Below are 144,179 nucleotides of genomic sequence, written 5' to 3'. Positions count from 1 at the left end.
GTCAAAGACATAAATACTCTTACAAGACTATGGGGGAAGACCTGATCTTACCTGGTACTCTGATTTCCTAGAAAATACATCACTGACTCTCTCCGGAGTGAACCCAGATAAATATGAAGGAAAACATGAATATTTGAAAAAGTCTCACTGGATTGAGGTATTACAAAGAGAATGGAAAATGAAAAAATTGTTTCCTACCATAGGCAGAGTTGGTAGAATGAAAAATCCAGCAAACAGGTCAGCAAAAAGAAATTTAATCTGTATCTCTTACACTGACTTTTTATATTCTTAGTGGAGATAAAATCTCTGGATTCAGGACCAGCTACCAAACTTGTTCAATTTCCTGTTGTCACATTCATCACCTGGTCATTCTAAGTGTTTCAAGAAGTAAAAGATGACACATTCCAAAGAACTACCAAAATTCCCAAGGGATTCCCTTTTTTGTTAACCTACAGCTATTCTAGACTTTCTTATAAAGCAGCACAACAAAACATAAGCACATCCTTTCATCCTTGTCTATTTAGCAAACATTCTATTCCACACTGGTTTTAGAGATTTGCAAAGTGAGGATGAATGGTTGAATCAGGATTCCAGCAGACACACTTCCTTATAAATCAGAGTTTTACCTAAACTCTGAGATTTAGAGAAAAGGGGCACCACTGCTAGAACAAATTCGATTCTATTGTGTAACATGGGCCACAGATATTAAATCCTGCTTTGAATCCAATAACTGTGGATGAGCCAGTGCATATCAAAAGGTTTTAGCAAGAAGAGAATTAAAAAAGAAAGGGGGCCAAGATACTAAACTTTTCCAAGCTACGGAGAAATGACAGTTCTTAGAGACATAGAAGACAATATATCTCAACAAAGTAGTCTAGAACATTAGAGAGAGCCAAACTGGGGAGTTGTAAAGATAATTCAGTCTAATATGTTTAATCAGACAGAAAGCAATAAAGTACACTAACTATGAGAGACCTAGATATTTCATTTTAAATTTTAAACCTAAATTGGAAATGTTATTTTTCTTCCAAAGGCAACCAGAATACCCAAAGCATCTGTCTGCTTTAAATAATGCATGAAGAGGGAAAAATTATTTTAACTTCCTCAAAAAAAACAAGCAGAATTTTTGTTAGGACTTTAAATTTACATTCCAATTTCAAAAAATTAAAAATGCCTTGAGAGACATAAAACATTCTTAGGCTAAAGCAATACATATTAATTAAACAATTCATTTTGGTGTTATTTAAAAAATATTGATACAACTTATTTAACTAAGACAAAATATGAACACCTGTTCATCAGAGCATTAAGAGACTTAGAAGGTGATATTATGACATTATTTTTTCTTTTAGTCAAGATTCATTTTAATAAAAGCCTGATATCACAAGTAGTTCTTATGCACTCTTAGTAGTCCCATCTGCCCCAATAGGAACGTTCACGAAGAACAAAAACAAGCAGTTATGTAAGTCTCTCTGCACAATTAGATTTTAATACATGTGGGAAAAATAATTTGACTATTACCCTCTGGGTGAGAAGAACCTGAAAGGCACTGATCCCAGAAGAGCCCTGAATCCTTGAATTGGGAATAAATTAGATTAGTATGTAATATGACAGGGAAACAAAAAAAGCAATGCAATTCTGATTGAGGCATCACATCAGAGAAATAAGGAGAAAATAATCCTCTCTGGTTTAGTCAGATAAGAAAAATAGTAACTATAATTAAGGAAAAAAAGCCATATAATTATGTTATTGAAAATGAAAACATTGAATGATTATTAGAAAAAATATTCTGATAAGGGGAAATACTACACTGCGGCATAATAGAGGAGAGAATACAAAAGCAGCGCCGTGCATAGGATTTTAAATGCCATCAGACCTAATGTTAGGTAAACTACTCCCAGGACAAACCTTCATTGGCTAGAAAGCAAGGTGCATAGCATCCTTTTCTTATTTCAGTCTCTTGTCATTCCATGATCCTCCTAGCTGTGTGAATAGCACTGGAGACTCTGTGCCAGATTTGGATGCAGTGCTCGCACAAGATGCAGACAACACTTTGTGTGAGTGCATTCCCCCTCTGCAGGCAAGACACCAAACACATCTCATGGCTGAGCCTAAGTGTGCTGAATTATGTCATAGCTAAATAACTATAATTACTTACATTAACCATAATTTAATGTAATTACCTAAATGATCACAGTAAGCTTGTGTCTCAAATTAGCAACTTTCCCCCCATTCAAAGACAGATGTCCTTTGCGGCAACTGTCAGTGATTTGGATTTGTTTTGGTTTTGTGGTTTTTTCCTGTTTGTTACAACGTGTCTTCCTTGACAATTTAATTGAGTTACAGTCACCTGCCCCTCAGAGAACTTCATTCAATGGTTCTGAATCCAGCTGAGAATGAAACAAATATGGAATTACAGCTCCTGCAAGACTGTAACAGATCAGAAGACTCAGTTTTGAACACTTCTTATTACAAAAATGTGGTATTTAGCTTTTTATTACTTCAACAAATAGAACAGTTCCAGCTAAAATTTTCTATGAGCTGTGATTTCAATTTTGATGTTTAAAACCATGAAATACTCTATAAGCACTGAAAAAGCTTTAAGAGAATTTCTAAGACTAAAGAGACTTTACATTTTCCATCCACATGGAAACCTTCACCTTTCCACTTCGAAGCTGCTGAAGGGATGTTTATGGAATTACTTGGGCAAGAAAAAAAAAACAATAAGAACGAAAGAATCTGGTCCAGAGGCAGATCCTAGTCCTCTAGTATCAGAAGCACCAGTTTACCCTCAATGCAGAAAAGTGAAATTGTCTAAGAAACCATCTGATTTGGCTGCAAAAATAAGAAAACCAGAAAAGGCAGTTGAGGAAAAAGAATTAGACCACTGTCAAAATTCAAAAAAGAAAAATCCTGTGAGCCTGGTAGAAGCTGAGAGATTAATGAAAAGATCATGACTTCTTAGTTAATAATTTTATGGGCAGGAAGGTGTTAGGCAAGAAAGCTGTCACTGGACAAATGCTAGGCTGAAGGAAGAGGAAACACTCTCAGCAGAGGTGTTTAAGAGCACAGTCTGTGAAGCCCAGAGCATATTCTCATACTTGCCAGCCCAACCAAAACTTCCAGCAAGTGGTGGGCTGTGTTGGCCCAGGACCTGTCACATATATATGAATCATTATAAAAATTTCTACTCATTGAATTGGTGGGAACCAGTGTGCAGCAGGAGTGAGAAAGTGAGAAACTGTTTTAGACTTCACATGCAAGGTAATTAGTCTTACAGAGAGAGATTTCATTTGGAAAGCATGTTGCCTTCAGACCTATGATTGTGCAAAAGGGAAAAGGCCTATTCCTCTGGGTGACCAAAGAGTCAGCCAAAAGATAAAACCAAGGCACACAACAATGGCATTCTGCAGGGGACCAAGGCAAGGCATTTGAGAGGGCTGGGCACAGCAGTGCTGGAAGGAGAGCAGGATCAGGAGCTCCAGGCCTTGCTAAGGCTGCTCTCCTTTGGCTCTGTATGATTTAGCAGAGCTTTCTTTTACAGCATATTTCTCCTGGTTCATATTTTATTTTGCTTAATAAACTAGATCACTTGGTGAGACCACACAGAGAGCACCACACAGAGAGTACAGACATAGCGTGAGTAGAAGCATTGCAGATAAGATTTAGAAGAGCTTTAAAATTATACAAGTTCATACCACCTGCAGTGAATTTCTATAGCACCACACTAAATAACAGGACATGGCTAATAGAATCCTCTGCATTGGGAACACAGCAAGTTTCTTTTACCTTTCTACAAGAGCCAGACTAATCTGCCTACTGAGCTGAGAAGAGCTTGATCCAGCAGTCCTTGGATCGGGTGCCTTCTCTCTGTGCCCAGAAATGTTGGTGTCTGGGTGAAGGTAGAGCAAGAGAAGTACAACTGTACTTCAAAAGGAAAAGCAATTTAACTTTTTTTGGTTTCCTGGGAACATGAACTGCCTCTAGCCCCAGGAAACATATAAACTAGATCCTACAGTTTAGCATGCAGCCTCCCATCCCACCTCCAAAACCCTCCCAAAAAAATGAACCTATGCTAGTCAGTTCCCCAGCTGCAGTAATAATTTTTAATAGCAAAGTGATCATTGCTATAATATCAAACATAAAGAAGCAGAAGTGTTACTTTTCCTACTGTTTTTTAAGAAAAGGCAGCTTAAAGTGAGTCCCCCTATTCTTTATGGTTTATGACTTGTGAGTCTTCTGCTTGTCAGCTGTTTTCAAAGTCTGCTTATTCTATGAAAATAGCTCATGAGGCAGTCTTAAGTAAAGTCTCTAAGGATTAGAGAGAAATGTTAGTGGATATATCAACAAATCACCATCTACAAGCAGGAGGTTTAAACCTGTTTGGCAGTAATAGATCCTAGCACATAAGCTCCTTCTTTTTTTAATTAAAAAGGGGTTTTGCTAGCTCAGATCAGAGTTCTCTCTTAGAAGCTGCCAAACCTGATAGCTGCAAGCTTGCTGCACTCTGTGTGCCCATCTCCAGCCAGCAATGAGGTACAGCAGTCATTCCCAGTAGCATAAAAGCGTCATATGCAGAGAACAGATAGAGATACATCCGTTCTCTCACACGCCATGCAGAGCAGCACAGGCAGGGAGCACACAGCACTCACACAAACAGGCAGCCTGCACCCTCTTCCTCCTCTCCAGCTGATCAAGGATGAAGGCTGCCAGTAGAGCCCCACAGGTGACCATGGACACAGTTATAAACAGGCACATCTGTTATATGTGCATGTGCAATATTGATCCCTCCAGTAGCTGGTCTGGAAATTCAATCTATCCCATAGCTGGTCCCTGATCCTTTAATTTACCCAGCTGTGGACGCACAAATGTGTGAACCCTTGGAGGTTCATGGTTTCACTCCAGCTGGTGGCACTAAGGTCTCTTCCTACTCACTGGCTAGTCCAGTTTCAAATTCATTCATGTTCACACACATGCACTCTTAGGATGGAGAGTTCATTCACACAGACAGGAAAAACAGGCCTTTCCAGGAAGATATTTCAAACTGTGATAATTAAGCGCAAGGTTCTGTCAGACAACTCTATTGATGAGCTAATTGAATAAACTCAATGAGGTCCTTTAAACCCTTCTTCTAGTCTTCCCCAATCCATATGTAAGCCTCACACATTGTAACAATTCCCTTAAAATATACATATTAAGTTTTACATAAATACCAAAATGCTCTTCCACCTGCATACCATGATGATTCCTATTAGCCCTGTGGACAGTTGCACAAAATTATAAAGGGCAATATTTCCTAATCCTTAAATAGATACCCTTTGTGCAAGTGACATATATTCAATTATTTTTTTAAAAACCCTGAAGCCTAACATAATATAGTAAACAGTATCAGCAGGTTTAAAAAGTTTTGATTTGTCTACACACAAATATTTAAATTAATGTTACCAGGCCTTCTGAGATGGATGAGACAGTGGCTCCAAGGCATGGATTAAAATATCTAATGCAGAGGCAAACAATACCCACTGAGGGCTAAGTACAGATGCTTCACCCCACAACTGTGTGGTTTAAATATTTGCATTAACCAGAAAAATTGGCAGAGAAACTGTCTGTAGTATATCATAATCTTCCCACTTTTTGTAGAATTTATCTTGAAAATCTGGAATAACCATTAAGCATTCTTTTATGAACATCATGTAAAGAAATCTAAACTAAAAACTAAACTAAACAGTTTAGTAAAACTAAACTGCAGCAGATGAGAAATTGTTTGTTTTACCTGGAACTACTTCTTTCCATCCAAAGGGTGGCATGGACAAGAACAGGATTTTCTCCCAGAGAGAGTATGCTGGCCTTCCCAAATAGAACTTAATTTACCTTAAAACACAAGGCTAGTCTGAACCTGTGGGCAGAAAATAAAGATTACTGCAGTGGTTTGACTGAATTCACTGCCTAGGAGTTCTGCTTTCCAATTGATTTCTCAGTAAAGCTGCTGGATTTTGATGTAAGATTTTTACTTTAATCTTTGAGACTCTAAGTGATTACCTTAGTCATGATATGAAAGATGTCTGACAGCCACAACAAAGGGTAACAAAAGGTCTTTATCTGGATCCTCTTTGCTATAATCAGGACTTTCTCTGGCAAACAGCCTTGGTTTTTGAACCCGTTCACCTTTAATCTCAGCACACAGATTTGTTTCTGTTTTCAGACGTGTAGCAGAGCCCCCCACTTCTCAGGCTATTTCTCTAGAGGAGATTGCAGTGATTAACTTCATAGCCCCTGTCTTTCTCTCTCCTTAACCCATGAGATTGAATACATTAGACAGATAATAACCCAACTTCATGATGCAAAGCAATCAGGCAAAGTGGGATTTCATAGCCACAGCCTGCTGAACCATTCATGCTGGATACTCAAGAAAATGAGGCCATTTAGCTTTAAATGGAAAGTGAGAGATGCACCATGAGCAGAAATTACTAGTGCTTAATCTCTAGTTCTCTTTTTCCATTTTTTTTTCTTTTCTTAAAAAATTACTTTTCTGAGGATGTGTCATAATGCATAGTATTAAAAGGAAAGAGAGATAAAGGTTCCTTATTCCATCATCTGAGCCCTCCCAGGAACCCATTCTTCAAGTACATCACATGAAATTCATCAAATACATACTAGGCTCTTGATCCTGAATAGCCTACAATTCCAAAAGATCTTTCAAAATCTACTGTAAGTAGAAAAAGCAATAATAGAGAATATTTTTTTAGTTACTAAAATTCCACATTAAGGAAAATTATTTCATAGCAGAATTTTAAGATTAAATCAAAACAGTTCACATACAGTCCTCAAATATAACCTGTTAAATGCTGTATTACTAACATGTACAGTAAATGTTAAAATACCTCTTTATTTTTGATGTGAAAAAGTCAAGTATCTTGAGCATTATCAAAGCAATGCCACTTCTCAGATAGTAAATAACTTCTCATCTTTGTTTTAAATTTTTGTAGCTTCAATTTCAACAGATTTACATTTATCTCAGTAAAAGATTTGCAAAATATATTTTTCAGCACTACTCTGACCATAATATGAAAGGGGAAAACACACATTTGTATATGTAAGAGTGTGTGTGTATGAAGATATGTATATATGGAGATGCATAGAGAGATATTTCTAAAATACATAATTCTCTGTGTGTGCACAAAAGTATGCACACTTACACGTTTCTCTGTGTGTATGTGTGTTTGTGTGTGTGTATGCACACAAGGTTCTCTGTGCTGCATATAATTTTTACTTTCATCTTCCATTATTGAAAGAATCTATCAAGAATTTCACAAAGCTGTTATGAGCAAACTCCTCAAAGTTAAAAGTGAGCCCTTAACTATTAAAACAATAAAACCCTAATTGTTTTAGCATTAGAAAAAAAAAAACATTAGAAAAAAAATGCTAAATCACTTTCATTGCCACAAGGAAGTGTTAATATAGTGTAGTTTTCTATGAGTTTGCAATATACCAGTACATAGCACTGCCATTTCCATAGGCAGCTAACAAAACTTATCTGGAGCATTCATTGTTTTCATATTCTTTTCCAGATATTGTGGGTAGATTATGACATCCGAGGAAGAACTGCATTCTTTGTTAGGCCACACATGATAGCTTCTAGCAATGTACATCACAGCCCTGTAACTCTAGAAAAGAAGGCATAAGGGAACACAGCTTTTATTTCAGGCCAGCAAATCTGCCAACATTTCATTCTACAGACATCTTAATCAGAGAAAAATCATAGAGCTCCTTCCTGGCATCCTCAGTCACTATTTTTTATTCTTTTCCAATTCTTAAGACATCTTGTTCACCCAAGTTCAGAAAAGCCTTTAGAGACCTTTGATACTCCCAGAACTGCAGCTTGAGAATCATTGCTTGCCACCGTGGTTCTTCCCTTGGCACTCTGCTCACAAAATGCTCTGAAGTGCACGGTGTCATTTGAAGGGTAGAGCACAAAATCGAGTGACAAAAAGCATTAGAAGAAAAAAGAAGAGACATGATTTGAGGTGGGAGGTTGAAGTGAGAGGAACAGACAGATAGATTAGAAGAGCCCTGATGCTTTTTCCCACACATCAGCAAGCCTTCAGCAGTAGGAGAAGAAATATTGTCTGTTCAGATGGACTATTGCCTAATAGCTAAGGCAATTTGTGGGAGATGCAAATATGAGTCCCATCAAACTGAGCAGGGATTTTCAGGTTAACTGTGAAGGCTCTCACATCATTAACAGCTCCAGCTTTCATTCTGCAACATTTTAAAAAAGGAAACATAAACAGAACGTTAAGTGCCTGGAATCTACTCCACTTTGGCAAGTGGCAGGCACCATCATAAAAAACAACAAGACATTTCAGGTCATTTTTGAAATTTAGGCACTGGCCAAAAAAACCACGCTCTTTCATATCAGACAGAAGATTAGTGGATTACAAGCTTGCACTTCAATGCTGAAATTTCACTCCATCTTTAGCATAAAGAATTCAGGTTTTACATTGCTTCTCAACATTTGGGACTCTCCCAATATGAGCAAATCATGATATTCATCAGAACTCTTCAATAAAATGCACCGCTTTAAGACAGGGCACCAGTATAGAGAAAAGCTGACCATAGTATCAAAAAGTTAAAGTGGTGATGAAGTTGTCACCTTTCAGGGGTATCAAAAATAACTCAGCAACCACTGAAACTGCCTAAAGTTTCTACACAGCACTGCAATACATCACATGGCAACTCACCTTCTCTGTGGCAGCTGACTGGTGTTTTGCCCTTCTGCTGCCATGACACTGCTGGCATTAAAATGTAATCAATACAATTCTGTGTGTGATCCTGTCCTAGCTTCAGAAAAGCATATAATTGGATTATCTATTGAATTGTAACCTCACAACAACTGCAGATGGGGCTTTTTGTATCGTACTTGGTCAAGGACAGGTGAAGTATGAGAGCATGTTATTGAAAACAGGAAATTCTGTTAATAAATCTACACTTAATATATTTCAGTATGACCTGAACCTCCTCCAGTCTGGAATCTTAATCTTTCCAATTTATTAGCACAGTAACTCTGAGAACATGAATAAAGGAAAGAATTAATGGAGATAATCCAGCCTAGAAATAATCTTTTTTTCCTTCTCTCCCATCCCTATCTCCAGGGATCTGAGGTTTTCCCTCTGCACATCCTGCAAAGGACTGAAGAGCTCATTAATTATCAGATAACAAAATGCAGTCACTTAGCCTATGGCATATAAACAAAAATTAGGAATTATGTTAGCACTATGGGTTTCAAACTGGCTTCTGTGGCTGTGTTGCAGTGGTAGCACAAAGCACCAGAAGCATTTACCTGAAATTTACCCTACAAGCTTGTCAGTCAAATTATTTCTGAACCATTCCTGGATGCTTGGCTGGGTACAGTACCTAAAGTGGGGCCCATGACTAAAACCTTGTATCTTTATTCAGCATTGCTGTTCTTATTTAGGGCTGGGGCAAAACAGAGATCTACTTTCTTTTGAAGGGCAATAGGAAATCCAGGCTGCTCCATAGGGACACTGATCTTAATAGTCATGAGCTAATTACATAGGATTGGACTTTTCCTGAATGCTTTAATTAACACATTTCCAACTAGGAGAAAGGCAATAGACATGGAAGTACTGCAAATATTCAAAAAGAAAAGCCACAATCAAAGCACTGTTCTTCCCAATCTCAAGCAACTGAGGCAAAAAAAAACCAAAAAACCTCAGACGCCTTGGTCTAGAGAGAAGAAATGAGAAAAGTAAGGAGAGGCTTTTCATAGACCAGAACTTGGCAGCTAAATACAAAACAATTTCCCTCTCTTCTGCACCTTTGTTTCCCTCTGTAAAGCTTCTTAGGGGTGTTGGCTGCCCAACATGTTGCACAGGTGTATTTGATCTGGCTGAGATGTGTTCATTTTCCCCACAGCAGCCCTCACAGCGCTGTGCTCTGCACTGGTGGCTGGGAAGGTGTTGGTGACACACCAGTGTTCTGGCTGCTGCTGAGCAGGGCTGGCACAGCATCAGTGCTGCCTGCCCAGCACTCCATCCTCACCATCGGGTAAGGGTGGGCAAGACATTGGGAGGGGACACATGGCAGCTGACCCAAACTGAAAAAAGGATATTCCATAAAATATGGTGTCTACTCAGCTATAAAAGCTAAGAGAAAAGAAGAGGAGGAAGCAGTGGGCATTCATTATTTGCTATTTATTTGTGATGATATTTGTGATATTTTCCCTCTAGAGTAACCATTACACAGGCCAAAGCCCTGCTTCCTGGGAAGTGGCCAGACATCCCCTGCTCATGGGAAGTAGAGAATAAAATCCTTTGGGTTTTTTGTTTACTTGCATGGGCATGACCTTTGCTTTTGCTTTAGCAAACTGCCTTTATCTTAACCCACAAGGTTTGCTTCAATCTTATTTTCTGCTCCTGTCCTACCGAGGAGAGGAATGACAGAATGACTTGGTGGGCGCCTGGTGTCCAGTCAGGGTCAGCCAACCACAATAGAGAAGCTCAGAGAAGCTCCTGTTTGGGAACTAAGACTGTCTTTGAGTTGTACCATGGACATCTCATCCAGTACCATTTCATTTCAAACAGGACATGGAGTTGAAGAGGAGAAGAAAAGCGATTGTGTTTTTCTTTAAGCACCACACTGTGACTCATTAGCGCACAGCCTGGCATTCTCACAGCCCCCCATGCTGACAAGCCCCAATATCCCAGCACACCACAGTTGTTTAGGTTTGATTTAACCACCAGTTTATCCCATAGCCAGCTTTGGTTTTCTATATTTACTCTATTTTAAAGGAAAGAACAGTTACCATCCCAATGTACATTTTATTGCTGGGTTATGGCAGGAGCCTGTCAATGAATAACCATGGCTTTTGGAATATGCCAGGAAGTATTGCTGTGAAATAGTCATGCAGGCAATTGGAAAAGAAATGCAACAAAAGAGTGGAATTCCAGGATGACAATCAAATCCACTCTGTTATTATGTTGTTTATACCAAAGCCCATGGCTCTGCTATTGTTAAGGGTCTTGTCAGCTTTGCCATTATATGTTCTTATTTTCAGGGATTTGTTTGTCACAGTGACTCACTCCAGGCAAAGTGAAAACGTTAGGAGACTAAAATTTGGCCAAAGGCAAAGAGCATTGTTTACAGCTGATAGAGCCACAGTTGGACCAACTCTCTGCTTTAGCAATGTCAAAAAATAAATGGAGATGTAACCATGTCTTCCTATGAAATGAAACCCTGATAAGAATTATTTTTACATTATCAGAATCTATTAAGAGCTAAAATGTTGGTGAACAAGACAAAATCTAGTCAGAGAAACATGATCAATCATCCCTCAGAGTAATTTCAATTCATCCCTAGTTCAGAATTACAGGGTAGGAGCAAGAGTACTTTGGCATCTGCATCCACATAGTCAGATTCTGCCTGCACATATAGGCTGAACTCAGTACACTTAGAATTCATTTAAGTGTCTATTTGTATGTCCTCTGAAGAAGCAACAACCTTCTCCAGGTAAAATTGACAGTCCTAACATGTAAATGGAGATCCAAAAACCCAACAGCTTTGGATAGGGTCACACTTCAGTTCCCACATCATAACTTATATGAAGGAAACCAGAAGGACCCATGAAGCAACTCCATACAAAAGAGGCATGATTCAAGCATTCCCTCTAGGTAAATCTTAAGATAATAATTCTCTTATTTTTTTAATTATCTCCGTCATTAAAAGATGAGTAATAAACTATGGATAAACACAGATGTATATTTTGCTTAATTTTTAATAACCCTTGAAGAAAAATTTCAAAGAAAACTCATATTTTCACTTCTGCAGAGAAACTCTTCGAGTAGTCTCATCATCTGATTCATAACTAGAAAATGCAGAAATGTTTCTTGACATAATCAACATTTGAACCAAGTTTATTCAAAAATAGAAAAGGGGAAATTTAGACATATAAAGAACAAACAGCTTTGTAAAATAATGCACATTTCTGAATACTGTCTTAATTTCAGAGAAATATATGTAAGCTTAAAAGTCACAGATAATTGGATTTAAATAGCTTACCAGGATTTCTTTACTTATGTATGTACATGGTACTCTTGCCAGCAGGGAAAAGAATGTAATGTAGGCCTAGGGGCAAGGAATGTTCAGTTTCCAGCTGTGTGTTCACTGCATGTGTGATCCCAAAGAAGATGCCCTACTGTCCCTCTAAACACTGGTATCATGAGTTGTTCAAAGACAGCAGGCAACAAATTCAGCCTTTTGCAGAAAACAAAAGATGATGCAAGGATAGCTTCTAACATTGAAAGTCTGATTCCCCACTTTGCTCTGTAAATTAAGTGACACCATCAGCTCTTGGGGGAATACACAGAATAGTTTAGGCTCTGAAAAGTACATGTCTTTAGTCAGCAAGCACATTAAGAAGCATTCACCTGGATATTTTGACTACAGTACATTCCTACAGTACTCACAAAGACAAGCCATCTCAAAGCCTTCATAGGGAGTGGCAAATGCTCCTGGCCAAGGGCAGCAGTACTAAAGGACCAGAGTCATCCTGTTAGATTTGAAACCTGTGGAGTTACTTACAACATCTTTTTCCCACATCTCCAAGTTCTAAACCTTAAATCTCCAGTTACTGCAAGCACTGGGAGGTCTCATGTATGATGCTAATAACTTTGGCAGAGCAGCAGGAGACACTATAATTGCCCCAGCAAAATTCCTTCATTTTATGTGTCTACATCACTGAAGAATTTGCAATTGTTTTTAAATATTTGCTGGTGTATCTTTTAAAATATATTTATAGACCTAACAGTTTGTGCAGCTTAGAAACTGTAAACTGCACAGTCTATTTATTATTGTTTTGTGTGTTATACTTCACTGACACCACAATGTCTCTAATGGAAAAGAATCCTGGTACATTTATTGCAATGTGAATTTTAACAGAGCTCCCAGACAACACAGGTACTCTTTTCCACCTGTAAAGAGTCAGCATGAGCTGTTGCATTTCTAGTGGACTCCTAGGATAAAATGGAAATTACAAGGCACATAAGATACATAAATCAAAAAAGTGCTCCAACATCCTTAGCTGATACTGATCATTGTGCTAAAATTGCTTTCTATTTAATGCACAATCTTAATATCTCCATGCTCAGAGTAATTAGGAATGGTTCTCTAGGCTGCTCCCTCTTTAAGTGAAGAACATGAAACATTTTGATAACCTTACTGTATTTTTCTGTGCATATTTTCTTTCATCAGGACAAATTGGAAGTAAATAATATCAGCAGAGCATTAAGAAGGATGAAGAAAAATTCACTCACATGAACTCACACAATTATCCCTTGGTTAAGAACTTGGCTGAATAGGGGAGTTTCACCAATAATACTTTTCCTCACAGCTGAACAATTCTTTGTACAAGTGGACTTTTTTAAATTATGATCTGAAGCCCTTCTCAAGTAATACACAAATCCCTGAAGAGGGGTAATTCTTTTTAAATCCCAGAATAAGCCTCAACATTTGCAGGGGGCTGGGGAAAGGAAAGGGCTACACAAAGTTGCTTTATGGCCTAAGAAGAAATATGTAGCAGCAAGATGGCTTAGAAGAAATTGCCACTGCATTTGAAAGCTTATTTCTGGATACATACAGGCAAAGCATAGTTGTGAACTTCTATGGGACAGAATCATGATTTAGAGTCAACAGCCCCGGAAGTCCTTGTCCATCATCTCACAGATCTAAAAGATCTCTAGGGTGATCTTTAAAAAAGACCTAAGATGATCTAAGGACTTTCTTGAAGAGGTGAATTTTTGCATCCAACTTAAAATTTGAGACTTTTGAAACACTGTGCAGCTGATGCAGGAAAAAGACAATCATGAATCCAAAAGTAATTGGACACATTAGCTAAATTTCAAGGTAAGCTAGTACAAAACCCAGTCTGAAAATAATGTATTTATAAAGAAATTAAATTTCCAATAATTAACACTTTTAAGAGCAGCTGTTACAATAGTCACAAAAGTTCACTTATAATCACTGATTTTTTTTCCCAACACATCCTGCCTTATCCAACTCATTTCAGACAAAATGGACAACTGTAGAAAGCTATTGCATTGCTACACACAAACAGATCACTAACTCACTTCATACACTTTTCTGTGAGATCACTGAAGCTTTTTAGTTAGAGTATCCTTCTAAAGCACTTGACTCCTCATGACTCAACAACTACCTGAAATCTCAACAGAAAATTAAAAACTGATCACAAATTAAATTGAACGATGACTTTATTTTAACATTAAATGATATTAAAGCAAAACAACTGAGAAAGAGCAAAGCAGTCAACTTCGAGTGTAGCTGTGTAGCCATTTTCCCTTTGGAGTACTTCTAAGTAGTTGGATTGTACTGAAGGCTTCTCTTGAAAACTGAAGTACAATAAAGGGAATAATTCCAGGATAACTGCCATTACCATTCCAAAGCTGTAATCAGTTAAGAAGAAGTGAAGATATTTAGCCAACCTCACTGAGGAATCAACACAAAATTCAAAATACGAGTAGTACTAGATTCGGAGGTAATTTAGCACATCAGTTTCTTGATAGCAATACTGAGGGCAGTGATTAAAACTACCCACAGAGTGCAGGAGTGAGTCTTGCACACACACACCCCCACAAACCCCTCTCTAAATCCATTTCTTCTGCTGCAGGAGAGCAGCTCTGCAATGCACTGCACTGCAGAGAAGAGAGAGCCCTAGAACTGAAATAGCCATTAAAGAGGAGGATTACTGCAAGTGCAGGGGAGCCCTCCAGTGGGACACAGTCATCATAGCGATTTCTCAGTTTCTCCAGTGTCTCTGGCTCTAACTTTGAGGAAAGTACATTGATATTTGCCATACAGATCACAGAATCACAGAATGTGCTGAGTTGGAAGGGACGCACAAGGATCATCGAGTCCAACTCCCTACCCTGCACAGCACCATCCCCAAGTGTCACACCAGGGGCCTGAGAGCATTGTCCAAATGCTTCTTGTCTCTGTCAAGGTCTGGTGCTGTGACCAATCCATGGGGAGCCAGTTCCAGTGCCCAAACGCCATCTCAGTGAAGAACCTTTTACTATTATCCAACATAAAAAACCTCAGGCCACCAGTCCCTTGGGTGCAGTGGCTGGTCACTCCTCTCACAGAGCAGAGATCAGTGCCTGCCCTTTCTCTTCCCCTCCAGAGGAGGCTGCAGACTGCAATGAGGTCTCTCTCAGCCTCCTCTTCTCCAGGCTGGAGGAGCACAGACTCAAGTCCTTGGTCTGCCATGGGTGAAGCCAACCACTGTGTGATCTGCTGCAGAGCACGGCCAGAACAGCTGCTCTGTGCTGAAGGACAGAGAAGCAGCAGCATGGGAGAGTTTTTGAAACTAAATTCACTCAGAGCAGAAGAATTCAGGCTGCATAGGTGTGTAACTACGTAAATACTACAGGAGTTTCAAAGCACAGCCAGCCAGCTCTCCTCTGGTTCATTTCTGAGTGCTCACCTCATCTCTTAATAACCACTGCTGCATTTCTCAGGAAAGGCCATTAACTGTAATGAGTCAGAACAGCATCAGAGAAAATAGAACTTTTTTGTTAGAAGTGCCTGTGGATTAATGCCAACATTGATCAGCATTGATCAAAGCATGGATCAGCTCTTATCCTTCTTGTGTCAGGGCACTTAATGAAGCCTAAATTGAGATCCTAAGCCACAAGAGAGCTCCAGCAGCAAGGGAAGCCTCCACAAGAAATACCAAGGGACCATTTCAGTCAGCTGGCATTACCAGGTAAATTTACAGTGTCCATAGCCCAAGGGAGGAGCGCTCCTATGAGGATACTTTATCTCAGAGCAAATTTCATACTTCTGACTGCTCAATCTGTTCCCACTCAATTTCATTCTGCCTCATGCTGACTTTGAGAAGGGGGGTTTGTGTCTAAATATCCAAGGACAAACTAGGTCGAGGAAACAGAATCTGAGATGGTTTGCTTTTCAGGTGTTTGGAGGCATGCTGTTTTCCTAAGATTTTCTCCTATAATTCCACAGATTTGTTTGATCTCTTGGTTCTTTAGTCACTTCAGAATATAAACCTTTCCACTAGCATACATCACAAAACTTTTAGTGCTCAGCCCTCATGCAGACAGCCTCTTGATTTCAACATAAAGTACAAGTATATTCAAGTGTCAACAGAAGAAAACCTCTCTTGCAGTTTAAATTGCATGGTTTACAAAGGAGAAAAGCATGTTAAATTATTCCTTAATGGTATATTTCTAAAATGCAAAAAACTATGAAGAAACTAGGCCTGTCTCAATTTGCAATTTTTTGCAAAGCACTGAAAATGTTGTTAAATTCTAAGAGCAAATAGGCAGAACGTTGGTGTTTCAAAAAGAAGGCGAAGACTAATTACTAGGAAGTCAGAGGAAAAATATGGTTTTGTTCTGCACTTTCATTATTTTCCATTCAGCAAGAACTAAAACTGGTTGTACTTAAATATTTCATTAAGGCTTGAATTTCAAAGGTTGAAACAAGCTGTTCAATGCTTAAATGCTCACAATACAGGAAAAATAAAATAGTGTGATCACTTTTCTTTCACTGATGTCAATAATTGTGAAAAATGAATGGTTACATCAGCATTGTATCAATTTATTAATATTAAACTAGAATACATTAAAAATCATATTTCTACAATCATCTGTTCTAAACTAAACCAAACCCCCAAAAAATTAATAAAAAAATCAATTTATAGAGGGGGAAAAAGCCTTACTTCGCTGTATAAAATGAAGTTTCTATTTCTTATAATGTTCTCGCCACATGCCCACAACACTCCTGCCCATAGCTTTAGTTTACAGAGTAATTAATAGCTATTATGGGATGGCTATACTGCATAGCTTCCCACTTTAATAGAAGAGTACTTTAATATAGAGAGTAAACACTTCTAATAAAATATTATATTCTAATAAAAGAGTATTTAAAACAGAAATTAGGGTAAATACATGCATTTTCTAAAAAAGAGATCACACGGGATAGTTAATTCTTACATTAATCTCACAATAAAATCTGTCTGATTCATTTTACAGGGTAACCTCTCTGCTTGAGCAGGAAGGGAACTTAGCCCTGTTCTGCTATCAGACCCAGCAGGAAATGAGCACGTGCACACACACAGACTCTGTGTCCCACCATTGAACTGAGGCCAAAAATTAAAAACATTTAACTGCATTACATTACTGAACACACCTCTCATGTGCTTGTAACCAAGGAAGGGAGATGGGGCATAGAGGGGTTTGGGCCTTTAAGGACCAACCTGGAATTTGAACAGCTTTCCTCCCAAAATTCAGCAGGACCTGGTGAAATCATGTTGTCACATGCTCCCGAATGATGTTTTGGCTTTACCTGTTGTGGGGTCTGTACTCAGAGCTGCCCTGCCCCTACAAAAGGCAATCACCAGAAGGAAGCAGTTCACCACACACCTGAGGCTCAGACTGCCCTGCTGCAAACAGAGAACTACACCTGCTGAAACATTTCTCACACCAAGTGGAGAAACAGGGTACTGAGTCAGGTATGTATTTACATTTTATAAACTATTTACATGAAAAAACATTAAAGTATGAACTTACTTTTAAAAAAAAGTATTCTAGAGGCTAATTTAATTTATCCAAAATTCTCCATTTTTTGGCAAATAGAACAGTTTTGCCAGAACCCATATAATTAAGACTTTAATTTGAGTAGTTAGCAGCATCATTTTTAAAATGTTTTCCAGCAAAGACAAAAATAATTATGTTTGGTTTTGTTGGTTTCTCTTTTACGAAAAAAAATCCTCACCTTTATGTTTCAAACATAACAAAGTATGCCACAAACCCCACAATGCCATGTTGGATAATGAGGAGGCAGTCATCTGACAAAGCACAGCATTGCTTCATCATCAGGAAATCTGATCAGGACTCTTAGAAGGAGTTAACTCACTTGCAGGCTGCACAGTTACAGCATATGTTGCCTTAATACTTCACCGCTTTATTAATATTAAGATGCATTCCCGTTTGTAGGAGCATTTGGGAGATGCTGGTGCTTTCACTGGATGAACTGCTGGCTCTCAGAAAGTGCTCTGTGGTAGACAAGATCGTTCCCAGGCTTGAATAGGCCAAGTTTCCAACTTTTATTTGATATACACAGGAATACAACATATGCTACAGTGATTCTGATAACAATTTAATTCCAGATCAGGGGCAGGCAGAAGCAGGAGAAAGGCTGCAGGGAATCAAATTCTGAGAATGCGTGAAGCCGTGATTAGGGCATAACTCATGTGGAAAAAGCTTGGATTTGATCTGTACTCTTATTTTATCTGTGACCTGCTCCAACCCCAACAAAATCATTTGGTCCAAAGGTTCACTTGGAGTCCTCTCATTTCAAAATCAGCAGCAAAACAAGAAAGAAAGGCACACCTGAGGGACTGTCAGCTGGTTAAACTGCTTTTGCTATACCCACTTCAGTGGAGTGATAGCAATTTACACCAGCTGAGAATCTGCCCTGGTGTGTTTCATTTACTCTTAAAGTCCTTTAAGAAACTTACCAAGTTCACCTACTAATTTTCTCCAAACTTTTGAGGTCACCCGTAGCTACTTCTGAGCCAGATTCTCTCTGAATCAGAATGGGAATGGTACAATTTCTCTGCATGGAAAGAGATCAATTCCTCCTAATTTACAAAGATTTCAGTGAACAAAGTGATGCCTCATAAATAAATATAACAGCAGAATCAGTGCTGTTGCTGGCTATTTGACAGGAGGCTATCATCCCTACTAACAATATGTCAATATGCTTAATTAAGGATTAGAAAGCAGAAGAAAAATCAAGTTCGTGACAGGTTTTCAACACAAAGTTCATAAATGCATACTTGCATCCCAGGAGATGAAGAAATTAATCAAAAGGTAGCAAGCTGCATGCCAGGAAAGCTACTGCAAGATAAACAGTGATATGATCACATTCATCAATTCAAAATCAGCTTAAAAGTAGAAAAAGTCATTCTATAGTACATCCATGGAAACACATTTTCCTATTGAAAGGCCAGGAGACAAGAAGGAAAAGAGGATAACAAAAATTACAAACTCAGAAACTTACACAAGCTCACTCTCAGTGAGACTGACAAATAGGATTCTCTCTATATTGTTAAAGTACTTTAAAAGTAATTTGGAATTTTCAGGAAAAAAGTAGGAAATTATCTTAGGTCTAGAGACAATGACTGATTTAGTCAAATGAACCTCCTGAAAAGCTTTCTGTCAAAACAAAGTACAATTTTGCATTTTGTATCACCTGTGAACGCCATTTTACTGCTTAAATCACATTCCCCGCAGAACGAAAAATCGTCTGTGTATCAAAGGCAAGAAAAATCTCTCATAGTGACTGAAACTCCTTTAAACTGCAAAAGATTCTGGAGAAAGGTAAGAAAAGTCACACACAGCTCTGAAACCTTCTGTAATTCCCCTGGGTATGGATTAGCAGGACCTCCTGAATCAAGGTCGGTGTCTTCTAATGGAGTCAACCAAGCTATTTCACCTTCAGCAAATTCATCCTAAGCCTGTGCCCTCCTGGAGGCCAGGAACCTTCTTCTAGAGTCTAATCTAGCTTTATCCATGGAAAAATGAATACATCTGACTCACTTTTTACCATTCTTTTCTAAATCTTGATTCCTAGCTTTTGCCCTGGATATATTTCTACTATGCAGTCAGACCTTCTCTTGCTGCCTGAACAAACGCTTCCTTTAACTTGTTCTGAAGGAGTGATTCTCCATTCCCCAGGCACCCTAGCAGTACTTTCCTGCAAGTTTTTGGATTTTGAAATAATTTTAACTCACAGAGTTTATAGGAGAGAAAATCTGTAGTAGAAAGGAATTGGCTGTGGTCTAAGGGATGAACTTAATGGTACCTGTGTGCTCTAGACTGTAATTGTTGCTTATAAGGGCGAAATAACACTGGGTTAATAACTTGGCCTCCCCAGTCTCATTGCTTTCCCTTGTTTCCTCTCAAAATGCTTTATTATTAATTGGAAAGAACACATCACAACAAAATTGGAATGCAGAAACTTGTCTGTGCCAAGGAAAAAAAACCCCTCTTCCTAACCTCAAGGACATTTTGCCATTAGTAAATGCCTCATATAAAACTAAAAATAAATGCGTGGACTCAGCTTACAAGATTTTCTCTCTACAGCTTCTCTCCCTTGCCAAACCACAAAACCCAGACAAGGGCAAGAAAGCCTTGGGTGCCCTATTTCTTTTCCCCAAAGGTTATGGTTGCTTACACATTAGGCTATGCTTCAAGAATTTACAGCGTAGAGTGATCAACTCATTACTATTTTACTTCCGCCTAGCTTCATTTTTTTAAATTATTCCTAGTTTTAAATGGAAATGTATAGCAATGCACAAAATTTTATATTTTGTCAGACTGATCCCTCGAGCCTTATAATTTTATTTCTGCAAACATGTATGTGAAATGGCCTCAACTGCTAGTCAGTCTCCAGTCTCCTTATTTTTCTTGTCTTTTAGAAAATTGAACTAAACTTTGCAGAAAATGCCCAGAAGACATGAATCATCCCTGTTGCTAACCTGGGTTCCACTGCTAGATCAAAATTTGCCGTGTGAAAAAGGCAATTTTAAAAGCAGAGGGAAACTATGGTAAGGAGGTTTTACTGATTTTTGGTATTTTTATAAACTGAAGAACTGAGATTTTCACAAGTGTCAGACTGAATCTCCCCTGTTTATTTCCACAAATATGTGACAGTACAGCCTAGATTCATCCAGCTGAAGAAAAATTACCATCCTTATCAGTTCCCTCCCCAGAGAGTTGCAAAAAACAGATGTGGTAGGATAAAGACACTAATTTGCACATTACTGGCAATGACTAAGGAGATACAGACCACTTACATCAACTTTGACAATGCTACAGGTAACAGCTCTAGACTTAGAAAATGCTGCACTTTTTATCAGGTAAAGCAATTTGCTGACTGAAATAGGGGCAATACTGCCTGATAAGGTCAGTTCTTAGCACAGGCATCTTGATTATTTCTTGGTGAGTATCATACACTAATTTAATTTGAAAGGGACCTAAGGAGGTCATCAGGTCTGACCATGCAACAGGGGAATCTTTGCCATTAGATAAAGTAGCTCAGGGCCTTTTCCAATTGAGTTCAGAGAGTTTTCAAATATCTTCCACACTTTCTTGAGGCAACATCTTCCAATATCTGATTGCCTGTAATTTTTTTCCCTAATGTCAATTAAGATTTCCCTTGATGCAGCTTGTGTCCATTGCTGCCCATCCTTTACCTGTGTACTACTTGAAGGACACTGGGTCCACCTTGACTATAGAAGGAAAAAATCCTTCTCTCATTGGACAGCTGAAAGCATCCATTTATGCACAGAAAACAGCTGGGGATAAAGCCAAACACCACTAATTCAACAGTTATGATAATTCAGAACACTGAGACATTCTCTTACACAAGAACTGAAAGACTTTCATGGTTTTTTCAAACCATGAACAAACATGTGCTGGTGGTTGCTAAATTAACATCAGTAAGATTGACCTTCTCAAGAATGGGAAAATTACCTATTTAGATAGGATGCCCTGTAAAAAGTGTTTTATAAATGGGTTTTCTAGTTTAGTCCTGCTACCTTGCTCTCTGTCAACTCCAAAATTATATTTCCATTGCATAAGAGGTGGAAAATAATGAAAAATATTTAAATGATTCATTAAGCTTTGTCATGCACATTACTGAGATAAAACTCCTACTCTTCTTTCAGGTAAGCCTTAATGAATTGCTACTTTTTCCCCCTAAAGCAACAGTGATTAGATATTGATTCAGAAAAGGTAAAGGGATGTGATTAAAAAACAAACCACATCAGAATGAAATGATAACAATGTGGAATCTCATTGTATGATGAGATGTAATCATACTATATACACTACACAGCATGGGAAGAAAAACAATTGCACAGTTCTTTCAGAGGAGGCAAAGCAGAGGTAGAAAAGTCACCATTCATTGTAGAACAGGCAAACTTCATCCCTTGAGTGAGCTACCTGAGATTTTTCTCAGTCTCCACATGGATTTTATTAAGCCTACTAGGATTTTATTAAGCCTTCTATTTCATTCTTTCATACTTGCCTTTGTTTTTCTCTTGCATAAAGGATGAAGGAAAAAATTATGCTTTTTTTTCAAAACAAACATTATTCTAAAGCTTCTGCCACGCCAAGAGTGGAGAGATTCAGTGTGTTTTGTGTAGCTTGCATATGACCTCTGCATCCATTTACAGATGGTTGGTTAAATGCACAAGGACTGCTAATTGGAAAATACCCTTAACCTATGGTGGTTATTTAGTTTTAAGGAAATACACATGCAAATCTGAAAGAATTTAATTTCATTTTCCTATCTGATTTCAGCTCACTTCTCTTTAGTGTCCTTTTCTCCCTCAGGATACCTCAGTATTTCAGCAGATGTGAGGTTTTATGCCATGTTGTTCCCAACCCAAACATAGCCCTCACCTTATAACAGCATCCCAGAGGTAACTCTGCCTTACCAGAACACAATTCCAACTTACCCCTGCAAAGCTTGCAAAATCCACCAATAAATCAATCACTTCAGAACCTGGTATCCCTAAACTTAATCCCAATCCTTAATGTTAAGCAATTACACTGGTTGTTGTCCATCCCGGGTACAACAGGAGAGGTTGTATGCTCCCTATTCTGGCACTCTGAATAGATCGAACTTCCAGCTCACTGTGGTCCCAAATGAGAGTGAATTCTTCATTTTGATAAGTCCTTTCCTACTCTTCATGCAATAGGTGTGTTTCCTCCTTATTCAACACTACGAAGAAAATTCACAAAAAAAAAAGCATACACTTGCATTTAGATTCTGAAGAAGCTGGAAGTTGTGTGCACATCTAAACATAGACACAAAGGTAAAAACCTACATTGCTGTGAAGAAAGAAGATCTGGAGAGTGATCTGAAACTCTTAAGTGCAAAGTCTCACACCTTCAGTGCAGCCAGAGGAACCCATGTACACTTTCCTTCTCCCTGCTCCATTCCTGTAAGTGTTCAAGGCCAGGCTGGATCAGGCTTTGAGCAATCTGGTCTAGTGGAAGGTCCCCACTCATGGCAGTGGATTTGGATCTAGAGGATCTTTAAGGTCCTTTCCACCCAAATCATTGTATGATTCTATACCTTCATGGTTATACCTACCTCATAATTCTAACTCTAGCCTTACACAGAAACTCTAATGGCTTGAGATAGGAGGAACTGGAGATCTGCTATGGATTGGTAAAATATACACATCAGAGAGAATAGAGAATACCTGATTTTTGATAATAACAGTTTTGACCCTGATCCTCACCAAGAAAACATGAAATTGTTTGTCTGAGAGCTTAGGTTTTTATAAGGCTGGAATGGAAGAAATCCATTTCCTAGTCAATCATCCACAGTACACAGAGCTAAGATGACCTACAGCACCAACAGGGACCAGTAACTCTGGGACAGATCAGTCTCTCCAGTCACAGTCACTGTACTCAAGGAACCAACTTACAAAATCAGGATATTCAGGTAATGGTCAGAGTTGTGACTAGGATTTGTGTTTGGAACAACAAGGGGGAAAGCCAAACTTCTGACACATTGTTAATCTGGACAGGGAGCAGTCAGGGGTCTGTGTAATGGGAGAGGTGATCTAGCCAGTAGTCTTAGAATTAAATAAAAATGGGGTTAGGAATTGGACACTTGGGGAGTACAAAAACATTAGGTCCTCCAAGACCAACATGGATAGGATGAAAGAAGGTGCTGGCAGAAACAAGGCTGTGGTTACTATGTCCTCATCTGACATCCAGGGATTCAGCTGAACCAAGGCAAGGGATGGAGACCAAATAGCTATCAGGAATTACACTGAATTGTGCAGACCTTGAAGCTGAAACCCACTGCCAGGAAGGGAGAGTGGCTAGAACACTCCTGAGATAAGAACAGCACAATAGACTGTAGTGTTAAGCTGTAGAATCAAGATTAAGTGTATCCATAACCTTCAAGACACTTGGGGGTCTGTGGTAGTCCTTGGAAAATTTCACAGGGTTCAGAATGAACTTGAGTGTTTGGCTGGGCTGTTTCAAAGATATTTTAGGTAACTCCTAATTTTCCGCCTCCATGTATTCATAACCAATTTATATTAATTTGTTGTTGCATTCAGTTAATGATCCAATGACACAAGAATCACTATGTCCCTGTTCAAATTATTAGGCAATTAAAATCAGCTTCTCACAAAAACCCTGTTGAATTCTTTAAATCAGATGGAGAGTCTGCATGGCCCTTACTTGCAGCCTGGGAAGGTTATTTTGCAGAGATCCCTGCACAAGGGAACAGCTCACTGGCCACTGCCAAGTGGCAGCACAGCTTCTGCTTTGCCTTCTCTGGTTGTCTTCATTCCATAGGTAACAACGACAGAAGATGAAAAGACCTGACTGTGTAGAGACAGGCAAAGAGTAATGAATTGCCCTCCACTTTCAGATAACAGTAAAGAGAAAAGAGAGCTCAGATTCAGCACCTGTGTATTTCTCCTAGCCCAGAAGATAACTCCTTAGGCATCATTCAGCTGAGTGGATCTTTCTTAAAAACAAGCAAACAAACACAACAAAACAAGCCCACGAAAAGCAGTTCTTCATTTCTTCTAAATTCCAACACAAGAAATAAAAAATATAGGGGTGAGTTCCCACAAGCAAGAACAGCTTCAGGGATAGTTCATGGAGAATGAAGCCCTCTCTGAGAAATGGAATACCAAAAAAAAACCAGAATAGCTGGAAGATAAATGCAGTTTTTGCCCAAACATGAGAGACTGAATTTACATGAGACTTATTCCTTGTTAAAAACTCTTTTTTTCTTTCCTAAATGGATAATTGACATTTGTCAAATAAGTATTTAGACATCTATACTTTCAATCTATTGTCAATTAAGCCCATTTGTGTTATTCAGCAATTCCAGACATTTTCCTCAATATTTAAAGGATTTCTATGATTCTGTCTCAAATGTGTAGAAATTTCCCTTCCTAGAAGTGAAATGCCTTTGAGTCTGGAGACTTCTGGTGGTCTGTTGTGTAGGTACAGTTTCAGCTGAATTTCTACCTCTACTGCTGCCATCCTTAGGCCCAGCATCCAATCCAACTGTAACAATCTCATTTCCAGATTCCCTTTGGGAACACCCAGACAGATTTTCTAAGGTAAATTGTTCTAAGGTCACTTGTATCTCTTTCAGAGAAAATTCACCTCTACCTTCAGACTCAGGGTTCAGGAGCTCTCCTTAGTCACTCCTGCAGGGCTAAAATCCAAGACATAGTTACCTTGTACTTAATCACCTCCAGCTTTCACAAATGCTTCTCATCTTAATTCAAACCAAACTAGAATAGTTATATAGTCTTAGGAGTCTCATGCTTCTCATTAGTTAATGATGATTATCCCTAAAAGGACAATCCGTTTCAGGGCTAGTTATAGATATCACAGCAGGAAGATTTTAATTTATCCACTGCTGTGAACACTCTCCCGTATATTGCAGATTCCTGTGCCCTTGCACCCACTTAAGGTCTCCCTTTCCCAGGAGCTGTTAGGCAGAACAAGAACTGCTGCTATAATTGTTACATAGGACAGGAGCTGCTGCTATTCCTGTCATCACACACTCATTACTCATTACTCTGGCCACTTTGATTGCATTTTAGTCTGTATAAATTGGTTCTATTTCCTATTAACCACCAGATTAATGAAAGTTTCAAGTTTGGAGATTTTTCCCCCACTCTAACAAAGGCCAGGGTAGGGGCGAGGGGGGGAGAAGAAGACGGGGGGAAAAGGTATTTCTACTAAGTACATCTTCAAAGAAACTAACTTTCTTTTCACAAAATCATAATTACATTCAATCTGTCCTCATTCTCCATTAGAATTGGAAAACTTGACAAACTGGAAGAGAGCTAAGTCCTGCTGTACATCCAAAGGGAGAAAACAAACAAACAAACAAACCCAACAGAAATCCCCAACCAAGCAGCAACAACACTGGCTTGCACCAGTTGACTGACTCACAGCCACACTGTCTGAAACTGAAGGTCAGATCTGCAGGTTACACACTGAGGTTCTGCCCAGCCATGTCCAAGGGCATGCTCAACCAGCAGCTGTTAGCAATAAGGAAGAGTAGATGGGCTTGATCAGAGGTCAATCTCATCAGTTTCTGTATCAATTGGATAGCTCAGGAATGGCAATACCAGTGATGGACCTGGAATGGGAAGGAATGATCACGCAATTCTCCTTTCAGGCATGATGGTACAGCCTCAGTCCGTGGACAACTGCCAGTACATGGAAGGAGATGGCAAGAGCTGGTAGCTCTTGATGATCCAGCCCTGGAAAAAATTTCCCAGATAATGGGAAATCCTCCCATATTTTCCCCCCCAAGGGAAGAAGCCACATGCCACTCTCCTGATTCAACCTAGGACTGTCCTTTATAGTCGTCTGGTACTGCCCCAAACACAGATTGCAGGTTAAGTGTCCTTCTTTAGCACAGGTAAATCTGACAAGGCTCCACAAGAATCAGGGGATTTTCACATAAATATGAAGTTTGCACATAGCAAAGTGTCAGGAGAGGGAGAAGGAGAAGAAAAGAAGAAAGAATGGAAAGCAAGCAGTCCAAGCCCAGTACCCAGAACCTTGACTCCACTCGCAGACATTAAGGACATGTGTAATCCTCACTTTATTAATATGAGTAAGCAAACCTCCCTCTCACACACAGACTTCACTCTATTTCTTTTTTCCTAATGCTCTTAGAAACTTCTGCCTTTAGTAGTCATCATTGTTATAAGGCTCTTTAAATAATATTGGCATCACCTCCTAGTTCTGGGGGACTTTTTTTTCACAGGAATTCCTGGAAATATTACTCCCATCTGATGAAATTCTTTGTACATTCTTTGTACATTCATGTATTTTATTTTCTATCAAATTAACCTCCAAATTTATTAATAATGTGATCTCTGTGTGTCACGTTAGGCATTGGATCTTGACCTGCACATCTGCCACCCTAAACTCCATAGATATCAATTCAAACTAAGTTCCACAATCAGTGGGGTTTTTTTCACGTCATGTCTCTGTGTACACATGACTCTTACACACAAAAGCCCTACAACAACTTGCTGCTGAAGCCACCAGGACAGGATGAATCCAGGTAGTGTCCAACCAGCATTGCTGCATGGAGGATACACAATGGTACATTTGGCAGCAGGGTGATCCAAATGAAAGTGAACATCTCAGTTTTCTGTTCTAACCACAGAACTCTGTATGCTGTGTTCCCAAGACTAACAAGCATTGCCATGTGCAGATTTATATACCTGCTGGTTGCCCTGCTCCCCAAAGAGTCAGGTTTCCAAAGAGAAATCAAATTATCTGCAAAGGCAGAACCCTGCTGAGAAAGAGAGGAGCTGGAGTTCAGCTTCACCTCTTAAGCACTGAAGTCACTACGGATATTTTGAAGAGCAGAAAATGATACCGAAAGCTGAAAAGAGTATGCTGCCAGAGGTACTAATTAAATGTCTGGAAACTCATAGCAACTTGGATAGTCACATTAATACAATCGACTTAGCAAATCTTCTCTCAGGATTACTCAATTCCATTTGCGTGACTTGATTCTGACTACAAAATTTATTAAATTATCTCCCTTCAAATGCAGACAAGAAAAGACATATTAAACAAAAGGAAAGGTTTTCCCTGCAATATAAAAGAAAATTGGAAGAGAGAAACAATTTTTATATGAAAACAAGAGAGACACTGGGAAAAGCAGTCCTTTGTAGTTGAATTTCACTCTATTTTATAAACCAATAAAAACACAGATTAATAGATTCCTTGTGCAATAAAAATGGAAATAGGACAAAAATATTTAATCCTTGCAATCCATTTAACCAGAAACTTCTGCAATGTCCTGCAAGAAGTACCTTCTAAGAATAGAAAGAGAAGGAATATAGAGAAAGGCAAAATTCTGTGTAACAGAAAACCCGCAAATTATCCAAACTATATCTGTTTCCTGGAACTAATAATAGCAAAGTAAAATAAACACACTCACAGTAAGACTTACTGCTCCATTACTAGAAAAGAGAACAATCTTAAATACAGGATTGAAAAAGCAACTAGCAATTACATTTGATTAAATCACTTTCTTTAAATCACTTCACAAATAGAATCAGTGTTTAAAAAAAAAAAAAAAGGCAGGAAAATAAAATGTCCTATGTAAATACTGATCACTCAAACTGACACCCCAACACAGAAGTATACACCTCAGCTGGACATAAAGACATTCTATCGTGTGTATTTATTCATGTGCTGCCATTTTGTCCATTACTGCCCCTGCTCCAGTCTTGCCTTTCACGGTAAGGCACATCACTTTAGGAGGGTAAACCACTCTGCAAAGCCAGTCAGCCTCCACTGCTTCCTCTGGGCTCTCAGACTAACAAGTCCATGACACAAACACGGAGAGTGCAAAGCAGGAAATTCCCAGAAATCTCTTGTAAAAGCTGCCTTGTGGCCATCCACCAGGACCTTCTGCCCTGCAAGAGAACAGCCAGGGAACGTAGGGCCTTCAAACACAACCCACTGCTGAGTTCCCATGGTAAGGGCTGTACCAACACCAGGAGTCACAAACCACCCTGCTCTTACATGGTCCCTGGCTGGCAGCCAATGCCAAGCACATTGCCAGAGCTGCTTCCATCTGGGAATTCACAGAACTCTGTTTAGAGCTCAAGAGCTTCACTCAGTCTGTAACAACTTATGCTAAAACTTCCCTGTGAAAAGTCAAGGTCATCTCCCCAAAACTGCACACCCTACAACAAATAAGCTCCATGTGGATGTTTTGAGGATTGTTTCTTTGTTGTCGGAATATCCAAAATGCTGGCGTGCACTATTAATTTTGTATCCCTGGGATAAAAGGCAGGGAGGAAGAAGTGATGGCCCTCAATGTAGCCTTGTAGTTACGCTCTGTAGGTCAGTGCTTCCATCTCACATTTCCAAAGAAACTGTTACATTTGCTACTTAAATCCAAGTCTGTAAATCAACAACAATCTCTTTATTAATGATGGCAAAGGACACAAAATGTCCTTGAAATATAAGCCAATAAAAAGATTACTGTATTTTAACTGATGCAATGATGACAACTTCTAGATGAGCCATAAACCATAGAATACACAAGGATTTGGGAGCTTTCTAATACAGCAATAGACACAAACACACCAAGGCTACAGACTGAATCATGGGCACTCCTGGTTGAAACATAATGCAATACAATTTTAGCCAGTATGGACAGAGGCTTAACATATTGCATTTATTGAAAAAGGCAAATATAACTGAAATTGGAAATAAATCAAATTGAATTTTTTCCATGTTTTTGTAACTTCCATTTCAAAGAAGGTTTTTTTCTAGAAGTGAGATGCCTTTACAAAGCCATTACAGAAACAAATCATCTGAAGCAAAAAGGAAATTGCAGCTGCCAGACATATTCCTCTCCATCACTGTAAGTAGCATCTGCTTGAAATTATCCCTAATGAACAAGCTGTATTCCTAAATTTCTGCACAATCTGAGAAACTTCAATTTAGACATTTTTCATTTAGAACAGAAGGGATTCAGTTTGAAAGGTTGCCTGGATGTTTCTCAAAGTAATTACCAGAGAATAACAAAACTGTGAAGAGGTGCTGAAAATCCAAGTAATCAACATAAGCACTTTGAAGAACACACATCAGAGACAGCAGCTTAGATATTCTCCACATATACTGAAGAATTAGGATCAATTTGTCACTGACTTTAGAAAGTCAATTAATTCCCCTTCCCTCAAAGATGGAAATGTGAAGAACATTGTGTTGAAAAGTTTGAGGCAAAACCTATGTATTTGCCTGACTTTAAGTGCTTTCTGTCCAAATGAACATGAGTAACCCTTTCTTCTACCCCTCAAAAAGTGCAGTAGAATGAGGAGCATTTTGTCAATTTTCCATGTATCTTGGGGGAAAAAGAAAGGAGTTTTGTAGGTTTGGATTAAGCACTTCCTAATTAAACATTTAAAAATAAATTCTCAATACAGTGCTTCTCATATGAGCAGTCATTTTGTAAGTAAAAGATCAGAGGTAAAACATTTCTGGTTTTATAAGCTTACATAGTGAATCTATCAACATTCATAGTCAGTGACATCTTTTTACTGTGTTTTGAGCACAGAAATGTAATTTCAAATGTTTTATTAGAATATATATTTTAAAAGTCAAAAAAGCAAGGAGAAGCCACACAAGGACATTGGTGGCAGGAAATTGGTGTAGTTTCATTTTGGGTTTTGGGGGATTGATTTGTTTCTTTGCTTGCTTTAGGAAAAAAATTATCTGTCTTTTATCTGCTTATCTATCTTGCACCATAGAAATGCAATCTTTGCACTAATCAAGATCAACATATAAATTCCATGAGCTTCTTGTCATTCAAGCTGACCTCTCTTAAGTTGAGGAGTACAAAAGCCATTCAGATCTTCTTTCAGAATGTTTTACTATACAGATAAGAAAATTTCTAATCCATATTTCTGTATATCTTGGACAAACCTAAATTTCCACTATCTTTAACATATCTAAGCCTGAAATTCAGGGATATGAGCAGGAAGAGAAATGTTATACCCTAGGAAGAAGGAAATTACTTATAAATCATAGTGAACATCAGAATTACCCAGAGTATCAGAGAAGCCACAATTCAAAACCAAAGGTATGAAACCAGAGCATAATCAGCGTTAAAACTGATGCTAGAACCCACTATCCCAAGTAAATGTTATTTCTGAAAGCAAAAGTTTTATTGTCATGTAAGAAGTGATGATTTCAACAATGTATCTGCAGAGTTCATAAACCATTTTTGAGACAGATGTTTATTTGCAGTTGTGACATTCTTTTTTGGTATGTTTTTCCTGTCACACCATAGCCTAATACTGCAGTTTTCCTGCACTATGATTAAAAAGCCTTTAGGACTTACAGGTATTTAAAGGAATAGTCTGCATTGCAGAGTAGCACAAAGCCTTGTCTTCCCACAGGGCAGAGGCACCCACCACCAGGGACTGGGCATCCCTAATGCTCCCTGGAGCTGGTGAGCCAGCTGTTTCAAACATCACCCAAGAGCAGAGCCAGGTGCTGATAAGACAGAGGACACAGATACATGTCACAAGGACACTAATAAAAACCACTCTGCTTTGCCTGCACTGGTACAGTCATAGTGTTTATACTACCTTAATCTGTTTCCATAAGGGAAAGGGAATGACTCTTAAAATTATGATAAGACTTTGCAGTATGAGGATTTCTACCAATATAACTACTCAGGAAGGAAAAGGTTATTAGGCAGAGAATATATTTCAATGTAGTCCAGGGTCATGTTTACCTGTGCTAAGATATTCATGGGGAACTATGTTCTAGAAATAGCTCTTCTTTTGAAAGGTAAGCAGCACTTGGTTCCAAACTATGCATTTCTCCAACAATGTAAGTATTAAATGACAGCTCTTAGGTGAATGAACAATGATCTTAATCAAATGCACCCAATGAACCATAGCATTATAATTTGATCTTGTTCATTTCATATTACATGGCATTAGATAAACTGGAAGTAATTTTTGAACTTGCCAAGCACAGCTGAGGTCTCTCCTTCATAATTCCTTCAATTAAACACATATTGATGTTGACTTTCAGACAGTATTTGGGGTTATTTCTATTCACAGCATATCATAGCTCACAATAAATGAACATGCAATATGAACCTCCATGCAAAGTAAAGTTTTAAATATGCTAACAACTTTCATATTTGTAACACTCAAATAAGCAGCTAGAGGAACTGGACTAAAAACGGTTCAATAAATGTAGGCTCTTAAAAGTTTATTCTCGCATAAATCCTCAGGTAATGCTTCAATTCTGCAGGCCACAGGCAAATAGAGAGTAAGAGATGTACTTAAAGTGATGTGATAAACTAATAAAAAATTATATATTCCAATCTTTGAGATTACCCTGTGACCAGCACAGTCTATTCCAAGCTTTACAATAAACAGATATATATGTTACAGTGCCTGCTAGTAACTGCTGGCAATAAAACACACCCATCAGAGCAAATCCTGGAGGAAACAAGCATTTATTTTTCATTAAATGGGTACTTCAGGATATGCCTACCCTCATGATTTGTACAGTTTCAACTTTCTTTGGAGGCAGTTTGGAGCTCCCTGCTCTTCAGGTTCCACTGCTGGGAATAGACAAATTAGCCTAGCTTCTCTGCTGCCAAGTCAATGCTCATCAGACTTTGTTAAACTTGTGCCCAAGGCTACCCCTGGTCCTGACATTGTCCAAGACACTAATTTCTATTCCACACTGGAAACAAAAGTAGCTAGCTGAGAGATTTTATTCTGACAGCACTAGAGTACTTTGCTTCTGGGTCCTACCAGATCACATTACATATCCCCGTCAGTGGATGTCTTCCCTGCCCTACTTCAAACCGTTCCAAAGAGTATATTTAGGATTTTAAAAGTTGCTTCATACTGGCAACATCAACAACAGAATAAGTAGCCTCTTCTACCCTAGGCTCAGTTGCTACTGTCCAAGTTTGTGTGCTCACTCTTTCAAGGTGGAGTTTAACCACCACTCAGGTCAACACCCCATCAAGAAACATCAGCAGATTGACACAGAACTCCAGTATTTGCCAGCAGAGCACTGTTTTGTTCTGTTGAATGACAGTCACCTGGCATACAAGCAGTATGAGTCAAAGTACTTTAGAAACATGTCAGAGCAAATTCACAGTAGCAGCCAGATCAGCCAGGCTTAGAGACTGAACAATCCAAGTAATTCTTTCCATCACAATTACACCCTTATCCTTCCTTACTTTGAATAACTTCTAAAATAGCCTGGGTTTGGATACTCCTAATATTTTACAAGACAAGACATTTTAACATGAGAAAAAAAGACCCACAGAAGCTGAAATTAGAATAGAAAATAGCACATGGTATGCTGTAGTAACAGGTAATCCCTGCCTCAAGGTCTTACTGCAGATCTGCCATACTGAGCAGAAGGTTTCACTTGCCTTCTGCAGCACAGACTGAGCCCCAACTACTTGATTACCTCTTGTTAGAACATCAACTTAGTTTTGTCCTACCAATGTTCCTTTGTGATCTCTGGTCACTGAATGCTGATATGCTATGTGTCTGCAGAAGGTCAATAAACCTACTGGCCTGGATACCAGTAACAACAGCAGTGCCACAGGGAACTGCCCTGGAATATGTCCCATTCAACATCTTTATCAGTGACCTGAAAGAGGCAGTGGAGTGTTTGCTGTTAAAGTTCGCTGGAGGCAACCAAACTGGAGGCAGGCTGAGAGAACAAACAATATGCTCAAAGACAGGGCTACCATTTGGATGGACCAAGACAGGCTGGAGGAATGGGCTGAGAGGAATCTCACTAAACAAAGGACAAATAAAAGGTTCAATACCTGGCAAGGAGGAACCCCTTTCAATTGTACAGGCTGGGAGAGGACTCTGTGAAAAAAAGACCTGTGGATGTTGGTAGACACTAAGTGGAACACGAGCCAATGGTATCTCTGGCAGCAAGGGAGGCCAACAGTATTCTGAGCTGTGTCAAGAGGAGCACAGACAGTAGATAAAGGATGTCATCCTCCTTTACTCAGGTCTCATTAGACCCTACTAGAATATCACATACAATTTTGGGGTTGAAAATACAAGGAAGACATCAATAACTTGGAAAGAGTTTAGGGGAGGGCCACTGCAGCGGTCAGAGGAGAGGCCTGTTCAGCCTAGAGATCACAGCTGTTCGGGGACCTGTTTCCCACAGGGAGATTTATCAGGATAGAGCCAGGCTTTCCAGAGAGATGCACAGCAGGGGGACAAAAGACAACCACCACACCCTGAAGTAAGACAGACTCATGTATGTAAAGGAAAGATTCTTTCCCCAGAGGGCAGTGAGTCAAACACTGGAGCACAGAAAGCCATGCCTCCACATGCCTGAATGTTTCCGAGGCCTGAGTGGATGAAGCCCTGAGCAATGAGCAGTGAGCCCTATTTCATCTTTTAGCTGACGTGGTTCTGAGTAGGAGGCTGACCTAGACATGCACTTCCTGAGGTCACATCTAATCTGCTGTAACACCACAGAGTCTTTTTCCCTTCCCACTAGAAGGGCACACAAGACTATAAGTTTAAAGAATTAATCAATTCAGTGGAGATATATACAAGTGAACAGAAATTGCTGCATGCATTATAAGCATGAAGGACCATGTGAATCACAGAACCTGCTGCGACAGTGTGCTACCACACTGCAAATGGCTATTGAGCATGATTCACAGAATATTGTTCTTCCATACTGTCATTCAGCACAGTCCAGAAAAATACCTCAAGGGTCAGATGAGAGCTCTCATCATGTGAAGGTCAACAGTGACACAAGCACAAGTGTGTATAATTGAATAATTTTAGGCTGTAATTAGAAGATTTTTAGCCTTCTGGGGAACTAAATTCTGGAACAATATGGTAATAGAAGTAATAGGGCATTAGAGCTAAGTGCTTTCAAGAGCTAAGGAACTTTATCAAAAGAATAAGTTAATCAATGTCCATAAAAAAACTTAACAAAGACCTCATATGAAAAGGACTCAGGAGAGTGCTATTTGCTATGCCGAAAATATATCTGGATAAAAGTCTACATCCTATGTGATCAAAGTGAAAATTGCCTTAAAAATACGATATTAAAATGCTAAGTAGCAGTGATAAGCAGTCTTTGATGAAAGGATCTGAGACAAAAGTACATAGCAGTATTACTCCTGCCCAGTACACCCCAAAGTAGAATATTTTCCTGTGAAGCAGTAGATGGTTTTTTCACAAAAAAAAAAACAACATACAAAATCTAAACCAAGTATCATTGGTATTCTGTACTAGATTAGGCTAAAGTTGTAGGTATGTTGTAGGTTATGTTACTTAGGGAAAAGTAAAAAAAAAATGCAGTGGTTAACAGTTTACAGAGTGCAGATCAGAAATGGCCCAAATGAACATTGTGGCCCAAACACTTCAGACACACATCCTCTGGAGAGATACATGGACTCCATGGGAACTTGTTGCCTAAACAGACCATAATTGCACATAACAAAGAAACAGAGTGACTCATCATTCAATAATGTTTTGTCCACTGCAGGTGGTAGAAAAATTACGGGAGGAGACGTCAAGGCTTTGGTCAGACAAGTACATAAATTCAGTTACAGATTGGCTGGCCTTCAGCATAAGACCCACACTTAGTCCAAAAGAGACTACATGGGCTGCCCTTACTAAAAGAGTGGTCTCCAGTTGTATCAAGGGAACAATAATATAAAGCTACTGCTATCTCTTACCACCAATATAAAGAGAAAATAAATAATCTTGTGGCTGACTGGTTTTATTGGGCTACTAGAAAGCGACAACATCTCGCCAGCATGTCAGGCAAACATGGTTCTTTCTATAAATACTGTACATTCTGCCCATTAGTATCTGCATTTCAAGATGCTAAGTACTTTTCAGCCCATGGCAAACTCTATTTGGAAAAAATTGTTACCATATCATCATTAAAAGTTATTTTTCCACCTGCCTTGTCCTTGTTCCAGTGTGCACAACTGCACTTTGCAACACATTAATGATGCATTAATGATACAACATTCACTTTTTACAGCTATTTAACCACAGTGTCACAGCTTCTTTCACATCTTCCAGGGTACAGCTTCTCACATTAAGTTTGGAGGAACTCACATACCAACATCAGTATCTTAACTTGTCTATCAATATTCATCTGATACTCCCAAATATTGTCTGGCTTTTTGTAAAGTGCTGTGAGAAAGCTAAAGTGCCAGAGCCAGAGGCAATGAAAACCAGGTTCCTCACAGGATACAGAGACTGAAATACAGGAATAAATTGTTTTCAAATACAATTATTCTATATAGGAATTGGTCTTCATTATCTTGGAAAAAATTGTCCAATTCCACATACAGAGAGCATAAAGGTTCTTGGCTGATATGAATGGCAAGTTTTCAAATTTCACAACTCTCACAATTTTCTGGTTTTTTCTAAAGATGTAATAGGCATCAGCTTCTTGTTTTAAACTCAGTCCATTTCAGTGACTTATGTACAGCTGTAAGAATTTATTTTCTTTTTGAAAATGAGAGATCAAAGTTAACGCAACTAAGCAAAATGGAGCAGCATAACTGAATTCTATTGTCGTTTCTGCAGCTGGAGTACATGGAAACTGAGATCCTACTTGTGATGAAAGTCAATACAGCATGTCACATCTTTGCCATGTACAAAGTTAATTCAAGTTCTGCTAAAAATTTTAATGCAATAAATTGAAATAAAAAACACACTTAGTACCTGGCCATCAAGAGTATCTATTATTGGGAGCATTTGATCATAACACTGATACGACAAGAGCAGTGAAATGTCAGAGTAGATGACCTGTCTTATCCCATGAATTATGCTGGGCTAAAATATTTTTTAGTTAGCAGACTGAGGGAAAAAAAAAATTAAAATATCAATTTTGAAGAAAGCTATTTTGCATTCAAATAGTACACAGAACATGGGCTTTGCATATGCTATTCTAGTCCCCCAGTGAATAAAACCCCACGGTTTCCTTCATGGCCTATCGAAATGATAAGCATTCCTTCTTTATTCTGCTTTTCACTTTTATCATTATTGTAAACAAGTTCCTTTGCGAAATAGCTACAGGAAAATATTCAGCACAAATACAGTTAGATTGAGACCTAAATCTGTGCAGTCAATTTAGATTATAGCTGTTTTAGCAGAGGCACAGCCATTCATCAAATGACTAACAAAATATGCCTGGGATTATTTTGACTATAAAACAAATATAAAATATTATTTATTTTCTTTAACCTTTGCAGTTTAGAAACACATGGTATACATGCAAAGCATTCAAGATCCCATGACAAACTGAACAGTCTGAAAATTACATTAATATCTTCTGCACGAAACTTACCTATGAATTCATTTTATGATAGAAATAGTCAAGTTGCATGAAAAATTGCAAGGCAATATGAAATGACTATAAACATTTTCCATAGAAGCAATTGCCATTTTTTTTTACACAATCTACAGTTCTCTGTTGGTCTTATACACCTAATCATTTTCCTCCCCATTCCTGTTTACTCAAATACATGTAAGATTTTTTTTTTCAATATATACTAGATTTTAGTTTCACTCATAACATCATAATTTCCAGGACATAATTTTGCCCATCAACAGCCCATGTGCTTGCATGGAAACTGACTTTTTATGGCCTCTCAGTCTTCTGGGAAAATTAAGTATTGATATAATTTCTATTCCTTTACATTATTTTGAATCATTCTCAGAACAAAATTGCAATTTAAAGCCAGAACAGGCCAACATAAAGCAAATGATATGAAGTAAATACTGAAAATAAGAGTAATTATGAGTCTTTACCACTCTTTTTAAGGATAGCACCACAAAGTTTTTAATGTGCATACAATGCAGTGAGAAGGTCAGTGCCTACAAGTTTGGAGTACCTTCCGTGGTTTAGCTGCTGTCCTACAATAAGAGGCAAAAAACCCAAGAGAATACACCAATAGTTTTACAGCAAGCAGAAAGCTAAACTGAACTTAATTGTGCAATTGGTCATTCATTATTCAGGCTTACACTACTTTCAAGAAAGTTACAGCATTTTACTAGAGTTGGATCAAGCCATGTGATGAAAAGACAGCTGAAATAGAATTGTTCTTCAATAATGTATCTATAGAGAATTACTGCAAATGATACATTCCTGTGTCTGCATAAAAGCACTCAATATTTTTCTCTACAGGAAAATAGAGAAAAATATCCAGTTTCAACCATAATGCTCGTTCCAACCATAATGCTAAAAAGGGACTGTACACCCCACACTACCAGATTATTTCAGCTACCAACATTCATTAGCTACTTTGGCTGTTTGGGAGCTCTTTCTTTCAAATATCCCTCAGATTTACTTCAAGCTAAATCTTCATGTATCTAATGCCAAGTACATGTTATACATAAGATTTGTCTTTCCTGTGATATCAACATTTTGCATCCCAATGAAAATATATTATGTTGTTAATACTGCTTTGGAAAGCCATATTCCCAACAAGTTTCATCTGCATAAGGCTCAAGCCAAGAGATTCCACAGAGAAAATTCCAGTAGTGTTTCTTGGGAAAGAGACCTTGACAAGCAATCCTCAAAATGCTTTGCAGAGTTGCTGCCAAAGACTTAAAAAGAAAATACCTGCTAGTGACAAAAAGCTATATTAAAATATACATGTGAGTATCTATCAGAAGATGTTAGACCAAGGAAGAATTTTAAATGCAAACATGAAAATTTCAATCAGATTTTAATACAAAATTCTGAAAACCTGTAAGATAAAACCACATCATTTCCACTTTTTGTTTCAAAATTATTTTATCTCTCAATAATATAAAGGAGAAAAAAAATCCTAGCCAATGATAGTATTACCAACTTGGCATATAAGTTTTAGAATAATTTAAACAAGAAATTCTGATTTTTTTTCATTCAGTAAAGATGTTATACACAAATCCAAGGCAAGAAAAACACCTCATTTGCATTGCACTCCTAATTTCAACACAGAAATTCTCAAAAGCCCTATCTATAATCCTAGCAAAGCAAAGCCATGAACCAGGGACCTACTGGTTCACAGGTCAAGAAGCACAGGTTGGCTCATGTCCACCTTGCAAAGGGCAAACTTCCTCTGTGGCAGGTTTGTCTTAGCAACAGCTAGCCAAGAACACTCCAATACAGAGCCACAAATCAAGCTAGTAAATAAATAGTGTGCATCACCAGGATCTAGTGCCCCTTATCACCTTTCTCCCTTTAACCACACAAATGTGGCCACATCAAGTTCAGGAGCTTGCTTTTGCTGTTGCTTTTGATGAACTGGAAGTTAACTTTTACATCAGTTTTGAAGACCTATCTAGATACAGTAATTTCTTCTGAACACAAAACTAAATAAATTAATGTTGTTCTTGTGCATGCAAACTTTACTACAGTATGACTGGCAAATTACTGTATTTTTGGCTTTGTTGGACTATGCAAATGGAGAATATAATTTATATACCTACCTAGTTTATTGGCATGTTGTTTCCAGATACAGAAATCAATAAGCATGAATATATGAATTCTTGCTTTTCAAAACAGGTTGATGCAATAACTTTTTAACTATTCAAACAACAGTTCTTCAGATCCTGAAAGGCAGAACTTTCAGCATATATTATTTCAATTGAAGCCAAAGCAGAAAGTAATCATACGAAGACTACATGACTTTTCAAAGAAGACTCTGGAGCTGTTTGCTTACTCTGCCTTTCTAGATACGCAGCCCCCTTAAAAAGACCAGGAAATAGTCTTTAATGTTTCACTAAGAAAAACAACATTCTCAAGGATATTTCATTTGCCTACAGCTGCACATACATGTCATAATCTCAGAATGCCACAGCCACTAGAGAGGAATGCTGCTTTGTATTTGTAGAGTCTTAAAATTTCATAAATAGGCATTATTTTTTAAAGTTCACTAAATCAGACTGTAATTTTCTTTATTTTATGATTTAGTTCACAGCAAGAATGAAAGCCCAAAAGAACATAAAAGTTATTTTAATTTCAGAAGTTGCTTTGGTACACTGACTGTAGGGCTTGTTTAATGCACATCCTCCTTGCAAAGAAAAGTCAAAACTGCTTTTTAAAACAATGCTATGGCTGCATTTCTTAATGAAGCTGAATAGCTGCTGTCAGTGGTCTTAGCAATAATTCTGGAAGTAAAGTATTCAACATGCAATGTATTAGATCTACAGTTTATTTATTGCTGGTACAATTTAGCAGAACTGACCAGGATGTTTCATACTATTTGTAAAGTGGTTTCTAATGGAAATCTAACAAACTTCATAAAACTTGTTGTGCATTAGTTGATAGTGAGGAACTTTAACACTGTACAGCTCATGTTTAAAACTTCCAAAAGTCTTTAGAATTATTAGTAAGGTTCATCATAATTATGAAGAAGCTGCTTAGGATCCATTAAGACAGCAAAACATTTGGTTGCTCACTATTCTGCAAAAATGTATGTGATTGGTAAGATTTGATTGCATCCAGACAATAATCCACATTCTGTACTGCAGATACATTCAATTACATCCTCAATATAAAACTTCTTATCATCCAAATAAACAAGGTTCTATTCAAACAGTTTTGTATGAGCACTTAGAGAGAAATACAGCAGAATTAGCTGTACAATTTATACCATCAATACATCTCTCAGGTATAATTCTATCTCTACAAAACTACCTCAAAACACATGTGCTATTTCAGTCTTAAATGATCAGCATAAAGCTTAGAAGGGATTTCCAGGTTACCTAGATTTTGAGTGCTTCTCAGCCAAAGAAATAGTGAAATTTCAACTATTTGTCATAATCACATAAGGTTCAAAGATACAGCTTAGAATAAAAAGTAGTTTGACATAGGATTCTTTCAAACATCAATGACAACTGAAAAAATTCTAGTAATATGACGCAATGAAGCATAGTTTCAAATTACAAGAAAGTACCTACTATCCAACAGCTCGCATGTGTGCATTTATACACATATTTATGCTTAAAATACCAATGTGCAGTATTTTTTGTTTAAATTACTTTTCTGTACCTTTTAGAAATGTTCCTATTTCTTTAATATAAATATTCCTATAAAGAACATATTTACCTCAAATTACTTAGAAAATTACTATTGAAACTGATTCTTTTCTTTCTTTCTCCTGTTTGACCCTCTGGTCACAGATCATGAAAAACACAATAAGCAAATCTATAATTTGTCTTTCAGCAACTTTGGAAAATAAACAAAACAAAACATAGTCAAAAGCCTGTTCAGAATTTTACTGTACAATTAGCTGAATTTTTTTAACATGTTTCACTAATACTAACCAAAAATCTAAATGAAATGCCCAACCCTGTCAGCTTTTGAGAAAATATGCTTTAATTTTACTTTACTAGAAGCAATATTAGAAGTAAAATCAGTTAAAAATTAAGAAAAAATCATGATACATTATTATGTTAACTAACAATGGAGGCTCAGTAAAAAGAATACAAGGCAAAGAATAGAATAGTGCACTGTGATTTTATTGATGGTAGCAATGACAATTTGCCTCTTTCATATGTAAAAAGTATTCAGCTTCATTTAACTAAGAACTTTAAAAAAGTCTTTTGTGGTGTCAGGTCCAAATTCCTTTTGCTCACATGAGCGTTCTTTGTTCCATCCCGCTGCTTGGAAAACCCCAAAATTTCTTCTAGAAGAAGTGTTCAGCAAGTTGGGAGCTGCCAGTGAATTTCCCCCGACTCCAAGAAGGTTTCTAAATGAAAAAACTAAAATACAACAGGTAAGGACAAAAAGTATTGGCACTCAAGAAACCATAAGCACCCCCCATCCCTGGGATCTGCAACATAGGCTTCACTGTCACTTCATTTTCTTCCTCCAAAAGAGTTAATATCTGCTTTTCAGTACTTACAGAGACACAATTCTTTAAAAGAATAAATCAGAAGGCTGCACTTCAATGCAATAAATATGATCGGTCCAATACAAAGAACACTTTCTGGTTTAGACCTCTCTCTCACAAAACCACAATTTCTCAATTGTTAAGGATTTCAATACAGATTTTATAGCAAAGGTGGCAAGGTGTTGATTAGTTCTGTCATGAATTGAAGAAAGATCTAAAAAGCATATAAGGACCAAGCACTTACAGATACACACTCATAGGTTCTTTCAATCTCCTCCAAAAGTTCTGGCCCTTCAAAACACTCTACATTCTACTTAGAAAGTGTAACCTCAGGATGTATTTTTATTATTGTTAGATTCTAATTCTTGTATTGTGCCTCTCTAGGAGGAGTATCTTATTTTACAGACCTGTTAAACCTAGTATTTGATTCATACCCACATAAAATTCCCCCTGACTGACTTAAAATGCTGACTTAGTGTTCTCCACCTCACACTGCTGGATATTAATAAATGATAATGTTTATGTCAACTGCAACCCCAGTGAGGTACTGACTATCCCATACTTCTACTTTATCTATCTGTCTTCATAAAAATCATTAGGTCAAGACTTCCTGCAAATCTGCAGTGTTCATCCTTCTCCATCTTTTTTAGAAGTCCCCTTTTAAAAACTGAAATACTGCAATAAGATCCCTTTAGGCTCTTCCCCAGACTGAACAGCTGCATTGATCCAAATTCCACTTTTAAAAAACAACTCAGAATTTTAAAATCTTGAACCTTCTTCCACTTAAGACCTCTTGAAGTACAGATAAAGATTTTGAACTGATTATTTGGTAATAGCTATTCCAGGTGTGCATGCCCAAATGCAATACCTGAATGAGTGTCCTGAACACTAATCCAGGAAACAGTACAGCCTCATTTCTGCATTGCTGCACCACTGCAGTTGACACAAGTGATATAAGATTATATAGCTAGATCTAAAAGGCTTTGGGTTGGAATTGACACTCTGACTGTATGGACCTCATGCTTCATCTTTGATACATCCCTAGCATACCCAATACAAATATAGCCAGCAAACTCCAGTTTTAGTATTGCTTAAGTTGCCTTTGAGAAAAAGATACCTTGGAATTTTAAATGTTACAAACTACAACATTAAAATTCTATGGAATTTACCAATTTATAATATAAAATAAGAATCATCAATGGTTTTCCATCTCTTTAGGAAAAAGACATTAAGTTACTTAACACAATAGAGAGATACTGCCTTTAAGTAAGTAAAGGTGTCACTAACAAAAGATCTGTTGAAGAGGTAAAGCATCCTGCAGTGGAAGGTTGTGGTAAAATTATGCCTCACTGGATCCTGCAAAACTTCCCCAATAAATTCTGTTTTCATTTAACAGGTTATTAAAAACTTGAAATAAGAACCCTATGCCATGCTCTTAAAAGATCTAAGAAATGTAAATGAGGCAGAATCCATATAGAAAGAGACATTTAATATTCCGGAACTTTTACATGTCAAGACATTAAAGCTACATTGTCGTACAAGTCCAGGTAAACTGAAAACAATTTAGAAAAGGACTGGGTTTGATTTTCTGCCTCCATTTAAAACTAGTGAAGAATTGATTACACCAACCACTTATTTTTGGGAAAGCCCAAGGAAAAGGAAAAGCTGTGAAGACTTATCTTCTGTGCCAGGTAAGTTTTGATATCAGATCTGCTGTCTATTTAAAGCAGGACCCCATTATAATCTTTAAAATAAAGTATAGAAACACCTGTAAGGAAAAATCATCTGTGCCTTAGAGAGGTTGTTCCTTATCCACCAACAAGTAACTTGTTCTTGAGATAAAGGCATTACTGCCACTCTTCCTGGTGCCTCATAGCTGACCAAAGCTAAGTAGAGTTTTCCAGATTTATACTGTAAAATTAGAGAAATACCAAAAATATTACCTAAGAAAAAAAAAATTCCCTGGCTTTGACTGCTGTGTACACTTCACATCTCTCATTCAATTGATCACCCTGACACTGCTCAGGGCCAGCTGTGCTGTTTAAAACTCTGCTCAGTGCATATTCCAGAATAATTTGTGCATGAACTGTCTCAGGACATGTTTACTAATAGTGATTGATACAGGCACTTAAAAAAGAAATTCAAGTTATACTAGCAAAAATATAACAATTATCACCTCTCTTACATTGCCAGTACTGCCATAAATGAAAAATACATTTTAACATATACTCTAAAAAGTAGAATCATATGTTGCATGTCAGAAATATCAAAAGGTACTAAGATCAGCTGCATGTGTTAAGCCAACAAAATGTGGAAGATTAGAGTAATGAAAAGAACAAAAAAGAGATTGGCAAAAACAAACTGGCTAGTAAAAAGAAAAATCAGATTCAAGATAAAGACATACTATGGGTGCACATCAAATATTAGTGACTTATCAAAGCTTTCTTTAGTCAGGATAGACTTTAGACCATCTTTTGTGTATTAAGGATTTAGAATATCAATCAGTGAAATGAAAGCAGCACAGTTTATGAGATTTGTTCAGTGAAATTACTGCAACTGTTTAATCTGGCTGACATTTTAAAATGTATTTATGTATGTAGCAGGTATCTTTTCTAAGGAAGATATATAATCCCTTAATTTCTGGTAATTAATAAAGTATAGGTACAAGTCTATCCCCAAGATTCAGAGTATCATAAATATTCATTGTCTGTTCACCTCCCTATTTAATGGTGAACTCACAGATTTTATATTTCTCCTTCTCATGCAAGCACAATGGCAGAAAGGATATTTATTCACATAAATGGCTAATAAAAATTAGAATATGGGACCTTGGACAGAGCTAGACAGTCCTGAGCTCAGCAGGGACTGCAGCCACTTCCTTCAAATAAGCTTGCTTCAAATGTATGTGAGTCAGAGAATCTTGCTGCTGCTGCTGCTGCTCTCAGGTGAAAAAGCATCAGGAAAAAACTTTCTGAGATTATATGAGTCTTGACATAAAGCAAAAGCCAAAAGCTATTTGTTGAAGTGTTTTTATTGCTTTCCCTCTTCCCACAGATATATTAAGTCCTCCTAAGACACAAAATTCAGAGAAACAGAGATATCCAACTTCTATCATAAATATACCAATATCCCTAAGAAAAATATAGAGCAATCCAGATTCGTTTATCTTGAAATCTAAACCAATACATAAAACACTGGTACCTTATATTTACCTTTCTTTTCTTATTAATCAGTTTCTAGCTCGAGGGGGTTGATAAAATTGTTGAGTGGGTCGTGTGGACCGCCGTGGCTGACCATCACCTCCTCTGCGGAATTCTAGAGTTTGCTCATACGTCTCTTCCTCCTCCTCCTGTGGGTAAACAGCATTGTTTTAAACGAAAGAGGTGGGAAATGCATGATGCATGAGTTGGTATTAGCACACATACAAACACACACCACATACAGACATATACATGGAGGGGTGAATCCATGCACACATAGCAACTGCTGCTTCTGTGCCCATGACCACTTACTAAAATAAGTGAAGGATGGAAGTGGGCTTCTCAAACCTAGGAAAGCTAACAACATCAAGCAGACAAATCTCAAAACTCAATCCCCAGGGCAACAGAAGTGATTAAATATTTGCAGGGAAGAAAAAATCATATTTATTAAATAAAAATTATTTTCCAAGAGTCATACAGGCAACAAACTCAAGAAGCAAAATAACCTCAATAACCTGCCAGATCAAGAGAAATATCAACTTTCAGGAGTTCACAAATGTGTGTGGAATGAAATAAAATAATTAGGAAATACAATTACAAGGAACGGCATCTGGAAATATGCATGCTTAATAAACACATCTGAAATACTAGACAAAAATCTATGATGCAGTAATAATGAAAAAAGCCTACAAGTAGAGTGAACAATTTAGAGATGTATTTTCTATGTGCAGCAATAATAAATATATGCTCTGAATAATGAGAGGGGAAGTAAATGTCTGCAATATTCAGTTACTCTTAGGCATCTTCAAACCAGAAAGATATTCACAAAGTATTCAGAGGTGAAAAAATAATAAATTTTAAAATAATCAAAATACTGGACAATTACTTACAAAGGTTAAAATAACTACATATTTATTTTGGTAAAGAAATATCGAATGGGAAAACATTCATCTAGTGGAATATTTCAATGTGGTACACATTGAAGAGAGAGAAAAAATTTAAGAGTGTAAGAGTTTATATTAAAGAAAAAATTATAGCCTGAAAAAAATAAAAAAGCTCCCAAGAATGAGTATGATTGTCAAATACTGTCTCAGAAAAACAGGTTTGATTTTATTTCTTTAATATCTTTATACTGTAGCAGACACCAGGTCTAGTGGGAACTTGCTGGAAGAAATTAGCTTTTGGGAAAAAGTACTGGATATGTAACTCTCAATCCCTTTTATTCACAACATAGTAACATAAAGCAACACAAAGCAAGAGCATTGAATGGTTCATTAGAAGTTTATCAACAATTCCAACACCCAGGAACTGCCAGAGTGCAGCATGCACATAACAGATTAAGCAAGTCAAAGCAGTAAAATATTTCACTTTAAGCAACAGAAAGGAAAACCTACAGCTTAAGTTTCTTTCTGTTGTGAAAAGTGAGATCTTACTCAAGAAACTTCTCTTTCTGAATTAGCATGAATATGAATAAACATGCATTTTTAAAGTAACAGTTACAAACAACCACATTCCTCTTGGTAAGGTCTCCTATTTAGAGGGCACATCTGTGGTCACAGCTATATTTCCAGATAAAGCATTACTACAGAGAGCCTGAAACAACTGTGGAAGAAAGCAGATTTTCAGCACTAAATACAGCATAACTGATTTATATCTCTTAGTTTCACTGTAGCTGAAGGCCAAGAAACAGAGTTCTGCCATAAAACCTCTCTCAGTGTACTTCTTTTACCACCTGTAGTACTATAAATTCCCTCATATAAAGAGGTTCAGAGACACTGATTATCAAAAAAAAAAAAAAAACAATCAATAGAGCATTAGATGTCTAACACAAAAGTCCCCACACTCTGCAATATTGCTAGCCCGAGTTAAAACACTTAACTTAGTATATGAGATCATCTCCCATCACTGACAATGCAAGCTGCACTAGCAGCAAATGTTAAAAAGTAAGCTAAATGCCTGAAGTGGTCTAAATAACTTTCAGTACACCCTTTCAGAGTATACCTTTCAGTGTACCCTGAGAAACATGAATAGCTGAAAATAGCACAGAATTTAAATAGTTCAGTGTATACCATCTCAACTGTAACAACCAACCTCTTTCGGAGGGTAAGCACATCAGAGCAAATTTCTAGAGCAGCAAATCTTCATCAAATCTCAAAGTTAATGTTGTTGATCCTTTGAACTCAGTAAAGCCAAATTAAAACCAGTATCTGTATTATACACTTCTATTTTGGTGTAATTGTCTTTACACAGTGAATGAAAAGCTTCACTGTGTAAAGACATTTACACAGTGCATTACAAATTAAGAAATTTTACTGCAACAGTCAAGAGTGAAATGTGAAATCACATTCACTTTCTTGAGGATCTAAAAAATGTGGATGCGAGCAATGCAGCAAATTGTAATAAAAAACCAAGTTACAGAACACCTTTCAAATGTTCCCTGATTCCTTTCTATGCACAGTGGCTTCACACAATTACTGACTGTCCTGTTGAATTCTGCCATCGTCTCGTCAGATGACACACTGTCATTTCTTGGATCTTACCTATTCACATTTGATCCTAAATGGATCTAATGTTCTCTGAATTAACTATTTGCCAAGTCATCTTTATTAAAAATTTCTTACTTTAGAAGTAACTGAATTGCTTTTCTGTCATCATTTCTTAATCATTGACCCTCAATTCACTACAGCTGATCTTTCACCATTTATTGCCATTTTATTTCCACAGAATTACAGAACAGATAAAGGTTGGAAGGGACCCACTGGGGGTCATCTGGTCCAGCCTCCTGCTCAGGCAGGGTCATCCCAGAGCACACTGCACAGGATTGTGTCCAGACAGTTCTTGAATTTCTCCAGTGAGGGAGAGTCCACAACCACTCTGGACGATCTGTTCCTGTGTGCAGTCACTTGCACAATAATGAAGTTCTTTCTCATATTCAGGTGGAACTTCCTGTGCTTCAGTTTCTGCCCACTGACTCTTGTTCTATTGGCTGGACCACCGAGAAGAGCCTGGCTCCCTCCTCTGGACACCCTGCCTACATTGGGAAGATTTTACTCTCAGTCTTGTTCAAGCAAAGCAGGCACAGCCTATTTATCCTTTTTTCTATTTTAAAGAAATTTCTTACTACCTTAAAGAAACAACTAATACCATTTTATGGACTTTTATCTCATTTTATTTTAAAATTTCTCCACACTACTAAAAACTGCCATTTTCTGGAACAGCATGCATTCTTTGTAGGCAAAACTTTGTGTATCTTATGTTCACTTCCTTGTTTTTCTGTTCTTCAACCAAAAATTTTAAATGTCTATACTTCCTCCATTGTAACTGCAGTTAGGTCGCTCATCTCGCTATTAACTCTACTTTTCCAGTCTTTCTCACTGCTTGCTTTCAATTTATCAGTTGCTTGTGACTCATTCTAAATTATTCTTATCCATATAAGATCTAGACTACATTTTATAAAGCAAAGGTGACCACAAATCTCTCTTAGAGCATCTTTATTCTCCTTCTATTTCAGTAGATGCTTTATATTAGTATGCTGGTCTAAAAATTTATGTATTTTATTATCTCCATACTTCAGCTTATTTTCCATTATTTATCTAAAATTCCAGCATCAAGGACTCTGTTAGTACTTACACAATGCCTACCTCAGACTATGAACACAGATTAAATGATAGCACTAAGCACAACTGCTAAAGACAGGAGAAACTGGCAGACCCATAGGAAAAAGCAAGGAAAGGTTCACAATGCAAACAATGAAAAGCACAAAGAATTATTTCTGCACTAACAGATTAGAATGAAGAGAGAGAGGATGGAACATGCCAGCATTCTTTAGGTATTTAAAAAAAGAGGAAAAACAGGGAAGAATAAGTAATTTGAAAATTCATCTTCCATTCAAAGTTTTGCTGTAAAAACCTGCTGTTACTTTTGATGTTTTCTTTCTACCTCATAAGAAAAGCGAGAACTTTTGATGGCTTCTTTCCATCTCATAAAAACAGTGACAACTAAAGAAGGGTAAAATGGGAACATATGCACAGCCAGTGCTTATATTTTGGACCCATATACTCTGAAGAGCTTGTACCACCACCACATTCGACCAGCTGAGCTTAGTGAAAGAGGAAGTAACTTCCATCCAGACGAGTGACTACCAGCCTGCTTTTATATAAAAAGTCAATGGATTTCGTAGCTGCAGAATACAGTTATAAATCCAGCATTTAACATACTTCACCAACCAATTTATTCTTCAAATGAACAATATTAGAGTAAATTTATATTTCATTAAAAGCTTTCTCTCTGAATTTCAACGGCAAACTTCTTTCATTGCATTCAAATGAACTGTTTAGAGACTTATGTTTAAAACACAGTCATGTGAAGTAAATATTTCATACATAAAAAACTTCTGAGAATGAATAGAAGGATTACAGTAAAGAACCAGACAGAACTTAAGCATTGACACAAAAGCTGTGCTGAATGCTGTGCTCACACATATTTCGGAAGCAGTAGCAAGTCACAGCTGATCAGCTCCTGCACTTCTGCCACTTACAAAGTAGTTACCTCTGTCTATTACTGCTTACAGATAGAAAATTCTGCTCCATTCACTGGGGCCTTCTGCTGAAGCTTTTCAATTATAGCTCTCTGTGGGCTATTAAGGGATGAACACCCAAGCCTGTGCAGGGAGGCATGAAGAAGCAGCATGTAGAAGCAGTGTGGGGCCAGGGACTGTGGGACAAAGAGGAGACAGAAGGCAAAGAAAGAAAGCAGAAGATATTTTCCATTTAGGTAGTGTAAAGCCTCTGTTTCAGTTAAGCTGTAGTTTTAACTTCACCCACACACTGAACGCATGGGGAACTTGCTGGTTCAGTACAAAGAGAGTGTTGGCTTCCTTGTAAAATGACTTTTTCTTTCATGTCCATTTCAAATTCCATTTCCTGATCCAGATTTAATGCCTCTTTGCACTGCCCACTCTTCAGGCAACAGCTGTCTCCTGCTGTTAAAACACCAAGTGATCTCTTTTTTCTCGGTTAAATTCCTTTCTCAGATTTTGCTTCTTTTGCCTAATCATCCAGCGTTGAGCTCCTTGAATACTTGTTTTAGTTTTTGCATTTTCTACTTACCAGCGTTTGGATCAATCAAAAACAGACTGCAAGATTATCCAGATGAATTAAAAAAAAAAAGCAGAGAACACTCATGCTATGGCCACATTGAAAAATTCACAAGTACTCTAGAAATAGCTAAATGTCGTTAATTTTTAATTATTTTATATGCAATATATTAACCCATATTTGCAAGGAAAAAAATTAATTTGCTGAAGTGTTTACAGTATTCTCTGGAACTTCTACTTTATTAGAATACTTAAATAGATTCTTTGAATTCCGTAATAACTAGGAGTAAAGCAGGATTTTGTGGGGGGGAAAAAGGGTTTGTTATACAACTTTATAGCGGCTTTAGGCAGTAATTTCAGAAATTACTATCAAATGATGTGTAAAAATTTTAAGTAAAAGAGGAAGTATGACTAATGTAGATTTTTCAAGGGTCTCAATCAAGTACTGACTTTTTTTTGAAGTGTCCATTACAGAATAATTCAACATATTTGTTCTTCATCAATTTTCTTCACAAGACAGGCTTCTTACCCAAAATATCCATTCCTTTCACAGAGTAATCTTCTCCCAGAGTAACCTTTGTAAGTCTGCAGATGCTCACTTTTTTCCCCCCAGCATACAACACATCTATATTAGACTGGGCCTATGGGCATTCTCATTCCTGAAGAACTTGAATGAGAAGAGCAAGTGGGGTTCGAGATCTGCATACAGCCGACCCCTCACTGACATCAGATCGTAATATAAACTCTTAGCCCTATTACTGCCTTATCTTCTGTCTGTAAAGAACATGCAGGATGAACAACTGTAAAGGATCTAAAGGGTACACAAGTGAACCTCATGACCCAATAAGCACCTCACTGCATATAGGACTTTGCAAGCCTTAGGTAATTAGTATAGATATGTGAGTATAAAACCATTTTTGCTGCATGTACAGTCCTCCATAGGTTACTCTGGTTTGACATTTGTGTCTCAGCCATCAATAGCTTTGTTGAAGTTTTTAGCCCTAGCTTCACTCCAGTAAAATTATGTATTAGGTAAAACAGTAGTGGCAGAAATGGAAATGTTAAATGTATCATGGCAACAATTAAGGAAATTAAATTGTCCACAGATGCATAAAATTGAGTTTCTGTGTGGTACTGTATCATGTACTAAAAACACCCTGTGATTTTGAACTGCAACTACAAAATTATTTTTTGTTGCCATTCTATATGCAGCCAGAATAATCCCTACCCCTTCACAAAATGTTTTAATCTACTGTACTAGTGATGTCTTTCTCCTTCACTGCTTCGCAAATTCTATGAGATTTTGATGTACTACACAAATAAGCTCTGTACAAAGCCTTTTATCCAAGAGAGAAAACCAGTAAATATTTCCCTAATGAAAGAGCAGTCAATTTCAACAGCTACTGACCTTACAACAAACTTGCTGTAATGGCATTTAAAAAATAAATAGAAAACCAGTAAAACACATACCCATTGTTACCCTTATTTACACTTAGAAAAAGGAAATTATCCTTATGAGGATATGTCTTTTTCTCCACTGAACACAGATGGGCCACAAGCAAATATGCTCCTAACTACGTATGTCAAACTAAGTGGCGTGGAACTATCCCATAATAACTGTTGTTTTCCCATGTTCCAAATAATAATTTCAAGATGACCCTTCTCTGAGTAGTCTTCTCTTTAGCATCTGAAATAAATTAATGATAATAAATATTTTCTGTTGACTTTCATTAACCAAAGGTTAACCAAATGTTAACCAAATGTTTCATTAATCAAATATAACCAAAGTTTTGTATTTTCTTGGCCAGTTTTTGTAAAATTCTAGAAATACTATAAATACTATAAATTTGATAAATAATATAATATGTATTCTATATATTCTATAAGTACTGTCAGGGCCAGTAATTTTTCAACTAATGCCTTATTGCACATCAATTAAAGGTACTAGATTTATAATAAAATTATTTGGTAATCCTGAAAAATTTAATATACACTATTAATTTTAATTAGAATTATCTCATTTTCCTCTGTAGAAAATATAAAGAACCTGAGCTTCAAAACCAGCTAATTTTTAAATTATTCTGCTAAAACAATACACATCTTGAGTTTTGAGTGAAACAATAAACATTAGAAAGAAAGCAGTAGAAAATTAGTAATTTTTCAGAAAAAAAATCAAGAAATGCAAAATAAATGGATGAGCAAGGAAAATAATTACATACTTAATCTGAAACAACTAAAAGCAACAATAACTTAAATAATTAACTTGGAATCAGACATTTCTTTGTACTTCATTGTTTCAGCTGCGGAAACAAAACACTTAATCGTTTTCTACATAAACAATTTTTTGAATACATTTCCATAAAACTACAATAACGTAAGCCTGGGGCATGATTTTCCCACAGGTATATTGCTGGCTTATTGGTTCCCCTTAAGGGTATTGCACAGTTTATTCATACTTGCAGTCATTCCCTCTGGCACACATGGAAATAAACATGCAACTCTTACTGTGCAGTTTGTGTGGAAATGGACACACTTTCCTGTAAATTTGTCACTGTGTTCTCAATACAGGAAAAGCCATGGATGTTAAGAATTCCTTACAAGTACATATTTAAGCCATTCAGACCATATCCCTTTCACCAGTGAAAAGCTTCTTCACTGAGCAATATCAATATCAAATGATAAATATTTAAAGGTTTACTTTCAATTTCTAAAAGAAAAGTTGATACACTAAAGTAAGACATTCTATATAAATTCACACAGAACCAACAGGCACATCAGGTTTTCTCCATTCATCCAGAAAAAAAACACAAACTGGAAGTGTTTTTGCCAGGCTGATAATAAAGACAGTCCTAAACTATACCAAAAAAGAATACTGCATAGACTGGGGGGAAAAAATCAACACTCAATTTCACTTGTGAGAAAAACCTTCTATGAGCCCATAGAAGAGTGGAAGTAGGGGGAATTATTTGCTGTATTGCTGAACCTGTTTTAGCATGTAAACAGAAAGCCCTGCCAACATAAATTTGAGAAAGCAAGCACTCAGTGATGTCATGAGAAATTATCAAATGCTTTCCTGTTAGGAAAACTCACTATCAAAAATCTTAACAGCAAATAAGAGAGCTTTGGTGACACTTTATGTGAAAAAGAAGGCCATGTGCACAACCTCAGCCATGACAGAATTTGACATACAAATCCCAAAGGCCACACAGAGACAGAGGCGTATATTTAGTAAACAAACACCTATGTGAATTGATTGTGAATGACTGACCGCACACAAACTAAATTAGAAAGTTAAACATGGCAAAATTTATTTCCATAAATATACAGAAAAGTTCAAAAGAAATATATGTAAACAGCACCCAATTAAAAACTGAAACAAAACTGCATTAGGTAGTGCAGGGACGCAGCAATTTACGAAACTTGAAACAGAATCTGCCTATGAGACAACACAGAACAGACCCATAAAAAAGACAGTATCTTCACTTGAAAGTCAGGACCTCTATATTTCTTGTATTTTGTATGCTTTATATTTTAAAATAAAATTTGCCAAATTGTGTCGGGGTCACCTATATTTTAGCTAATAATCATGACTTTAAAAAAATACACCACATCATTCTGCAAGTTCTACAGTAGGTTCAAAAGATGATGATGGGCAAAATATGCTTATAAACACTAGGAACTTTTTATACTGCTACAGGACAGAACAGTTGGTGGCTGGTCACAAACAGTGCTCCCCGGGGTCAGTACTGGGAGCAGTTCTGCTTTATATACTTATCAGTGATCTGGACAAGGGGATCAAGTGCACTCTCAGCTGGGTGGGAGTGTTGATCTGCTGGAGGGTAGAAGGACTCTACAAAGGATCTGGATGGGCTGGATCAATGGGCTGAGGCAGATTTTAAGAGGTTCAACAAGGCCAAGGGCCAGGTCCTGCACTTGGGTCACAACAGCTGCAGGCAGCTCCACAGGCTGGAGGCAGAGTGGCTGGAAAGCTGCTCAGTGGAAAAGGCACCCCAGGGTGTGCTGGCTAGAGACAGTGGCTGAACATGATCCAGATGTGCCCAGGTGGACAAGAGGGCCAATAGTGCGGCCAGCAGGGCCACAGCAGTGACTGTCCCCCTGTACTGGGCACTGGTCAGGCCACACCTTGAGTGCTTTGTCCAGTCTGGGCTCTGCATTCCAAAAAAGACATTGAGGTGCTGGAGCATGGGCACAGAAGGGCAACAGGGCTGGTGAAAGGTCTGGAGCGCAAGTCCTATGAGAAGCATCCTAAGAAGCTGGGGTTGTATTTAGCCTGGAAAAAATGAGGCTGAGGGGAAACCTTATCACTCTCCACAGTTACTTTGAAGGAGGTTGTAGCAAGGTGGGGGTCAGGCTACTCTCCCAAGTGACGAGTAACAAGAGGAGATCACCTCAAGTTGTGCTAAGGGAGGCTTAGATGGGATATAAGGAAAAGTATCTTCACAAAAGCCTTTGTCAGGCCTTGGAGCAGTCTGTCTAGGGAAGTGGCTGAGCCACCATCTCTAGAAGTATTTAGAAGACCTGCAGATGTGGAACTTTGGGATATGGTTTAGTGGTGGGCTTGACAGTGCCAGAATAATGATTTTACTTGATGATCTTCAAGACCTTTTCTAACCTAAGCAATTCTATTATCCTAAAACTGTAATGTCCAGTCTTCAGGAATTTTTACATCTACACAATAAGTTAGGAACAAAGTAAAAAAAAACTAAAAAAACTTTCCAGGTGTGAAAATAAAACTACTACATATTAACCCCATAGCACCAATTTACTCACATTCACAAGTATTTCCCTTCCCACTTTGATATGGAAGGAAGTCCATTTCCAGGCTGAGTGATGAACTTTTATTGAGCAACTCTCTCCTTCAACTGGCCTGAACTTGTGGAAGATTCAGCTCTCTCAGTGGGGACTCAGCTTCACTCCTCTCCCTAGACACTGATGAAACTCTGTGATTTATGATGTGATTTCCATCACATGAGCCTCAAAATGCCCAGCTGTGAGGACTGCTATGTAACCTAACATGTGTCTGACATCATCAAAAAGAGGCTGATTATCTGTACAGGGAAAAGAAGTGAGACTGGAATAGGTCAGGAAGGAACGCAAGCAAGAAGAGAAACCCCACAAGCCTGCATCCAATTGTAAAATTGTGCCTGGCTTAGTGTAATACAGCATCCAATATCTTGTAAAATTTTACTGTCAGTTGTAGAACATTCAAGAACATTCTTCAGCAGTGTCCTACATTGAAACAGGACACTGGGGGAGCTCTGTCAAGAAAGGAACGAAGAGTATGGCAATAACTAAACACCACTGCTTTCATTTGCTCCTGTATGCCTTGTGACCCACAGTGGATGTCCTATATGAGAACATATAGTCTAGAGAAGAACAAAAATAAACACATCAGAAAAGAGATGAAGGAATAAATTCAAATAGGAAACCATTACATAACTATGCAAACTTTTTCTGCAAAAGATTTTATCAACTTGAGCCTGCATGAAATAAGCTCTCAAGATTTTCACTAAGAAGTCAGAAGCAACAGTTCCAATTAGGTATCAAAGGAAGAAAAAACAAAACAAAACACCAAAACCAAAAAAGCCCTACAAAAAGAAAAGACCAATTATAAATAGGCTTCATAAGCATAGGAGAATCTGAACTGAGCACTGAGATAGTCTCTAATATCTGCCTGCATAATCACATGTTCCAAGTTGGAAAGTTAGTTATCAAACACCTACCATGTTTGATGTTCAATATGTGTGACATACTCATTAAATACAAAAAACATGGATAAAAAGTCCCTCTGTATAGCCATCATATATTTATTCCTTTTTTATTAACCAACTCACTCTCATTAGAGAAACATGTGTTCCCTTTTGGCAAAGATATCTTCAACACCAAAAAATAGAACTCACAAAAAACATACAACAACTGAACTCCCCCAACCTCCCTCCTTCTCCCCTTATCCCCCCAAAAAACAGCCTAAAAGAGTAATTTTCTATGTTCTACCATTTATGAAGAAAAACAGATCACCTTGCTGAAAAAAACCTACTTTCACAGTTTAAAAAAATTCTTTTTTTAGTTCTTATATTATAAAACACTTATTTTTCTAGATATTATTACTGACAACACCTGCAGGTCATCAAACAAGGACGAAAAATGCTCAAGCATTGCAGATATTAACCATTCTTGTATAAGGAATCTTCAGTACATTAAGTAACATATCTATTGAACATGTGCTGTATACACACCCATGAGTAAGATCTGGAATGTTACTCGTATGTATATATATGTAATCTTACACACACATACCCCACATACTCCACAGATTATATTCATCATCACTTCTATTCTGCAATACCAAACAAACAGTATCATGTCCCCCTTCCTTACAAAGCAGCTGGTCAGGAATACTACACCAATTCCACTCATTTCCTCTTTAATTAAAATCCTTTTAATTAATATATGAAATGTGGACAAACTCAGAACATGGGAAAGTGAAGAAGACAGGGAAATCAGGAGAGAAACAGTGATGCCAAGAACAGCCCAGATATTTTTACACAACTAACTTCTTTTACTCAACATATTCAATCTCAACACAGGCAATATAGAGAAATCCAAGCAAAGAATCTTTCAGAATTCTCAAAATGAGATTTTGAAGAACTTAAATCACACTAGAGCAGGATCAAAAACTATCTCAAAACAAAATTGCAACTCAGGTTAAAGGAAGATATTTAGTGAGAAACAGTCACAAAATAACCCAAGGAAGGAGCCCATATGCAGTCTCCAAATAATAACCTGTCATTATATGCAATTACAATTAATAACAAGAGGAGAAGGAGAAGAATAGTGTAATGTTCCAAGAGTCCAGCTTTAACTGCCACAACTATTTTCAACAATTGTAAAACCAAAGAATATGTCCTTAATCTGAATTGCAGAGCTGGTAATAATTAGTAGCAATATTTCCTAGTCTGATGAATATGAAATGCTCAAGGTGAAGACTCAAATATATTTTACAATGCCTAATCATACAACCATAAAATTGAAAGCCCCTGGTTTATGCCCACTTAGTAGAAATTACCTCCTCAATTGAAATTTGCCTACTTTTAGTTTATTAAAAAGTAAAATGCTGTTCTTTAACCACCTTTCAATGTCAGTTACCATGTTTCAGCTAAGGGCTAGTAACTTTCAGAGGAATAGCTAAATTGTGAACGTCTATCTCTATTCCAACATGCATACAACAAGCTGAAGTCTGAAAAACTATGCAGCTTCTCAGAGGATAAGGTGCTAAAGAAAACCATTTACTAGCAGTTGATCAGGGTAAGTGGTTTTCAAAAAGTTCATCTCAAAATAATTCCCCTTAAAAGAAGGCTGGGGAAATAAATAATTACATAAAGAATTATCCTGAGAGAACCTGAAGGTTAAACTATGTGTAGGGCATGTATGATGGTGTACTGTAAAAGATGCAATGGAATTTAAGACAATATTTCCAGTGAGTACAAAAAGTCTCAGGTAAGAAATAAAAGTTTGAGTATGAAAAGCAATTTTTCAGTCTAGGAGGACAGAGAAATCACCAACTTGACAAGATAGAAAGTAAGGCACATCCCAACAAAACTACTGCCTACAGCTCAAGTGCTTTCTTAAAGCCAAAAAATAGCCTTTTCTGGAAACTAAAGTCACACTAGTAATGTTTTAGATTAATTTCAACAAATGTCCACCATCACTCAGGAAGATGAGTAGTCCAAAACACTCATCCTTCATTTAATGGATTGAGTCATTGAATTATTTTGAACTGTAAAATTATTCTAGAGATTTTCCTAACAGTACAGAAGCCAAAGAATGAAAGACATCAAGGTCTTCTCTGATGCAATACTCAGGGACATTTTTTCTACAGGAATCTTAGAACCAATTAAGTAGACTGTACCACTGTCTTTTATCAGCCTTGGGTTTTGTGTAGTCAATGAGGACAGAAGGTATATAAGAGATCCAACCAGCACACATTTATCTACTGCACCTACTTAACTATTCAGTGGGAAAGATTTCCTGCTTTACACACAACACAAAAAGACCACAGTGTGATGCCAAGGGCATCCAGGCCTAAGAGCCATGAAGAAACAGCACCCAATCTTTCAAGTAGTTATTAGCCTGTCATAAAGACATTTGAATGGGTTTAACACCTCCATAAAACAGGAAGGCAAAAGCCTTCTCCAGCTTAAAGAAGCAGCTGTAAACCTTTACCATTTAGTGGTTTTCAGCACTGCTCTTTACACTGCTGAGGGAGGTATAAACACCTTCAGAAAACTAAGAGGAGTTTACCTCTTCACTTACCTGAAATGGAAAGCTATGATCAAGCCCTGAATTACAGTTTAAGGTAATTCAACAGACACAAAAGCTCTCAAAGCTCTGTGACAAGATACAATGTTATCGAACTTGAACTCTGAACTGTCTGCCAGCAAGAATTAACTGCAATCCACAATCCTGTTATTTTCCTTCCTCAGCTCATTCCTTACTGGAGGAATGAGCTGAGAAAACGTGCAAAAATGGATTTTCAGTCTCCACAAAACAAAAGAAATTCTAGAAAAACCAGGAATATGTATAATATTTATGTCTTAATAATAATTTTTGCGTACTTTTATCTTTATGCAGAAATCCAGTGCAAGATACTGCAGGAAGAGGAACTAAGCTAAACTATAGGCTTCACTTCATAATTGGAATTCTTAAAGAATTAAAATAATTGTACTCAAAGAATCTGTAAGAATTCCAGATTGTTTAGAGAACAAGCAGTTAAGGCCATAACATATGCAAGTGAAACTACATACATACATAGGGTACACTATGATTTTTATTTCCTTCATACAGCAGTAGAAAATAAAAAAGGTAATTGTAGCATAAAGAGGGTGGAAAAAAGACTGACATTACTAAGGAAACAGAATGGAAAACAAAGCAAAGACTCATTTGGCTTTGGGGAAAAATGTCACAAAATAAACACTTAGACTGTACATTTTCATAATTTATTAAGGGAAAAATATCCTACAAAATAGAGAATAAAATTAAGACTTAGAGTTTAAAGTATTATCTTGACTTTATTTTTTTTCCACAGAACAAATTATTAAGTGATTCAGGAAGGTCCTTCCAATGCTTTTCAGTTGTTATTATAATTTTACATCATTTACAAGAAAAAACAAGCAGTTCTTATTTCTACAATAGCATTTCAGTGACTTTTTTTTTTTTATTTGGATTAAAATACTTTAAGTGACCCCTGCTACATTGAGGGAACTATTGGAATACAGTATTGTAGTGTTACATACATAAGAACTCTAGAATAGTGGAACCCAAATGTTTTATCATTAAAAATATCTATGAATTCCATACCTAGGACATATTTTCAGGCTCTACGAAAAACAATAAGCAGTTCTAGTGTTCTTAAATGTATTTATATTGGTATTGTACGTGATTATTGAAAAAAAATCCCCACTACCTTTTTGGTTTACCTAATGTAAAACTCAGCTTTATCTTCTAGCCATCAGAAAGATAAATAGCTGCATGTAAGGTATCAGACAGACTGAAAACTTACAAGAACTCTAAGCAAACTGCATAATGGACAGTACACAATCAATTATTATACTTTTTTCATTAGGTGGTAAGCACAATGTATTTTGAAAATATGAGGCAGAGTTGATCTACAGTTAAGATAACAAAACAAAGCAAAAAACCCACCAAAAAAACCAAACAAACCAAAAATCACTTATAAAGGTTGCCAAAAGCAGAGCAGATGCTGAGGTGCTTAAATAAGCACCTCATAAAATATGTAATGTCATCAAAATAAGGTCACTGTGGTACTTTGGCTGTTATTGCAAGTGACTAGCCAAGCAGCATTTTGCTTTGCTTTTTTTTCTTCCTCCCAGTGGTATACTTTTATCCATTTGTATTTGTTGGACAAAAAATGAAATTCAACATGAGTCCTAAACAAACAGTACTGAAACAATAAAGAATAATCACTTCTAAGACATTTACGTCTTGTAAGAGTTCACTAAATCTTCTCTCAGTATTAGCAACTCTTTCAAAAAGAAGTCTGAAATAGAACTCACATATAGTGTATTTCTACAAGTTTTCAGTACAGATATCGAAGATCAAGAATTGTGTAATCAGAGAATATGCTAAATGGAAGGGACTGACAATTTAGCAGTCCAACTCCTGGCCCTGCACAGGACATCCCAAGAGTCACACCATGTGCATGAGTGCACTGTGCAAATGCTTCTTGAACTCTGTCAGGCTTGGTGCTGTGACCTCTTCCCTGGGGAGCCTGTTACAGTGTTCTCTGAGTGTAAAACCTTTTCCTGATATCCTCCCCTGAATCATGCTATTTCATGCCACTTCCTTGCATCCTGTCACTGGTCACAGGAGTGAAGACATAGGTACCTTCCCTTCAGAAAGATGTTGAAGGTTAACAAGGTCTGCCCTCAGTCTCCTCCAGGCTGAAAAACCCAATTACCTCAGCCACTCCTCACAAGGCTTCCCCTCAATGCCCTTCACCATGCTTGCTGCCTCCTCTGGATGCTCTCAAATAGCTTAATGTCTTTCCCATATTGTGGTGTCCCAAACTGCACACAGCACTCGAGGTGAGGCCACACCAATGCAGAGCAGAGCGGGACAATCCCCTCCTTTGAGTGGTTGATGATGCTGTATTTGATGCCCCCCAGGACACAGCTGGCTCTCCTGGCTGCCAGGGCACAGTGATGACTCAACTTGCCACTGACATGATCCCCAGGTCCCTTTCTGCAGCACTGATTCCAGCCCCTCATTACCTAGTGTACACACACCATCAGGGTTACCCCATCCAAGGTGGAAAATCCAGCACTTGTCCTTGTTAAACCTCAAACATTTGGTGACTGCCCTCTGATTTGTCTGGGTCCCTCTGAAGAGCATCTCTGCCTTCAAGAGAGTTGACAGCTGCTCCCAATTTGGTGTCATTGGCAAACTTACTCCTTTGAGACCTACGTCTAAGTTGTTAATGAAGGTGTTGAAGGGCACAGAGGCTGAGTATGAAGCCTGCAGAACCCCACTAGTGACCAGTCACCAAAACTCTGATGTCACCCTGTTCACTACAACCCTTTGCACCTGACCCAAGAGCCAGCTGCTCACCCACCACATAATGTGATTATCAAGCTCTGGGCTGGATATTTTGTCCAGGAGCATACTGTGAGAGACAGCATCAAAAGCTTTACTGAAATCCAAAAAAATTACATCAACGGTCTTTGTTAGGTCAGCTAGGTGGGCTACCCTGTCATAGAAGGAAATCAAGTTTGACAAGGAGGACTTTCCTCACACAAAGCTGTGTTAGCTGTGACTGATGAGTGCATTAGTCTCCAGGTGTTTTTCAGTATCTCCCAGAATAATCTTTTCCATTATTTTACCAGGCACTGAAGTGAGACTGAGAGGTCTGTAGTTTCCAGGGTTCCCCTTGACCTCCTTGAAAACTGGGATAGAGCTGGTCAGCTTCCAGTCAGCTGGGACCTCTCCAGATTACCAAGACCACTCAAAAATCATTGTGAGAGGTTTTGTGATTACATCAGCCAGTTTTTTGAGGATTCTTGGATGAATCCCATCAGGCTCCATAGATTTGTACGGATCCAGCTGGACAAGGAGATCTCACACAACTCCAGAGTAAACTGTGAGTTGATGATTCTCAATCATGGTTTTCCAGCTCAGGGCACTGAGACTCCCTTGGTCCATCACCCATGCTGAAGATGGAGGCAAAGAATGTCTTAAACACCTCTGCTTGTCCCTGTTCCTGTTTGTAAGGAGACCATCTTCATCCTGTAATGGGCTGATGTTATTTTTACACTGCCTATTGCCATTAATATATTTGAAAAAACCCTCTTTTTTATTGCCCTCCACATTTCTGGCAGCATCAACTCCAACTGAGTTTCAGCTGCATACATTTTCTTCCTACAGTGGCAAGCAGCATCTCTGTACTCCTCCCATGCCACCTGACCCTGCTTCCACTGGGCATACACCTTCTTTTTTGCTATACTGCTGTTCAGCCAAGCCAGCCTTCTGCCTCGCCTGCTTGACTTCAGACTTTTGGGGATTGCCTGCTCCAGTGCCCTTAGGAGGTGATGTTTAAAAGCATTGATGGACCCAAGCAACTGCAAAAGGGACTTTACTTCACTATCTGGAAATTATGTGGAACAATTGAAATAAAAATCAGCACAATATTTCCAGTAATACATGCTCCTTGGGGCCAGTAGCATTGATCAGTGAAAGAAAAGTAATTATTGAAGTTACTTTAAAATCTGTTTTGTTCTCTAGTAAAGAGGAAATATACCCAAGTTACTTGAATCTTAAGTCAAAGAACTAAGCAGCATTATAACTTTGTTTTGCATTTAGGCATGCTATCTAGATTTATACATAATAAGAACACTGAGACAAAGAAAAATGGCCAACAGTGTTCAGCTTAAAAGACAAAGCTGAGTATCAATGGGTGATTAAGAACTGCAAATGCATAATGAGGATTACGCTTAGCACCCAAAAACAAAGAAGTGAAGAGGTAGGTCCTAATCAACTTTCTTCTGCAAATATCCTACAGCTTCAAGGACCTTCTAGCAACAAAAGAGCAATTTGTCAGAAAACAACTCATTTAAATGATGTTTACTGTGAAGATGTTGATTGGCATTCATCTTGTGTAACTGTAATGATCTGAAATGTCATTGTTTGAATTTATGTAACTAGGCTACCTTGAGAGAAAATAAGAACCTTGAGAAAGGTATTTTTCACTTTTGAATGGACTGAAAGTCCTTGGAAATTCCTCTTTTGTCTCCAGTAATCACAGAGGAAGCCTCAATGACTCAATCAGGAGGCATCATGATGTCAGGACTATGGTACTTACTGTCAGAATCGCCTCTCCATACACTGTCCCACCCTTGCCTCAGCTTTAACAAACTAACTCTGAAATAAAGTAAGACAACCTGGGGGAACAAAAATGTGGTTCATTTAATTCAATTTCATCCTGTGGCTACATGACTGACAATCCAACATGGGAGGAGAGGGATGAGGAAGAACACATGGTCAGGCATAGGCAGAAGAGGCAGGGAAAATGACCACCTCACTACTAGAATCAAGTAGGAAATGGCACCTCACTACCAGGATCAACTTAGTCTTAATATTAGGCCAAGTTCTTACACTGTGAGAGCTAACATTCAGTGGCTTAAAGTAAAATAAAAGCCACTCGTCAAAACTGTATCATATGAAGAACAGTCTGATTATTAACCCAGAAAAAAGGTTAAAATAATACAATCATACCATAAGTAACTAGCATCTTACAGGCCAGAGTGTAGGACAAAAAGAAGGCAGGATAAAGGGTAAATTTTGATACAAACAGCAATGCATCAGCTGGGAGGAGTTTCAGGTGTCTTTTTAAGTACAAAAAGGCCATCTCACAGGCATCTGAGAACTACAGGCAACAATACTTGTTAAAAGAGCACTGGGAAACAAGAGCTGACTGTTCAGCCTCTGCAGCAATAGTAACATGGTTCTATGACCCAAAAGTAAGAACTTAAAATAAGCACAGTCAACTCATCATTAAGGAATCAATATGCAGATGAGTATTTTTTGTGCAGCCTTTTATAGTAAGAGTAAACAGCAAAGAATTGTGCATTCCTGACATTTGTTTTAATTGAAATGTATCTCTGCTTCCATGACATTCACTAATAAAGCCTTTTAAAATTTCCAACTTCCATAAAGGTAATACATTCTAAACTTCACAAAACAGATTTTGATGCATACATGACCACTACAGTATTTGGCAAAGAAGAAATCATTGAAACAAGAATAAAATCATGATACAAAATAAAGGGATACAGATGTGTATTTTTAGTCATACATACACATGTAGTGAAAAGCTTCAGAACATACGTTTTAAATGACTGTTTCCTAACCCTTACAGAACAACATACAATGTACATGAAATAAAACAAAAAATTGGGTTGAATAGAGTAAGTAACAACTTTTAAGAGAGAAAACATGCATAAAACTGTTTGGTTGACAGATCAATTATTCATTTTCAAACAATACAATTGAAATTTATTATACAGGAAGAATACCACATCATAATACATGTCTATCAGGTTTCATATAGAGAAGTAAAATCAGAGATTTTGTGCATGTACTTTGCAACTATTTTTCTACACATGTAGGTAGCATTCTTTGCGTGAGTAGGCATTAATTAGTTAAGAGTTACATATTTTGTACAGACTATGTAGTTGGTATTTTTTAATACAATTTGTTATCACATACCCATGTGTCTGCATGAACAGGCCTGATGTTGCTGAGAAGCACCTCTTCATAATTTCCATAATCACTGAATTTAACAACTGCAGTTGTCCCAGAAGAATGGAGAGCTTCAATTTCTGCCCGGTAGAACTTAAAAGAGAAATTTTCAAAGGTCACAAAATACAACCAGAAATACCACAAATTCTTAACAACTTCCTTTTCATATATGTCTCTGTGTGTGTATACATACTTAGTCATAGTCAGCATTATATTTTGTTTTAAATTTGTACTAGATATGAAATCGAGTATCTTAAAATTCCACATGGCAGACACCAAGGACATGGCAGAACATTTTTAGAGTATTCATTGAGAAGATACACAGCTTATTTAAGTAGACTGACCATTTAAAATACCCATTTTCATCTCCCTGAAAGCAGAACAAATTAATCACTAACACTGCTGTATACAGAGAAATGCTATTCTAAGATGTTTACTTAAAATATACATCTGTAAGTACTTATTAGCCATATACTGATATGGCTTGTATGCGTGTACTCGCACACCTATGTTGTCACACAATAAAACATGATAAAAATATGATGAAAATATGATAAAACTGCCTCTTCATAAAGTCCTTTTTCTAAACACAAAACTTGGGTTTTTTACATTTATGCAAATATACTTTCTTGAACGTATTAAATCAATTTTATCTGACTGAACACAAAAAAAATCACAGCCTCCTAAATGGTAAGGCTCAGTACTGTATTTTATCATCACATGTCTTAGAAGTGAGTCGTAGCATTTACTTACACTATCAAGAAACCAATTACTGCCCAAAACACACCTTCTAATCTGCTGAATACGTAACATTCTGGGATTACGACATATGTACTTATCTTGCAAGGTTTGCACTTTTAAAAACTTCAAGATCTCATTTCAGAGTAATGCAAGTACTCTGAAAATAGGAAACAATTCAGTAATATGCCATTATACTTCACACTAATCCATCCACTCAAGCTACATATTCCTATTTAAGGCAGTCACCTGACTATGGGTTGCCACTAGCAGAAAAGAGAAAAATAAACTTATGCTGCTGAGTTAATGCAGACAAAAAAAAAAAAAGAAAACACTTATAATAAATAAACTTTAAAAAAATTCTTAAAAAGTACTTAAAGAACAACAATATTTAAGGTACTTGTCAGATTATCAGAAAGGGGTAAAACCCAAAGAAACTACTAATGAAGAGTGGCAGACAACTCTTGAACAGGCGATGACAAAAACAGCCTAAAACTTTCTTAGCAAAGGAGAAGAAAGCAAAATGTCCTCCTGCAAGAGAAATCTCATTAATGGGGAAAAGAGCTGAAAATAAAGTATTTAAACTTTTAAAAATCAGTAATACAAATCTATCATGCAGCATAATTAATTTGTCCATAAATTCTTTACCTGATAGCGTACAAGAGCTAAACAAAATTAAGCCTTTTGCTGTTTCTGTTCTGTAATGATTGAAAGAAAACTGGCAGGCTTTTTACAGCCCCATTCCTGCAGACTTTATTCTTTCTTTGTCTGCTAAAGGTCATGTGCTGACTTGTTCCAGAAAAAGGTATTACACATCTACCATTATAGATATTCTAGATAGCACAGTTTTTATTGTTTTTGTTCCTCAGCAAAGAATATGAGCACCTAGATCCTCATTCATCCCTTCAAATTTTTGGCACTTAAGTCAAATGCTTCAGTAAAGAACTTAAGACACCCTAAACTCCATGTACATGACAGAAACAAGGACTTGATTAAGGGACTTGAAAATTTTGTGCAGTGAATGCAACTGACATACATCATAAATATGAAAAAACAGAGCACAGAGCTAGGCAAGAAGCACACTGCACACCTATGAACAAAGGCCATGTCCCAGTGGTAGTGTGCTAAATATCTCCCACACACACGTAAGAGAGCATGAGAGGTACAATTTGAGATAGTTCTCATTTAGCAAAGGCATACCTTGTTGTCTTCCCAATAAAGAGCAAAGCATTCATCCCCTGGTCTCCAACTTTTTCCATACTCCATGTGACTCGATGGTTCCAGTATTTTCTCTGGTTTGATGGGCCCAGTTCTCTTTTTGGGACCAGTGTTGTAATACAACATTTTATCATCAAAAGATGGGATCACAGTGGGTCCTGACGATTTGATAGGTCCTACTCGTCTTCCTTTCTGATGATGCTCAGTATCTCCATTTGGTATAGCACTGAAATTATCAGTCCTACTTGGATTTTGGTAATCATTATTAACACCAAAATGTTGCTCACGTTTTACCATAAAGGCTTCATTACTTATTGTTCGTGCCTTCCTATCACAAAAATTTTCTGAATTGTGTGTTTGGTTTTCCCTTTTCCCACGTTTCTGGTTATTGTTGTCTGTCACATCTTGAGCAGCAGAATTTTCCTTGAATTCTGAGAAAGACACTCCTTTTCCTACTCTGTTTTGCATGTTGTTATCCCTTTTTTTGAAAGTAATATCACTCTGGTGAGTGGTTATGGGATAACCCAAATCCTTTGACCTGTCATTTCTAGGATAATGTCTGTCACTTTTATTTTTTTCATCTGTCCAGTGTTCTAAAGAGCTGTGCCTTTCAGGACCTCTGTTTCTTGGTAACCCACCACTTTCCAAAGCCTGCCTTGAATTCTGAAAATCCTTTTGAAAACGAGGGGGTTTCTCATTCCTTGGTTGTCTCATGTCATTGCGAGAAACGTGTCTTGAATGATTCTCTTTGATGCCATTCTGTTCTGTATTCATAACTTTGTGCTGTACTTGATGTGTTGGCTGAAATTGCAATTTTGGTTCTACAAAGAAAAAAATTATTTCAATTAACATATTTCACACAAATACATTTTAGAAATACTGTTTCAGACTTCATACACAGCAGCCTTAAATGAGATAAAGCAACAGTATTCTTCAGAAATGTATGCACCTTTGTGACATGGAAATGGAATGGTACACACAGAGAATTTACCAGACACATTTGAACTGCAATTCCTAATTATCAGAATTTAGTTCTAAGTACAGCCCAGAATTACAGTACTCTGGGCTGTACTCAGAACCAAAACACCTATGAGCAAGAGAAAAGCCAGGCATAAATTTCCAGGAGATAACTCGTTCCTCCCTATGGACATCAACAACCCACTCAAGTAAGAGCCCCTTAAGAGAGAAAAACAGAATTCCAAGGTGGAGAAAGGAGGAGAGAGGAAAATTAGGAGGAAAAGGGAATACTTATAATCTGAATTGAAACCTTCTGTAAAAATACCTTGTTAACAGTTATTCAGGAAAAAAGAGAAAAGGCAAGAATCTGAAGTGATAAAATGAACAGAGCTGGCAAAATGTAGATAGCAGGAATAGTAGCAAAGCCCAGGACTCTGGAGACTCTGATCAGTGAGCCATAACAGGACCTTCTCAAGCACCACCTTTAAGAGCTTCAACCAGAACTCTTAACTGATGAGAATAAAGACAAGATTATCATGAATATAAGTAAAGAGAGGAAACATGCTATGGCCTGCTGAAGAGGAAGAGAACTGTGAATATCTGTGGAACTTTTTATGGAATTCTGAGCTTTTTAGGCAAACATGAAATTTTCAATGGGGTTGTTTAGGTGAAGAGCAAAAGGAGGGGAGAAATGAAGATAAACCCAGGGGAAAATACAGAAGAAACGAGATGAAACAGGAGAGCTGCAAATAAGTAGGTTCCTGGTGAATACAGTCCTGCATGTGACCACTGTAACCTGTCTCATCTCCTTATTAAATTCTCTTTCTAAATTCTCTGTTGTGTATGTGAGGGGACATGTTTTTAAATTGGCAAATTTGAGGCAGGATAAGCTGGTAGCTGGGACAAGGAACAGTGAGAGAGACCAAAGGGGTCTCAAAGGCCATCTGCCAGGAGATCCCAGGTCTGGGCTCACACAGTGGCCAGAGCTGTACAAAGCACATCCATGTAACCTCCTACCAGCTCCAGGCTGTAGCAGCCAACAGGCTGGGCCACAGGTGAAGTGGGTACCACAGGTCAGGGCTCTCCTGGCCAGGACAGACTGACATGGGGGGGGTGTGTGTGTTGGTGGCTAGGTATGAGATCTGCCAGCACACTTTAAAGCTGATGGAAAAGGAAAACATAAACCCATTAAAGGGATTCATGTTTACATGAGCAATTTTGTGCCATGCGGGCAGTTGCAAAGGTGTTCTTTTCTTGCTCGGGTCCATGAGCCTGGTGTGTGCGTGGGCCTGATGGGACTGTGCAGTCAGGCTCTCACACATTCCCATGGAAAGGAATGCTAGCACTAGAAACAATATACATTCCCATGGAAAGGAATGCTAGCACTAGAAACAATGAACACTGATAGCTGAAAGCAAATGTATCAACTTTCATAACTACATGCAAGATGGCAAGTTAAAATTAAAATGTAAATTTTACCTGGTTTATTTTTTAATAAAAAACTTTTCAAGCATCACATGATTAGCAGTAGCTCACAGAATTTTTATCAATTTAATTTACTAAATTAGCCAATAAGAATCTAGCTCAATTTTTACATATATTTGATGTAGCATAACTTATAGAAGTCACATTTGCTTTACTGAAATTACCTAGTGTTTTTGGTTTTTAACATGGCATAAGCAAATATAAGGCTTAGCTTGAACATGATCTTGGTAAAAATACATCTTACTGTATAATATAGTACTCTGAAAACCACCACATTTTTAATGCATTAAATGTAAATACATACTACTCAGAAACAAGAGTTTCATACATATGCATTTTATTTTTAAAAATGCAAAGATGACTTTAAATCTTGTATAATTAATTTTGTTTTGTTAGAATAACACCTTTAAAATTAGAAGTACCTCGTTATTTCTTCTTTACAAATGAGATATGAAAGTACTGTTTTTCTTTACATCTGTAGCTTTTCACTAAATAGCTTCATTACACTTTTCCACATCTGTATAATACCAATCTTACAGACTTCCTATCATCTCGAAAGAGTTAACTTCCAAATTAATTAATTAATTAACAGTTTTTGTTCACAACATTCTTAATTTACACCTCTTCTCTCCTGGTAGTAAAATGCTCAGGCTTCCACTCTTCCTATGCCCAACCTAAGCCCAACCTAAGCTCTTAGGTCTATTCCTAATGTTAATTACACACAAAATGACTGAACAGTTTGATGACCCCTGAATGTTTACTCCCTTGTACACACCATTACAGAAAAATGCGTATAAAACTCTAACCTAATTCACTTATAAATCATCTTATTTAATATTCTGTAGCATTAATTTAAAGTCACTGTTTCAACAGAAAAAAACACCCAGGAATGGGTTCATTACTAGATTGGACATGGTAATACTTTCCTAGATGGCAGGATATTAGGTTTGACCTAAACTCAAAACATTTCCTCTTAAGGGCTGTCTTTTGCTCTTTTTCTAAATAAATAAACATTTCCTGAGCTGAGATAGCTAGTGACAGTACGTAGTACATACAAGGTACTAGGACTCTACAAAAATGCATGCAAAGCAGTTACAGTTTAGTTAAAGCCTCAAGGAAAACTCAGAACATAGATATATTCTTCTATAATTCAAAAGAGTTTACTGAAATTTCTATTCAATTTCATAACTTGTAATGAGTAATTTTAGCTCTTGTCTACACAAGGTAAGGTGATCATAACATAAAAGCAACAAGCTGATTTGAAAGTGTGTTGCATCCTTTGATTACAGATTTTTTTTTTTAATAGTAATGGAAAGTTCAAATAATACTATGTGTTAGACTGCAGGTAAAGTGAGTAGAGAATTTCAAAACAGTGAACATGGTTATTTTTTTCTAGATCTCTTTACTGTGGCATACAAAGGCTGACATGAAACACCTGACTTTTTTTTGTTTAAGCTTAAGATATACAAAATCCCATAAGTTTTTGTTTTTTACAGAGGTGCAGTTCTTGTGCAAAAGCTTCCCTGGGGACTGCATCATACACAGCAGCCTTAAATAAGCAGGACACATTAAATGATTGATTTACATTCAAGCACAAGTCACTTGCAAATGGAAACTGCCAAGTAGCAGTAAATGTTACTTTGTCAACAGTAGCCAACAAAAAAAGCCAGGAGATGATAATAATAGTGGTTCTTCATGTATTTGTGCTGTCTGGTCTGATTACCAAAAAATGAAGGGATTCTAAAGTTTCTTTATGAGAAATAAGGATCAAAAAAGCATCAAGGGATCTCATTCACAATTTGTCTACCACAGCTGCTTCTACTTCCTGCCTCAACTCCAACAAACCATTAGCAACGCTTTCCAGAAAAGTAATGCCTCCTACAGGGCTATAACAAATATTAATTTGGATTGTAACAAGAAGATGTAGTAAGCTACTCTCCAACAGCGGGATAGGTTAATCCAGTCATCATTGTTGCAACCAGAGATTTGGGAACATGGTGTGGAAAAAATACATGTAAAAATTAATGATAAGGTTCTTGTCATCTACTCAGAAGTTCTGAGATGACAAGTAGCGTTTGTCACCTGGAACCCTCCCTCACTCACTCACTCTGGCCTTTGTGTGTGATGACTGACGCAAGAGGACCCTACAGGACCAATCACATTCCCCTGATTACAAGGAACCAGCAGGACCAGGACCTGCTGCATTTGGAAATCCCAGCCAACACAATTCATAAAGCACTGCTCAGTGCACAATGCAATTTAAAAAGTACTGCTTCCTGTGGTCCTTTCCTGTGGATTTTATCATGTTTAATAACGCAGCTAAATTTGATGAGCGTGGCCCTCGCACACTGCTGGCAATGTTTTGGGTTTCTCCTCTCAGACTGAATAATACTTTTGTGTAACGGTATGGAAGTATATCTTTGAGACAGCTACCTCTAGGGCATGTTCTATCTCATACTGATCAAAAGATTTAAAAATTAGAAGATAATTAGTGATACATTTGCACACACTTTGTGTCATGAAGTAAAATTCCTATTACCCAATAGCTTTGTCAAATTAAATCAATTTCAATATAATTCTTTCTAAAATGTAGCAACACTGAGGAACAGGGACCTGAGTGCATGTTTCTGCTGAAACAAACCAAATACAAGCTGAGAAGAGGTATAATAAAGAAGTGAACAAAAAAATCCAAAACATTTTGCATTGTATTCACTACAAACTTTAACTAACTGGATTAAAGGACTCTAACAAAAACTGATAATTTTTTATCATTCTTTAAAAATGTATGAAATTTACTGAATTTGTCCCTTTTACATTTAAAGGCAAAATAAAAGTACAAGCCTTGTAACATATATCACGAATGCTAACAATGCTAACATATCAATACAACAAATAAAAGTGATTTTCTTGATAGTCACAATTAACTCTGATTAAAATTCAATTTTTAGAAGAAAGGCTGAATAAGAAATATAGCTATTATTCAATTTGGATCTCTTGTCCATAGCATTCCGTGCTTGTTGAAAACATGGCTACTGCATGACAGATTTCAAATGTTACAAATTTCTTTTAACTCCAAAAAGTATGACTCTTTTTTTCCCTGCAACGCACCCTCACTTCCATATATTCAAATAAATTGTGTGATCACAAAATGAAACAAATATTTTTAATTACATTGTATTACATTACCAATTTATTTCAAACGTTTAATTTATTTGGGACTAGATAAAGAATAATGTTCATTATTCATTAATACTATAGCCAGTGCTCTTGGTATCATCTTATTCTCTCTGATAATCCTTGTGTGTACTTATTTAAGCTGGCAAAGATAGATGAGTTGTTCCTCATAACAAAAGAAAACAATAAGAAGATTAATGGAAAAAATCTTTTGTGTTCAGTAGCAGAAATTAACCAAGTACAAGCACAGGCAGCTAATTGAAAGCAATTTTGTCTTCTATTTGTGTTATCTCTTGCAGTCAGGAGGTTTCTCTCGCCAAAATTCAAATTACTTAATTTCAACATAGAAATACTTTTGTAGGTGCCACCAACTATTCCCAGTAATAAATAAATAAATACATAAATAAATAAATAAATAAACAAACAAACAAACATGCAGTTTAAGTTAAGGATATGCTTGCTTTAATTCTTTGCATTTCATTTAAATAAAGTATGTTTAAAGTATGCTGTGTTTTACAATTAAAGAGCTAGCAGATCATGGAGTCAGGTATTTCATACTTTTGATAGCTGTAATTACTTAAAACAATATTTCCTTAATGGAAAAGAGGAGATAAAACATAAAACCTCACAAGATATCATTTATGGGGCAAAACATTAACATGCTTTCTTGTAACTTCTATATAAAAAAAAAAAAGCTAACAACAAGAAACTTAATGTGCTGTCTTCATTTTTAAAAGGAATACAAGTACCTCCCAAAAAAAATTCAAAGGTATTTCAACTCAAATATTCTTCTACTTGGTCTAAACGCAAGTATGAAAAAGTACCAAATCAAAGAAAAAAATTCAACAATTCTGCAGTTCCTGTTCAGAAATAGAACCATCCAGCCAGAAGTGAATTTAGAAATTCTCCACACTACTAAGGTTTCAGGTGTAATTAGAAACAGTAGATAAGAAAAACAAGGAGGGATGCACAAAGCAAATCAATCTTCTGTGTACTTGAAAAGAGAAAGGCTTCTTTTTTTCCAGACACTTTCCCCAGATCACATAAGATTTTGAAGAAAATGTGGTGTAGTACAGGATTAAAAAATATTAAAAAACAGTTCAGCAAAAGCGCCTTTTGCTTTTTGGATTGTACAACGACTTCCAGTCATTTAGAAGGAATTATACTCTGTCTCAAGTGTATAGGACTTTAATGCTCGCAATAAAGATAAATATGGCCATTCCAGGTAATCATCTGCTCCTGATCATACACAAACATGTAATAGTAGGGACTTGCTCATATATTCAAAACCACTGTCCCTGTAAAAACCTCTTTCTTTCTCAATACCTAAAAAACAATATGAGATTTTAGAGACCATGCAGGACAGCAAGGTGCCAGAAATACTGCAGAACAATCTATCTATCTTCTTTTATATGTGGTATAATACAGTGTTTGGTGAAAAAAAAAAGGAGAAAAACCTGCCAGCCTGGGCACTCCTTAGTGTAATACTGTGCAGGAAAATCAATGAAGAGACATTCTTAGCTTAGTAACATTACATATTTGAGTTGTTTCCATCAGTTTGTCCAATGTGCATTTCAATTCTGACCAAATACTTTTCTAATTCTAAGTGAAAATATGTTTCTCTACTGCTCATAGATGACAGGATCAAATTAAATTTAGGAGGTACTACATATATATACATATATATAGGAGGTACTATATATACATACATACATATATATATATGTGTGTGTGTGTATATATATGTATGTATATATATCCTGTTTTCTGCAGACATTTGGATGCAGACTTCATGACTGAAGAGTTCACAGTGCCAAGTATGGTCACTGCAGACAGATCACTCAGCAAATACTTCTAAAACTCCTGTCATCTCAGTTTGAGTGGAACTTAAGACAACTAATAATTAAGAATTTAAATGAAATTATTTTCAAAGGCAGAGGGAATCAAATGGCAGAAAATTAACTTTTAATATATGATTTTAAGGATGTGTTTGAATTCATCAGACTGCAGAGTTTTTCTCCAATTTGGCAAGTAAAAAAATCACTTTTGAAAGTAAAAAAAAAACCACATGCCTATGTATTTCTTGAAATATCCATTTAAAAGACTCTGAAAGCAAAACTAAAACCTGGCATAAAAACAGAGATGCAATCCTATGGACTATACTCAGTAAGGAAAATAAAAGCTAAGAACATGAAACTAAGCAACCACTTCAAAGCCTTACAAAGTACAACATCTATTTTTTTCAGAAAAGAAAAAGGCAGAAAGATTGAAAAGAATTTCACAAAATAATCACAACACTTTCTGAACTCTTCAAAATGCTAACAAGTTAGGTTTGGATTTTTTTAAGGAAAGTATGGTTCAGGAATAGTACACTGGATTACATATTGATTACTCAGATAAAGTGAGAAAAACCAACATAGTGATAAAACCATAAAAACAAAAACCCTGTGTGTCATAGCAGGAAATATGGCAGAACCTTCAGTAACTCAAGGAGTATAAAACCTTTAAAAATTTTTAACAGAATTATGTCTTTCTTCTTATGACATTTATGCAATCATTTATTTTCATTTAAGAAGAAAAAAACTCATAAAAGTGATGTGTATTTATCTTTAAAACACAATATTGAAGATTATAAACTGAAGTAAATGTAATAAATATATCTAGCTTTTTACTCACATAACAAACACTATGCTTTATTGTCTACATACATGCACTAAAACCAAAGGATCATAAGTATTCCTAAGCAATCAGTACTATCATTTTAAAAAAGCAATTCACTCATTTCACAAGTCTTGATAAACTACTATTACCTACTTACTATAAAACACTGACAATAAGAAATTTATATAACCCTCAGGGATTATTTCTTTTATTTTCCTTTAAATGTCTTTCAGACAAACATAAAAGCCTTCTGTAATATCTCAATATAAGCACAAAATGTATCCAAAGCAAAATCAATGTTTGCAGTGTAAGCCAAAAACACTACCACTGTTTTCATTTCTAGTCATCATAAGAAATCCAGTGCATCTTTGGTAAGTAAAATGAGTTGCCAAGAAATATCTCAAGTATCTTCTTTCTGAAAATGTGATTATATTCACTACCTGACCAGTTTACAAAACTGCATCAGCTAATGCAGAATGCTGGTGTATTTAAAAGTTACTTATTTGAATATTTTGATTTTTGATAAATACAGTGAAGACTTATGATGTCATAAATAAAGATTCACGATTCAGGAAGAATTCAGTCAGATTAACAAATTGTGGTTTATGTCACCTCATTTCAAGTTACCAACTTTAAAACATCTAATCACCACTGAGCAACTTATTTGGCCTTTCTTGAGAGGAATAATTTTCCAAGCACTCTTTGTTTTTTTAATGACTGACCATGGAGGAAGTTCTAGGAATCAACTTTTGGATGACTAGAGTTAGGAAAAATGAATCTACACTATCCAATATTTGTTCTAGATACATTAATTTCAGTAACTCACCCTCTACTGTTAGAGTACCCATTTTGGATTCCAAGAAATCAAACAGTGTGCTTGGTGCAGATGGTCTGGCATTTCCTAGCTCTTCTTCATCTTCAGGTCTTATTCGGCCTCGGCCCTTCCCCTTACCTGTAAGCATGAAAGGCTTTTTGAGAATGGGCAATAAAAATTAAAAAGCACAAACATGCCTTCATTTGCTTTACAAAATGTTTGTATTTTCTGTCTTTAAAAAATTCTGTAACAGAAAGGCAGTGATAAGACAAGGGAGAACAATTTCAAACTACAAACTGGAGAGATTTAGATTGGATGTGATGAAAAAATTCTTTACTATGAGGGTGATGAGGCACTGGAACAGGTTGTCCAGAGAAGCAACGGATGCTCTGTCCTTGGAAGTGTTCAAGGGCACGCTGGATGGGGCCCTGAGCAAGCTGGTGTCGTGGGTGGCCTCTCTGTCTGGGAGCTGGGTGTGGGGGAGGTGCAATAAGATGATCTTCAATGTCCCTTCCAGCCCATGTTCTTCTGTGATTCCAGGATACACATTTCCCATTTAAAGCTAATTACACATCTGAGTTCCAACTCAAAAGTTCTGACAAGAATGTAATACACAGAAGTCTTTCTTAGGGATTTGCTTTCAGGTTTGCAATGCATTCTAACTTGCAGGAAGAAAACATGCAAATATGTCCTTCTGTAACTACATTAGTAATCCATCCCACACAAATTTTTTGGCTTGTAAACAGTTTTAAAGCATCTCTTTGCAAGATTTACCTCTAGGTGGTGGTCCCTGAATGGGTTTCTGTTTACTGTTGTTCAGAAGAAAATTTAATGCTGCCTCCAGGCTGTTACTGTTATCCATAAGTGCCTGTCTTGCTGCTTCTTTGCTAAAACCCATCTCTGTTATGTGTTTTAGAGCCTTTTCATCAACCTGAAATAAAAGGTACAAACAAAAATAATAAATACAATACTCTATAAACACACCAGATTTTACATTAATTTTTCTTTTATTTTTAATTGAAACAATATTTTACTTTTATATAAAATCTCTACATATAAGCTCAAAAGAAGCAGGTAATCAAGGGATTTTTTTTTTAATAGTATGATTTTTAATTCATTAGCTTCCAGTTCTACTACTACAGGCCTTCAAGCACAAATTCTCCTAGTCTATATGAAACCTAAAAGAAATATCTCAAAACAATATGGGCATTAAAACTAGCCCTCTGTTCCAATTTGAACCCCTTCAAAGCTTTTGCAGACAACGCAAAACCCACTTACTTCTTAAAATATGGATAAAACATAATTGGCTAAAGATTTTACAGAAGAAAGCAAAGAAATGCAAACAATCTACTTGTGCAGAAATGCAGGCTCCATTATTCCAAACTGCATAGAGCATGATGACAAAAAGTCAAAACAGGAATCAAAAAGCATTAAGTACAGAAAAAACAATGCACCTGCACCAAAATCATACCAGTCACCCATTTACTTCAACAGCTGCCATCAAAAACATTCTTAACTGGAATCCCATGAATATAACACTCTGTCTACAGGTTCAAAAATAGCCATATCAAGACCCTGCAAAAAACCCACAAAATCCCAAGCCTAATGGAATCTAACCTCTGAGATACATACTTAAATTTTACTGAATAAATGTGTAGCCCAGAATCACAGTGAAATTCACAGCTAGCTCAGTAAGGTACAAAAGCACAAAGAGTTTTCTAAGCAGACCTGAAAATTAATTGAAAGGAAAGTCATCATTCCTCAAGGTATTTTGATTTTTTTCTTGTAATATTTGGGGTTTTGTTTTTAATCTTACACATTCAAGACTCCATTCAAGTCTTCCATCTTACCAGTTCTCGGTAGACGCCTTCATTCTTCCCCTCTGGTTTTGCTATCTTCTCTTTCTGGAACAGTTCCCTGTTTCGATTCCCTCCAGCACTCACACTGAGATTGCTTCTGCTACTACCACCACCTCCTCCAAATGTCTTGGTCTTTAGATAAGCACAAAATAACATTTCAGCAAACAGAAATAATGAAAATATTTAGCTAGTAGAAAAAGTAGAAACTTTTGCTGCAGTGGGTTTTTTGAGTTTTTTGATTATGGTCTGGGTCAACAAATAAAGCAGTAATTTACATACACAGAGAAAAAGATGAATTTATTAGTCAGGAGTTTTTTCCCCTGTGCCCAAATGAGGTTGTAAAATGGGTATATAATTCTAGCTGTTACAACTTACTAAGCACTTTGAGAAATAAACTAAAAAGAAGACCAAAGGACAACATAAAAACCTGACACATTAGAACTAAATTTCCTGGCTATTTTTTCAGACTGAGTTTAGCGAATTATGGGGGTTTTGAGAATTAAAAAGAACAGATGAAAATTGATAACCTGCATTTATTACTTAAATCTTATTAGCAAAATTGTACACCCTTCATTTTTTAGTAGTGGTAGCAAAATCGTATCTACAATAAAACATTATGATACATTTAGTACCTTTATTAAAATAAGAACATAGTCATCAATTCAAAAGGACTCTAAGTCTGATTCATCTTTTTAAAGATACAGGGGTAGAATTATACACAGGCAAATATCAGAAAGCATTTGTCGTTTAAGAGACAAATACTTGACAAGAAAATATCAATCATGGTAAGTAAAATGCTGCAACACATGCATTCTAACCTCTTTGCTCTTTGCTACTTCTGCAATAGCAGCTGTTCTCTGCTTTTCAAATTCATCATTGTCCGCAACAGGTTTTACAGTATTTGTCATTTGCAGAGTCTTTCTGCGATCAAGATCTCTGCTATCCACTTGCACATAAGATGCACATTTCTGAAAATACAAAAGAAATGTTTAATTACTCTTCTGCCTGCTCTCATCTGAAAAACACCCACCCAAGTTTTATTCCATTAGAGTAGCAGACCATCAGATAAAGAATACGCATCATGATGTATTACATCATGATGAAACTAGACATCATGATGCAACCACAACGATTCTTGGAAATTTCCTGATCCTTGCCAAATTCTTTGGCATTTAAGGAGAGACTGCATAAGTGCTGACACTATCTCACTAGCAAAATCAAAGGCTCCATACACTAAATAAAGTTGAGTTTGAAATTGAGAGGAAAAATGTTACTGGAAACAGGCATAACAAAGAGACAGGATTAACATAGTTTTGGTTTTGTTTTTTAACAGGCACATTTTTTATATCCAGGCTATCAAGATCTAAGGTGTTTTGACAGCCTATACCTAACTGGAACAAGGTACATCGATATAATACAGGTACTTTTATGAAGTGACAAAGTACACTATACCTGCCCAAAAGGTACAAAAGGAGGAGGGCCACCTTCTGTTCCAATGTTACTCCTATTGTGTTTTGCCAAACTCTGTAAAAGAAAATTGATAATTAATAAATTGCAAACAGAAAACAGATTATACGATAAGTGTCTCTATTTCAGAAAGAACGTGAAACTTGCAAATTGGGTATTTTCAGCAGAAAAGAAATTAATATTTTTAAATCTTGGGTCACCTAAGTTAAGAAGAGGGTTGAAGGAGAGGCAGAGGAACAAAGAAAATTATGGAATTTAGCATAATTACTAAGGCACATAGAGCACATGTAGAAAATCCAGTTATACATCAAAATCTACACTAATAGCACAAAGCACAACACATTTAGGCAACAGATGTTTTTTCATACAATGTCCAATGAAATTCCAGCCAGTAGAGATTGTAAAGGCACACAGCACCTTTAAAAAGAGATTGGACCAATTCAGCCTAGAAAGGGAAGGTTCAGGGGGAACTTATCAATCTGCATGATGGAGACAAGCTCTTTTCAGTGGTGCCCAGTAAGATGACAGAGACAGTGGACAGAAACTGAATCATAGGAGATTCCCTCCATCACACAACACTTATTTGACTGTGAGAGTGACTGAGACAGGGAGGCTGGGGAGTCCCCATCCTTAGAGATACTCAAAAGCTGCCAGGACACTGTCCTAGACAATTGGCTGTAGGTGGCCTTCATTAGCCAGATGACCTCCATCCTCAACCATTATGTGAAATTCATCATCCCACGCATAAGCAAACACAGAAAGGACTAATCAGAATTGTATCCCCTGATATAATACAGTAATTCTGCATGGCAAGGCCGTATAAGTGCTCAGACTGGGATCTCTCCCTAAAAACGATCCCCTTTTTGCCACTGCTGGAAACAAAATGCTGTGTACTAAGAAAAAAAAGAACAGGTCCTCAATGCTGTTAAAATTGCATTTCCTATAATGTATCTTTTTTATCAGCTTAATTTGTTCCTGTCCTTTTCTCCCAACAGACATGCATGCATGACTACATACATTCTCTGTTGTCAGAGACAGCCTTAATTACTTAAGGTTATATATGACATTTACCTATATATTTATTAACCTGATGTAGAATTGATTTTAATCCATCATGTGAGAAATGGAGTATAAACACAAGCTTTAGGCCACTATGTTATCTGAGAATTTCTTAAACTAAGTAATAGATTAATTTAGCTAATACATACCCAAATTAAAGCTTTTGGTCTATTCCTTTCAAGTTAACTACTTTTATTCAGGAGCCAAAGACTGTTTTCTAAATCATTTATAGCTATTAATTCCTTTCAAGGTTGAAGAAAAAGAATAATCCTTTTTCTCATACCTTAGAGCAAAAAACACTGATCAAGTATTCAATAAATTATTCAAAAAAAGCACTTAGAAGTGCAGAAATCATAAAATTTTTGTGTTTTAGTTTCAACCAGTTCAGTTAAAATGCTGCCTTAGAAATACAAGCTAGCCAAGGGCTGATGACTGCAGCATGCTCACACCTCCCTGTAGCTATTAACTGAAGCAGCACATAGAACAAGGATTTCATGGCCAAGCCACTTCACTTCCCCAGAGCAGGAACTCCAGGTGCAATAAACCCTGCACCACTCAGGCATTTCTGTTTGTTTGCTTGTTTGTACCTAGAGAAATGCAGACAATTTTGGAATGAACTCCCATACTGAATCAAATTATAATTAAAAGAAATAGTTATAGGCTAGACAAGAACTCAAGCATCGGATTAATTCCTCGTGTCCTATAATCAGGAAGAGCAAGCTGAATTTACACTTTTTTCTTTTTTACCAAATCAGAATCAAGGAATCACATAGAAGAAAAAGACTGTTCCAATCTACTGCTCAAATGTGCAATTGGACAAATGGCAAAAAAAGCCCTTATAAACTGACTGCCTATTTACTATCAGTTACCTACATGAACTTTGAATCATAACAATTTATTGCATAAAACTGTTATCCACAATGAAAGAATTCTAATGATCTGAAACCTTCTTCTAAAGGAGCACTCTCTGCTGAGAAGTGAGAGCAGCTGCTTTAGAAACCAGGTTTCACATGGCACCAAATAAAAAGCAAATTGGCAACACACACAATCTTCTTCAGCTTACAATTAAATTTCCTCATAACCCAGCAGTAACTACCATTGACAATAAACTTTGTTATAAATACATATAGTGTACTTCTTTTACCTTTTTTGGTCTACTTGCATCATAACACTAAAAATATATTTCCTAGAGAATCTCTTAAGAAACTAAGGTTTACAATATAAGACTGGTAGATATTATGTATTATTGTACCTTTGTCTTTCTTTATACATGTATTTTGAAGTACACATAAAACCACTTCTTTTCCCATGTTGTAACCTCAGTATTTAGCCTCACCTTCACCGAAACAGAAAAATCTTGAAGTATACTAAACAGCTTTACTTTTAGATGAACTGTAACTCTAAGTTTAAAAAGTTTAAGACCCTACCAAACAGTCTCACCAATCACCTCAGCAGATTTGCTTCAGACTTCACTTACATATTGTCTGGTGTTTTGTTTAATAGCAATACAAAATACTCTTCCCACATAAGAAGGGTACCAGCAACATCATACAGATACTGATCCTTCATGTTTGGAACATCAGTCACCACCAGAACATCACAAAGCAATGAGAAACACCACAAAGCAGTAATTATTTGGAAGTGTATTTTTTCTTAAAGATGTCCACAACACTTCACCTCATACTTCCAAATAATCTAGAAAGGCAAATCTCACAGTAACAGTCTCATTTACACTCCTTCCTTATTTATTTACGGTCTCTTAAATAGACACTTTAAATGACCTGAAATTCTCAGGCAAGAATTTACCTTATGATAAAATTGAATCTACAAGAGCACATTTATTCCTCATGCAGTGTGATAATACTACATTCACTCCACATATGCTACTTTGTATTATGAGTCTTTTATTACTAAAACTTGATTCTTCCTGAAAGCATTTCAAACACTGCTCTGAATGGAACAAAACAGTAATACAATTGAACAAGTAGAAGCTGACAAGTAGGTGCAAGGGCAATACCTTAACACAGAATAGACAACTTTTATTCTAAAGTTTCATGCAATTTGGCATAACAACACTAACTTTATGCTAAGTATAAAACCCCCTTATTTCATCACCTACAGAGGAAGCCAAATTTACACATCTTAGACTTCCTAGTGGAGACAAAATATAAAACTGCCACCAAAAATAAAAAACTAGCTTCAAAACAAGTAATTTGAAATAGTTACACAAATAAAAGTTTTATGTCTTTTTATGCAAACACAATTCAGCATTTTATTCAAGCTTCCATGACAAGATTATACAAGGAGTGGCAATGTCCTTATCACCTCTCAGATATTTTAGCAATTATATTTATTTGTCAGCTCTACTCTTCTACAAACCTTTCTGAACAGGATTGAAGCATCAAGTTCATAGGGAAACTGCTACCATGTAGCATGTGGCTTCTACAGATTTGTTTGAGCCCTATCTGTCAAGCTGTCAGTCTGGATATAGAACTGGAACTACAATTTCCAGTGGTCATGGTTCACCTGTCCAAACTAATTCCTTGTCACCCACAGCTTTTCTGACATGGCCACATTCATGTGCTATGAGCTGGTCAACAAGAAAAAGAAAATACTCTGACAAACTCCAAAAGTTTGAGAACCAGGGCACTGAGGGGATAGCAGCAGGCAATAGTTAACTTTCTGTACCTTACCAGAGCAAATCAGTGACAGCTACCACTCTGTTACACATACTGCATACAGCCAAGAGAGCTGGCTAACAGGTGCTGAAAGTTGTAGTCAGCAGCAAACCTTTGGTTATTAAATGCTTTGCTTTTTTTATTTATGTAAATAGAGTCTGTTCCAAGTTATTTATTGACAATGATTTCAAAAACCAATTATGAAGTATAAAGCAAAATTTATCTGTTGAAGTCCAGGTAGAAGAAATATGAAAACAGACTATTTAAAATGTCACCAAGAAAGCAAACCAGTTCTATTCTTGTCTTGTGAATTCTTAAGAAAGTGTTAGCTCTGTGTTCTCTCTTCTGCCCCATCTACCTTCTTTAACTGAAAAGAGAACTCACAAGACTTAATGCTAAGTAAGAATAAAAATCACGAAATGGGATGGTTCTGCCAGAACCTTCTTTAAGCTTCATTTAAAACCAGGAATGCTTTTGTGTTTTAAAAAAAACCTTAATTTTAGCTATAAAGGCTGAAGGATGACAAACAGAATCTACTAGAATGCATAACTCTAAAATTCAAATTAATTTTGGCTCAGTTTGCTGGAAATTATGAAGTCAAATCAAACACCAAAGAAGGCTAGCTCTAACAAAAATTACTGAGCCCAACTTAGCAGGAACAACAATAAAATGAGTACTTCCTACCAAACTAACCATCATGTCCATAAGCAGCTATTCTCTTTCAGAGATGTGGGTGTAAAAATACAGAGATGTGCGTGGTTGCAGTAGTGATAGTTAATCTGGCAAATATTTGGGATGAATGGTAGTAGGGTTACAAATCCTGCCCTAGGAACTTGCACCTGTTTGTGAGAAAATGTTTTAAAAAATATTCCTGCAGCCACTTTTGTTCTACTGGGACAGAAACCAAAGTAAAGGAGCTTACACATTTTTATGCCTTGTTGGAAGAATTTTAAATCTTCAATTTGACTTTGTAACCACAATTCACCTAAAGTACTGACGAAATTTGGGGTACAGGGCTCATTCCAAACGTTACCAACTTCAAGGCTTTCTGTACATTTATTCTATTATTTTTGCCTCAAAAAGACACAGTCTGAAGACAGTAACTGTAAAAGGCAGAACTCCATAGTATTTTGGTAACAAGCACAATGTTTAAGAAAGCCATGACTATCAACATAATACCACCCATGACTATTTACCAACATAAATTTAATATATCCCTGCAGAAAGGAATCAGTTCCCATGCAAAGATCACTTGTAATTTTTGAATTTGCAACATTATACATACGACCTACTAGCATACATTTGGCTGCATCCCTAAAACTATTTGGACAGTACAGTTCTAAAAGTTCATTATACAAAAGTTCACAATCAACAGAATAAGCTTGACATTTTTGAATGTAATATGCAACTTGTAAGACAAGCATTTCTAGTGGTGTTACCTCACCCTTTGTAATTCCCACTTTTCTATAAGATGCTCCACTTCACCTCCAAGAACTGCTGTGTTACTGTCATCCAACAGCAAAAATCCATTTCTCACTTCAACAATTCCTGAAAGCTTAATTTTTGTTCCAGGTGGAGTGTTGAGGCTAGAGGTAGAAACAAAGTCAAAAAATTCAAATAGATTTATTAATATTCTGTCACAAACATATAAAAAACTACTCTTACTATAATTCCAACATTTTCATTTGCCATAATAAAAAATTAGCATCAAAAAGCACAGTACTTTTCAATAGCTTTATTGAAACACTTCCCACCCATTATACAAAAATGCCATACTGCAAATTAGATTCTAACAGAGATAAATACAGGTAAATTGCCTCTTTGGTTAATATCTAATTTCACAATACTGAACTAAGCTTATGATTTGTTTTGAGCATCAGATAATATTCTCAGACAACTGATTTGAGGCAGGTTCCTCACATTTACAGTTAAGAGTGGATTTCCAAATAGTTAATCATCTCTATTTTTTTTTCAGACCTTTAACTTAGTAGACACATAGAGTGGTTAGAAAGGAACCTTTCTACACATTACTAAGAGCTAGGAGTATACTAGAATAAATATTAAACCTATGCATCTTGTAGTGCTTCTTCTCTCACTACTCTATAATTTTAAAACATATGAATACTTCCTGTCACCAGCTCCCACATGGAGCCAACTCATCCTCTTCTCATGTGAATCTATCCTAGGAAAAGCAACAGCAGAAGCATAAAAGAATCATGTACTTCCAACATGTAATTGAAAGATATGATAAGCAGTGCAATCTAGAAACTGCTTCTGTTTGTGAGAAACAGGACACAGCCAGTTAAAACCTTTCAACTGAGAGACAATAATCTCTTGAAAATATGCTAGAGCGACTGTTGCAATCACGGGCCCATACCACACAGTGAGGAAAATTCATAATGGAGTCAGCCAATTACAGAACCAGTGCCATTTAAACATAGCAATGTTAATGGATGTTTGGATTATTCTGATGAAGGCAAAAAAATGGACAATCAGAAAACAGACATGAAAGAAATACAGAAAAAAATTTTAAATGAGGCAAGGGGAAAGGGATAAATGAAAACTACAGTTATGAAAAACCTATACTATAAAAGAAAATTGTGATTTTTATTTATTTTAAGTAACATTATGTACTGAAACAGGATATTATTACAGTTTAATAATCTAATATCCGACTTGAAAAAATTACATATAACATAAATTAAGTCTTTAAATGTTACGTATAAACAAGCATTCACAACATTACTAGAGCGATGAGTTCTCTAACATTTTTGAGATTTTATCAAAAAGCTTTCAAATTATGTCTTGTACTGGGTATTTATCTTCAAACATTTTGTGATCTAGAATCTACTTACACAAGAGTCTGTTTGCCTTCCTTTATTGCTTTCTTTATATTTGCATTGGAATATGATATTCCAAGTTTTGCTGGCTCAAGCTAAAATTAAAATACCGTTAAATGTTCTGACAGCATCACTCTAAACTGCAAGCTGGCTCCTGCTCAGAAGGAGTTTAACTCTTAAAGATGACATTCAAAAATTAGGTATATATCTATATCTAACTGCTGCAGCTAGCAGAGAAAGACAGAAGAAGGTTTTTTTTTTTTAACCAAAATTACCTGAACTAGAAGAGTGCAGAGCACACCATGACTCTGCAGACTAAATACCAGGGATTTTTTTCAGCACCTCCATAACCAAAAACACAAAGCACCCCCATGTCCAGCAGTAATCACCTCTCTTACCCTTCACTTTTAACTGAAGAAATATCCACATTAAAGACCTGCCCATGGTTAAGAAGCATTAGTTGCACTGGGTTAGGAGTGTCAAGCCTGTGGCATTCCTGCTACAAAGGTGAGGTAAAAGATCTGCTACAACTGAAAATTGGGAATTTGACCCAAGTTTACACACGCTCCCAAAATGCTGTGTGTTGTGAAACCACAACTCAGTAGATGGCTGCAAAATCCACTTTCTTCTGTTATGTAGTTCAGCATAAACAGAACTGTAAATTACATTCACATGTACCTTTACATACTGAATTTAAATTTCTCCTTTATATACAAATCCAGAAAGGAAGCCTCTTTTGCGGAGCAATATTTTCATAAATTACTAAGGACACTTCCATTATTTCAAGGACATTTAAGTAGCAAAGGAAAACATGGAAAAGGAAGCTGTTCACCTTATTTTTGACATGCTACTGTATTCTATAGCTGTGCAGCTTGTGTGTCCATCAGTCATCTGTAAACGCAGCATTCTGGGAGCAGCCTGAGATTCTTCATTATCCTTTGGTGCAGCAACATTGCGAATTTTCTGTATTTGCAGGACACATGGCCCTTCCAGCTAGATAAGTCAAACAGAAAAGACAAAATTGTTAGCACTGTTAAGCAAACACACTGCAATATCTAGACATACCAACAGATGCCCCCAGGCAAAGAAAAGTGTAATTTGATCAGGCAGTCATGTTGAATTTCTATCACTCATGTACTCTGGGTTCTAAAACATGATAAAAATGGGTTTTACAGAGAAACATGTTGTGATGCTTCACACATCTCTGAGATACAGATTATAAAATAAAAGTGAATGAAAACAGAGTAGGAGGCAAACAAACAAAAACGCAGATACTGTCGCTTCAAACATAGCACGGAGTCCAGATAAGATTTCACTGCAGGATGACTTTCACTGACAAAGTCTTCTAAAGAACAAAAAAAAAAACAGCTTAGAAAACTCTCTGTTTGGATCAAGAGGAAATTTCAAGTGCAACTGCTTTGTAAACTGCAACTAGAAATTTAGCTTCCTTGAACAATGGTCCAATCAAAACATAACAAACTGAAGGGATGTCACTTGCCTACTGATTATGCAAAAAATGGATACCCTACTAGACATACCATAATCTATGTTACAAACAATAAAAATTATTACTAAAAAGAACCAAACAAAAAAAAAACCAACAAAAAAAACCATAATAAACCCCAAAACCCCACAGCAAACAAAAACCACCAAAATAAAGCAAAATAAATCCACCTGAAAAACCAAGGCCCAAACCAATCATCTCAACCACTTATCACATTTCAGCTGCAGCTAAGTCATTTTAATTTGTCTGAAAATAAAATTGTCTGTGGCTGCTCAACTGATCTCTAACTCCTAAATAACAGCAAGAAGATGAAAAAGTGCACAGTCCATCAGCTTCTAACCTTGAAGAAACAGAAGAGGCAGCCAGAAGAACACAAAATGAGAACAGATACCCAGCAGGTAAGTATATATAAAAAGAAGAGAAATTAATAAATAAGAGAACAGGAGCACAGTAGCTTTACTATGATGGCAGTAGAAGATCTGATGTAGCAAACACTCTCACTGAAAGAGTCTTTTTTCAATGCCAATCATTTTTAAATGGAGTCACAAATCCAATCATAATTTTGAAAAAAAAAAAAATTAAAAGGCTGTATGAAACAAAAATCCACAATCAAAAAAACAATGAAACAGAAATGGGGAAGCATGTGAGTAACCTTTAACAGGAATTAAATTGCTGGCACCCTATGTTTTCAACTGCTTACCATGAATTTGCCAGTACTCAGAAAGCAACTCTGAGATCACAACTTTAATCTTTTCTGAATGCTTCTCCTGCAGTTAATGTTTCCATTGTAATGACACAAGTTCTCAAAAGAAAACCAATAACACCTTAAATGTAGCAGCTATTAAATTAGATGTTGTAACTTTATAGTCCTCTTTGCACTTCAATTCCTTCAAAAATACTTAACGGATCTCTGTGGTGTAGTCATCCAGATAGAAATGGAAGGATTCAGTTTTCCCAAATCCTATGTAAATGTGGCCATCTTGTGGTTAATGCTGGTAATATTGATTTTATTCTAACCCACAGATATTAAATGAATGAGTGAAATAGCTCTGTGTATTTATGACTGAAGTTGATCATCTACAGTGGTCAAATACCCGTGCTTCATACAAGGAAAGCTTTTATGCAAATATTTGCCTAATATACAATAGGCATAAAAAGTTATTTTTTAAATAAATGAAGTTATTTTCTATGCAAGATGGAAACACATCATAGGTTCTCAAGATATAAATAAGCAATACTGATATTAGTCTTGGCTGAGACGAAGAATTTCTGAACAACAAATTACTACTTTCCATGGGGAGATTATACTAAGAAGTTGTTCCTCTCCCATAAAGCAAATATTATTTTTTTTGTAAACACACAGCTCTATAACATAATGCATTGCATGCATTGAAAGCTAAGCAGCAGCACTGATTAAGGAGTCAGATTCACCTTATTTGACTCAAAAAAAGGAAATTACTGTTAAGAGAGCAAGGATTCAGCATACTATCTAATAGCTTGAGGTAAAAATTATAAATAGGAGTCCTTCTCAAGCAGATTTTTTTTTCTGTAATTGTTCCCAAATCCTGAAGGATTATCACCCTCCAGGAAACAGTTTGCAAGTGTCTGGTTTGGGGGTTTTTTTTAGAATAATTTTCTAAAGCTCTATGAATATAGATAAAGTTAAAACTATTCGCATTTGCTAAATAATATACTGCATGCCCTGACTGCTGCCTTGCTAAAATCTATGGTCCCGCAATGGCCTCTCTCTAAAGTGTGCTTTGCATAAATGGCAATAATGTTTGTGCCTTTTTCTAGTAGAAGTCTGTGCTTGCAACAGTGACTACTCCATTTAGACAACAAAATAAACAAATCCTAACAGCTCTGAGCAGCCTCTCTCAGCAATCTGGCTTTCTTAAAACAAACCCACCTTAACTTACCACTATATGAATTTCAACAGTAAAAGAAATATGTTTCCCCAGATCTTTCACATCAGTGATAGACTATCAATACTTGAAGTAAGGGGTAAAGAACTGAAGTGAGAACCACTGCTAGGTTTAAAATAAAATTCCTTCCTTTACCCATCTCTGAATTGTTTTGTTCTAAGGAACAAAACAGGAAGGGTATACAGAAGGGGACAAATTTCATTTTTACCTAAACACACAACATGCATTAAAATCTAGCACACCCAAGTTTCAAGTATAATGCTCTTCTCTAGCACAAAGTGTTACCCCATCTAACATGTTTTATCCACATGACTTGTGGGATACACAACCATAGGAAAATTACATAAAGTGCATAGCTGTAGTCATGGATGCCAGTAGGCAAGTAATCCAGCATACACATGTATCACTGTGTATCAGAATCAAACCTCTACTTCGATTTATTTCTGACCTGCTTTCTTGCCCTCTCAGGATAATGAGGGGAAAAAATGAAATTCTGATAAAATGTCAAGACTAAACAAGTTTAATGACTTTCCAGCAACAAATGAAGTTGCCAGGATTGTTCAGATTTTTATTTAATCATTTCAAAGTTGTTGAAATGACACTCAGAAAGTCCTCTTTTATGGAGCTTATGTTCACATTTTTACACTATAATAGATTCAAATATTGGGGATTTTTGTACGTGAAGTAATGACAAAACCAGACAAATGTGCCACAGAAGGCTGTCATAACACAGAAATCACAGAATACAGAAAAGTGAAGTAAAAATATTGTCTACCTTTTCCACCTTTCCACCATTGATGTCACTGGGGAGGAATTTCTTGCCAATCGTTCTTAAATCTGTCTGAAATGATTACAGAAGACAAGACAATATTAACTTAAAATATGCACTTAAAAAAAACCCCTGTAACATAGGAATAAAAATAGCATTTTTTCCATCATGACAACTATTTATTCAACGGAAATCCACTACTTTGTGTGATAAAAAATTCGACAACTCAAGAGTTTACAAAAGAAATCCTTTTGCTTTTTAAATTATATTCTTGTTTTAATTAATGAAATTAACATTTTCAACGTTGATTAAAATGCTTTTAAATAAACAAAACCAAATGGCTATGCAATGTTTAATGGTTAAACATAGCTGTGAGGCTTCACAGAGGTAAAACATCCATCTTTGCTCTCCATCTGGCACTTAGAGAAAAGTATTTTTAGTTCCTGTCTTTTTACATGCACAAATCCTTACTTATTATGATCATAAACAACTCCTTTAAAAGAAAATGTGCTGAATGTAATTACTACAAGAACTTGAACCATATTTTGCCATTAATATATGTCAATGGCCTACTGTTCTGGCACCCTGATCTAAAACTGAGCGGGACTCTATCTTAGTATCCAAAATATTGTAAATTATTTATTCTGGTTTTCAGTGAGAAACACTGGTAAATTACAAATTAGAAAACAATCATAAGAATGCACTTTTAGCATATTTACTGAGTATATAGAGGGAATAAATGCCCAATCCTCTCTCTGTTGCACAAGATAGCCAGGTAATGACAAGGAAGTACTTTCAGTTTTTCAATTTGAGAAAAATCTGAGTTTTTCACAACTGGGGAAACTCATCTGTCACTCCTATGTCTCTGAATAGCACACAGGCTCCTGTGTGGCCGACAGAATCATTCTAGAATGGTTTGGGTTGAAAGGGACCTTAAAAAACATCTAATTCCTATCCCCTCCTACGGGCAGGATACACCTTCTGGTAAGACAATATTGCTTACAGCCCATCCAACAAACCCTTAGACACTTCCAGGGATGGGGCATCCATGACTTCTCTGAGCAATCCATGCTAGTGCCTCACCACACACAGTAAAGAACTTCATCCTCATATCCAGCCTAAACCTACTCTCAGATTGAAGCTATTCCCCCTTGTTCTTTCATTACATGTCCTTGTAAAAAGTGTCTTTCTCCATCTCCCTCCTAAGCTTCCTTTAGGCACTGGGAAGGCACAATTAGGTCACCCCTAAACCTTTTCTTTTCCAGGCTGAACCATCCCAAGCCTTTACTCACAGGAGAGATGGTCCATCTCTCTGATCATCTTGGTGTCCCTCCTCTGGACTTGCTGTAACAGCTCCACGTCCTTCCTGCACTGGGACCCCAGAGCATGGTACAGCGCTGCAGGTGGGGTCTCACCAGAGCAGAGGGGCAGAATCCCCTCCCTGGCCCTGCTGCCCACACTGCTTTGGATGCAGCCCAGGACACATCTGGCTTTCTGTTCTGGGCAGTGAGTGCACATGGCTGGGTCATGTCCAGCCTCTCATCCAGCAGCACCCCAAGTCCTTCTCAGCAGGGCTGCTCTCCATCTCTGCATCCCCAGCCTGTGCTGACACTGGTGCTTGTCCCAGCCCAGGTGCAGCACCTTGCACTTGGTCCTGGAATCTCATGAGATTCTGATGCACCCACATCTTGAGCTTGTCCAGGTCCCTCTGAAAGGCATCCTATCGTTCAGGTGTGTCAGCTGCACCACTCAGCTTGATGTCATCTGAAAATTTGCTGAGGGTGTACTTGGACCCTTCATCTATGTCATTAAGGAAGATATTTAGCAACACTGGTCCCAATACAGATCCCTGAGGGAGACCACTTGTCACTGATGTCCATTGGGACTCTGAGCCATTAATCACTACTCTCTGGATGGGACTGTCCAACTACCCAATTACTTTCTTATGCCTCTAACATTCATTAAATCCATCTTTCTCCAGTTTAGAAAGAAGGATATTCTCAGGGACTGTGTCAAAGGCTTTACAGAAGGCCAGATAAATTACATCTGTAGCCCTCCCCTTGCCCACTGATGCAGTCACCCCATCACAGAAGGTTGCTGGGTTGTTCAGGCAGAACTTGCCCTTGCTGAAATCTCCAGCTTCCCATCAGAGTAGCAGGAATGGTAGACAACTTTCACAAATACTTTTTAAGTTCTTAGACAAAATAAAAACATTTCAAGGACTGAAGATACACTTATGTCTACTTCATACTTATTTAAGCAATTCACACATACACATTCAAAAAAAGGTAAAACAGGTCAGCTGACTTCTGGATTTCTTCTGCCTGAAAGGTGCCTCCAGCAGCCAAGGAAGAATTTGTAGGAAGTGGAACATAAATTCACTATTATCCTGCCATTAAAGACACACTGCTACCCTCTACATAGTCAACAGATAAGTAATCTTTTGGGCACAAAAAAACCTGACTTAATGATTAAAAGTGATAAGCCATTAATTCTGTTTTGGAGTAGTTGTGCAACATTCCTGGTTTATTTTAGTATCTATCAAACCTGAAATACCAACACAGTCACAAATGAGCATGTCAGTACTCATTCCAGTATATGATGACATGCAGGGTAATACCCAGCAACTCACAAATACTTTATTTAGGTTTTGTATAAAGCAGCAATGCATTCCCAAATATATGGACATGCTGCTCTGGTCCAGGAATCAAATGCTTGCCTTCTGCATGTTTTGTATTACATTCTTTGCATCTTTGCATTATAATTTTGCTTTAGTTCTTTTCATATTCCTTACAGGAACTGGTGCCTGTATACATGAGTGACTGAACACATGCTTTAAAGAATAAGTGAAAGGAGCAGAGGGGACCCTCTTTTTCAGAGTACCATCCAAAACCATCTAGTGGTTAAATCTTGAGGGGGAACAAAATAATCTCCAACAACTCCCACATAATTTCATTATTTTATTCTTTCTAATTTCAGAAAGGAAGAATACTTTTCTCTTAAGCACTCGACTACATTGTTTTTCCCCTTGAAACTACATATAGTTATTACAAAGTTTATATTAAACCAAATAAAGTACAGTTCATATTAAGCCATTTAAAACATCTGAGTATGGATTTGATATGTTAAAATAAAATAGCAAATACATGAACTAAGAAAGGCAGCAGACTTATTAATGATTACCAACAATGTATATACTAGAATTCTGAAAAACAGGGATTCACATGCACACTTTTCTCATATCCTTAAAAAAATATTATGGTATATTGCTTTGAAGATGTTGTGCTATCTCATACATTGCTTGTTAATTTTTTGCCAAAATTATGAGTACTAATCCAGATTTCTGTAGTAAAGAAAAAAAGCCAGGTTTTAGTTACATAAATATGTACACTGGATATGTAGTCTGAATGTGCTTTAAGAGCATCATGTCCAGAATTCAACGTAAGAGTGTTTTTTTAATCCCAACAAACTTATACTAAAATTTCACACTCATGTCATTACTGCAGCACTTCTGGTTGTATTCATGCTTATAGTTTGACTTTAGTTTTACATTTCATAAACAAAATAAATATTTTCCGACTGCTAAATCTGTTCATTTTTTCTCCTACAAGTTTTGCAGTTTGGAATAGATTTTTTTCCAAATAAAACTCACAATTCATACAGGCAAGGAGAGAGGTAAGTACTCTGTCCTTTACATAAATCGCACTGACAATAGCACACTTAATTAGACACACAAACCTATATTTGAACCATTGCATCTATCATTTTTAACATGATTTCCCAGAAAAAGCATTTTCACTACCATGACTTACATTAAGGGCAACTAGGATAATATCATTCGTATTAACTTTTTCAGATGAACTTAAGCAAGCTTCAATTCCTTCATCTGAAAGACACCTGTGAAAGAAAAAAAAAATGGAATATCACATGATGTATCAATGAGACAAACATTTCATCTGTCTATGAGATTGTCTTTAGTTCCTATATTTTTTATTGGTAAAGCATAGATGCAAAAATTAATGAAAAATTACTTAACGTAAGTATTTTCCTTACACTGATGGTGGTAGCACAGGATCAGTATCTTTCTGCAAAAATTCTGTAAGTATACAATAAGTTTTGAACACTAAGTTTTGAATTGAATACCTGAATCTATTTTAAAGGGTTGACCTATTCTAGCCTTCAAAAAAAACTTTTAAAAAGGATAGTTTTAACTTGAGTGATCAGAAACTGTGACATTTGTTTTTCACTTTGCCTACTCTACCCCATCTGCAGTTCCAGTTTTCAATTTTATGTAGCTGGCAACCTGCCTTCTTCTTCACAGCTCTTCATTTTATTCAAATACATCACAGCAACCATTACATAATTGATAGACATCCAGTCTGAAACACAGGTCCTCCTCAACATTTAAATAACTACTCACCAAGAAATCACCTTTTCCCAAATAATAAAAGAATGATTTAAGAAACAAAGAGTTACATACACTAAAAATATCAAAAATAAATATTCCTGGGTGCTTCAAGAAATACTTCGCTTTGAAGAAAATAACATGCACAGTGTAACATACAAACAAGGCAAAAAAATACTTGAAGGGAAGTACACTTGACAGACCTTTCTGATTCCAGCCCTGGTGACTTTAACATTGCCCTTTCCAGTCCTGCCAGTGTTCCAAGACTAATTACTGCTCCCAGCTGTGCTCTAACCCAGACACTTGATGGGATTTATCTGCTCATGTCAGACAATGGAATCTAGCAAATCCTGAGTCTCTAGCCCACCATCACCAAAAAGAAGAAAAGCCAATAATTAAACAATTTGGATGGCAAAAAAAAGCATGCATATGTATAGAAGCATATGAAGAAACAATTCTATTTTTTTAATAAAAGACAAATGCTTGAGAAGAATAAGGTAGCAAGTTGTGTTGCTTTGCATGGGAATAGAGGATTTCCCAGCTGAGTAATTCTAAGCTTCGGTACTATGATATGGGAAGCTTTGTGCAACTCCTGTGCATTAGCAGCTCTCATTAGCTGGAGTCAGAAGGTAAAGCAGAACAGCACTCCCACTCTGTGCCAGGGGAAAGAGATACATCCAGACTATCCTGCTCTCGAGGCTTCAACTGTGGCTTAATTACACCAACAGACTTCCTAGAAAGAGCAGTATCAAACTCTACTAGTTTGCCTTCTGCCATCTTCAGTGTAAAACTGAACATAAGCAGAACAGCAGGGGCTAAGGGAGTACAAAATCCATAAGCTGAGTTTTAGACTGTTGGCTAAGTCATGGAAGGATTTTTCTTTAATGCTCCAAATGCAAATGAAGTCATTCTTCATTCTACTAAAGCCAGAGGGACTGCAATTCTCTTACAGTTATTTATGCCCAGTACTTCAACATAAGCGCTACCATTTTCCAGCAAGAAAAAAAAACATTTTTAAAGAACGACTAAACAAGAATCTGACCTACAATTAAACTTTCTCTACATAAGACAAGATTGTCGCAGACATTTCTCCACAGAAATCCTTTTATTTCATATTTCTGTGTCTTCGGGAGCCAGAGGCCCCCGAAGAGAAGGTAAACAATTATTATCAGCTGCTGTGGAATGCAATAGGATTCACCTTGATTGGCTCATTTTCTATGTTTATAATTAAGGGCCAATCATCAGTGCAAGCCAGGGGACTGAGTCCCTGGACACAACTTTGTTGTGGATTCTTTTCTATCTATTCTTAGCTTAGCTAGCAGCCCTGCAAACCTCTCTCTATATTCTATTAGTATAGTAATAATGTATTATATATCATATATTAATAAATTCAGCCTTCTGATCAAGATACAAGATTCACCGTCTCTCTCTCACCAGCAGCGACCCACTCAGGCCGCTGTAATACAAGATTAATTCTTCTATTACAAAATTCACTGCTGAGTCATGTTTTACTTTTGCACCTCAAACTGAAAACTGAATCACAGCTATCAAAACAACACTCTGGTTTAGTCAAAATTTTCAGTTTATAACTTCTTATGTATAAATTTACATATAACTTTTCAATTTAGTTTGTCTCGTTATTTAGGAAAGCTTTTGAGACAGAAGGATAAAGAGAATCTCATGGGAGAAGACCACTAATTTTTGACTTGTGCTAATTTAAGCAACAGCACTTAGCAAAAACATTGCCTATCTGACCAAAATCTCTGCCAACCTCACACAGACATCAATCATAAAATACTACTGAGGACATCTGTTAGGTTGATTTAAGCAAACATCAAAGCTTTTTAGCAAAAACCTGACTGACTTGGTTGTTTTAAGAGTTTTCAAAAAAAAAACCAAAAAACTGTGAATATCAATGTAGGGGGGGTACTTTATAGTTCAGGGTTGGTTGGTTTGGTTATTATAGGTGCTCATTATATAAAAGTATAAATTAGGCAAATACAAAAGATCAGGATCAAGATTACTTTAAAGAAAAAAAAAGATCAAATCAACAATTCTGTCAGCCAAATTTTGCTAAAGAACTTCAACAGAGAAAAAAAGAGCTTTCCAGTAATGTGTCAGGTGCTGCCTCTGTGTAACAAGATGCAAAACTATAGATTTAGTAAAAAATGGTCAGAAATTGGCCAGGAAGCAAATTGCAACCAGGAGACATTGTGCACCAGATTCAGCCAAAGCACAGATCTCTCCTGCTGTAACAAAAGCTTGAAACCATTGTACATCAAGTCAGTCTTTTCCATTTTGCCATAATAACATTCTTATACAGACTACTTCATACAGCAATGAGTACTCCAAATGTGTTTATATTTTCTTAACAAATTTATAGAAACTTATTTTAAATAAACTATTTTATTTACTCCTGTTTGTACAGTCTCCTATAAAAACTGTCAAAGTTTTAGCTTTGAGTATTTCCTGCTACAGGCCCACATATTATTTAAGAAAATTTTAAAAAATACTTTTATTAAATTTATTTTAAAATAAATTTATTTATACAGGAAAAATACACCTACCTCACTCAAGTATGAAAAGGGAGTCAAAATAGATAAAGCTACCTCTTCAGATGGCATAATCCTTCTCTCGACAACATAAGGATTATTAAGTCTGAGCTTTTTCCAGACTCTGAAGGAATCAGATTCCCTTTTTCTATCTGTTCTTAATGAAGGCATGAGATATGCTGAAGGTAGGACCTTTACAGCATAGGGCTGCTCAATTCTTTGTTCTCTGTATTAGATCAATGAAGGAGGGGAAAAAACAGACTGATCCTGAACAAAACCAAACCCAGTAAAAAGCTGCTCTGGAGTCAAAGAGAACAGCCCTGCAGCTCTGTGTCTCTTTTACATTCACTCAAGCGCCTCACATCACCTGCATTACCTGTTCTGCCTGTTTTGCAAAATGCCACAACCTTCAGTACCAAAAGGTCACCTACAGCGTGATCCTATTACATTAATCCAAGACACTTCCTATTGCCAAGTGGTTGGGAGCAATCCTAAACCTCATATGAACCAGATCACACTGCTGGAAGTGCCCATAAATCCCCCAATTCCCAAGACCTACCTGGCTGTGCTGGTGCTGTACAAGCAGTGTCTGTCAATCCTTGCTCCCCACACCCCCATTCCAAGCCATCTTCCCCAACTCTCCTTTATAAATAAAGGAGACACTGGGAATAACCTGGCATAGAAATGCTGCTGCCACAGTCAACAAATTTCCCTTTTTTCCTTCTGTAAACAAACATTTCAGAATTAAGCCCTTCTGCTTAATGTGAAACAGCAAATAAATAAAAGGTAAAATAAATGGGTGAGAAGCATAGGGAGCCAGCAGCCAAGCTCCACAAAGCTCTCCAAGAAGTCCAAAGCAAGCCAGTGGCTGACCACTGACACCTTACAATGACACCAAAAAAACCCTACAACACACACCCCACAACATAACCTCCCACCATAAGGTCTGGTAACCAAACTAAGACACACCAAAATTACCTTTAGTTTCCAAGAAATAAAGCACTCACTACACTTCTTTCTTACACATTTTAAAACAATCTTAAAAGTTGCATATAGAAGTCATGAAAACAACTACATTGATTTCAAGGGAATTTTAGTAAGTAATGCTGCAGGAGTCACACAGGGATTCTGTGGCCTTGAAACATTAATATAAATTAGAAGAAAAAAAAAATCAGTTTTCAACCAAATGGGTACAAAGCTTCCACAAATGGTTGAGATGGTTATTTCTGAAACATTCTCAAGAGAAAGAAGATCAGAAGAGAAAGGAAAATAAATGTTTCTACTGCAATTCTTTTGCATTACACTTGCTGAAACCTGAGGGATATCTCACCTATTCCTCCCCCCACTCCAGGTTCATTCATCTGAGACGTGAAGCAGTACAATCCGCTTAGCAACAGCTTTTGTCAGAAAAAACACCTCCTAGAAAGTACCTGCATTCCCACCTTCAAATGAGACATTAAAACAAAGCCATTAGTAATGAATCAGCATTTTCTACATTAATCTTTCACATATAAATCCAAATCTGTAATTTTTCTGTCAAAATGTTCTCAACCAGCTTCTATGGAAAACAGATTTCAGTAATTCTTCCTTTGTAATACACAAAAAAAATATTACATCAGTGACAGGCAGAGCTGTTTTCCCACTGCTCCTTCACATCAAGTATAACATCAATTTAATAACCCACTTTTGTACATGATAGGTGTGCATTCTCCTCTTCCGTATCTCCCACTGCTATGGGATATAACCATAGTACCAACCTTGCCTATGCCTCTACTTCTCTCCCTTGACGTTCTGCTTTACTTCATAAAGAACAAATTACACCTGATGTGGCCTGAATAGACAGATTTGTGTAGTGCTACTCTATTACCTATGTCTGAAACACTGAAGAAATTGGCAGTATCAAAGTAAGATGCATTTTTTGTCTGCTCTATACTGCTGGATCAAACACTTCATCTGCAGACAAACACGCATGTGTATACACACACACAAAGGTTTTAAATGAGAGCCTTATTCTCCAATTAAATCCAGCAGGTAAACAACTCTCCTAATAATATTTATTTGTCATGAGCAGCTTTCTTGAAAAGCATCTTTTCTCTCTTTGTAATTAACAGTTCATGCACACAAATCTTTAATCTTCCATCCTTTTTCTATCACATAATTTTTCTATAAATCCTCTGTAATTTTCTTCAACTATCTCTAGAATTAACATCTTATTAAGTAGAAGCTTTGTTTAACATAAGAAGCAAATAAGGAAAATTAACATAAATATGTTCTATAAAATTTATCCATTTCAGATTCCCAACTTTTCCAGAATCACTGTGATATTATCAAACTCAAACTGCACTACCACTTCTAATTCAGTGCCAGCCACACAAATCAATGTTTTATAGCAAATTTGATATAGCTATTTTCATTGTGTTTATGCAAAAATCAGAACGTTCCTTATGTATCTTTGCTACAGAAGCAGATTTATACAATCATGCTATAAAATGGTAAGGTTTTCAAAAGGAAAGAAAAACGCAGAAAGCTTTCAAATTTTTCTTACTTGATAACGCCTCAATAAAAAAGAGAACACTCGAAGCAATTAAGCAAAGAGGATCTTAAAAGGCCGCAGTAGTACACGACCACCACTGGATGTCAGTGTTGCTCCATAACAGAAAAACTGCACACCAGCTATCAAAAACTTGGGCGTTCTCTTAATAGGGCTTCAAAATGTTTTGCTGAATTTCAGTTGTGTAAAGGAATTACAAAAAATGTTAGAAATTTCACTAAGGAGCTATCCACTACAGCTGTTTAAAAAAGAAAAACAAACCACATTTTAAGGCATTATTATTCAAATACAAAAATCAGATTGCCAATAAAGTGTTTCCTTTAACCTGTGTAACTATTACTGGGAAGCAACTGACACTGTTCTTCCCTTCAGCTTCTGAGCTTTTAGTTTAAAGAACTAAATGGGCAAAATTAGAGTCAATTGTTCCTTTATCCACAAGGCAAACATCTGCAAGGAATGACAAACCTAGATTCAAGTGGCATTCTTGGCAATTTTACTATCAATATTCTCACACCAAGAAATGTCATTTCATTTTGCAGTTGCATTTAAAGATTTATTTCCTACATCTTGCTCTTGTCTCGTACATTTGGTGTATCTTCCTCATGTGTTTTGCACATACAACAATGACTATTGCTATAAACTGTATTTTTCTTTTCCTATCACTTTTTCAATTTGTTAATAACACACTGAACTCTGACCTGAGCATTCACAGCTTTGCAGTTTTGAGGAGCTTTATCTCATGTTTGAGCACAGTATTTCACCCAGGTTTTTCATGACAGTATCAAATCAAGCATGACCCAGAAGATGTTTTCACGCAGCCTCAGGTTTTGACAGTGAAGCATCCATAGCCATTCTTTCTAGTACAGTCAAACTACTCTGATAATTGCCTTACAGGAACTTCATCTGAATTGTTTCTCTATTTCACTCCTAAAGATGCAAACCAAAATTTTAAAATAACAGAATGGACTGTACTGTATCATTATTAAAAATCCACTAATTTTTAAGTGCACTTATGCTAGCAAAAGCCAATTTGAATAATCCAAAAAGCACTCTGAGAAATACAGAATTTTGGTTGCAACTCGGTAAGCATGCAGGTGAAGAGGTACCAAAGTATTTCAGCATATCTTTAAAATATTACTGACATTTCTAAAACTGGTGCACAGCCACTACATCATCTTGGTTCCCCAGGCAGTTAAACTTGCATCTCAGCTACCTAATTTTTCACTCCTGGGAATACACCACTTCCTTAAGTGCAGTCTCCAGCCCAAGCCGAGTTGAAACCCCAGAAAGGAGCTCATAAAATATACATTCACAAGCTCATGTTCTCAGATGTTTAGCTGACAAAACTTAAGGCCTAAACTTCTCTCAGATGTCTATGACATTTGACTTTCAATAAAAAACATGAACTAAGAAAGTCAATGTATTTTTAGAACAAATAAAAAAGGTTGGCATTTTTTTTACATACCATAATAGAAGCAGAATGAATGTCATTACTGCCCCCACCTTTTTTTTTAATGTGAGAAAGCAAATAAAAGTTGGTTAGCACTAAAATCTATTTTGACAGTAAAATCCTGACCTAAAGAAAGCACAGCAAATATTCAGTGCCAAGGAAAGGGAGAAAAAACAAAAACAAAACCCAAAAGTGCAGTACTTAACACCAATACATTAGCTTCTTCCTGACTTACACTTACCTGACACTTTCAGTAGGAATGGGATAAAGACCAAATAACTCAGAAGCACTACAGTTCAAAACACATGCAGTATCAAGCACTGCAAACATTATTTCACTGCATAAGCAACAGTAGTCCAGCAGCTGACAGTGAGGCCCCACACAAGCACCCACGGTGCTTCTCCTTCAGGAACCTCCTGCTCCTCAGCCAGCCTACCCCATCTTGATGTGGAGCCGCTTCCTTGCCCTCCTACCAACACAGGAGAGGCAAAGAGCCCAGATGGAACTGCTCTCCCTAACAAGGAGCCTTTTCTGCCTCTCCTACACTAACACTGGAGAGGAGAGGTGCCTTAACACTGGGTCAGTAGTCCTGAGACAGGATTTGGTGGTAAGCAGGTTTCTGCTCAGTGTCAGAGGCAGACGCCAGCAATCCCTCAAGGGCTTCCAAGTCAAATTTCTATTATGATTTTTTAATCACCTTCGTAAAACCAGCCTCTTATCCATTTCCAAAGGACAAGGACTATTGTCATACAAAAGCAGGAATAAACAGTGACCGTTTTAGAATTAATCTTTAATATATTTGACATGCAAGGAGAACTGTAAGTCTATTATTGGGTTAGCCTGACAGTCAGTCACACTCACACTTCTCTAAATCCACCCCACACACCCTTCTCTTTTTAATTACTAGAACTTGTATTATTTTGGGGTTCCCCCCACAGCCTTTCTGAAATTACTCTGTTCCAAACATGAAGTATCAAACAACAGGTTTGAAGCATACTCTCAATCAAGTTCTTGCACACAGAACATGAACTTTAAGACATTTTAACAGCTGCATTAGTGAAGTCTTTACAGTCGCACCTCTCATAGTGCGATGTGTGCTCTTTTTAAGTCTATTTTCTTCTATAAAATTCCTACTGCTGGGAATACGTAAGAGTATGAGGCTGGCAGCACATCTTTAACAAGGGAAAGTTTGGTTCTTGAATAAAACATAAAGCTTGTTTACCTTTACAACCATATGACACATCTCTAATAACATCACCATCAAAAACCACACACTCTCCACTTGCTCTTTCACAAATGCAATATACTTCACTCACCACACGCTTTACTTAAGTTATGTACATAAAACTGAAAACCAGAATCAACCTTCCTTTAGAATTCCAGTTCCCAACAGAAGAATTCAAAATAATCACTTGCAAAGCCCTGACCCAGAATCAGAAATCCTAGAAACTGGAGAATGTCTCACAACACAGGTCTACAAGAAGCCGGTTTCAGGACACCTGCAGTTCTTCTACAAGCAGACAGCTGGGAAAGGGAGAAAAATTGTAACATTTGGAAAACAGGCATGTGGAAAAGCCTGTCTTAAACTGACAAGGAACTACTAAGCAGAACACTCTCTGAAAGGGCTGCACAGACAGTAAGATTACTTCGTTATGGTTTCAAAAACCTTAAATTAGATGGACTTCACTAAGTGATGTAATGTTTATCTCTTCATTGGCATCTCTAAACAGCGTGAGAAATCACTGAAAGTCAGGAAAAAAGCTACAAATTGAGATCTCAAATCTACATGCGATAGGTTTTTAAAAACTGTACTGCTGCAATTTTAGGTCTTATTTGTGATATAGTTTTAAATTGAACTAGCAGCACTGTAAGTATATGCAAAGGTAACTACTACATAAGTAAAGAGCCACTAAATTTTCCACCTTAAAACAACTGCAAAAGCTACTGATAAATACTTTGACAGGTAATTTACACTCAAAATGTACCTGACAAACTATAGATTTTTCATATTAATGATGGCAAAATCCAAAGCACTAGGTAGGAAGGTAGGGAAGGAAGGAGACTGAAAGGAAGAAATAAAACAGACCTTCCCACAAACAGAAGATGAAATCACCAGCTGCTTAGCATCAGTCTAGAAGGAACTTTTGCCCATCTCACTCATTACTTTATTTCCACTTCTTGAGCCCTGAATTAACACAGCAGACACAGAGCATAACTTTCTCTGCTGGAAGTAACCAACCAAGTTCCACAGTGCAGCCATAATCATCAATCACATCGGAATGCAGACACAGGAGTTACTTATTTCACCACCACGTATGTAAGACGAGGAGTGCCCGAGTCAAACTGAAATCCCGGTTCTGCTCAGTGGCTACACACTCTTTCAAGGTGAAGATCAAAAATGTATATAGCTCTCACTTCACCACATGGTTATATACAGAATCTTCAAGTGAATTAGTTGGTTAAACAAGTTCAAAAAACCATCAAAAGCCCAGGACAAATAAGAAACTTTGATAATAAAAATATATATTTAAATGGTAAGCAATTATTATTTCATTATGAAATAAACATATTTTCAGATTTTTTTGTCTTCCCAAAGACATCTATTCAAAGGCCATTATTACTGACAGCTTAGACAAAACAGTAAAGAAGTACTGGATTTTATATTTAAAACAAAAATATTAAAGGATGTTTTTCAAAGGAAAAAGGGAGATAAATTGTATCAACCAAGCAAAAAAGAAGTCAAAAGAAAGACTGAACAAAATATTCTGGAGGATTCATTTGCTAAAAGTTAGTAATAAAGACTTCAAAGCAGGTAGAAAAACCCTGACAGGTGACAAGGATGACAAATGAATGAGTGCCAAAAGGATTGATAAAAAAACAGTTCTATTATGTAAGTTGGTTTTCTTTGGGTTTTTGGTTGTTTGGGGGGGTTTTTATTATTCTTTCTAAACTAAATCTCTAAAGAGATTTGGAAGTTCTCCAAACTAAAGTTCTCATTCAAATACACATCTAAGCAAGTTTCTCAAATTGATATTACAATATAAAAGGCCTTAGAATATACACAGCAGTAACAGCAAATCCCACTGGGATCAGCAAATGTTTACCCAATAGCTCCACAGCAGCCAAAATCCAGAACTGCTGACACACTCTAAATGAACACCTCTACCAGAAGAATGGAAAAGAATAGAACATCAGACATGTTGATCACATGAAATCCTAGGATTTACATAGACACACATGAACAAACTCATATAAGCTATAACAAAGACTAAATTTGTAGCCTCATGAGAACCTTTTGGGCTTTAGGGGGAAGATATTTCTGGCAGATAGAAGGTGTCTCATCCACTGCTATTAGAGTTCCCTAAAAAATTAAGAGAAAGAGTGGAGAGCAGAAGGATGCAAGGAGGAGAGGGTAGAAAGACTTGCTGAAATAGCTTTGGCCAGACCTTTCAACAAAAGTTTTTAAAGAAAACGAATTTAGGCACAAGAAGAGAGAAGAATCCTTTCTCACATACTAAAACATGGGAAAGGAAGGTTATGAACACAATGGTTTCTCTTCTAGAGGATTAGTTAACACTGGATATATTCCTCTGGTTTGTACAGAATACCACAAATTTTAAGGCTAAGGACTGGACAGCAAGGTAGTAATTGGTGATGATTATACAGTCTTAGATGACACAAAAATCTATAGCTTAGTGCTCTCTATGACCATAGGATAAGCTGTCAGATGAATTTCAACATTAATAAACACAAAGCACTGCACAATGAGAACTGAAAAAAAGCTCACACAATGTGTACAATGCTGAGCTCTAATTTAGTTTTTAATGAAAAATATATATTTTTCATTAATAACTTAGTTATTAATGAAAAATATGTCATTCTGGACAGTAAGTCATGGCTCAGTAGCAGTCCAAATCACAAAGAATACTAGGATCTGTTTTGAAAATAATATAAGACACAACATTATGAAATAAATCAAATAATTACTAAGTAACACTCTTGCTGCATGTAACTTTCTATTATAAAAATTCAAGTTGCTTAATTTTTAACACAGACTTCCACCACAGGTCACACTGCGCAGCACAGATTCTCCTGACTAGTTGCAGAACCTCCATCCACAGACATCTTCCAAGACATAGCTAAGCAAATCTACAGACAATCTAATCTAGAAGCTACAGATGATCTAATCTAGAAGCAGAAGTTTTAATTAGGACAACTTTCAGAGATATCTTAGAATATTTCAAGAACTCAATGCAATTTGCAACCCTTGAACATATTACACATTAACATATTACATTTTAAGATGCAAAAACATAGGCTTAGTTTTAAAAATCCTGAAGTTATTCCTCCATTGGTTAACACACTTTATTCTTACTTCCATGCTGGCTTTAAATACTTACATTTATTTTTATTTCCACTGGTTTAAAACCTACTGGAATTCTGGCACAATTTCATAGATGATGTTGTTGGCCCTTCAGGTCAGTTTTCTCATACCTTAGATCAAAAGCTGTTTAGTGTCTATAAACAGAATTGGCAATCCTTTAACAAATAACCTAATGAACATATACATTCTACATTTAATTACCAGAGAAATGTAGAGTCTGTTGCTAATACCAGAAGAGAGACAAAGATACCAAACCGCAGTTCAGAATACATTTAACGCTCTGGGTGTCAGGCCTTCCATCCTCCTGAGAGCATGAAGTGCTGTTGTTTGCACTGCTGCTTCAGCATAGGTGCAATGCATATGCTTTCAAATGTTACAACTCTTTTCTAGTGTAATGTGCCAGCTCACCAACCTTTTTAAAACATAGAGCAAACAGTTGATAACTGTGTGGCCTCTGTGTAACCAAGCTGATTATACGACAGATTAGAGTCCTCAGCTTCTTAGAGAAAGCCAGACAAGAATTCACTAAGACCAGCTCTCAGCATACACAACAAGGTATGAAACCATGTACACAACAAATACACAACATGCAGAAACAATGAAGTGGTGATTTACTGTAAACTTAGCATGTATTTTGATTAACTAATGAATGAATTGGGAGAATCAGTAATTCCTCCAACACTAAACCAGATGTGTAAGAAACTATCACATAGATAAATGTAGGAAATTGAGTTTTTCTGTTAACAATATTGATTTGTTCTCTTCTCCCTCAAGAGTCCCAATTACAAGTTCTAAGTCTTATAAAAATTACTTTTGAGAATCTGAATGCAATTTTGCAATTGATATTTGGAGATTTCAGTTGGCTGGATCTTTTGAGGTGACTTTGCTCAGTCCCTGGCAGGAACACAGCAATTCATTGCAGTCTACCTACACCATCAGTCATCCCAAGTTAAGTTCCCACTACCACTTAATTAATGAAATGATAGAAGTCTGCAGTTGGATGACACACAGCACCCTGAACATCACCATCTCTGATATCTCTAATTAGATGTCAGCACTGAAAAACTTGACCCAATACAAGTTTGTCATCCACAGAAACTGTTCTCTTACTCAAGGCACAAGATAAGGCAAAATTAAAATTAGGATGCAGAGAAAGATGAAAGCAAGGCTATCAAGTAATTAAGTACTACCAGCAGTAGCCTCATGACATAAAAATTACCAAAAAAACCTCTTAATTTGGCATAAAACCATACAATTAAGTCATTATCTTACTGTCAGATTCTGGGTTGCATCTTCATAAACAGATTTGTCAATCCGTACTTCCAGAACCACCTTGGTTATTTCATTTTTAAATGAATGTAGTAGTGTTTCTCTTTTCCTCCTGTACTCAAGCTGATGGTACTGCCTTCTAAATTCATGTAATTTATAACTACGCTTTTCCAGCTTATAAAATGAAGGTAAATTCAGCAATCATAGTGTTTATCCTAAATTATTATTACAAGGTACAAAGTGAGGCTGTGATGCTTCTGGCATTCCACTGCATAGGAAAGCCAAGTCTATCATAAGACAACAATTAGTTCTCCGCCAAAACAAAAGGAAACATTTAAAAATTTGATACATTAAAGCATGGCACGAAAATTAAATTCCATTAACAAATCAAAATTCAGACAAAGGAAAAACAGCTCCAACATAAACACATCCATGAGTTAATCACTGTTTTTCATTTCTATTTCTTTCCCTTTTTCATCTTCCTCTTCTCCATGGGTTTACAGTTCTTAAACTACAATACTGCAAAGGAAAAAAAAAAAAAAAAAAAGGGAGCTGATCTTATATAATAATATGCAAGATGGCATGTAAGATACCAGGGCTTTATGACCAAGATATGACCTGACAGTTTTCAAGTGGGTAGTTGAAAATATTCTGAGAGAGAAGTTCCAGAACATAAATATATTCCCCTAAAAGTACACCACTCTCCATGTCATTGCAGTATTATTACACGCTTAGATACAGAATTTACATTCTAGCCTTTAAGTCATACAGCAATTGATCTACTCAATTTTCAGAATTGGACACACATTAACCATACAAGCAAAATAAATTTATCCAAAGGTATTTTGTAGAAGAGGATGCAGAATTAGGTACAGAAATCAAATGTTCATTCCTGGGTCACACCTCAAGCATTACTGCCCTTCAAGTATTACAGATATCTATGAGAAGATACTATAGTTGTTAAATATTTGAACACTTGAATTTCTTAGGCTTCTCTTTTTCAACTAAACTACCCCTATCTTTCAGCCTTTCCCTAGAAGGTCATGTTATTTTCTAGATCTCTATTTAGACTTCTTTTTCTCCCCTTCTCCCCACCCACACAGCTTCACGCAGTGCTGCACCCAAACTGGACACCAACTCCAGCTAATGCCTTACAGCACTGCCCAAGCTGAAAGAACCTTTTAATGCATCTTACAAATACCATAACTAACAACCAGCACAGCTGCTTTTTATACCCCATTCAACAGCATGATACTGCATCATACTTTCTACATATATAACAAAATATAAAAAAAGAACCCTCAAAATATTTTCCTGCAGAACTGCTTCTCATGAATCCTTATGATATGCAGGTGACTACTCCTACCTACACCCACAAAAAAATCTGCATTAAGCCTACTGAAGTACATTTGTTTCTCTTCTATTCCAGACCATTTTTGATGTTAATTTTAAATTCTAAAGACTTGCTGCTGAAGTGTTTGCAACCCTTCAGGTTAGACATTGTCTCATACTGTAAGTAATACCCCATCTCACAAGCAATTGTGTCTACTGTATATAAACTACATTTTCTCTTAAGTACCTAAAAAAACCCACACAAAGCTTCATTAAATGAACAAGACAGCATTGTTTTTTTCCGTGTCAAAACTTGTCTTGCCTTACTTCTTAAATTTCTGTTTGCAGTTGCTTGTCATCCTATTATGTTTGTCTATAAAAACACTGAAAATTATTAAACTGTTTACAGAACACCATGTTAGCCTGAGTGTTTCAAGATTCTCATTTTTACAGGGAAAAAAAACTAAAGGAGCAGTAACAATAGCTGAAGCCCACTAATCTTTTCTCACAATGTTCTTCTGCTGCCACATTTACAGAAGTGTGAATCATTCAGTTTTACATAAAGTAAAAAGTAGGCATTTTGGAGGTAATCTTGTTACCCAACTACAGGAACATAATTTTAACTTTATCCTGGATGGAGATAATGCAGATGAATAGATCAAAGACACAAAATGAGAAAGGAAGAGGACTTCATAGACTAAGACCCCTGTCTTAATCTGTTCCCTCTGATGCTTCTTTAACATAAAAGGACATAAAGAATTATCTTCTGGAAAGAAAAGCGTATTTCTCATCCCTAATTAATGTAAGTTTACAGAAAGGAAAAAACCAAAATCACAACACAAAATAGTCACCAAGCTTTGCCTTAAAAGATTTGTCCTACTGTTCAAGGTTTTGGAGAACATCGGTCATTTCAACTTTCCCTCTGTGCTAGTTGCCAAGGGCTGGAGCTTTACTCTGTGCTAAGCACTGGCATTCAAGTCTGGCATCTCAAGTTTCACTGCTGTCAGCTTACAGTGCCAGTGCTCACAGTCCTCTCCTCGCACAACGTCCCAGATCACAGGTCACATCTTTCACTTGGGTATTGCCACTCATGTCACATGCCAGATGGAAGTGAACAGACAGGAACCACAACTTGTCCCTGCACAAGACGCTATTTCAGCGACAGACACCTCACTGATACTTCCATATTCAATGACTCAATCATGCAGAATCTTAAGGTAAAAAAAGGATTTACTTTCTACAAGGGTAGTTTCTCACAGACATTGCCTCACAGTGGGGAAGCCTCTCAGCAACAACTGCTAGAGGATTTAATTGCATAGTTTGCATGCAAGCTATCGAATACAGACAGAGTTTTCCTATAAATAGACCAGATTTATTCCCCAAAGACAGCACGTGTTGATTTGAGATGGGTTACAAAGGTTAACCTACACATGATTTGGCATCAGAACTTGAATGCAGTCTGTTCTTGTGGGATGGCAGCCAAGTAGCTGCTGGCAGCATCTTATAGCAAAATTTTTGCTATGGCTAATTCAGGTGACTGTACCAGTACAATAGAGAAGAATGAATATATCTTTCCCAGGGAAAAAAAAAGGAAACTCTCTATCTGCAGTAGTGAAATTCAGGGCAAAGATTATCTGGAACCTCTCAGTGGCAGTCACAATCCTTTCTATAGAGACATGGTATGCTTTTGCCATCAAAAGAGCAGCTTGCAGGTAGTTCAAGCAGCTACAACCACCTTTAGCTACAAAAGGTAAATTCATTCCTTTCCTTCATTGAACAAAGCAATATATTTCTGCAAAGAAAATACTTTAGCTTGTACAAACACTAAGCTTGTTAAGCAATTTCAGCACCATTTCCCCAATACTAGACCCTGTAAACTTCCAGGAGGTGCCTGCTTTTAACTGGAAGTACAGGGGCTTCCAAACCTTCTTAAATACATTTGTCAAGCTTTTAAATCAAGATTTATGAAATATGCTGGTTCTAACTCGCCCTGTCGCAACCCATGAATAAAAATGCTCACTTGTTACTCCAAGCTGTGTTAGAGCAAAGGTGTGTTTGAGTCTCATCCTACTAAAACAGCAAGGGTATATACTAAACACAAATTCATTTTCAGCATACTTCAATAGCTTTGGAGATATGCAGCTATATACTAATATTATTCTCCTTCTGCTAAGTAGAAAATAACATCATGTTATGGCAAAGCAGAGTATCCCGATTTTACCCACAGATGCAGCATTCATGAAGATTCCTCAATCCATAAAACCAAGACACACTAAGCATAGAAGTAGTCACATCTGAGAACCTCAACATATTGAGAAAAATTTCCTAGACAAAACTAAGCTAGTACATCAGAAAAAGAATTCAAACCATAAATAAGCAAAACTCCTAGACACCAAGAAAAACCTTTTTCACAAATTAAATCATACATCGTAAAAAGCTCAGTCACGATGTTTAAGGAAAGAGTGTCCCTGCTTCCACCTCTTCCTACTGGATGCCAATTCCCTTTCCCGACACCTCTCACTCCTCCGCCCAACAGATCTTAAGTTTAAAAGTTTAGCTGCTGATCGAGAATGACTGCATCTGAGTTGATGTGCATCTACCTTGGAGAGCTGTTTCTGTCACACATTCTCACTCCTCTCTCTGGAGTGAGAATGCTCAGTCAGAGAGCATTTGCTCTGGCACAGTAACTTTCCCCCTACTTAACTGATGAATGCTGGTGCTGCCACTGCCCCCGACGGGCTCGGCCTTGGCCAGCAGCGCGAGTGTGCCGGAGCCGCCTGACATTGGCTCTATGCACGTGGGGGAAGCTTCTGGCTGCTTCTTACAGGAGCCACCCCTGTAGCCCCCTGCTACCAAAACCTTGCCAGACAAACCCAATAAAAAGCTGTCATGCTTTAAGTCTAAACACAAAAGAATGCTATCATGGCTTTTTACAAATGAAAAGAGCCTGTGTTTGTAAAAAAATTTTTTCTTTGTATAAATAGCTGTAGTTTTCAAAGTTTGCTACTTTAAAAAGAAATTTATTTACCAACTCATTGTAATCAACAAGTCATGTAAAACAATGCAGTTCAGACTGAAGATTTTGGTTTCCTCGGGGAACTGGAGTATTCAGAAATAACAGAAACATGCCAAAAATTAAGGTACTCCAAGAACAAGGACCCTGAAATCTTCATGTGCTCAAGTCAAGGAGCTGTCTGTGGAGGTAGCTAGCAGCAGCAATGGGACAGCAGCAGCTCCAGCAGCCAGGGAGCTGTGTGACACCTGGCAGCCCCCAGCTCACCCAGCACTGGCACCTGCCTGGCAGGTAACAGGCTGAGCCCTGGCACCGGCAGGACCTGGCACCCGGCTCACATGGGCACGCTGCCCACTGCACTCACAATGCAAAAGCAAAGCCTCTGCCACAGCTGCCATCCATAAAAGAGCGATAACAACATCTCTGCCTCACTAAAGTACTGCAGGGAAAATTGAATTTGAGGTGGAAAGCATTCAGAGACAAAAAGTGAGTATTTTTATGAGCAAATCTGGAGTCTTTTTAATCAACAACTAAACATTTGAAGCAACGTATTTATTATACCCTGCATTCAAAAATACTGCAAAGATCACATACACAAAACCACAGTCCATAGTCTGTTAGCTTCCTCCACATGCTCCAAGGAAATGCCACACAGAAAAGCACATTTATTTTATATACAGTGATATATTGCATTTGATGCTATAATTAAAAACATAATTAAAAAGCAAAACCAATTAATATTGTACACTATGGTAAAAAAAATTAAATCACTGGACTGTATCATATATCCATCTTAACTATGGCTAACCAACCTAGAAAACAAATACTACTATAAAAATGGCTCAGATGAAAAGGAACATTTTATGAACTACCACTGCCCCTCTGAACTGATCCTCCAGTACCAAAGGTGAAGCAAATAACAGGAACTCATCCAAAACTCCAGAGCTTCAAATGCACAAAGAGAAGCCTTGCACTCCAAGAAAAAATTTATAGAACCTTTTCAGTTGGAAAAGACTTTTAAGATCATCAAGTCCAACTATTAATGAAGCCCTGCTAAGTCCACTACTAAAACATATCCCTGAGTATCACATCTACATATCTTTTAAAAACCTCCAGGGATGGAGACTCAACCTCTTTCCTGAGCAGCCTACTCCAAGTCTTAATCACCCTTTCTGTGAAGAAAGTTTTTCCTAATATCCTAAACCTCCCCTGGGAAGAAACTGAGGGTTTTCCTCTTGTCCTACAACTCATTACTTGGCAGAAAAGACTGACCTCCACCTTGCTACAACCTCCTTTCAGGAAGTTGTAGAGAGCTATGAGGTCTCCCCTGAGCCTCCTCTCCAGGCTGAACAACCCCAGCTCTCTCAGCCATTCTTAAGACTTTTACCCCAGATCCTTCACCAGACTTATTCCTCCTCTTTGGACATCTCCAGCATGTATACATAATATAAAAATAATACATCTAGAGAAAAATAAAACCTACACAGTTAAAAACAGGAAAAAGCAATCTGCAACTAACCAGTGCCATCTGAACAGTTCTGATGAGATTCAGTGACCCTCACTGCAGAGGGTAGGCTGGATATTTGAATCGGAATGAGTCACTGCCCCATTTGCAATCACCACAGCAATTTATCTTTCTTATCTTGGACACCTAGCTTAGAAAGAGATGAATGGCCTTCTGGAGGCAATTATTTCTGTAAATTTAATGGAGATATAAGAGTAACCAGCTCAACACAGGCATCTAAATTTTAGGCAATTAAATTTGGACAGAGAATTAAACTTGTGTCTACTGTTGGACCATAACTCCAAGACTGCACATTCCTGACAACGGGCATCAAGACAAGAGCACAAGTACTACATTTTGAAATGCACAGGCTTATATTTACCTACTGCTTGAATGCAACTGCAAGAAGAGCTTTCAGTATTGTCAGAAAAGAAAGTTTCTCCAAAATAGGCAGAATCATAACATTAGGGAAAACAAAATTCTGTCCTTATAAACAGCAATTAAAAATATGTATAGACACATTTAAACTCTTCTCAGAATCCTAAGAAATCTCCTAGTTTCCTGAATGTTAAAGAAAAAGTTCTTCTTAGGAGGAACTAAACTTAAGCTTCCTCCTCTTTCCTCTAATAGGAAGACAGAAACAGCTACTACGGTGAGTTCTGTAGAGGACTTGCCCAAGAAGTTTGCCCATTGTTACACCACCCTTCAACAATGTCTGAACTTCTTGATTCAGGAATATATCACAAATTGATCTGGATGATTTCAGGGAAACAGCTGCTTCCAACACTGAAATACTTTTATACCTAGAGCACCAATGGCTGCCATAGATTCCAGAAATATGCAAAGGGAGAAAGTGCACATCAGGATGACTGAATGATGTCCTTCTGGGAGTCACCGTCTCCAAGCACATGCAGCACCACAACAGCCAACACCACAGCTGTAGCCATAAACTGCTTGCACAGTCCAGTATAGAATAGTTTTATACCAAAAAGTAAATGACTACCTCAACATTAAAAGAGGCCCCTGACAAGCAAACATTGCATGTAACTGTAAAACTCTGAAAGTCTGCAAATTCAGGTGTCTGCTTTAAAAAAAAAATTGCTTTGAATTTCTTCATTTAACAGACATCCCCATAAACTTCTATTTTGTGTGACTCAAACTTGCAACAAATGGTATGCAGCCAGTTCATAGTCGCAATAATGCAAAATCTTACAATTTCTACTATGTTTCATCCTATGTGCACCACAAAAATTCTTCCATTTTGCACTGCCTCTAGAAGTTTCTGAAGTTGATTTTATAACTAAAGTTTCACATGTAGATAGAAAATCCAGGAAGAGGAAAATAAAGCTCTCAATAATTTATCAAATAGGTTAGACTGAAAAACTACATGTTGTTTTCAAAGCCTATGTATTACTACACAAAAAGTACACTAAAGACACACACAATATCCAGAAGAGAGAGAAAATGCAAACATTAAATGTCAGACAGGCTTCATGAACAGTATTTTCATGTGTATTTACTCACATCACTTCAGGCATAGGCAATACCACAGTATGCTGTAACTCATCTTCAACAGCTGATATTTGCAGTCCACACTAAATACAATATTATGCCATCCTTAGAACTTTTTTTCCTTTTGCCTTTTTTTTGCTACTTTTTTTTTTTTTTTTGTAAGGATATTGTGATCACAGGATCCAAGTGAAAAATATGAAATACTTAAACATGCCATCAAGGGCTTCCATAAAATGAGATGACATTACCTTTCACAAAATGGAATTAAGCACAGTTTGATTTTAGTTAAAAGTATCAAAAATACAAGCTTTAACTTTGAATGCCCTGCTTGAAACACCTACAATTTTTTTGGCCTGAGTAGTTATCATTCTGATAGGAATGAGATGTGCACTGAATGTGCAACCCACACTTCTGAAAATCCTGACTCCAGCCCTCTCCATTGCTCTGGTTTAATTCCTAGTCAGAATTCCCACCCTTTCACTTCTTAACCTTCCCTATCTGATGGAAAACAGTCTTTTCTCAGACACTGTCTGAAAACGAGGACAGCGTCAGTGAACTGTTTCAGAGATACACGCAGTAACACGTACAGGGAGGCAGGCAAAGAGCACTTCACTCTGTGTGCTCAGGCAAAGCACCTCGGCATCTGGTTTACCATTCTTCCCTTCTGGCAACACCAGAGTGGGAACTGCAGTCCACACACCTGAGGGACAGGATGCCATCCAGAGGGACAAGCTCAAGGAAATGGCCTGTGGAACCTCATGAGGTTCAACAAAGCCAAGTGCATGGTCCTGCACCTGGGCTGGAGCAACCCCCAGTATCAATACAGGCTGGGGGGTGAAGGCATTGAGAGCAGCCCTGCTGTGAAGGACTTGGGGTGCTGCTGGATGAAAAGCTGGACATGAGCTGGCAGCATATGTTCAGAGCCCAGAAAGCCAATGGTATCCCAGGCTGCATCAAATGAAGCAGGACCAGCAGGTTGAAGGAGACGATTGTGTCCCTCTGCTCTGCTGAGACCCCACCTGGAGTGCTGCTCCAGGTATGGAGCCCAGCACTGGAAGGATGTGGACCTTCTGAAGCAATTCCAGAGGAGGGACACAAAAATTATCAGAGGGATGGAACCTCACCTAAGGAAAGTCTGAGAGAGCTGTGGTTGTTCAGAATGGAGAAGAGAAGAGTAACCTTATTGCAGCCTTTCAATACATGAAAAGGCTTATAAAAAGGATAGGGACAAACTTTTAAACAGGCCTTCTTGTGTTAGGACAAGGAGGGGTAATGGTTTTAAACTAAAAGAGGTTGGGATTACAACTAGATATAAGCAAGCAATTTTTTTACAGTGAGGGTGAGGAAACACTAGAGAGAACAGGCTGCTCAGAGAGGTTGGCAGATGCCCCATCCCTGAAGCATTCAAAGTCATGAATGAGGCTCTGAGCAACCTGATCTAGTTGAAGATGTCCCTGCTTATGGCAGGGGGGCTGGACTAGATGGCCTTTAAATATCCATTCTGACCCACACTATTCAATTATTTTATTAATGGCATGAAGTCGGCTATGCATGCTACAAAATTTGTTCATGACCTTAACGCCTCAGAAATATTTGTCATACACCAAAGCTCTTTAATTCACACTGAACACAGGAAAACACTTTTGATATAATTCACACAGAGATTCAACAGAAGGCACCCCACTCCCCCCTCCCTATATTCCACTGACAAACTGTGAATGCCTAAACAAACAACTCAGTAAGGTCTTCTGTCTTGCTGTACACTCAGCCTAGGCTTACCCTTTATGACCAACTATTTATTTTGTCTTTACTGATTTAAGGATCTAGACATTGTCTGCTCAAAAATAAAATTTTAAAAAATGCTTCTTGTGAGACCATTTTCACATCCCTCTCCACAAACATAATTTGCTCCCTTTTCTTTGATATTACTCATAACTCTTTGAAAGCTCAAGTCACTGCCAACACTTTGGCAAGACTATTACTTTGCTTACTAGTGAGAAGTTAAGAGAAGTTAATGGTTTGACAACAAAAAATTTAGCTTTCATGCAGACTGGTCAAATAGCCACGAGTCACAGTGCTGATCTCAAAGTTGCTTTGCCCATACAAATTTGACCAGACTACTCCCTCTTTACTCACAGACTTCCTCCTCAACCAGGCACCACCTGGTTATTCACCACTCTTTGCTATACATTCTGCCTATCTGCACACACACCTGTATCTCCTCTGTTGTTTCATTAATGGGTAATTCCTGATCTCTGTGCTAACAACTGCAATCACAGAATTTACTGTGAAGGGTCCCTCCACACAAAACCGCACAATAACACACATCCAAGTATTCTTGACATGAATTGAATTCATACATTCTGCTCCTAATTCTGAAATTTTTAATGGGGCTGAATTAACTCCAGCTCCATCTTCTATAGGCAAATGATAATATATCATCAAAACTTACATAACTAACTACAGGTGTATTCATAGCTCCACCTATGTTATCAGTGAGGTGAAATGGGGTAATTTGTGAGCAAGCCTTGGGATATAGAGTGGTGTTCTACAGGCACTAAGGCTTGAGATGTTCACCTCCAGCCATGAGCAGCATTTACAATCTTCAACTTACCCTTGACCAAAACATCTCTTTAAATTCCTCATACAACTGAAAACTGCAAACTTTGGTACACAGAAACGCAAAGGACACTGATAAAAAGATAGTGACAGAGGAGAAATAAGGGTGAAGACCAAAGGTAGAAGAAAACAATAAAGTAAGTAAACTTGTCTCTGCTTTTTTTTTTAACATTACTTCAACTAAAACAATTCATTTTTCTGCACTCTGATGTCTTTTCAGCACAGTTCAGAAAGGATATGCAGAAAAAAATGGAGCTAGATGAGGCATGTGTTTATTGTCATGAACAGGTAACTAGTATGACAGCCATTTGGTCAGATAACTAGCTGCTTTTTTAAAATGCTTTTCCTTTTCCTCTTTTTGCTTTAGGGTTATTTGACTGTACCTAATATGTTAGCAAATGTGAAAACATCCTAAGACGAGACTCATTCTCTTGTTATCTGTTCAGCGTACTGCTGATTAACTGAAAGCTCTAATTACCAGCAATTCTGCTGTCCTTCATTAATACACACCCACCCCTGCTCAATTACTTCAGGTTCTGTTTTCCTTACAAGTTTTACAGATAGTTAAATTCCAGTCTACTTCCATCTGAAGTATTAAGAGCTAAAAACCTTAGTACACACCTGCTCTTGATCTCTGAAAGCTGAGGGAGGTGTTGGAGGGCAAAAGTAATGCATCAGAATAAAGAGAGAAGTTAAATTCACAACTGCGGCATTCTGATTTCCAGGGAGAACAGAATACAGCTGCTTGGACTTAGGACCAGTTATGGTGCCTCATCATGAGTTAGGAAGCTGTAAAATTATAAAAATAATGCTCAGGACCATCATCTTCCTTATTTTGAATAAATCAAGATAAGTTCAGCTGAATCTATGAAAACAGTCCCCTTCAAAAATTAATCTCTCCTGTTCTGCAGGATAATTATCTGCCAATAACCGTATATATTCTATAAAATAAATCAGAAGAGAACATCATCCCTCTCAGCCATTTTCATTTTTGACAAATTCTGATAAAATCCTTCCTGCACCTGCTGAAATTTTATCTACCTCAATATTTCAAGGAATGGTCACTTTCAACCTGTCTTGAATGAAGAGTTTAGCATCTGCTTCTGAAAGCATGAAGGGATTAAAAAGCATTTTACCACAGCTGCACGTTGTCCTAGCAAAGAATAACTGCAGTGGATAATTGTAACACCAAATATCATCGTGCACAAAAATTAGAATTCATCTTAGAGCACTGCATAAACATAGCATCTCCCCACAATTTCAGGGCTAGGTATCTGACCCTTTGTCACTTCCTTCTGTTGAACCTGCTCTAAATGCTACAATACACACAAAGGAAGAAAAAACAAAACAATCAAACAAACCCACAGACTGACTCACTAAGCCTAAGGGATAATTTGCCTGAGATCCTGAGGCACCTCTGAAGAAAGTTCGATTATATATAAATTGGGGAATGGCATCAAAGAGGAATTACTATTCCTAACAGTGTGTATTGCAGATTCACAAAGCACAGGAGGCAGAATACATGTCTCAAATCCCCAGGGACTGAGCTGGTATGCATTTTACCTAGACTGAAACACTCCAGCTGCTAAACTAATGAGCATAAGGTAGAGACAGGCACTTTTGCCAAATTTCTCTCCCCTCTTTTTGTATTCAGTATTTGGAAAGAGCAAACACTTCGAAGATTAAATAGATAAACCATTTCACATGAAGTCTAGTTTATTCATTTTTGTTTAAGTCACCAAATCCAAAAGTTTTTAAATGCAGTTCAATTAGTCTCAGAAAAACAATGATTATATATTATGCAGTTTGTCTAGCAGCCATGTCACACAGAATGAATTCTTATCACGCAAGCCAATTTTAGCCAAATCTGACAAAGAAACAGAGGTCTCAAAGACACCTAAGTTTCCCCTAAGTTTCCCAGAAATCAGCTGCCTGGTAGGAGCAAGACATACAAATTAGCAGTTGCATTGTGGAAAAAGGAAACAGAACTTGGCTGTCATCCATCTCCAGCAGGAGCAATCAACTGGTCAATTGAAGCACTCGCCGAGTTCCAAACCAGCCATAACACAGGCTGGTGCTTGCCAAACGCACAGGGACGTGAGAGGAAGCCAAATGTGTTCTGGGCTAGGACAGGCCACACAAAGGAAATGAAGGCAGGATCGTACACAGGTGCTGGGGAGTACCAAGGGCAGTGCAGCAGCCCCATCATGGGAGGCAAAGGGGAGAGTCTGCAATAATTAGTTTAGTATTAGGAGCTTGAAGACAAGCACACTTTCAGATTTCCACAGCTCTAAAAAGCCTATTTTCAACTTGGTTTTCATTTCATCAATGGAGCCAAGTAATCGCATGATGCTATGACTCAAAACTGGACTTTACTGCTGTAATACAAGAGTTTCAAAGTTTATGTTCTAATATTCTGATTAAGAAATAATGAAATCAAGTCTGTGCCACAACATTTAGGAAGCAATATTAAGCTAAAAAGTACATAGTGGAATGTACATCTTCATCCTGTGGAAAAATGGGAGCAGGCAGGCAGGCAAGAACCAGCAGAGTTAAGATATCTCAAGCAATAGTCACCTCTCAGCTGAGAACTGGAACTGGTTACACCCTCCATCTGTCAAATAGTAAAATAGGTATATCATCTTCATAGAGAGGTGGCATGCTAATGCTAAACTTTTTATTCTGCAGAGGAATATACCTACATCCAGTCACCAGTTCTCACAGAACTGTGCAAGTCAAGTCCCACCTCTTTCAACTGCAAATTGTCACTCTGACACCCAACTCTTCTGCCCAAAATCACAAGTACATGACAGGCTAAAAGGCACCATGCAAAGGCCACACATTCGCAATTTTGAAACTTTCATGTAATTTACCATGCACTATATTTAGCTTAATAAGCTGGAAATTAACTTTCTTTGAGGGCTAGGAAGTTGAATAATACCGTAACTGCATCACATCACGTTTTTCTCAATCATGTGGTACTCTCCTCTATAATGACAGAGATGGAATATGTATCTCCCTTCATCTTCTTTCTCCTTTTCCTCATCTGCTTTTCTTAAGCTCTCCCTCCTGTCTGCCCTTCTCTACTTGACAGTAACAAAGCAGATCAAAAATACAGAACACCTTTCTTTTGAAGACTTAACTAGAAAGACCTGGTTTCTTCACCATGAAAAAGACCAAAGAAGGTATTTAACATATCCATACAGTTGAAAGTGACATTAAGGAGATAAAAAGGGATTGGCTACTCACCATCCCTAAGTCAGCAGGTGGGAAATTGAGCAAACTTGGGAAGAGTGCTTCCTATAGCACATGAAGGTGTGATTGACTATTCTGTGGCTGCTGAAATTTAACATGGGTTTAAGAAAACACTGCACAGATCCATGCAAAAATGTTCATCGAAAGTTTACAAGAAAGAAAACATCTAGCTGAGGAAATCATTGCAAAAAAACCCAGTAGTTAAAAGCTGGGGAAACATTCTGAGACATCATCTATGCACAACTGGCACACTCTCAGGCTTCACTACAAACATAAGTTATTGCCCTTGATTAGAGACAGTTCTGGGACACAGACTTTGAACACACTCCACCTCACAAATTAGAGCAGCCAGACCAAAAAAAGTCATTCTAGTGATGGTTATTATAGACTACGGACTTTCCATGTAATGCACGTTCTATAATGAAGAAGTACATCACATTTTTTTTCCTACACATCAGCATAGCTTGTGCTGGCATAAGCATGGCAAAATTTTATTAATATGACCACACTGAAGTTTAAAATAGATGCACAACTTTTCATCAAAAAAAAGTAACAGAAGTTTTTTTGGGGAGTGGGGGGAGAGTGTAGAGGATGACATGCTAGTAAAAATTGAACAAGGCAAGATGTACCACCACAGCAATTCCTTGTCCAAAAGGAACATCACAGAGATCAACAATAAGAGCCAAGCCATACTCCTCTTTCCAACCACTGACACTAGGAAGTAGCTGAACAGAAAGCAGCTCTGGGGCTTCACAGTGTAGAACAATTTGAACACAAACCAGCATCCCCATACAGTGGTAAAGCCTAAGGACATACTGGGCTGCAGCAGCAAGACTCTAGTCAGCAAATCAAAAAATGTCATTATTTCTCTCCCCATAAATTATGGGGGAGAATGTCTATGTAATGTCTCTGTGTCCAGTTTCAGAGGTCCCCATTATGAGAGAACATCCCCAAACTGAAGTCAGGCCACTGAGGTGTTTTGGAGGCTGCAGGCCATGTTCATAGGAGGAGACACTGAGAGCACCACTGTTCATCCCAAAGAAGAGCAGACCAGAGGAGGAATTTGTTGCCCTGCCCACCATCTGAACATGGCTTAAGGAGACAAAGCCAGTTCTGAGTGCTGTGCAGTGAAATGAGAAAGTGCAAGAAACACGGGCTGAAACCTGGGAAATCTCAAATGGACACAGAGAGAAAAACTTTCCTAAAGAGTGGCTAAGCACTACAGCAGGCCATCTTTCAGATATTCAAAGCTCAACTAGACAAGACCTTGAGCAAGGTGACCTAGCTTAAGTTAGTCCTGCTCTGAGCAAGGGCTGGGACTAAGATTGCCTCTTCAGAATCTGGCCAAGTAAACTTTTTTTTTTAAGTATACATTGAGCAAAAAAGCAAAACCTGGCATCTCTGGAATAATTAATTCCCAAAAATACTTTCTCAGAGGAACCTTTTCTACATTTTTTCCCAGCAAGAGTACTTAAAAGCTGGCTTATTGAGACTAGGATATGTAACATAATATTCTTACATATAAATAACAAAAGGCTCAATCTTTAGTAGACCAAGTATAAATTTGATCATTTTTAATCACCTTATTTAGCTTATCAACTGTACTCATGAAGGAGGCTATTAATATTTCTCAATTCAAGCTGTAAAATCTTACTTTATTACCACACAAAAGCAGCACTGAACCATAAAACTACAAAATGAAACTTGGAAACATTATTAATTGCTGTTTTGTTATTAAAGCATGTCTTCCATACCAGTGTCAAAGACCTGGACTATTTCAAGACACTTCATATTAATTTCAGAAATAATAAAAGCTTAATATGCCCAGTGTTTGCTGACTCAAAAAGCAAGATGTAAGAAAATACCTTCAGTTTTACTCAAAACATTTAAAACAGAATTTTATGACCAACAAGAATAGCTGCTATAATGGATACTGCTCTTAGAGAATCAATTCAAGAGCTCTAAAAAAAACCTTAGCTTTTCAAGACACCCAAGGCACATCCCTCCCTCCTACATATCAAAACTGGCACAAGCAAAAAAAGAAGCTACAATCTGCTTAGAAGAAAAGGATGAAAGATGAGGATCACTACTGAAACAATGAAGTATATCAAAACTGAAATGCCAGGCAGAAAAGTAATTTCTTTTACAGCTGCAGTCATCAATGCTTAAAACACACACATCCTTATCACTCTTACTGCATAATTTGAACTCAGCACAGAAAATTCTGGATTCAGAGCAGTATCTTCAACCCTGCAAAGGTGCCCTGTTTACTTTTATTCTATTTTGTGTTAAAATAACCATTTCTACAGACCTTTAAAACTAGATTTATAGCATATTTACAAAATACAACTCAAAAGTAAGCAGCATGAAGGCATGCACTCTTGCAATGTAAGAGAAGACACACAAAGACTTGTTTACAATTAATCTGAAAAGCCCTACAGCAACAGAGATTAATGTATTCCTAATAAAATGTATTCCTAAAAATTAATGTATTAATGAGATTAATGTATTCCTAAAAAAATACTACTGCACCTATGTGGTATTCCAAAGGTTATATCTAAGTTGCAGTTCATCAGTGTTGTGTTTTAATCCAGCAGGTAGATAAACAACACACTCACCAAAAAATCAAACACTCACTCCCTGCTCATGTTTGAGGTGAAATTGCAAATTTAGAGGTGACCACTGTACTAGGCTGTACCAGCCCACAGACCCTACTACCACCCATAGCTACCCAAAGCCAGGGGCAAATGTCTGTGTCATATTCTTAAATAGTTGTTACAGTCTGAACGAGCTGAAACACGTTCAGGAGACACAGCAATAGGAACACGCCGGTTTGAACATGCCGAGGACACTGAGAGTTCCTCCAGAGCTACTGCAGTTAGCCTGGGGGAGAGGGGGAAGATGGAGGAGCGTGTCCCTTGCAGCCACAGTGTCTGAGCAGGAAAGGGGCACGGTGCAATTATTCCTGGTTCCCGTAGATGGCTCCCGAAGCTCGGAGATGGCGGCAGGGAAGCACAAGCACCGCAGCAGCCTCACAACCACAATGTTACCGGGAGCCAGCGCTACAAAACTCAACACAATGAACAGCTCAGCCCAGCCCCCAGAGGCGATCAGCAGCACAGAATTGTTACTTATACAACATATAGACACTTATACATATATACACTCAGACATTTAAAGCAAGTATTGTCGATATACAACACAGCTCTACACAAAAATCAATACTGTAAGGCAAGGGTAGGTGAAGATGAAATATTAGAAAGAATGTTTTACTGTGATGAGGCACTGGGAGAGACTGTGCAGAGAGGCTGTGGATGCTTCATCCTCACAAGTGTTCAAGGCCAGGCTGGATGTGGTTTGGAGGGACACAATCTAGAGTCTAATGGAATGTATCCTTGCCTGTGGTAAGGGGTTGGATGGAAGCAGGTAATCATTAAGGCCCCTTCCAATCCAAGCCATTCTATAACTTTACAATTACAACAAATTGTAATTTGTTGTTTGTTTCAACATGCTCCAGTCAGATCTTCCACTGTTTCAAACCCTTATGTCCCATACTGGGTGCCTAAAAAGGAAATGTTGTGATTTAAGCAGCAGGTACCTAAACACAACACAGCCACTCATTCCTTCATCCACAGTGGAATGGGGATAAGAGCAGGGGGGAAAAAAAAAGTCAAATTTGAGGGTTGAAGTAAAGATAGATTAACAGGACACAAAAGGAAGAAAAATAATTAAAATTATATTTCTAATTAATTAATATATACATAAGTGAAGCACAGTGCAGTTGCTCACCACTTATAGGCCAAGGCCCAGCCAGTTCCCAAGCAGCAGACCCTGATCAGCATTCCCCCTAGTACATACATGCCATATCCTATGGAATATCCCTTGGCACAACTGGGGTCAGCTGTCCTGGCTGTGTCCCATCCCAGCTCCTTGTGATCACCAGCACGTGGAGTGGAGGAAGAAGCTGAAAAGTCCCTGACAATATAAACATTGCTTGGCAACAACTACATCATCAGCATGTTATCAATAGTATTCTCATCCTAAATCCAAGTACAGGTCTGTAAAAAAATGTGAAGATGATCATCCAAACGACTGCAAAACCAAGTTAAGTATCCGTAAATGCAGTCTAAATGTGCTATCAGGAGCATACTTTTTCTAACTGTATTCTTTCATTAAAAATGAACTGTATTCTTTCATTACAATGTTTATAGTTATGCCCACAGAGCTGTAATAGAGAAAACATTTTTTCAAAGTTAGTAAAAATTTAAAGACCACTTTGCAGAAGAGAAAATATGCATTGCTCTTCACTACTACTGCTATAATTAAAGTGTAAAAAAATCTGCCATGGTAAGACACCAAATTATATTACTTTTCATACTGTATACCTAAACATTCTTTGAAGTAACAGGCAAAAACCAGGTACTGAAGTAGCTCACCCCTACAATTTATTTTCATATTCTTGGGTTTAATTAATACTTTCAATTTAGTATTTTAGCATTGCAGGCTCAAGAAGAAAAAGGATTTAAATTAAGGGCTCTAGCATTCAAGATTCATCTAACCTCCCAGCCAGATGATGTGTAACCAGAGAACAACATATGTTCTTTATTCTCCTGCTTTTTTTGAATGATCTTCTAATTGAAGCTCTCACCTCCCTTCCTTCCCAAGTCAATCACAGAAACACTTCATCTGATAGAAAATTACTTTCTGTTCTGTCAATAAGTTTGGGGAGGGGAGGAGAGGGACAGACAGTTATAACTGTTATTAAAAGATAAAAATTATAAGAATCAAACAACATTGACACACAGTAATTACTCTGAACAGAGAAAAAATACTGCAAGACACTTAAGAGTAGAATTATGCAGTTACAAAGCACTAAGTTCATCTCTAGTACAACAGCATGAGGAAAATATGACCACAGCTAAAGCATAACATCAATTAGTCTTCTAGACTAAATTAAGCTTTTTCCATTTCGTCATGTTATGATCATATGGTGGCATGGTTTAGTTAGGAACTAAGACATAAATTAAGAAAACAGAACAGAGACTAATGTGGTGTTCAGAAAGACATTCTCTTTCCTTCTTTTCCCCATTCCCAAATCCAGAGAAAATCACACACTGGTGAACTGTCAGCAGCATTCTCCAAGGAAATCTTTTCCATCTAAAAATCACAAATAAAGAATCTTTTTCCCAAAATGTCCAAAATCATAAATGAGCATCAACTGCAAATTTCTGCAATAGTTATTTCATCAAGGCTGAATTCAGTGGATTTACAAAACTTAAGCATAAAAAAAACTTAAAGTTCTTCTTTCTTCATTTGCTTATTCCATACCAATTATCTCTATTTTAGACAATTCTTCAAAATTAAATTCTGAAACATACGCCAGAAATTTTTCATACCAAACTCAGAATGAGAGATTTCTTTGGCCAACAAAGAGATTACTACAAACAGCTACTACTATTTAATGACACAAAAATTGATTGAAATCCTTTTATGCTACATATTCAAGAATTACTTAACTATTAAACAAACCCAAACCTGTTTATCTTAAAATATTAAGTATAAGCAATGATGCCTCCACTTTCTTCACTTACTCTGATTTTCATAGTTACAAACCAATCTGATGTTATTTCTTAACAAAAATTGTAGATAGCACTCAAGTGAAAAGTTGCAGAGGTACTTGGCAAGTATTTGCCAAAAGGCAGAATTCCAGGCTGTTTCTTACACTAGCTGAACTGCAATTCTCTCATCTATCAAAACCTACCTGTGTATTATACACATGACTGTGTATCGTACCTAACATCTGAATTTAAGAACACAACTTTAAATAAGTTTTAAAACCAAGAATCATGACTGTCCTCATTACACATTCTGTTTTCAATGAAAAGCAGCTTGATGCATCATATTTTTACATAAGGATCCTCTCCTCATTCCTTAGCAGCTCATTACTTCCACACAAAGTGTGCCTCATTCAGAAATCACTACTCTGCATAGTCAGAACCAGACCCTTGAAAATCACCCCCCTTCTCTTCACCTCCTTCACCGACATTTTCCCCCCTCACGCTCTTCTCCAAATAACAGTTAAATTGAAAACTTCACACTTGCTACTACTTTCAGCTGTAAACAGAAAGTGAGCTAAGAGGAAAAATGTAATGGTCATTAGCATTTCAATTCTAAAAAGTAGCTTAAAGTTCACCTCTGCTTTGTATTTAAAACTGTCTTGGACACAGTATCACAGTTACAAAAGTAAAAAAAAAAGTATTACTAGGAAACTCTGAGTAAACTTAACTGCCCTGATGCCTTTTAAAGTCTCTTACACTCCCACTGTACAATGAACCTAATAGAAATTACAGCTACATCAAGAAGTACAGCTACAAAAGAAGTAAAAATGTGCTTCCATAAGAAAAGGTAATTTCCATTTCTATCGTCCTAACAAGCAATACCATGAAACAAGATGATCCACCTGTTGAAAGATGTATTTTACTTATTCAGTAGACTGCCATTAATATCAGAGCTAAGTGATTTCATATCCTCATTAAATAGGAGAATAACAGTATTAATGCCTTTCATAAGGGTACTGGATAATGCACACTTCTAGCCTGTGATTTAATGCTGTATCCCAATTTACATCTGTAAGTATTTAAACACTAAGATCACACATTGTATTTTACAACAGTAGAAGAATATAACACAGTGAAATTTCAGCAGACTGAAAATAACAAGTGAACATGAGTCTCTAACAGCTTCTTAATAGAAGAGATTTAGGGATAACACAGGCATACTGTTATCTAACAGTAATAGCTGTGATGCAAAAACGTCAAACTTTTCCAGGTAACACACAGAGATATGCCCAAGATAACCTCACTAACTCCAAACTTTGATAAGATAACCTTCCAGCAAGCAGCACTGCTGTAAACAGCAGATGCTAGAAACAGCCCCTGCAGTCAGAAACTGCTGGACAAGAGCTCTTGCAAGCTTTCTGCTCCTTGAGAAGATCTGCTACTCCACGATTCATAACAGGCCAACAGGACACAGTAATTTGATATACAAAAGTCACAACACTGTGGAGGGTTTACTTTGCTCATGTAACAAAATTCTTAAAATTCCTTTTTTCTTTTCTTCTCAGATACAAGCTGTGAACACTTTCTCACTCACATTTTCCCAAGAAAATGCTGGCAGCCACCCTGAAGTGCTAAGTTGAACACAAATATACTAAGGCTGGGGCCGTGCCAAAGACACAGCTGCCACGCCACAGAGAGTATCTTGAAGCTGTCTTAACACACATGGCTTTTTCTCCTCTGGCTTTCTTCAACAGCTTTTTTTTGGATATGACACAGCACTAGAAGCTCTAGCTGCTCCTGGAGCACTAGGAGACAAACAAGAAGAAAGAAGAAGCCAGTCTTGCCCACTGGCCCCAGACAGCACTCCCTCCCAAAGCAGCAAGTTCAGCAGTCTGTTTCCCAGCAAGTCTTCACTTGCTGTCAGTTAATGGCATCACTGTCATTTCCAAAACCTGCGCTACTTTTTCCAAAGTCAAGGGTTCAAAATGATGCCAATACAAGAACACCCGTCATGCTTCAATTACTTACCAGTGGTACAAAGATTATTTAAACCACTTTCTTTTTCCTTAAATGTGCAAAGAAGCTCAAAGGTTGTACATCAGTCCTAGAGCTGTCCAGTCCTCCTAAAATCTGACACCTCATGACTATGCATTACATTAAGAACATAAAAAGTGATTAGAAACACACATATACTATTCATCCCCTGGAGAGCCTTTACTTCTTCCTGTCAGCTCTATTAGAAAGACTCTTACTAGAATTAAATATGGTCCTTGTGCTCCACAGAAGTAGAAAATGTACTATTCCTGAAAGTATGAACAATATGCATAGATTGGAGAATCAAGCCTTAAATTTATTTTAATCCTATTGCTATGACAATCACAGAAAAAAATAACTGATGTATAGGATATTTAATATCTAATGTTTCCAAGTGAAATTCTCTCTAACTAAAACTTCAGGACAGCTTCCTACTCCTATGTACTCCTACGTGTATTATTTATATAAAGCTGTATACTAACCAGCAGTAATGCACAAAATATACACAGAAAATACTAATGAATATCACTGTTATCAGTATGAACAATAGCAGTACCTTACTCCAAGATCAACAGCTACTTTCCCACCAGCTTGCTGCTCAAGTACTCACTGTCTGGGGAGTGTGAGTACAGAGAAATGGAAGAGATTAAAAAAAAATCTGTCTCAAGAGTCTTATAACATGATTTCAGAACACAAAGACTTTGCAAAGGTCTTTCTCCTGATATCCCGTTCATCTATATGCAGCATCCACTCCAAATGCCTCAAATTTCCACATTCTAGATAACACTGACATTCTGACTAATAATTTAAATTACCATGAAATATAAGTTTAAAAGAACCTACTTTTGCTCAAATGGTAAGATACTGACCTTCAGAAAACTTGAGATTTCTTAAACACACTGCTGCTGTTATTAATTCACCCTTTCATTGGGAAGTTCATTTGGGTTTGCTGGAAAGGCAAATAATAATCAAGCATGCTGCTAATTCTATCCTTTCCTCAAATCCCTACCAAAATACCATTAACGCTACACTGAAAAACAAAATTTCTCTGAGGGAAAAGGTAAATCAAGCCAGAACAATAATCTCAATTGTGTAACAAGCTCCATCCCATCACCTTGCTTGTGTGATGATACGATATAAACTAGTTTAACAACAGAAAAATGTATAGAAAGTATTATGGAACTCAGTGGTAATGTGCAGTGTTTAATATGAGCTCTTCAGAGAGCACCAGCACAAAAAGAGGTAGAAAGAAGGAAACTAGAATGTCGCTGAGTCAAGCCCTTTAAGTAACACTTGCCCTAACAAAGTATTTGCATCCCATCAAGAAGGCTAAGCCTAAGAATTACAATGCTAAGTAAATAACTTCTGAAACAAGACTCAATACATTCAAATTCCAAGAACTCTGAAAAGGAGACTAGCTATGGGAAGCCTACGCATTTCCAGGGAACACATTGATTGGAAAGAATCAATGTGAGACACTCTACCAAGAAAAGTCAGGACACTGAAAAGGCAGGCGTTACAAAGAGAACCGCAGCAATCTAAAGGTCTTTAACTTTAGATCTGTTCCAAGTGGAGTAAGCTTTTTTGTTTCTTTTTTTTTTCACAGCAGCAACAACTTCATTCCAAGTTGCAACAATTCTATAAATCACAAACATCTTATATTAGTGCTTTAGCTTCCTAGCAGAGAAACCAGCAGGTGAAGTCTGTGCTCCCCAAGACAGTGCATAAATCAATTCAAGATCTCACATAAAAAGATGGGGGGAGAGTCTCTCCCAGCAACTGATGAAAACCAGAAGGGTGAGTTACAGCAAGGCAGTGGAAATCACAGCTGAGATGGAGTACATAGGGGACTGTCACACTTGCTTTGCCTTTTTACTCTGTTTTCCACAGTTCAGTTCATTTCTCTCCAAATCCTCACTCCCTCTTCCCTTATCTTCAATCAAGAGGAGAAAATCCTTTTCTTCAGAACTATGGTGTGAGGACCCTTTACCTAACAATATAAAAACAAGAACATAAATGGTGTTTTAACTTACGCAGTCTAGGGCTGTCTGACACGGTTCCCATTTTTGTCAAGGGCGGCCAGAGACAGATGATCCAGGTCAAGAATGCAAACCACAGCAAAAACCTAGACACAAAGTGTCCACAGTAATTCCTGGCTATCAGCCATCTTACAGCTGGTAGTCCAACTTCACTGTAGAGTTCAGTATTCAGTGCAACTATTCCTACCTGGCTTTGCCTAATTACAATTTTAACTCACTCACACTTTTTCTGCTCCACTATATCACATGGCAAATAAGTTCCACAATTTAATTACACATTGCTTGACAAGCTACTCTGATTTTCATCAGGTAGCAAGTTTAATTCACCACGTGGCCTAATTCTTGTCCTAAGAAAAGCAGCTACTCTTGCTCTCTACTCATCATTTTTTTATGATCTATGGATTTTATAGATCTCTATCATCTCTTCCCCCATTGTTCTGTTTCTCAGCACAGAGTATCTTCCAGCAGAGAGTATCTTCCACATCTCTTAACCACTTTTTCAGTATCTATTAAACCCTTGCTGTGCTGGGATGATCATATTAATGCACACTGTTAATGATTTCGACACACCACCAATGAACATAATGACCTAACAATGATTTAATTCTTTGTGAACAATTCCCAATAGCTGTCTGACCACTGCCCTTCTCATGCATGTATATATGTAACAGCAGCAAATTTAGAGCTTATCACTCTGTAGACAGGTTTGCATTCTATTCCCCTGTATGAGCATCATTTGGCATTCACCAGAACTGAACTACACTTGCATGTGAAAGAACTGGGCAATGGCTTTGGAAGAGTTTGCTGCAAGTAATTGGTAAGTTCGTATTTTACCAATCCCCAAAGACCAACAAACTGCTACAGTGCCATAGTACTGTCACTCCTTAAGAATATTTTTTAATATAATGAACCCCTTAATCCTAGCAGAAACCTACTGCTAACATTGTTCCAACATGAAGCAATCATTTATCTACCTCATTTCTCATCTTTTAACCAACCATACTAACCCACAGGATAATCACTTGTCTTCAGCAAATAAGCTTTGGTTGAGGTCCTTAGTCAAAAATTTCACCTACTTTTAAACCAATCTGCTACTGACTTCAGTAAGTGCTTTCCAATTCTAGCGTTGCAGCATTCAGTGAGCAATAACTGTGTAGGATTTGGTGAGTAAGAGATCTACTTTAATTTTATGTCCTGCCTGCAGATTATAATAAGCCTCACCAAGTTCACTCCCTTCAGTTCTCTCTTCTGCAAACAGCAGTGTTCCAAACGTTAGTCCCCTACCTCCTTCCATCTCCTTATTTTACCCATCCTTTTTTTCAACTTTTAATTATAGCCCTATATGTCTTTATTGTATTTGTAACCATTCCAGCTAGTAAGTTATTTTTCAAACACCTGGCATCTTCTTTAAAAAGAAGGGGGAAAACAGCATCTGAATTAGTTTCTAGGGGTTGTTTCCCTTAACAGAATGCAAAATGCTGGACCTTTTGCACTCCTCCAGAGTGAAAATGACATGAACAATTCAGGTTCTAACTACCCACTACTGGTGACCCAGCAGGAATGCCAACTGATCAGATCACCCAGTAAGGGATACACATGAACAAATAAAAAATGCAATGACATAGCATTTTGTTTTGTACTGGCATTTTGAGATTTCATGGTACCAACCAAACTTCACAAGATTTTGCTTCACAAAAGAAGTCTCAAGAATCTCAAAACAGATGCATCTCTCCTGTGAAACACAAAATGTGTGTTATGCTTGTGTCTAAGGAAAATCTTGTCTCCTGCCTGAGCTAGCTCAATATGCAGGAACCAATTTCAGCTGTGATTTCCAAAAACGCTTTATTGGAATAGCAAAAAAACATGAGGGAAAAGCAGATCATCCTGCAGAATTCTGGAAATGACTACTTTGCCAAATGCCTGCTGTGCTCTTAGAAAGTGGTGTTAGATTCTCCCTTTGAGAACTTCCTTGTGTTTCCAGGCATACACCTACTTTTGCTTTAGAGTTTGGATCATATCAGATTAGTTCTACAAGAGGACACATGTGAACAAACCAATCTTAAACCCAGTATGCAGCACATCACCCACTTGCTGAAATACCAAAAACTCAGTTTAAAAGTCTGTTGCACAACAACTTGATATTTTTCACTTACAAAGAATATACAACCACAATGACATTAATATAAAGGTTTTCTCAGGGACTGTTAAGCAGTATTCTTCTGGTTTCCAAACAACTAGTACAACTCCATTTCCCCTTCATCTCTGGGAGTAACCTTTCATAGTCACAGCTTTGTTTACATAATCTTCAAAATACATAATGCTTTACAAGACAGTATTTTTTGCCATAGAGTTACTAATTTCTACAGCATCACACTGCAATAAAAAAAAATCTCCACTAGTTGCCAAAGAACTCACAAGTACATTTAGCTGTATTAAAAAAATCTTTACTTATCCAGTTTGCACCTCTCGCTTTCCTACAGAGATCAATCACCAGCCCCGAGATCTGTGAACCACAGGCTAAACCTGCTGTAGGCCATGGTATATTTTTCATTTTTGACAATATGTTGGCATTTCTATGTAATAAATTCCCAAGTTCTGCAAAGATCTAGGAATGCTGTAGAGGTCTTAGCTTTTCATTCTCTTGTGAAATGCCACCCAGGAAATTTAAACAAACAAACCAAAGAATACACCACAAAAAATTACGTTGCAAGCCAGTAAGAAGTGATTTATGACTCATTGTTTACATAAGGGGATGTATTCAGCAATTCTTCTGGACTTCACTTCTAGTAATAAAACTGGATTCACTAATTCATGCTCCATTAAGGCCCATATTTTAATAAGAACATTGGAAAACTGGTTCTGAAATTCATTAATGTAACTATAACAATACAAAAGGGTAATTCTGCAATTTGGCCTTCCTCATGTTTGATAATTAAATAAAAAGTTAATACAGAACTTCTGTTCCAGGACAGAATATCTTTTTCACTGACACATAATACAAACACCTTATCTCTCCCCTAGCTGGAGCCAATATCTCATTCCAAGGAACACTTCAGTGCATAACAAAAAGAACTAGCACCAAAAAATTCTGACTTCCAATGAGAGCTGCAGGGATCTGTCTTCGGAAAAACTACAATTCTGCACACAAACTACAGGGGCCTCTACAGGTGCCTTTTACTCATTTTCATAAAACACCACCATCACCAAAAAAAAGAAAAAAAAAGTCTCCCAGCTTTACCTACCACTGTTACGTTTACTAGGTAGGGCTACTTTACCTTTCAGAAGCTGACAAAAATGTAATTAATAGACTGAAGGTAAACATTACAAATTCAGAGACAATTTTATAACAGATTATTCTGGCAATACCAGGTTGAGGGAGGGGAATAAATATATAATTACTGTTCAGTATTAACTACACTTTATTACTGTTCTACTTGAAAAATAATTTTATTTTTAATTCAGAATCACAAAAGGTAAACACTAGTTGCAGAAACTGACATAAACAAGGGCCTACCTTAAGTCTCCTGTCTTGTAGGGTTTAAGAAACTTACTGTAAAATCCAGTCAGTACAGGCAGTATTTTACAAGCTAGCAGATTTTAAGCTAAGCAAGGACAACTTTTTTTTTTTTTTTTACTTGACATGCCATGCAGAGCTTCTGCAGTTTAAGTGGGGCCAGATTTTAACAGGTAAACTCAGTTTTGCTTTTGTACTAGAAAACTTATCATTCTGACATCAGGTGACAGCAACGGTAACGACCAATTTGGTAGAAAACATTATTTAATCACCAGTGTAGTCTGCTGCATAGTGTTACATTAAACATCACTGAAGGCTCACTCACAGATGTGTTAAATAACTATCAGATCTAATAATATGAGAAAAATCATAAGAAAGAGCAATAGCAAAGCACGGATGTTCAGGTTACTACTCTTTTCTAAAGTGCATAAACACAGCTAAGCAAGATTCCCAAATCATTATTTCTTTTTCCACCTCACATTCCTCAAAAGCATATGTGTGAATTCCTCTCTCCTTTATACTGCCCTTCCCAATGCAACCAGGTCAGGGCACAATTCCAGTGGACCTGATAATGAGCCCATTACTTGCCCCTTCAACTTCCAGCCTCTGGCTCCCACCCTACAGAACTGCAAGAGTAACAACTGTTGAGAGCCATTGAAGAGTCTGTACCCCCGAGGAGGGCAGCAAACACTGCAGAGGGACAGACTGCTTCATAGGCACCTCATATTTGTGCTGCCAAAAACCTGAAAGCCATTTACCAATGGCACTCGTTCAGCTGAAAAGGCAGTAAAACAACTCAAGAGCTGAAAACTGTGAAAAAAACTGAATAGGCAACAACAGAAAGCAAGAAAAGCAAACTAAGAAAATAAAATTACTTTTATGGAAAACTTTTGCACTTTTGGAGAGGTCTAAGTACAGGAAAGGATAAGGGCAAGTTTCAAGTCACAGTCAAATATTCCCGTTAAATTAACTAATGTTATAAAAAAGTAGCAAAAATAGTAATGATTATTTCAATTCAGCAACAGCCAGGAGCCACAGGATTGTGCACCCCAGAACCACTTTGAACAATATTTCTGGATCTTGATACACTTATCCAGAAGCATACCAAAGGACACCTAATTACTCTGTCTGGTTACTATTACCAGAAAGTAGCAAAAGCTGGCCCAACAAACACAGCATCTCCGGGGGTTAAAGGAGGTGATTATCCCACTGTATTCAGCACTGGCATGGCCTTAACTGGACTGCTGTGCTCACAATTGGAAAATTATGTAAAGGTCCTTAAATATGGAGGAGGGCAACAAAGCTGCTGGCATGTCCTGTGAGGAGCAGCTGAAGACCTTGGCTTGTCTCCACTGGAGAACAGGAGGCTGAGGGGCAAACCTCACTGCTCTGCTTCTACAGCCTCCTGAGTGGGGGAAGTGGAGAGGGAGCTGCTGGTCTTTTGTGCCTGGATCCAGTGATGGGATGAACAGGGATGGCTCAAAGCTGTGTCAAGGAGGGTTCAAACTGGATATTCCTTTACTGAGGGCATGGTCAAACACAGGAAGAGGTTTCCTATGGTGGCAGTCAAATGTTTAAGAGGTATTTGGCCAGTGCCCTTAATAACATACCACGATTTGGTCAGCCCTGAAGTCATCAAGAGATTTGACTAGATGATTGTCATAGGTCCCTCCTAAGTAAATTATCCTGTTCTATTCTAAATCACAGGATACTCACTTTAACCTTTTCCATCTTGAAACCACAATCCAGGCCAACCACTAATGTAAACAATAAAACAGAAATATCCCCAGCACACTACTGGAAATAACTTTGTGTAAGTTACTTTGTGCTTTAGCAGGTAGCACTAAAGGTTTGGTGAAAGACTTTCCAAGTAGTTATGGAGAAAAGTCAGCATTGACTAGTAAGAGAATCACTTCAACTAAACAATCAAACAAACAAACGAAAAAGCCCCAAACCAAAACAAAAACTTCCTACAATACAACCTCATCTCTAGGCTATCAAATAAGTGTTTGCAGCAGGTATTTGAAAAGCACAACTCGATGAAACACGCTGTTCCAAAATGGACATTGTGTGCCCAACGACTGGGACTCCGTAGAAAACACAAGTACCCGAGTTCAAGCCTCATGTGTGGTGCATTTACCCCGCCTCAACTCCACTTTTTCATCTTGCCTCCCTTACCGAAGGGGCGCACAGTGCAATTACCAGCCCCAGCACCACGGGCAGGCCAGGCCTCCGGGCGAGGCCGGTCCCGGGGCAGGCGGGGAGGCCGCCATCGATCCCGACGGACCTCGGGGTGGCCCCGGGATAGGGACGATAGCCCTTCCCCGCAGGGCCGGCAGGACGGGCCGGGAGTTCTCCTCCGGGACGGGCCGGCGCCAGGCCCCGAGCGCACCGGGGGCAGCACAGCCCCCTGCCCGCCACCGACGGGCTCCGAGCGGAGCTGGAGCGGGGACGCCCCCCAGCACCGCACGCCTCGAACACGAGGCACTGCCCACCCCACCCCGCCCCGCCGCTCGGAGTCACCCCCGGAGGCGGAGGCGGCGGCGCGGCCGAGCTCGGCCCCACTTACCAGCCCGACTCGGAGAGCGCGGCCCGCGCCCGGTCGGCCATGGCGCCTCCCCCGCCGCTCGCCCGCAGCACTCGGGGCCGGCGGGCGCTACGGAGACCCCCGACACTCGCTCGGACGGGGAGAAGGGACGCGGGGCCCGCTTGTTCCCCCGCCCCGCGGGCCTCTCCGGGCGCTCGGGCCGGCCAGGGGGAGGGAGGGAAGGGGGGAAGGGAGGGAGCGGAGGGAAGGAAGGGGCGGAGGCGGCGCAGGCAGAGACGAACAATGCCCGCGACCGGCGGCTGCCTGGAAGCTGCTGCCGCCATGGCGGGGAAGGGAAGGAGTGAGGGCAGCGGCGGCCTCGGGCCTGGCGCCGTGTAGTGTTGGGGAACGGTTTGTTTAAATGCGTTTCGTCTGTGAATAGTATTATTGACGGTAGCGTTGTTCTGCGAAAGGCCCTCCTTAAAACGCAAGTTGCGGGTGAGGAGGGATTTTTAGAGTGGTCTGGAGCGCACATCGCATGAGGAGCAGCTGTGGGAGCTGGGGATGTTCAGCCTGCAGAACAGAAGCCTCGGGGGGGACCTTCCCCCTCTTGACACCTTCCTGAAAGGAGCAAAAGTGGGCCAAGTGGGGCTCGGCATCCTCTACCAAGTAACAAATGGCGTCAAGTTTGTGCCGCAGGAGGTTTAGATGGGATACCAATCAGGAAAAACTTCTTCACAGAAAGAGTGAAGCGTTGGAACAGGCTGCCCAGGGAAGTGGTGGAATCACCGTCCCTGCAAGCGTTCAGAAAAGCTGCAATGTGCTCCTTAGGGACATGGTTTAGTGGTAGACTTGGCAGTGCTCATTAATGAATGGTTGGGCTTATTGTTAATAGTCTTTCCCAACATTAATGATTCTTTTTGAAAGACCGTTCCTGTGTTTCTTTTATATTTGGCGGTTTGTTGTCTGGGGCTTTTTCTTTAATGATTTGCCCTAGAATACTGGGCACCGATATGAACGTTTTGGGGTTTTTTATCGGCCTTTTTAAAGGGAATTATACTTTAACAGAATAGCACTATTTCATTATTGCTGTTACCAGTGCCCTCAGGTGCCAGTGACGGGCGAGGTGGGAGCACTGTCCTCCTGTTTACTCTGTGTTCCCAGCATCCAGAGAAATATCCAGAAGGTGAACATGAGCAGATCAGGAGTTAGGAAAATGCTTGTCAAGGCCTTGGTGCTCAGGGTTTCTGCCTGCAGGTGAGGTTAGCTGCTCTGCAGAAAACACTGACCATTTGCATTAGTGCGTCAGGTCCAGCTACTTCTGTAACCTGTCAATGCTGAATGGTTTTTTTCAGCACTGAGGTTTTGAAACTTGTCTGCCTGCTGTGTTTGTCTATTAAAGGTGGACTTTTCTTCATGAGTTATTGTCATCCTTAAGATGTTTCAGTTTTTATGCAGCATCTTCATGTCAAAGCTTACAATTTTGCTTTTGTTGATTTTTGTTTTGTTTCATTATTTGATCCACCTGAAAACCTCTCTTTGCTGTACTGAGTACAAATCACTCAGGATTTTTGCACACAACACTCTTTGCTGCTCATTCATGATATTTTCTTTTGTGTCTGTAGATTATATACTCTAGGGCAAAGAATTTATCATAAGTAGGTATGGTGTCCTGTGTGGCTGCTGATTTTAAGAAGGCACGTATATCTTTAAGTTGATGATTGTTAAAAGCTTGACACAGATGAAGGAAACAAAATCTGTATTATTCAAGTTCAACTGAATATGCTACACATATCATTGAAACTTTCCTCATCATGAGCCTTAACATAAACCTAAAATAAAATCTAAAAAAAAAAAAGGCAGCTAAAAATGGAAGACTAACGTGATTTCCACCAGCAAAATCTCAAAATAATTAATATAGCTATAGGAAAGTGTTAATCCTAGTGGTGGTCATTAAACATCAACAAAAAAATTAGCAGAGGGATCATTATTTATTGGGAAAGTGGATTATCAGAGGTTGTGCAGTCCTATGTCATGTCAAGGCTCCAGGTGAACATGAGCTGCAAAAGGAATAATGTCAAGGAGAACTAACTAACCCAAGAGCCTTGAATCAGACCTACTGTATGTCTGTAGCTAAGAAACTCTTGAATTAGTGATGAGGCATACCGTAAAGCAGAAGAGTCACACTGAAATGTCGGTGGCCAAGTCACACCTGTGTTGCAACAGTAGCAGCCACTGACCTGGAAAAGCACTAGTAGCTAAGTGTGGTTTCAGTTCAGAACTTACTGTGCAAAAGAAATGGGAATAAAAACACCTTGCATTTGGAGTCTGACCTGTCTGCACATTAGATTATCAAGAAAAGGTTGTAAACATTGCAACTCAAAATGGGATGCCCATAGAACCAATTAGTAAGGGATGGAGTATGACCTAGGAGAAGATAATGAGAATTACAGACTTTATGCATTGCCTCGTGTTAGTTTAGGACACGGAAGGTTTTGCTTACTTAAATCTTCATTAAAATCACCAGGCAATTATACCAGCAGTTTATGCTGGCATAGGGCTAGCTGTTGCACCTCACAGCGCTAAATGCCATCTATTATAAAGGAAATGTAGGTGTTGTCCTTCTTAAAGGTCTGCAGGCATCTGCTCTAATAAATTCATTATATGCAAGCTGAGATGTGTGTGTGTGTGTATTCACATGTGCCTCCTTTTGTGCAGGAGAGGTCCCCATTAGTGGGTGTTGCTCTGCTCACAGAGGGCACTGCCTGAGCTTTGTAGTGTGTAGCTGCTGTTGGCTGTGCTGCACCGAGGTGAGCAATTAGTTCCACTGCAAAACAGAGGTGATGCAGTGCCTGCCAGGCAGTCAGAAACCCACAGATAAGACCCTCTGTACCAACTGTTTGTGATAGAATATTCTTAGAGCTTATTCTCTATATTGATCACCTTTAGAATAAATGACATTGCTGAAGGTAATGAGCACCACCAGAGGCTGTACAGGGACTGACCTAAACCCCTGCACTCCTGTCAGGGGCTCTGTGCCTTCAGAGCTTTCTCTGGAAAGTGCTTGTTGCTCCAGATGAATCAGTGCATCACTGTCCACAAAATTCACATGGACTTCTTCTGTCCAAACTGCCAAAAATGCAGCTCTGTTTTACTGCTGCCCATGTGCCCTGGGACAACTTAATCTATGCCAAAGAGGTTATTTCACAATGTTCTGTAATTTAAATACCTGAAAAGATTGGTCTACTCAAGCACCTCTGGTGAGACAGCTCTAACAGACAGAGCTAGCACACAGCAAAATAGCAACAGCCAGTTTTTGGAGCAGCCCTGCATGTTTCTTGATTCATTGGATTAATTCATCCTTGCTTGCTTCATCTGCCAGTTCCAGGCTCAGTCCTCTTGCTTAGCAGTAAGCTCACAAAACTGGGGAGCTGAAACTTTTGACCATGCTTTCCAGAATCAGACAGGAGCAGAAACCTGTAACACTCCTGAGTTATGGCATCATTCAACCCAACCTGATGTGCTGAAAGCAACAACATTGTGGTGAAGACCCTGAACACCAGGTCCAATAGGAGGTCCCCACAGCAGCAGAAAAGGCTGTTTTGGTCTCAATTTTTATTTTGTCTCCCACAGAATAAGCTTTCTTCATTTCATTATCTGAAGGGAACAGGTCTGCTTACTGAACATAAAAGCAGATGAATATCTGCTTATCCTGGATCTGTAGCTGAAAGTTACTGGGCAATGAATCTAAAGGGCCTTTCCTTCTGGTCACTCTATTTCTAGGAGTGTGCTGCAGCTTCAACAAAAGTGGTTGCCTCTCCATGTCCTGTGATGGACTGGGTCCTGAACTGATATGACTGCAGTCAGAAGGATTAGCTTTCCTACATGTATTGTTGCATGTCAGCTAAAATATTGTGTGTGTTTTATCTGAAGGACAGTACTCAGCACTCAGTCTTTCTTATATGGCAGCTGGAGAAGAGATGGACTTTTCACAGACTAAAGAGAAGAAGGGAAAGTTACAGAAGTAAAGATTTTCTTCATGAGGGGGAGGAAGGAGAGAGGCTTGGAAAGGAGTGGGATGGAGGAAAGACAAACAGCAAGTACACATCCTTCATGGAAGTGGGAAAGGATTATGAAGTCTTGGACATAATGCCATCACCTATAGCCACAGACTGTAGTTAAGGTGGTGTTGCAAGGAGAGATAATTTCCACTAAAGGTTAAGGCTAACATTTTTGTCAGGCTGCTCTAATTGATTTTGCCACCTGACTATCCTCTTCTGGAACCCTTCAGTTTGACCACACTCCCCACTTTCTCCTGCAAATCACTAAGTGTATGTCAGGCATCTTAAAGGTATAGTTCACACTGGCATTATGTCAGTCAAAAAGCATCACACTCGGCGAGGCACTGGGGCTGTCAGGATTGGGGCATTTTTATATGGCACAGTGATGTTGTGTTGGCTCTGTGCATGGCTGCCTATCAAAATCTCAGCAGTTCAGACCTCAAAGTGCAGATGAACCACTGCAATGATCACTAGGGTATGATGAATCAGTAAGTACTGCAGAATGTAATTCCATATAATTATGATGCTTTCAGGGCCCCTTGTGGGCCAGCAGAAGGGCTGGTGTTTGTCAGCCGTTCTGGCAGAGCTCAACCTATTGCCCCTCTGGACACTGACTTGGTAAATAGCCAGGGAGCAGAGGATCAAACACCATATGGCTTTGCAGACTTTACTGGGCTGCAGTAAACATCCCAGCCCTGAACAGCTGTGCCTTGTCTCTAACAAGATTACTTTTAAGAGACTGATACCTTCTGGACTGGATGAAAATCTGGAAATAAGCATGTTGTTGTCAGGGTTTTGAGTGCACCGGAGGCTCTGCAGCCTCTTCCCTGCTCCCTGCGGCTTGGTTGCCCATCCTCCATTGCAGCTCTGATATGGTGCAGTGTAGCCTTAGATCAGGGTGCTGGGGACAGAGCTGTGCGAGGAGGAGCTATGGGAAGCCTAATGGGGCCCTCCAGTTCTTTGTTTGGGAGCTGCATTGAAGCTCAGGCTTCCATCCTTGAGACTTGTCTTAGGTCTGCCTGTGCCTGTCCATGTGCCTTGCTGATCCTGAACCACTGGGTTAATTTGCTAACTTGACCTCACACCTGCTTCCCCCGTGCAGACCACTGTAACGCTGAGTACTGCCCTACCCTGATCCTCAGCATGGCACCTGCTCAGGTACTGTGGGACTGTGCCCTTCTGGGTGGGATCATTGCCCTGCCTGCTTTGCTATTGCCCTCAGCTCCTGGCTTCCTTCTCTTGTGGGACTTCTCATGCTTGCTGTGTCCTGAGAGCTGCTATCCCAGAGCCATGCACGTGCTGTTGCATGGAGAAGTTAGTGGCCCATTGGCTGTCACCTGGTGTCTGAAATCAGTACACATGATGCAACTGAACAAAGCTCAGTGACAATGGAGACACTGCTGGAGGCCAGCTGCTGGCCATACAGTCCCTCTATGTACAGGACAGGACAATGCCCTCAAATAGGAAGAGAGCGAGTAGGGAATGTGTGGTCTTCTCTGCAGGCTTCTGCTTCCCTCATGCTTCCCCAGCTTTCAAGTTGAAAGCTTGTCTCAGTAAAATTAAGGTCAGTGCCTGCGAGCACTAGTGGGCAGAGCTGCTCGTGAAGGGCTGCCTGCATGCTGAGGAATTGTGGCCTATGTGTGAGCAGACAAGTTAGGGACAGCACTCTTACTGTGGAGGCTAAAGGCCTTGTGGAGTAAGTGCCGTGCAAGAGGACACCTCACACAGTGTCAGGGAGCTTTCTGCAGGATGTAAGAACCTGCAGGGTGGGCATGGATGGAACATTGTAGGGTTGCCTGTCAAGCCACATGGACATCTGTTAAAACTAAGCCAAACTCTCTAGGGTAGGGCAGCAACACCCCAAACACCATGGTAATGGAGGCTGTAGATCAGCCTGTCAGAGCCACACAGGCACAGACACCATCATCCTGCAGAGTACACGAACAGGATATGTCCTTAACTATAAACACAGATTAGATTGGAGAGCACAGCTGTGCAGCAAAACAGTGATTAGTGTGACCACCTATTACATGCACCACCTATTACCTATTCATCGCCTGTATGTGGCTGTGCAGGAATTCTGTATATTGGGTTTGCTATTAAAAGTCATAAAGGTTTTATTTTGTATGTCCACAATACTAGAAGGCATCATCTCTGTTGAACAGTTTGGGGCATAAATTACCCAGTAATCTGTGTCAGCACTTGACTTAATTGCAAGGTGAGAGAAAAATAAGTGAATAAATAAGTGCTGTTTTCTCATGGAAATCTTAAAAGATTATTTTTGGATTATAAAAGATTCACTCTGTGGTTTTCCTCAAGTGTTGTTGTATGTTTGTGCTTGAGGAAAAGCAAGTTATTGGAAATCTATGCCAGCTCCAGATAAGCAGTTGACTTTCTATCCATGATTTAATACCCACTAAACAGGCAAGAATGCTTCTTTGTTATTTCCTGGCAGTGAAAATATACTGTGTTAAGCATCTTTTTTATTCAGATGTGGCAGCTTCTGCCTACAGCTGCTCTTGCCCTGAGTCTGCAGGCCCAAAGCAGTACAGTTTGGAAAAATAACTAAATTTCTTAAGAACTTTCAAGGAGCAGCAAAATCAATGCTTCTAACAATCAAGTGCAATAACTGGGCATGCTGTCTGCTGACCTTCACTTATGAGTGATTCAGTTCTTTTCTTTTCTAATTCTTATTTATGTATCTCTTCTGTATCTGTTGATTTTGGTTGCTCTGCCCTTTGTGCTTCTTCTTTCCTGCCTATTAGTAAAACACAACAAACCAGAAGAATGTGAATCATCTGATCTTCATGGCAGGTTTTTAATCTTCTTTCAAGAGAGAACTGGGCCCTATTTCTGAGTAACTGCATTATTATGAAGGGAATTACCTAATTACAGAATCATCCTTAAAGCAGCCTTTATATATTTTAAGTTATTAAAAGCAACATTTTCTTTTTCCGACTATGTTTCAGCTAACTTTTTGATTAAATTATGCTGTTCTCAAAGATGAAGGATGAAAAGAAACAGAAATGCTAGAGCCCTGAACAAATTCTTACTATTTGCAAAGATACACTTGGAACTTCTCTGACTAGCATATTTATCCTAACTAGTTCAGACATTTCAAATGGAGTCCATACAGAAATGGGGCCATAAGGGCAAAGTGAAGAGTTTCAGGGACTTAAAAATATTCATAGCCCCATATCCTCAAGTGGGCTCCTGCTAGCCACAGTTGTTTTAAAAGTGTTCATTCCTTTATTTCAGTACAAAATCAAAACTTCACTTTTTTCACAGCCTACGAAAAATTGTGATTTAGTACATGTGTTAATGCAGCAGCTGTCCTGTACAGAGTCCAACAGTTGCCAGTCTGGGAGACACAAATATACTCCAGAAAGCACAGTGCTGTTTGGCAGATTAGTGAACCACTGAAAACTGGCAATCCCCATGAAAAATTACCAAAAGGGGAAAAAATGGAGGAATGAGAGATTAGAAAAAAAAGTTGTGGAGGAAGACCATAAAAAAATTGAGAGAATGAAGAAAAATTGGCAACAACTGGGCCACAGCACAGAGCAGCAATTTGGGCTACTTGTGTCAACTGGGATTCAGACCAGTAAAAGAAGATGCCATTAATGAAAATAATTTATCATGAAAATAATATATCAAGTAATGCTACTAGTAAGGAAACCAAAGTACACACAGCATAAAAATGTGTAGAGAGGTCACTAAGGACTCTCTTTTTCTTCTCCTGCAAATGAGAGTGAGTACAGATTTTATGAGTTTATCTTTTTCCCTCATCTGGCCGCAAAATCAGAAATAATCAGTACTCTGTTCCACCCTCTATAAAATTCACTGAGGCGTTCCTTTAATTATGTTTACATATGCTTATGCTTGTGGGTCTGCTGTGTGGACCAGGCACCTGGCTGAAAAAAGGGAAATTGGAGAGAAGGGATGCTGAAGTTTTTACTCTGAAGTGGATCCCTCTTCTGGTCTAATTCACATTACAGTCCTGCACCTTGTTGACATGGGGGTAGAAATCAATTAAGCCAGCATTGATGCTGGAGACAGTATATCATCAGATCATTGCCTCTCTGGAAAAAAAAAAACAAACCCATTACTTGTGGAGCAGTGTAGCTGCAAATTAAAGGTGTTAGGAAAACACATAACTGAGGGGCATATGAAAGGCAAATGTGAGAAGGACAGGAAACCTGTGTGGGAAAAGCATTTGGAAAACAACCCAGGGATAGGAAGAAGAGGTGTAATATATGGTAGCAACACTTTGACCAGCTCTCTGAGCATCTTTATAGAACCTAATTAAAGCTTTCAAATTTTGTTGGGCTTCTCTTATTTTCAGATTTTCTGTGATACTGCTGTAAGTTGCCCGTTTACCTCAGCAGAGAACAAGGATAGACTAGCCCTTCCTGATAAAACTGAAACAGTTGTTTCCCATCAAACACAAAAAGCAAAGCAGCAGAGGAGAATCAACCAGCAGTTATTTACCAGCAGTTTGTTATCTATTTCAGTGCTCACAACCATGTTCTCTTAGCCCGATAAACACGGCGGCCTGCTGCTAACAAATATTGCCTGAAGCAAAACACCGAACAATCTAAAAGAACCTTTTATTCCTATTTTACATATTTATTTCCAAACAGTTCCTAACAGCTCCAGCTAGTGCATTAAGGTGCCCAGTCCTTGCTGGCTGCACAAATCAGTTCCTCACGCTGACGCCAGCAGTATCGCCATGGTTACGTGATTAGGGTGGCTTAACCTGGCAGGTGGCTTAGCAAAATGCCGAGTGCCAAAGCAATCCTAGCACACAATCTATACTTTTCCATCAAACAAATTAGTATATCACAGGCTCTGTTGTCCATGTCGTGGTAGGGTGGGTTGTTTCTGGTTTGCCATTTGTTTTTTTTTTCCTGAATAACAATGCTGTTCTCAAAGTTTTACCACTTCTCAGCTATAACATTGCAAACAAACTATTTTCTAAAAGAAACACCCTGTTTCCTCTACTCACAGTTTTGTAGATCCAACAATCGCCATAAAGATAACAACCAAGGAATAAAAAAAGATTGCATAAACCACAAAAATTCAATGTTAAGTCTATATTTATAACTACATTTAGGGTTGGACTAAAAATCTGGAAATATCCCATGCCAGCTGAAGGCTGGCCAGCTATTATTTGTTTGAGGGGACTCTTTGGGAGATGCAAAGGTCTGTATTTTTTTTTTTAACTAATGATTGCAAAGCTGAGATCCAGAAGCTTT

The 144,179-nt window shown here is 37.8% G+C and overlaps 1 protein-coding gene across 4 annotated transcripts; it reads right to left on the bottom strand.

The window, feature by feature from the left end:
* Nucleotides 1-41,172: 41,172 nt before the first annotated feature.
* On the bottom strand, nucleotides 41,173-135,110 carry TDRD3 (tudor domain containing 3). 4 transcript variants are annotated; one of them, XM_058825174.1, is made up of 14 exons: nucleotides 134,903-135,110; nucleotides 93,155-93,239; nucleotides 89,349-89,414; nucleotides 85,977-86,137; nucleotides 83,749-83,890; nucleotides 78,553-78,624; nucleotides 77,919-78,068; nucleotides 77,092-77,232; nucleotides 76,016-76,172; nucleotides 75,254-75,379; nucleotides 66,133-66,971; nucleotides 64,162-64,287; nucleotides 44,778-44,914; nucleotides 41,173-41,434 (listed from the first exon to the last, which is right to left on the bottom strand). In XM_058825174.1, the coding sequence occupies exons 1-13, from the start codon at nucleotides 134,941-134,943 to the stop codon at nucleotides 44,795-44,797; spliced, it is 2,226 nt and encodes a 741-aa protein (XP_058681157.1). In that variant the 5' UTR covers nucleotides 134,944-135,110; the 3' UTR covers nucleotides 41,173-41,434; nucleotides 44,778-44,794. The 4 variants fall into 4 exon arrangements, with proteins under 4 accessions (XP_058681157.1, XP_058681160.1, XP_058681158.1 ...); XM_058825177.1 differs by having other exon boundaries at nucleotides 89,349-89,410; nucleotides 134,903-134,947; XM_058825175.1 differs by lacking the exon at nucleotides 134,903-135,110 and adding an exon at nucleotides 134,512-134,553.
* Nucleotides 135,111-144,179: the final 9,069 nt, after the last annotated feature.

The sequence above is a fragment of the Ammospiza caudacuta genome, chromosome 2 (genome assembly GCF_027887145.1).
Source record: "Ammospiza caudacuta isolate bAmmCau1 chromosome 2, bAmmCau1.pri, whole genome shotgun sequence".
Classification (NCBI taxonomy): domain Eukaryota; kingdom Metazoa; phylum Chordata; class Aves; order Passeriformes; family Passerellidae; genus Ammospiza; species Ammospiza caudacuta.
This window is presented reverse-complemented; position numbering and strand designations above follow the sequence as displayed.

What these genes read in the sequence shown, in the direction of transcription:
- TDRD3 (XM_058825174.1), bottom strand. Translation starts at nt 134,943, where the DNA reads ATGGCCGACCGGGCGCGGGCCGCGCTCTCCGAGTCGGGCTG. An exon ending in AAAAGTGGGAATTACAAAGG is followed by an intron (nt 78,625 to 83,748) that starts GTGAGGTAACAC and finishes TTTCTTTTACAG; the next exon opens with AGTTTGGCAAAACACAATAG. An exon ending in AAGGCGTCTACCGAGAACTG is followed by an intron (nt 76,173 to 77,091) that starts GTAAGATGGAAG and finishes CTTTTATTTCAG; the next exon opens with GTTGATGAAAAGGCTCTAAA.